Consider the following 144,179-nt stretch of genomic DNA (forward strand, 5'->3'; position numbering starts at 1 on the left):
TTCGCCTCAGCCATGAGAGCTCTATCAAGAACATCAACATACTTTGTCAACTTTAATAAGTTTACTCGGTCAAGGACTTTAACACTAAGTTCGCCTTCAAATTTCCAAGCTTTCTTATAGTTAGTGTCGACCATGAATGGCGTATACCGCACAAGCTCTGTGAATTTGGCTTCATACTTCGCTACTGACATAGTACCCTGCTTCAACTGTTCAAATTCTGTCACTTTGCGGTCACGGACACATTGGAGAAAATATTTATCATAGAAAGCTTATTTGAATTGAACCCAAGTCATGGAACCATTATGCTTGCGAATAAGCATCCATCATCGTCTTACCTCTTCTTGTAGGGTGAAGGTTGCCAATAAAACTTCTTGTACTTCTAAACAAAGGAAAACTCCAAACAACTTTGCTATCTCCAGAACCCAAGCTTCGGCTTTCAAAGAGTCAAGACCTCCCTAAAAGTTTGGCAGCTTCATCTTGTTAAACTTTTGGATTAGAGCAGTGATGTCATCATTATTGATCAATTCCATTTAACCAAGTGGCGGAGGAAGAGGTGGGAATGACTGTCTCTGTTGTTGTCTCAAAAATTTTGTCAATAATTCTACCATCTTCCTAATCGATCCATTCTCGCATCAGAATGTTCAGATTCATCTGTGTGCCTTGCATTCTCCATTGGTGATGTAAACAGGGTAATAATAAACATAGGAATTGCAATTCTTACAATTACATTTACAATAGAGATGTACATTTTCACATTTACGTCACATAGGCACAACACAAATCCACATACACTCACATATGCAATTACAATGCCCTAATTTCTTTTCTAGGACATCTTATAGCTCATTTGGACGTGTGTGTGTGGTATAACTTGTGCTCTGATACCACTCTGTCACGACCCAATCCCCGCCTCATAGGATTAGAGGCGTAACCGACCAGTAATTCGGGATTACCGAAGCCCTGCTTAATAGTAAATAGTAATAGAGGCTGGCGGAAGCCAATAAACAAGAAAATATACAGTCCAATGAGCTGTGAGACTTACATAGAACAAAACAACTTTATAGATTATACACAACTATGTACGAGATCCAACTTAAGTATGTATACAAAACATTACACAACTTAGGGAAGTTAATCCTATTAACAAACCCAGTTAAAATAAAATATTTAAGCCAAACCATAACGTAAACAAAATGCCAAAAGGGTGTCCTCTACACCACCCGAAAACCTCGACACTTGACCGATGTGAACCTCATAGCAAGGTACAAAGTTGGCTTGACAAAACTAAGGCTAGGTCGACGCCACTACGTTCTCTCCTACACTTGATCACCTACATACATATATAAAAGAAAGAGTCAGAGCCCAATGAATAACAACAATGTAAAGAGGTTATAAGTGACGTCCTTACTGTAAGCCAAATCGGTCAGTTATGCAGTTCATGGAAAATCAGAGTCATTTGCATAACAAATTAATATTTTATATAGTAAACATGACAGTTATACATGGTACATCCAATAGCAGAATCGTACAGGCGATCATGAAGACCAAACAGTCAGAATTGATGGACGTGCCATCAATACAGTAAACAAAAGTTCCAAGAATTGGAACTGACAGAGATCTCTGTAACCATAACAATAAGTAGTAGCAGTAACAGATGTTATGGATACCACGAATGCATTTTACAAATAGGACAATCATTTATTTAATCACAAAATAGCATTTCAAGAAACAAATCATATCATATCGTTCAGAAAATACTGATAATTAAACATATCTTTACGAGATTGTTACTCATAGTTGGCTGCTTGATTTACGCGGTTGGGACGCGACATTTGACCTACACAGACACATGCAAGCATAACATGTTCAATTCATAGTCAATTCATTTAGTCGGTTCTTACGTTACTCAATTCTTTTTATTATTCCTTGGTTCCTCTTATGCTGATGCAATGCATATGAATGTGAAAAACAGTTGAAAACCATGCAAACAGAAGCCCGGGAAAGCGAAAAGAAAATGAAACTGGACCTGTCCTGAAACTGCACGTGCGTTGTGCCTTGGTCGCACATGCAAATCTCCCATCATACGTGCGCCAGCATGTGCAATTTTTTTCAGAAGGTGTAGCTTCCTTTGCTTTGTTTTGCGCACGTGCGATTATGGGCTTCTAGAATTCGAAATTATGTTAAACACCATGGAATGCAATTTTTCCAAAACTAACACCATTTCCAAACAAATCAAAGCCCAAAACCCTTTCAAACCACTTGAATACAACATTTCTAACTTCAAATATAACTCATAGCTTTAAAAAAAAATTCATTTTTCTCATTAAAAGATCACAAACTTAGAATTTGTGGGTCAAAAATCCAAACCATGTAATTATTAAGTTCCAAACTCAAATCCATGGAGTTTCATCCTCCATCTTTAAGAATCACACAAGAAACAAGTGTTTGATCATGAGAAATGCCATGTATGATGAGATTTGAAGTTCTTTCTTACAAGTTCTCTCTCTAGGGTTTATAACTTCAACATACACCACCCCACTCCCTAATTCAACTCAAATTCTACAATCTCATATGTAAATTAACTCAACTTTAAGAAATTAGAAAAGATTTCTTACCTTCAACGTTTGATTTGGTGTAGTTTGCTCAATTCCTTTTCTATCTCTCTTCCTTCCTTGCTCTAGGGCTCTCTTCCCTTTCTCTTTAGAACTCTCTCTCAAGTCTCTACAAGATGTCTCTCTCTATATCATCTTCTTATTTGTTGACTTAAACCAATAAGGTGCATAATCACTATTAAATTGTAATTATTCCTAAATTAGCCCAATAAATCAAATGCACTTAAATTTATCCATACTAGTGTAAATTAGGCTCTAAATGCCTATTCCAACAATTTAATTTCAACTTTATGGTTTAACAATTCAGATAGGTCTTTCTCACATTCTAACATATCTGTCAATCATAATATGAGTCAGATAGCACATGACACATAATTAACACACATATAAGCATATTAGTCACATATAAGCACATAATTAAGGTAAGCCACAGATTTAACAGTTAATCAATGAGGCGGGTGTTACACAACTGGACCATCACAAAAGATCAGGACCATCACAATTGCTTATTGAAAATAGGATACCAATCCACATTGTAACATAACTACATCATAATAAATGACACAATAGCAGCAACCATTAAACACAAACTCCATTCTCATCCTTCCATTAACACACCAACGTACAACACAAAACACACCATCAATCGACAACGGGATACAACGTAACAAGTCCATTTCAACAATCCGCAATGGAAAATCAAAAACACACATCAAAAACCTATACAGTACATACCTACCATCATGTGTTTCCCACGACGATTGCTGGCGCCGATGATGTGTAGATCTTGTATTCAACGTCAATCAAAGGTCGGAACGGTGCTCAGATCCAACTTCACGATGGTAGCCAAGTATTATAATGAATGGGGTTTTCAGTAACCTAGGCTTTTCAGTGGCAATTAAATGTTTAATTGGGAATTAATATCAACATTACCAACCCAAACAAAAAAACTCAAAAATCACGAAAACAATATCGCTGCAATGTCGGAATCCCAATCCACAACCCAAAAATTACCTTTTATATTCACCCAGATGCGAGAGACAGCAACGGAACACTACATATCAATGTCGGACAATTTGGTAAAATTAACACCAATAATAAGCCATATTTACCCTTACTTTTTGACATGTAGCACATAAAACATGGGCTTTCAAGTCTTTAACATTAAAATGAGACCTATTAGTCTTCTAAAAAAATCATTGGACTAAATGGTTTAACATTTCCAAATTCAAGATTTAATAGTGCTTTGCCCTTAGTTTTATTCGATTTAGCTATACGAAAAGAAAAGTCAATATAATTATATCATGTAGAAGTAATTATATTTTTTTGAAGAAAAATACTAAAACAATCCCTAAGACTGTTATTACCCTTAATATGTGTGTAAAAGGTGTATTAATATATGTAAAAAGTGTATTAAATAATTTTTTTTAAAAAGTGTTAAAAAATATATAAAAGATGTATTAAAATTATAAATATTTTTATCTTTATTCACTGTTTGACTTTTTTCAAACCTTTAACAAAAGTGATAGCAATGTAACCATTCAAATAACTATTTGAGGAAGTCTTGCCTAAGGCTTATTTTGGCAAGTACTTAAAATAGTAAAAAAATTAAAAAATTATTGTAAAAAAAAATGTCTATATTTTTGTAATAACCCAACCCTCTTATGCTTTAATCTGCTTTAATTCATTCATTATATGTGTGGTTATATATGTGCATATGAGTTTGATGTAAAATTCCATGTTTTGAATTACATGTTTATAACTTTGTATCTGTCGGTTATGAGAAAATCTGTTGAAATTGTAACATTTGGCCTGAAAATTGAAAGCCTTAGAGGCACGATAAATCGAAATTGACTTTACAATTATGATTAGCATGATTTTTATTACATAATATGAAATTTTGTAAAAATTTGATTCGTAATGAATTAATTGGATTTATTTGGTAAAACTCTTAATGAAGCCCAACTTAGGTTCAAATAAGCTTGGCTTTGGTTCATATAAGCTTTGGTAGATATTGATATATCTCCTGGATAGAGCTCTAGAGAAGGAAGGAAAAGAAAATAAGAGAGAGAGAGAGAGAGAGAGAGAGAGAGAGGAGAATTCAACATAGGAGCTTGATATTGAAGAACTTGCTAGGGGCTTCAAGGAATACAACTCAAGGTAAGTGCAAATTAACTAGTAGACTCTCAATCCTTCTTTAATTGCTTTAAATCAAGTCTTGAGATGAAGATTTGTCATCCATGGAAGTTAGGGCTTACAGGCTATTATGTTGATTGAACAAATCTCATAAAATGATCATGTATTAAAGAGTTGATACCTTTATTTTTAGTATGATTTGAGTTGAATTGTGAGGAATTGTTCCTAAGCTTACCCTTTTGCATAGCTCATGTATATATGTATATATATATATGAAAAATATGAAGAAATGAAGGAATCATGGAACTTCGAGCTGTATGTGTCCAATTAAAATAAGTTATGATCTAATTGAGTTTGTATTTCATGTTTATTGTGCTCATATGTTATGTTTTTGAAGTGAATTTGCTTGATTTGGGCCTTGTGAATGTCTTTTGAGAGCTTGAAATTGTTGGATTTTCGGACTGCACAGTAGAGCCTAGAATTGCACGTGCAGGGCTCACAGTCATATGTGCAGAAAACATGGGAGGCAAAGTTGACATTCTGAAATAAAAGTACATACGTGGCCGCACGTACGACATACCTTTCCACACGTACAGTGAGGGACTTCCACACGTGTGGAAAATGGAAAAAAAAAATTGTTGTTTTTTGCTACCCTTTTTGACCATTTGAATCTGTTAATGTGTATATTTATTCCCCCCAAAATGCTTAAAGATAAATAAAAAGTGAACGAAACAAAAGGATGATGAAAGTCCGAAAGTTAAGACAATTTAAGAAAATAATACATTGCTCATCACTTTATGTGTATGATGTATAGGTCACTCACTTGAAGGGACCACCGCACGACCGGATCACTGCGAGTACTAATAGTGTAACGATATGTTGTATGTTGTGATTTCGAGCATGAATGATATGTTTGGTACAACTTGCGTTTTGATTAAAGTGATTGAGCATTTGCCAGCAACGACATATAATTAGGCCTAAGGCCGTTTTGTTACTATGATTGGGCCTGAGGCCATTTTGTTAATATGTTGGGCCTAAAGCCGTTCTGTTAATATGTTTGGCCTGAGACTGTTCTGTTACTGTGATTGGGCCTAAGGCCATTCTGTTAATATGTTGGGCACGAGACTGTTCTTTTGTTATATGTTGGGCCCAAGGCCGTTTCATCTTTTATGGGCTTGAGGCCGTTCTGGAATATGATTGTGCATAAGTCATGCATATGTTATATATTCTTCAAAACACATGCTCATTTATATGCCTCCTTACATTATTATTATTCACTGAGCCTTGCTCACTCTATATTTATGTATATTTTGTAGGTGGTCAGCCTGGAGGCCAACCTTAGGTTAGTTGCAGGACTTTTAACATACCCGTTTTTGTTAAGCCTCCAATGTTGGAGCCTTTTTTTTTTTTGTCTCTTTGAGAAGTTCCTTTAATGCCACCACTTTGTTAAGCTTTTGGTGGCTACACTTTGTTATTATGAAAATGTTGGATTGTTTACTCTTTATATATGACTACATGACTTGGACTTGTGTATATATGGTCCATGTACTTGAACTTTCTATATGCGATATGATGGTTTAGAATCCTGGCATATAAGCATTGCTCAGTGGACGTCCTGTTATGCGATTTTTGCTTCCGCTTTAGGCCCCTTCTTTTGAATTTTCATTTTGAGGCCTAAGTACAGGCCGGTCATGGCCTAAACTTTTAGGAGTAGGTTTGGGTCGTGACAATTTTTTTACATATTTTGTTTTTGTAAAAATTTAAAAACTAATTAAAATAGTTAATTCCTAAAAAAGGGGGACAATTACACACACACAAAAAAAAACTCTAAAGTTTGAGCATTATAATAAAATAAAATTTGAGTTTTCGATCTAAACCATTTGTATATTCTCATTAAGTAAAACTAATAGAAAAATAATATTTTAGTCATTAAATTCAATGAAAAATTATATTTTTGATATTTTTTTCGTCAATTTTACTTAATGAAATACAAAGTTGGTTTAAATTGGAAATAAATAAAAAATTTAAGATTTAAATTGACAAAATTAAAAAAATCAAAATTTAATTTGTTATAAGGGTCCTTTAAACTATAGGATTTATTTTTTTATAATTTTTCAAAAAAGAAAAGAAAAGGAGTTGATCGGTGACTAGCCTTTTAACCCTGTCAAGATAAAAAATTGTTATTAAACAAAAACCAGTCACTTGTTTGGTTGAAAAATATTTTTTGAAAATTGAAACTTTTGAACTTTTTGACAATTTTTTTAATTTTTAGATATAACTAATATAAATCTACTTAAAATGTATAATATATATAAATTTTCTTTCAAAAAATTAACTAAATATGAAAAATAAAAATTTCATATATTTTCATATTTTTGTATATATAAATATTTTAATTTTTTAAGTATATGTAAGTGAAATACATTTAAAAAATAAAAAAATTATTTAAATTATTAAAAAAATTCACTGAAAAAATAAAAAATTCAATTTTAAAAAACTGTGTTAAAAAATTAGAACTAAACAAGCCGCTGGGTGTATATGTACAAAACCATTTGAACCGGACGTTCAAACTGTAAAAAAGACGAAACCCGTTTTCTATTAGCACAACCGTCCGGTTTGATTTTTCCCTATATAAACGTTTCCCAAATTAGGGTTCACACTTTCATCATTCCCTCCTCTCTCTCTCTCTCTCTCTCTCTCTCTCTCTCCAGTGATAGCCTCCGCACAGTCCATTACTCCAGTTCGTGATGGGAAAAGGAGGGAAGGGTCGAAAAAGTGACAACAAATACCCTAAGAAAAGAGCCACCGTCTACCACCATGCCCCCTCCGCCGACGACGTGGACGATGAAATCGATACCTGTAATTCCCTTCAGACTCTGTTTGGTTGCCAAGAAAATTGACCAAAATCTATCTAATGTTTGTTTTGTATATTGATTTATAGAAAACAACTGGAAAACATATTTTAATTATGGGTTTTGTGGTTATAGTTCACAAGCAGAGAGATATTGTTCCACTAGACATAAATGACAATTCGGGTGAATCGGACGAAGATGATGAACACCCTGTATTTGATTTTAAGGTGCCCTATATAGTCATCTCTCTTTCTCTTTTTTTGTAATAGTTGATTTTTAGTATGGTATTTCAAAGAATATATAATGTTTGTCCTTTTTTTTTGGTTTTGTTTGAAGTAACTATTGTCTCGTTGTAAACAAAGTTCAAACTTTTGAATTTGTGTTGGAAGTTGTTTGTTTATGTAGTTGAACTACTGATGGTTAGAAAATATTTTCTTTCATGTGTTTCTGCATATAGGATGCTGATGATGGCGATGAAGACGAATATGAAAACATCGATGATGATACTGGCCTTGTTGCAAAAAGTAAGGAATATACCTCAAGCACTTGTTGGATTTTGTTGTTTGTGTGTTGTGCGATATCCTTGAATGCTGTTGTGCAATATATAAGTCGAACTGTTCTAGAATATCAAGAATGGTATTATGAAATATACAAGTAAAATTGTTTGTTTTACAATGCACTTGAATGTAGGTATGGAACATATAAGTTCAGAGTTTTTTTTGTAGAATGTCTGTGAATGCTGTTATGTAATGCAAAGGTTGAATCATCTTGCTAAGAGACTTTTCTAGCTAAAATAATGGTGGTTCTTATTGAAGTGAACATGAAAAAGTTTGCAGACTTTAGTTTTGATGATTGTGATGTTCCACGTCATTTCTTTTATGAGCCAAGGAAAAATTATGGCCTTAATTTTAGGAGTGGATTTGAACATGAGAGAGCAACAAATTTTTGGAAAACAAGATAGCACTCTTGCTTTTCCCAATTGCAATTTCATGAAAAAGTATGCAAGTTATAATTTTTGATTTTCTTAGGAGCTATGCAAGCAAAATGGCATTGCGTTTCAACAAGAAGTTGAAGTTAGTTCAAAATTGCTGCAAATGATTTATAGTGAGAACTCTGAGAATTTTTTTATGAGTAATGCTATACAAACAAAAAATCCATACATAATGAGGTGGCTCATTGTGGACCTTTCCCTTCAAAACAAAGCACCATTGAAGATGAGTTTATTTACGATAATGGCATTGCCACATCATTCTTGTAAGGTTTATTTGTATGAATTTTATGTATGAATAGAGTTTTTCAATTTTTAGTTCTTAGCTTCATTATTTGATCAAGTAAACATTTTTGTACTATTTATTTACATTTTTGTTGATCTCTAAACTGGTGGTTTTTTCAGTTTCCAGTTCACCTCTGACAAAGCTTTTGATTTCAGCTAATGAGTCTATTGTTATTGATCTCCAGTTGCAAGGCAACAAAAATATTTCCGGGCTAAGGATGGTGGGGTTGAGGATGAAATGCTTGATGATGCTGAAGATGAGGAAGAAAAAAGGTCTACATGGGGTAGAAGGAAGAACATATATCATGATGGAGATAATGTCGACTATGAGGTGAGAATTTAGATGGTAAAGGCAATGCTCCTGTTCTCCTTCCATATATTTAATGCATGACACAAACAGTCATTGGTCATTATCTTCTTAACAAGCTAAATTTTCATGGTTAAATGCACCTAAAATTATCTGTAGTTGCTTTTGATGTTGTGACGTGAACTAAATTTTGCAATGAACTTAACAATATGGTGTTTTTATTTTTATTTTTTGTGTGGATATTTTAAAGCTGCAATCAAGCGATGAGCTTCTTGTTGAGGAGGAGGCAGAGGTTTTAAGATTGCAGAAGGAAAAAGTGAAATCTTTATCGATGGAAGACTTCGGCGTTGAAGATGTTAGTCAAGATGAGAGTGATGGAGGGCCAACATTGGAGGTGGGTTTTCTCATCACCTTGTTTTATTGATGCCTGCATGTGATGCCCTTATTCTTTCGTCCATGCTTATGAACTTAAATCTAGAACTGGGAAGCATCAGTCCAATGGGATTATGAACTGGAATTTCTAGGAATAATGTTAATCATGACCATATTTTCCACTATTGTAGGAAATTCTGGTTAAAGGGAAAGTGCCATCAAAAACTTTAGCAGACAAAGAAGCTCGTGATGACCCTGGTGCAGCTTATGAGGAAGTGAAGAAAGACCTGAATGCTTTGTCAAAAGAAGAGCAAATGGATGTTGTATATAGGTGATTTTTTATTTATTTATTTATTTTTTAAACTTTTTCTTACACATTTGCTAGTGTTTAGGTAAATGAACTTATGTGCTAGTGGAGGAGTGCAAAATCTTGTTGAGTTAGAGAGAGTTACTATCATATTCCTGTCAAAACTATGGTGCACAACAATTACCAAACTAAATCAAAACCAAGCCTTAAGTTCCATCAAATGGGGTTGGCTATATGAATTCTTCTTCTCCACTCAACTCTATCCAATGCCATTTCGTTAGTCAAATTAAAGAGATTCATATTTCTATTTACTATACTAGTCCACGTCAATCTAGGTCTGCCCATTTTTCTAACAATTCCATTTACTGTCATTGTATCGCATTTTTTTACTACTGTCTTTGTTGGTCTCTATTGTATATGACCAAACCATCTCAATCTATTCTCTCTCAACTTATCTTCTATCTCAAGTTGAGAGAGAATAGATTGACATTGCTATCTCAGAAGTTAACAACCAACACAAATAATGTATTCAGATGCAAGATGAGAGGCTCATATCAAGTTGAGAGGCTCATAATGAATGTAGAGCTCTACAGACAAAGGAGACAGATGGAAGATCTAGGTATTAACAACCAACACAAATAATGTATTCAGATGCAAGATTCGGATTTTAAATTTGCAGCTCCTATCTTGTCACTTTACGATTGCTAAAGAAATCTACTACTCCTACCCATTCTTGAATATACTCATTTCTAACTATGTATTTTCTAGTCTTGCCACACATCCACCTTAGCATCCTCATCTCAGCAACACTCATCTTATCTACATGCTTCTTAGTTGCCTGACATTCCGTCTCCTACAACATTGTTGGTCTAATAGCCGTTCTATAGAACTTCCCTTTTAGTCTAGTGGATACTCGTTTATCGCATAGTACTGCAGATGCACTCCTCCACTTGAGCTATCCTGCCTTAATTCTATGGACCGCATCCGCTCTAATCTCCCCAGCCGTTGTGATAATTGATCATAAATAACGAAAATGTTCACTTTTAGGTAGTTATTGATTCTTAATATTTACTTCTCCTCTACTTCCATTGTTACTGTTACTAAAATTACACTTCATGTACTCTGTCTTAGTTCTGCTTATCCTAAATCTTTTAAATTTAAGTGTTTTTCTCCAAGTTTCCAACTTGGTGTTAACTCCTCTAGTCTCATCTACTAACACGATATCATCTGCAAAAAACATACACTATGGCACATTGTCCTGAATATTTTTTGTCAACTCATTCATAACTAAAGTAAAAAGATAAGGACTTAAAGTTGATCCTTGGTGTAACCCTACAATAATTGGAAATTCACTTGTCTCTCCAGCAGGCGATCTAATAATGGTCACCACACCTTCATACATATCCCTAATCATATCAATGTAACATTTAGTCACCCTTTTCTTCTCTAACACCCACCATATTATATCTCGAGGCACTCCCAGATAGAAGGAACAAACCCAAATCACCTAACACCAAAAGGAAAACAAACTGTGTTGATACCCAATAAAACGTGTTTGAGATAAGATTTGTTTTCTTGGTACAAAAGATAACTTTTCTGTAGAAGAAAGCTAGGAAACAAGCTATGTGTTGATACCCAATAAAAGATAAGATTTGTTTTCTTGGTACAAAAGATCACATTTCTGTAGAAGGAAGCCAGGAATTTGAAAGGTTGGACCACGATCATAGACAAATCTATTGGATTTTTTCAATGCATTGCTAGCATTTCTAGGCCTCCGTAAGTAATAGTGCCATCAAAACTTAAAAAGAAAAAAGTTGGAAGAGAAAAAAGTTATTTGATTTGAGGGATTCGACATTGCTATCTCAGAAGTTATTGGAGGAATTAGATTTCTTTAGCAATCGTAAAGTGACAAGATAGGAGCTGCAAATTTAAAATCCGAATCTTGCATCTGAATACATTATTTGTGTTGGTTGTTAATACCTAGATCTTCCATCTGTCTCCTTTGTCTGTAGAGCTCCTACATTCATTATGAGCCTCTCTAGTCTCTACTACATGTCAAAAACTTTCTGTAAAGTGTAAAATAACCCTCATTATTTGGTAAGGCTGTGAAAGACAGTCCTAGTTTTCAAATTGGTCAAGCACGAGGCTTAAAGTCTGCATCTTAGGAGTCAAACAATGAATGTGTGACAAGCTACATTCAACGGTTGAGTGTAATTTTGTCAGGATAATGTCTTTCTTCAATATAGGCACAATTGTGCAGTTTTGGATTCTCAACGGCTTTATATATATATATACTAATTTCAAATCAAACTCCTTCCAAAAAAAAGGGGGAAATTAAAAAAAAAAATCCTAGAATTTGACCCTTGTAACAAAATAAACCTTGGGTTTTTAATTTTATCAATTTAAACACTAATCTTTTGATTTGTTTTCAATCTAAACCATTAGCCTATTTCCGTTAAGTAAAACCAATGGAAAAATGATATTTTAGTCAATAACTCAATATAGGTTTATATAAAATGTCTAAAAATACCATTTTTCATTGAGTTTAATTACTAAAATACCCTTTTTCCTTGTCCTAACACAATGAGAGATTTCATGCCTATTTCTTGTTGCAATGTGCCCTATAAATGTATTTCTAAGCCGTTGGTCAGTAGATTACAAAATGTTCTTGGCAATCTAATCAGCCCAACTCAGTCTGCATTTGTGAAAGGTAGGTCCATTGCTGATAATATTCCTATGATGCAAGAATTGATTAGAAATTATCATAGAAATGAGCCCCCTGCTAGATGTGCTATCTAGATAGATATTATGAATGCTTATGATTCCGTTAATTGGGATTTCTTGTTCAAGCTTATGGCTGCTATGGAGTTTCCTGGTAAATTCCTTAATTGGATTACTCAATTGTGGAAGGCTATTTCAAGGGAGGGAAAGGCTTAAGGCAAGGGGATCCTATTTTCCCTTATCTTTTCCTTTTTGGTTATGGAAGGCCTGTTTGCTATTTTCAACTATAATTTGAGTCATGGACAATTCACATTTCATCCCAAGTGCTAGATGCTGAATATTAGTCATCTAGCTTTTGCAAATGACCTTTTTGTGCTTTGTGGAGCTGATAAACAGTCTTTCAGAATAATTAAGGACACTTGACACCAGTTCCATCTATGGTCAGGGCTTCAACAAAATCTCCACACGAGTGCAGTCGTTTTTTGCTGGGGTTTCTTCTGAGTAAAGAATGAGTTGCTCCCTATTTTACCAGTTCCTGAGGGTCAATTACCTGTTTGATATTTGAGTGTACCACTTATTTCCACAAGGTTGAGGTATGAGGATTGTCTTCAATTGAAAGATAGAATATAACCTAGAATTCACTCTTGGGCTAATAATCTCGTGTTATGGAGTGAGAATGTAACTTGTTCAGGCAATACTGTTTAGCATTCAGATTTTGTGGAGTTCACTCTTTATTTTACCTCAGAGAATTCTAAAGGAAGTTGAAAGTATAATTAGAGCTTTTTTATGGACTGGATCTGAGCTCAAGCAAACAGGGGCAAATGTAAAATGGGAGTACATTTGTGTTCCTAAGCAAGGAGGTCTTGGTTTTAGATCCTTGAAAGTTTGGAGTAAGGCTAATATGCTTCAACACTTAGGGGCAATAAGCATGAAAGCTGACTCCCGTTGGGTTAAATGGATCCTTACTTATATTATAAAGGACCATTGCTTTTGATTTATTGCTGTACTAAATGATTCCTCTTGGACTATGAGAAAGATTTTCAAACTCAAAGAGCTTGGGCAACCTCTTATTCAGCATAAAATAGGTAATGGCAGATCAACCTTTTTATGGCTTGACAATTGGCACCCTATTGAGCCTCTTTATCAGCAATTTGGAAGTAGAATAGTGCAAAATATTGGTAGAGCTCTTTATGCATGAGCCTCTGATATTATAGTAAATAATGATTGGCATTGGCCTAGATTAAGGAACAGAGTTATTCGGCAGGTGGTTACTTTACTCCATCTACTTTCCTTCCTAATATTGCTAGGTTGGATGAAGCGATTTAGCTGCCTTCAGACAATGGTACATATTCCTATAAATCTGATTGTGAAGCTCTTAGACCAATTAAAGCAAGTGTTTCATGCTATCAAGTTGTTTGGTTTCTGGGACATGTCCCTAAATGGGCTTTTATTCATTGGCTAATTTGCTTGCAGAGGTTAGCAACTGAAGACAGATTATTTAAATGGGGTATGCAGGTGAATCCTCTTTGTAGTCTGTGCAGGAATGAAGAAGAAACCCATGAACACTTGTTCTTCTTATGTGCTTATGTGAAAAAAATGCTTAGTCTGAACCATATTGACAGAATTCCTTTGGGTTGGTCTGGTGAGCTTCATTGGGCAATTTCTTTTTGCAATAATAGGACTTTGAGCTGCACTTCATTCAAGCTTTCTTTTGCTTGTACTCTCTATCAAATCTGTCTGGAAAGAAATGGGAAAACTTTTGCTCAGAATTTTAGATCTCAGGAAGTGATTGTGGCTGAAATGGTAAAGGACATTAGAGCTAGAGCTTGTTCGCTTAGGAGAGTTAAGAATTCTTCTCATAATTGGCATGTTTGCCTGGATTGGGGACTGCCTTCCTCTTTGTTACAGTAATGTAGGTCTGTTTCTGTAGTTTTCAGATTCTATTGTCTTCTTTTGTTTTGAAGTTTGATTTGATTTAGGTTTTGCCTTTGATCTTGTGTTTGTCTTTTTAGGGTTGTAATTGTGTTTTTTCTTGTGAAATAAAATTGTAAGTTACCAAAAAAAGAAAACACTTTTTTCTGTCAGTTTTACTTAACGAAAATAGGCAGATAGTTTAGATTGGAAGCAAATCAAAAGTTTAGCATTTAAATAGACAAAGTTAAAAATTTAGGGTTTATTTTGTTACAAGGGTCAAACCGTGGGTTTTTCTTTTTTGTTGGTAATTTCTCCAAAAAAATTAAAAAAATGATGCAAATAGAAAAGACCCCTTTTCTATTATTCTAATTTTGATTTTCAGTAACAATTATGCACTTCATGTTATGCTTCATTTTTTTAAACTGCCATCCAATTTACTTTGTCCTGCAGTTCTGCTCCAGAATTAGTTGGTTTGCTGTCCGAGCTGAGTGATGCCCTTGATGAGCTTGAAAACAAAGTAAATCCACTTCTAAGCAAGGTATACTTCTCCTTTGCAGCACTTGCAATCAAGTTGAAGTCATCTCATGTTACATTGACCTGTATCTGAAGGATAACTTAGAATGGCATGTGCTGTATGATGGTTGATAATCTCTCCACATGGAACTTGTCTATTGAAAAAGAGATTTACATTGTCACGACCCCATCCCATCCCAAACTGTGCTAGTATTGTGTCCAGCTAGTAGTTATTGACTACCAAAGGCCTAGCTAGACAAGACATGCAGTATTCCTATGACAATTGGGGTAAAATTAGTTTTAAGTAGCTTAAGCCATTAAGTTCTTTGATTTAGTCCATTCGAAACATCCATTCAGAGCAAGTGCGCAAGTATATGAAATGAAACATTTAGCATTTTTAATTACGTCTCTTAACGATCTGAGGAGTACAACCTCTCAAAAAGGACATTTCTTTCAAAGCTGAGTACAACTTCTCAAAACATTCAAAACGCAAACTCTTCATATCACATCTTCACCTTCATACATATTTGGGAGACGGGTGAGCCAAAGCTCAGTTAATAGTATTATGACTAGTGTTACCATAAAACTTGATACCCTAGTGAATTACGATCCAAAACGCACGCGTTGAAACATTGTACACTTTTATTCCAAAATGGTAAATTTGGCGATCCAAAACAATCTCAAAAGTTTGTTCGAATATATTTCCTTAGGGTTTCTTTAGCAGTAAAAAAAAAATCAATAATGAACTAAAATCTAAGGTGAGTGAAATTTTAACATGACAAAACATAAAAATGAGTCATAATGTTCATAAAAAATGTGTTGCCACATGATTAATTTGGAAAAAAAACCTGCATTTTATTAGGTGTCTAATTGTTAAATTTTTTCCTCTAAACTAAAAGTATCTTCAATTCTTATACTATAAACTATACAAGCTTACTCCTATCGTATATGGCGTATTGCATTCCCATTCCCGTTCCACATACCGGAATGATCCATGTTGTAGGTGACATAGACTATGACAAAGTGGTAAGATGAATGTATATCAGTAACTTATCCAAAACAGTAATATATCACATTAAAAGCTTTATTCAATTCAGGAGTATTTTATCAAGAACTTGTATTTCTAAATCATATCTTAGCCATAAGCTTTCATTTTCAACCTATGATAATGTACATTCATCAGAACAAGACAAGACAAGATAAAGGAATAATTGGACTGCAAATCAATTAGACGAACCCACCCTCAAGTGGCAAGTGAGATCTCTCTCATCACGTGACTAGCATTCTTATGGTCCCCTGGTAGCTAGGACCAATTTGAGGATGCCATCTTTATACATTTGATACATAAACATAGGATATCCATTCATAACAAGATATTTCAATGTATACCAAAACATAGCATTATTTGATTTCTAAAATATGAGCTTGAACACAACTATGAGATAATACAGTGATGCTAGAGACCTCTAATTTAGAGGCTCTAAACACACCTCTAATGAGGTGGGAAAAAAAAAAAAAAAAAAAAAAAACAGACACAGCACTGACAGTGGCAGTGGGTGGGACCCACTGCCACATCACTAGTGGCACCTCTAATTAGAGATCCCAAGCATTTTTCGAGATAATACTGTTCACCAATGGCTCTTAGGAATGGAGTGATCCTCAAGCTTATCACCTACACAAGTACAAGAACAACTTTCTTTGAATAATATTCTAGCTAGTTCAAATCCTAAATAATTTGTGAATAAGTCGAAGTGTTCTTCCAAATTTAGCCTTTTTTTCCTTAGTTATAGGTTTTAGGGTACAAATTAAAGTCTTTCCGAAGTGTTGATCCAAGTTCCATGTGTTTAATTCAATGCCCGATGAGTTAAAGCAAAAGAAGAACAAAATAGGCCAACCCAGTTTGAGCAGCACATGCGGATTGCTGCAGCCCGCATTGTGCCTTGTGCCTTGTGCCTCACGTGCAGGGTCCCTGCAGCATGTGCAGTGGCCTCCTACTGCACATGCGGATTATTGTAGGCGACTCCACCTGCTGCTGGTTCGAATTTCGACTTTGTGCAAAACCAATTTTCTTCATTCCAAGTATTGAAAACATGAAGGGCTGATTTGGTTTGTATCTTAAGATACAATTGAGAAAAATTTTCAAAATTTTGTTTGGTTCAAATTTTTTGAAATTTTTTTCCAAAATTACTCTCTCTTACACATGAATCAATCATTTTTTCTCTCTCCTCTCTCCTTCTCAATCACTTTTTCTCTTCCAAAAACATGGATTTGCACCAATTATTCCTTAACCTAGTTCCCTTTTAGCCTTTCATCATTCCTTCATTTAAATCTTTAAAATCAATCTTAACTTATGTTTTTCTAGTTATGAAAATTGTAATGTGAATTATAGCTAGAAAACTTACTTTAAATTGGGCTAGAAAAGTTTCCAAGTCAAGAACTACGACTCTCTTTTGGCATTCTCTTCTTTCTCTTTTCTTCTTTCTTTTCTCCTCTCTTCTTGCTTCTTTGCTACATCAAATTTTCTCTTTTTAGAGTTCATTTCGTAGTTTTATATTTTAGGAGTGACACTTGTCTCTCTTGTGGCTTGCCTTATCCCTCCAAGTAGGAGGTGTACAAACTAAGAGAGGTGTGTGCACGCCTCATCTAGGTGCATGCTTCACCATCTTCTTAATCTCCTTAGCTTAGTTAATGAAGTTTAGCTCTAATTAATGAAGGCTTGCCTTTAATCTTCATTAACTTAATTAATCCTACTTAGGTCTAATTAATCTTACTTAAATACCATTAATCTTGATTAAGTTTTGGTACATTATGGGAATACTTAGCACATTAGACAAAAGCTATTAAGCACCTTGATTAGGAATTAGAACACCTTATAGCATTTCAAATTCTAGCTAAAACCATCCCCTAACTCTTAATACAATTTAAGGAGGTCCACCTCTAAAAGTCCTCTAACTAGAGCATGCATTTCCTAAGTTTTCATCTAAGCATTCATATCACAATTACTAGTGCAATGCAAGGCAATTAAACAAGGACATGCAAGGTGTTGTACATACTTGTTCTCTAAGTTAAAAGAAGGTTGATCCCTAACTCTTGACAATTAACAAAGAAATTCTCTCGTATAATACTTCCCAACTATACCATTTCTAAGCTTCAATTTAGGCATTTCATGCAACGAGGCAACTGGTTTGACTTAGGGCATTCAAATATGAATATGGATATGGTTATGATACTTGGTATTATTTTGGGGTGTTACATGGATCACATAATTTCTGCTTGAGTTGACATTTGACTCATGAGGATTATTTCAATTTTCACAATGTTAACTATCTGACAAGGAGGGATACAGCATCTCTCTGCAGATGATGATGACACTCTTTTTTCTTCTTGCAGTTTTGGAGATGGAATTTGTAGAAATTTAATGTATAAAGAGAAATAATTGTTTTATTGATTAATTGATGTGTTGTGTATATTACAATTACAAGGATTCCTATTATATAGGAGTGTGTTTGGGAGTAGGTGGAGAGTAGGTGAAGTGGAGGTGGTAGTGGTGTAGTGGGTTAGGTTTAGTGGAGTAGGTGAGGTGGTAGTGGTGGTAGGTTTATGGTAAATTCTAACAGCCCCCCGCAAACTCAAGGAGGATAGAAACTAACCAACTTGAGTTTGAAGAGAGGAACAAAACAAGAAAATACACAAAAAATAAAAGAGGATAGGAGACACTGTATGGTCGTGTCAGACCATTGGTGAAGACACTGGATGGTGGTGTCATAACGTTGTAGAAGACACTGTATGGTGGTGTCATAACGTTGTAGAGGACACTGTATGGGGGTGTCATAACGTTGTAGAGGACACTGTATGGTGGTGTCATGTAGAGGACACTGGATGGCGGTGTCAGACCGATGTAGAAGACAGTTTATGGGGTCATGTCGGACCGTTGTAGCAGACAATGTTGTGACAGTTTACGGAGTCTTGCTGGACCCTTGTAGAAACTAACCGGAATCAATGTCGGGACAGTTTACAGAGTCTTGTCGGACCCTTGTAGAAACTAACCGGAATCTATGTCGGGACAGTTTACAGAGTCTTGTCGGACCCTTAAAAAGTCGCACCCTCAAAAGGTGTGCCCAATTTTTTTAAAAGGCGTGCCATCAAAAGGCGCGCCAGACACGCGGCGATGCACGTGATCGACAGTGCGCGTGTCGGCCTCTTCGTCATGTGCTATATAAATGAAGGCGGAGGCTGAGAGAACATGTGGAAATCAAACCAGTCTGAAACCTCTGAAAAACTCTTCGTGGGCTGAGAGAGATACACTGGTAATACTCTGTAAACAATCTGGAACCAACCCATCTCTGAAACACTCAGCAACCATAACATGGCCTCTTCTTCCCGTCCAGCTACCCAGAACATGGCCTCCTCTTCCCGTGGTCTGCTTACGCTCTTTCCAGAACTGAACGAGTCCACAAGAGAAATAACTGGTGCGGTGGCCAGTGAACCCCAACCAAACACTTCTGGGTTTGCTCCTTTGAACTTTCCGATGCGGTCGGTGGAGCAAAAAATGGCGGTGCAAACTGATATTGAGGCAAATCAGTATACTCTGAAGTCATGTGTGGAAACCATGACTGCGGTCACAAACTTGTCGCACCGGCTGCAGAGCAGGACAAATGAGGTGCAACAGTTAAACTCCCAGCTGGCTCTGCTCCAACGCATGTATAAGGATGCGCGAGCAGAGATAAGTGTGCTAAAGGCGGAAAATAAGGAACTGAAGCGGAAGGCCACCGTGATGTTCCGTTTTGGAGGTCCGCCATATGCTGCAGTGGAGGAGCAGGGAGTAGTGATCATGCCCAGTGGAGTGGGAAACACGGAGGCAACACCGGCAAGGGCCACCCAGGACGGAGGCAAGAAGAAAAGACCGACGGCAGAGTAGAGAAGAAAAAAACCCCGCCTGTGGATGAGGTTGTTGTGTGTGGGTTGTTTTTTTTTTTTTTTTTTTTTTTTGTTTTTTTGTTTTTTTGTTTTTTTGTGGTGTAAAATGGTGATCGGGGTGAGCCCCGACATGAATAAAATGAGTTTGGTGTGCAGTTCGTCTTCTTTGTTTTTTTTTTTTTTTTTTTTTTTTTTACATTGAATATCAGAACAAATAAAAAAAAGAGAGAGTGTTTGGTTTGGAAGGGTAATCAAAATAGATTTGTGGGTGTGTGTAAGGGTGGATAAAAAGGGTCAAAGAGCATATGGAGTCTGAGTGTGTGCATAATAAAAAATAATAAAAGGAGTGAGTGGAGAGAGGGTGTTATGTTTAAAGAAAAGAAGAGTGGTGGAATAATAAAATCGTTTTTTTTATTTTATTTTATTTTATTTTTAATAATAATAATAATAATAATATATTATTGGAAAGCATGTGCGCTGGTAGTGTGTGGTGTAAGGTGGTGGCTTTATTTGAAAGACAAAAGGTAGTGGGGGTAAATATTAAAAGAAAAAGAAAGGAAAAGAAAGTTGGAGAATCTGAGCATCGATCTGTGAAGCCTCCCATCTTTTCATGCTTTGGTGACATAGCACTGGCTATAGGTGAAAATTTTGAGAAGTACTTGATGTATGCCATGCCTATGCTTCAGAGTGCTGCAGAGTTGTCTGCCGACACATCAGGTGCTGATGATGAGATGACTGAGTACATCAATCTTCTGAGAAATGGGATATTGGAAGCATATTCTGGAATATTTCAAAGCTTTCAAAATTCTTCTAAAACTCAACTGTTGGTCCCTTACGCACCTCATATTCTTCAGTTCCTGGATAGCATATACATGGAGAAAGACATGGATGATGTTGTGATGAAAACTGCCATTGGGCTCCTTGGAGATCTAGCAGATTTGGGAAGTAATGTTGGTTCTTTGATTTAGCAATCTCGGCAGGCATAAGGGTGTGTCGAGTCGGGTCATCACCAGTCTCGGACAACTGAATTGAACTTCAAGTTGTCACTAACTCTTGCATCAGCACCATGGGGTCGTGTTTTCCCTTTGTAACAGAGGAAGTGCGCAGTGTTGGCTAATCAGAAATGGGAAATGTCCTTCCTGTTTTCTTGGATCTTGAATTGGAGCAATGGGATTGCCCACAGAGGCACAGTTTCATGTCTTAGCTGTTGATGATAGCCGTATAGACAGAAAACTCATTGAGAGGCTCCTCAAGACCGCATCATTGCAAGTTACCACAGTGGATTCTGGTAGCAAGGCTTTACAATTTCTGGGTTTTGGATCTCATCTTTCTGTCTTCTTCTTGGAAGCTTGCCGACGAGACAATTGGTGGTGATGGGTTGACTGGGTGAGTCAAGGACAGCGACTCGAAGGAGTTGGGCGTGAAGGTGGTGGACTCGAAGAAATTTCAAGGTATGTGTAGAAAATTCTAGCGGACTAGGTTGAGGTTCGGCGGGCGGCCAAGGCGAGATTGCCGCCCGCCGGTGAAGCGAAAAATACGAACTGCTTAACCTTGCTCTGATACCATGTAGAAATTTAATGTATAAAGAGAAATAATTGTTTTATTGATTAATTGATGTGTTGTGTATATTACAATTACAAGGATTCCTATTATATAGGAGTGTGTTTGGGAGTAGGTGGAGAGTAGGTGAAGTGGAGGTGGTAGTGGTGTAGTGGGTTAGGTTTAGTGGAGTAGGTGAGGTGGTAGGTTTATGGTAAATTCTAACAGCAGAATTTTATCTAGATGTGTACAACTTTGATCTGATTGATATCTTGATATTCAGCGTGGCGGTTTTTTTTTTTGGTGAAGGTTAAAAAAGGGGGAAACTCAATGAAAGGAGGCATGCACTATATGGAGGTGAAACAGCTGCTTCTTCTGGCCTATTGCCAAGCTATTACCTTTTATCTTCTTCTCAAGTCTGAAGGGAATCCAGTCCGTGATCATCCAGTCATTGCTCGCCTTGTAGAGATTAAGACTTTATTGGACAAGGTTACTATTTCTCTTTGCAGGCTTAGACAAAATCTAATGACACAATATCTTATTCAATAATGAAATTATTTTTATTGCCAATACCATGCTAGCTAGCCTGTGTTTTTCCTTTGAACAATGAAATTTTCTTTTAGCCAGCCTCCTGGGTTTAAGAAACTCTCTTGTTGATCATTCCCTGATGATCATCACTGCCACTGGTGAGTTTACAGTAGCAGACTACTAGCTTACAATATTGCTTTGATGTTCCAAAAGTACTTCAATCAATATTTGATTTTTGCTGGCCAAAATGATTTTTATGTTTGAAATTTTGTGTTGGAATTACTTTGAATGGTAATGGAATGTGGGTATTTATTTGTACTTGCTGCAACTCTGAATATGGTGTTGTTTTCCCATTTTTCATTCAAATTATATAAGTGGGATAATTGTTTAAGGTACTCAATTTTGCAGGCATATGACTTACAATTCCAGTTAAAAAAGATTGTGTTATGATTGTTAGAATTGTGCGATTCACGATTCGATTCATACGTTTCGATATGAGTTTCAACAAAAACAATTTAAATTGTACCGTTGAATCGAAAATTGAGTGAATTGTATGATTCAATTTACGATTCATTGCGATTCAGTTCTATTTTTGTTTTTGTTTATATAATGCATGAAACAATGTCGTTTTCGCCAAAGTATCAAGATGTATAAAAGAGATTAATTAGTTATATTGATATACATTATTTTATATGTATATACATATATACAATTTAGTTATACTGATAATTTACTTTATTTTAAACATTGTATATTTTTATTTGTATATAAATATATAAAATTATATATCGTTTAAAAAAAAAATGAATCTTACGATTCACTATTTGATTTGCGATTTGATAACAATATTACTCCCAAGTTTGGTACCAACATATTATTGATGTGTCTGTTTGCTACAAAAGGAGGGTAACAAAGTGTAATAGATTTCATGCGCATTTTCAGTACTGCCATGGTGGCGAAGTGTAATAGATTTGATGCACTTTTTCTGTATTGCCTGTCTTCTCCTCGTAATATTATAAGCTGAGAGAAATGGGGAACTTCCATTACAACATTGTTACTAGGATAATGTTGTAAGATGTGACTAGAGAGTTGGGTTGTAATTGACAAATTGTATCTGCTTGCTTGTACAAGAACTTCCTGCTGAGTCCTCTTCTGCTTCTTCCTTTTTGTTTTTCTGTTGTGCATGATTACAAGTCAGCACATATTTCAAAGCATTCCTTCCTGTTTATTATTCCAAAGCTTGCACCATGCCTCCTTTGATGAGTTTTCCATTTTGTAGGTAAAACAACTTGATGAGAATCTTCCATCTGAACTTGAGGATGTTTTAAGCAAGAAACAGCAGACTGAAAAAGTGGGGAAGTTGCTGGGAGAGGATGTTGCATTGGCATCTGATTCTTTCATCAATGCTCACACGGTTTCAGTTGGAAAACATGAAGCAACAGTGGTGGTTAGCAACTTGAACTTGCATGTCAGTAATCTTTCTCCTAGTTATCTGTACTGGGATTATTCTTTTTGTTGACATCTATGTATTTTTCTCCTCCTATTTCTCCCTCCCTCAAATTATAGCTTCGTGAAGCAGCTCAGGTAGTAAAGGTGGATTCTTCCAAGGTTGATGAGAGCAAAGGAAGAAAACGCAAGCATCTGGTGAGTCACATATGTCCAACAGTGTTTGACAACTTTTGCAATTAAATTTTACTTCATTTTATATCTCTCTCCTCTTCTCTTGGTCCACCTCCTCCCCCTCTGGCCACCACCACCTAGGGGTGTAAACGGTTTGGTCAGGAATGAGGGAAAATTTAGCACTGAATTGGAATTTTCAGTTTTGTTGATTGAAGAACTGAATCAAACTGCATGCTACGAGATTTTAAAGGGTTTTATAAAAACTTGTAGAATCCCACATTGGTAATAAATAAAGAAAAATAGTGAAAGTTGTTCTATAAATGCATCCCTTCCTAAGTTTTATTGCAAAACGTGTATTGTTAGTCAGTTAGCTTCTAATGTTCAAAAGATTAAAATATTAAGTATTTAAATAAATATATTGGTCTGTTCGGGTTTGTATCGGTGTAGAAATTTTCAAAATCAAAATAAGAAACAGACTGAAAACCAAAATTTCATTCGGTCTTGAGCGGGTGGTTTTGTTCTGTTCTGTCTTTTTCACACCCTGCACCACCTACTAGTACTGCTACTATTATCATTGTAACTGCTACCAGTGGTTGCAGTAGCCACCACTGGAGTTACTACTGGCCTTGCTCTATAATTTGTTCAGTGTAATTTGTAAATCACATAGACTAATGTTGAGTCCATAAAATGTGACAGAACGATCAAGTTGGTGCACAGAGCATGGAAATGTTAAAAGTAAGAGCTGCCCTAGAAGAGAAGTTGAGGCAGAAGGGTATTTTTGGCTCCATTGCATCAAAGCGGGATAAGGTTCAGAAACGTCGACTGGTGAATGGGTAACACACTGCTTTAGATGCACCCAATTTTACGTTCTTTTTCTAACACGTTGGGGTTTAACTCATACAGCTTGTAATTGGACAGACAACTGGAGACGTTAGATGATTTTGATGATGACACTACAGCTCTGGAAGGAGGAACACCTGGGATGAGTAAGGGGCAAGCAACTTCACTGCGTTCAAGTAAACTATCCCAACTTGTAACTCCTCGGGTGAATAAGCCCAAGGTATGAATCTTGAATGTTCCTTCTTTAGATATTCTTTGATAGGCTAGGTTGTCAGGCCACTGTTAGCATCAATCTTGTATTCAAAGAGTTGCCAGAGCTTTGATATTTCAAGCTGCTTGATTAAACTTACAGTTAGTAGTTGGTGCTCCACTTCAAAGTTAAGTAGCATATGTTATACTCCTCGAGGTTAGAGTAAATGACATTTATTTATGTAATTAAAAATGAGATTTTCAAATTTAAACATTTAGGTAATGAAGCATTGCCATTATTTGGATTTGGCAAGTCATTTTGACAATTTACAACTGGAGATGCTCTGAACTTTTTAACTTTTGATTTTAGATTTGGGTGTCATTAGGGCTACAAATGAGCCAAAGCTCGGCACGTTTGTTTATCGAGCTCAATTATCGAGCTCGGCTCTGCTCGAAGCTCGATAATTAATTTTTTATTATTAAAAATTAAATTATTTAAATATATAAATAATATATTTATATATTATTTAATAAAAAAATTTAAATAAAATGTTATTTATATTATTTTAACGTATAAATAATATATTTATGCTATTATTTATACATATTTTATATTACTTGTTTAATATATAAATAATATATTTATTTTATAATTTAAATAAAGATAATGAGCCGAGCGTATTCGAGCTCAAGCTTGGCTCATTTATTCAACGAGCCTAAAAGTCCGGCTCAAGCTCGTTCATTTACTTAATGAGCCGAGCCAAGCTCGCAAATAGTTCAGTTTGTTTGCAGCCCTAGGTGTCATATAACTTTGTGAGTCCATTATAAGAGAAATAAGACAAGTTCTTGTCTCGGTTTGTTTGCAGCCCTAGGTGTCATATAACTTTGTAAGTCCATTATAAGAGAAATAAGACAAGTTCTTGTCAAATTTGACACAAAGGTTGACCATTGTCAAAATTTCATAAAATTTTCTCACAATTGTTTTCTAGTGTGAGCCATTTAGGATTTTTGAAGATTGCAAAATATTATCCATCTTTACACTGTTAAATGTCTAGTTACCCCTCAATTTCACACCTTTTTAATTTTTTTTAATGTTGTTGATTTGATACCAAGCAGCAGCGTCTTCGAGAAATGGAGTTTTAATTGCTGCCCTGCTCCTTGGTGCTTGAATAATTTAACTGCGTGAATTATTAACTTCTTATTCCTGTTAGTTTTACCATAAATTTCACCTATGAGCATATTGTTCTCTGCAAAGTAGTATACTAATTTACATACTGTTTGTATGTAAATTTAGTATCAATGATGTCTAGAGGTTCACGTGGCTGATGGATTTGGGCTATTAATGTATTACCTTTGCTTGTTGCAATATAGACCTTTGCATTTGATTTTTTCTGGCAGGTTGTTTCTGGTGATGATGATTTACCTCAGCGGGATGACATTGGAGAAAGGCGAAGGAAACTTGAGCTCCGGGTTCTTGCAGGAGCTGGAATCAAGTCTGGTGATGATGTTGATGATGGGCCTGGCAATCTGGAGAGTGATGGAGATACTGACGTGGAGGAGGAGGACGAGGAGGAGGGTGGTGAATCTGAGTCAGATGATGAATTTTACAAACAAGTTAAACAACAACGGGATGCAAAGCTTGCTGCCAAAGCAGGGATGTATGGAAGGTGTGTCTCTTATTTGCTTGAAACTGATCAAATTAGCTATTTTAGCATGATGAACTACAGTCGTTGCTCAGGCTCACACACGTGTCTTTACCTGTTAACTGGGTTGTATCGCCCCCTTTAGAGCTTTGTTCTCTCCTTTCTCATGATGTAATGACTTTTCCTTCTTAATCAATATAATCCTGTTCAAAAAAAAAAAAAAAAACCTACAGTCGTTGTGGATTATTACTAGTATGTTTACAAGCTATCAGCATTTCTCTGTGCTTTATTCAACCGAGACTCAGTTTAACATCAAAACCCTGTAGAAGTTGAAAACATGTTGGTTTTGTCATAGTTCTGATCAATTCAATTTCCGAAACATGTTTTACTTGTGCAGAACCTCAGCAGTCCCATCCATGCCTGAAGTAACCCTGGTAGATGGAAAGCGACAGATCACTTATCAGGTAAGGGCAACCTATTTACACGTGTTTGTTGGATACTTACCTTTGATACTTGCTTTGTAACTCTTGACAATTTTGCTGCCCACATGACCAGATGGAAAAGAACAGAGGATTGACTCGTGCCCGCAAGAAGCTGATCAAGAACCCAAGGAAGAAGTACAAGGTATTTGTTTGATAGAAAATAGTTAATGATGTCTCAGTGGAACAAATCACATTAATATCCTGGTTGCATGACTTATCCTCCCTCTCTCTGCAATTCTGCAGTTGAAGCACCAGAAGGCAGTGGTTCGTCGGAAAGGCCAGGTGCGGGACATCAAGAAGCCTATGGGATCTTATGGTGGGGAAGCCTCCGGAATTAATGCAGGTATCAGTAGGAGCATCAGATTCAAGAACTAGAAAGTGTTGCCGCAGACACATACAGGTCATCCGATGCAAAGAGTTGCTAAATATTTTTCTGAAGTTTTGATGTTAGTAAATTATTCTTTGTAGTATCAGAGTGGGAATCCATGAAATAGTTTCTTTCAATGGATTTTTTTTGTTTTTTGTTTTTTGCGCTTTGCTACATATAATCACTCCCTCTAGGCTTCAATCTGGGGGGAATATATAAGCTTGATACATAGTTTGGCTGTTCAATTTCCATTAACTTTTTGAATGGTGGAAAACTGGGTGATGATATATTCAGAACAACACTATCATGTAGCTTAGTATGGAAGACAATGAAAGTAATTTGATTGTGCTGCTTATGATTTTCATCTCTATTAGGCTGTGTTTTGGATTTATGGATTTGAAATGAAAGGATTTGGCACTATCCATTCAATGAGGATATTCCAAGTTAAAATTTCAATAGTTTACATGTAGTTTTAAAGATTGAATTTGAGAGTTTTGTTACCATGGATTTAAAATAAAAATGTAAAAGTAGTTATTTAAAATCTTTGATGTTAAGCGTTTTAGTGCAACATGGATCATGCTCAAATACTTCATCTTAATTTAGACAATATGAGCGTGAAATGGCTGATTTTGGAGTTTAAACTAATAAAATATAGAATTGAAAATTAAATGTTGAATTTTTTATGTTAAAGATATTTTGATAAAAATTTAAATGGTAAATTGAAATAAGTTGTATGATATGTAATATTGAAAATTAAATGTTGAATTTTTTTAATTAAAAATTATTTAATAAAAATTTAAGTGTTAAATTAAAATAAATTATTTGATATGTATAAGATGAAATTTAAAATTTATCTCTTTCAATTTTTATATTAGGGTGGTGAGGGTGAGGTTGTGGTTGTTGTGGAGGTACCGCTGCCGCTATTTGCAGCGATGTCAGTGGGTATGGTGCTAATAGTAGTGATGGGATAATGTTAGGTGTATTTAATTTTTTTTGGGTAAATTATAAATATATCACATAAGATTTGATTAAAATATAAATTATTCTTTATAATTTTGAAAATTATATTTTTTCCTTGAGATTTTTAATGTCATAACAAATTGTCCATTTTATTAATAAATCATCAAATCAATTAACAGTTTTTAATGATGTTAGAAATATGTTCTAATTAGCAATTTAGGTTATTTTATTATTATATAGGAGAGTAATTATGAATTTTATTTTTTTACTTAATTTTGTTAAATAAATTTTTTTAACAAATGAATGTTTGTAATTTTTCAAACTACATGGGCTAATCTATACTTTAAACAAACCTACGGAGGTGTATTTGTAATTTTTCATAATTTTTTACTTAATATTTTATTTCTTCTTTCTCATGGAGTATGGATTCACATGATGTGATGATGTAAGTTTTAACAACCATGTGAGAGGGGAGTAAAATAATAATAAAAAGATTAGATATACCAACAGGGTTGGCTCTGAGATTCAGGGGCCTAAGATAAATTTTAGAAATGGGGGCCCACTTACATTAAAAAAAATAATTCATAGATAAAATGATGGATTATAACAACTTTTTTATTTATTTGTAGCTACAAAATTTTACTTGCACATATAATCATTAAAATTATAAACAAAACAATTTAATGAAACAAAATTAGGGCAAAAAAATTAGGAAAAAATTATTCAATTAAAACTGATAAAGACCTAGGTAAAAAAATTAGGACAATTATTTGTTCCATTAAAATTTAATAGATAAAGAAGGTAAAAAAAAAATTAAGGCAAATTTATTATTCCACTAACTGATAAAGAGAGAATGTAGAAAAAAATTAGGACAACTTTATTAATAAAATTTGATAGCAAGAGAGAGGACTTACAATGAGAGAGAGAGAGAGAGTCGCTCGCTTAGTGCTGTGTTGTGTCTGCTCATGCTTCCTTCTTTCTTCATCACTTCATGAGAGAGAGAGAGAGAGGGAGAGAGAAAGAGATTGAATTGAAAGCACTAAGAGCACAACACTTAGCCCATATATTGTATGTATTGTTCTTCTTGGACCCAAATATATATTTTTTATTTTATGTATTTTCATTTTAATAAATATGGGTCAAACTACATTTATAACTAAATATGGGTTAAACTATACAAGGACTCAATAAAATATTTTGGGGCTCTTAAAATTGATCATAAAAAAAAAAAAAAAAACACTAAGTTTGTAACATTTTACTAAATTTAGAGGTGTTATTTGTGGGCCAAAAATTTGAGGCCTAAGGCATAGGCCTTACTGGCCATAGGCCAGGGCCGGCCCTCTACACCTAGCATTACTCATAGTGATTGCAATGGAGGTGGAAATGTATTGGTTGTGGTGATTGTGGTATGGTGGTGGTGACAATAACTCTAGTGGAATGATGGTGTGTTGGAGTAGAGGATTGTGGTAGTGATTGTAGTAGTAACGGTAAATGTGGTGTCGGTGAAATTATGATAGTAATGGTGATGATGACGATGACAATGGTTATTGGGGATAGTGACGGTGACAATGATGAGATCATAACGGTGCATGTTGATGGGTATGCATAAGTAGTTATAAATTCAACATCAAGTATTTATTTATTTATTTATTTTTATAAAAATTCTAGTCTATATTTTAAGAGTTACTTATTATTATTTTTTGGTTTGAGAAACTAGGGATAAATTTTTAAGTGATATTAATTGTTGTTATCAAATGAGTTTAATTGATTTTTATTTAATACGTTTAGCCTTGGTTTGAGAAGTGGGTTGGCTTTTTGACTTTTTGACCTTATTAGCTATTTTAACCTAGGGTTAAAAAGCCTAGTTTGGAAAGGATTTTTTTTGGCTTTTTTGACTTTTTGTGAGAGAAAGAATGTAATGTTTGTGGATTGAATGTTATGTTTTGTCTTGTTGAGACTAAAAAGCCTATTTTGTTTTTGGGCGAATTACACTAATAGTGCCTATAATTTGGAACTTGTGTCACTTTGGTCCCTAACTTTTCAATTGTGACACATTTGACCCTAAATTTTGAATTTTGTTCCAAATAAGAACAATTGAAGATACCATTGCTCAATTTCAAGGGCAAAGTCGTCAATTGGATAAATATAAACTAATTTGACAAAAATAAATGTCAAAAAAATATTTTTGAATTTTTAAAAATTATTTCTACCCACCAAAGATAAAATTATGTAAAATTGATAAATCTTTCACACATTTATTTATTGTTTTTACCAAATTAATTTTCATTATGTGTTTGGATGATAATTATGTAATGGGTAGTTACTAGGCTTTTAATGTGTAATCGATATATTTAATATATGAAATGTTTTTAGTTTTGAATTTTTTGATTTAATGGATTGGTTTAATAATGATATTAAAGTTGTAGCCATATTTGACTTTTGAAAAAATAGAAACTAATTTAATGAAAATAAAAACAACCACTTATTACATGATCATTATCCAAACATATAATAAAAATTAATTTGTTTAAAAAAAAACGTGTAAAAGATTTATCAATTTTATATAGCTTTATCATTGATGGGTAGAAATAATTTTTAAAAATTTAAAAATATTTTTTGACATTTATTTTTGGCAAATTAGTTTATATTTTATCAAATTGACAACTCTACCCTTGAAATTGATTAATAGTATATTCAATTGTCCTTATTTGGAACAAGATTTAAAATTCAGGATCAAATGTGTCACAATTAAAAAGTTAGAAATCAAAAGTGACACAAATCCTAAACTATAGGGACCTTTTGTGTAATTCACCTTTTGTTTTTTGTGGCTATTTTAGCCCCAAACTTCCCAAACAATGGCTTAATTTGAAGTGTTAAATTAAATTATCAAACACACCATGTAAATGAAAGTAAAACTATAAAAGAGAAAATGTTAATAGTTTTTAGTAATTATTTTTTTATGCTTTTTTTAAGATAAAATGATGATTAACCCTAAAAGCATAAATAATTTTCCAAGAGGAAAAGGCTCAGAGGTTGATGTTTGCGAACAAAAGGGCCATTATACAAAACAATGTTTGCTAGACAAGTTTTTTTGACTGTTGATGATGCATATGTTGAATTCAATTTTTGTTTTTTTACGTTTTTTCTCTGTATGATATTCTTAGTTTAAATTAAAAAATTAGCTTAAATAGGAGACATGATATAACATGATTTTTTTATTTTATTTTTTATACATTGGTTAATGAATTGAACCACGATGTTGGAGGGCTTTAATGAAAATTTGATACCAAATTCAAAATTAGAGTAAATTAGAGACTAATTGATAATTTAGATTTTTTTTAATTTTTATTTTTATTTTTATGAGAAAGCACAAGGCCTAATATATTACACATCCGACAATAATTGTTCAATAAAATGCATTGGAGTACAAAATTAATTTCAAAAGGGATAACAAAAAAAAAAACTCCATGCAAGGAGGATATGAGTTTTCATACAGGTAGAAAAATAAACCTCCACACAGAGAGAAAAAAACTTCCATGAAAGGAGAAAACCTCTACATAGAGATATTATTGCAACATAAAAAAATAAAATGATCATCACCAGACAAATAATAATGATCACCTTCATGATTCATTCATCTTTGGTAGCTTTGATACGTTAATCCCTGCCTCTATGTTACGAACTAAAATATTCTGGATCTGAGCTAGTCGCCTAATGTATAACAATGCGTTTAATATCAGATCTCGATCATATATCAGATTCAAATCTAGATCTGAAAGTTTTCTTAATGGCAAGCCAATGATGAAAACAAGAGGGACGATGGCTAGTATGGTGATAGAAACCGCATAAGAATGGAAGGGAGATGAAGATTAAAATCACCACCCTCTCCCCTTAAAGAGCAGATAAAGAGAGCGGTTAGGATTTCTTAGAGAGAGGGTATAGGTAATTTTTTTTATTCAATAATGTGAAAATTGATAATTTACACGAAAAAAAGTGCATCATTTTATTTGAAGGACTCTACACAAATGTTTTTTGGTTTATCATTTTTCAATTATAACAATTAAATTCTTGCACTTTTGGTCAAATTGTATCTGAAAATGACATGTGAACGTAGCTTTATTTTTTGTCTAAAGACAAATCTCACAGCTACCATCAGGTTAATTTGAATTATAGTCAAATTTAGGTCTCTATTGAGAACATGCTATTTTAGTAACTTTTTGACTTTTTACGAAAAAATATGCAAAAAAATAGAGAGAGTGATGTGACAATTTATAGTGACTTTTTTACTAAAATGTATAATTGACAAACAAGAAAATCGAACCAACTCAACTCAAGTAACTCAGGTTGGTTTAGATTGAAATTATAATTCCATCTAAATTTAATTTTTTTTTAAATAAGTACTCATTGTAAAGAAAAAGTGTAGTAAAGAAAATTTATATTAGGCGAGTATAACAATTATAAATAGAACCAACCAATTATATATCATATATAAATTTTGTTTTGAATATAAATAAGAACATTTATAATATCAAAAATAACTAACAAAGAGTACATATTGTTAGAGTTCTCATCAACATAACAGAATTAAGTATCATAATATAGCTGAGCCAGACAACCCAAGTTATAAAATTGAATTGGTTTGGTTCATGAACGACTCTTTACTTCTTCTTCTTCTTCTTCATATATATATATATATATAAACAGATTTACTTCCCACTAGAAATGCATGAACTCTTCAACATTCACTTTCTTTTTTTTTTTTTTATCCATTTTCCTCCCAACATATGATCTAATTTCAACCCACGTGAGTGTGTTCAATTCCACAATTAATTAAAATAGCTTTGTTAGATGATGATTCCAGGTGGCAGCAGTAAAAGTACTCAAACTATTGACTCCTAATATCAATAGATCAATTGGATTAGACTCAGTTTCTTTCTTTCTTATATAAATGAAGATAAGGAGACATCAATAAAGAAAAAAAAAAACTAAATCTTGTTTTTGCCAAATATTTCTTAGGAGACATCAAATACTTGTAACTGCAAGTAAATAAGCGTTTCGAGCCATTGAACAACCTCCCAAATGCAAAGTATATTTGGCTCACCTCTACCGAGATTGATCTTCACAATGCATAACTATGAAATGTGACTGAAGTTTTGAGAATATCATAGTTTCTTCCTAATACAATGCGTCCCACCAATCTTTCTCGGCTTTAATCTCCTTTATAGCCTTAGCTGAGTGAAAATCATGCAGATTCTTCAACTTGGGGCAGCCTTATATCTTGATCTGCTCCAATGAGGGCCAAGATCCATTCCCAATGCTGACCAACTCGGGTAGACACTGAAACCTTAATTTTTTCAATCTAGGGAGCGAAACAAGAACATCGATTTCTTCATCTGAATAATCCTCTGCCTCCAGTTTTATTATCCCTTTGACAGATACACAATCTTCAACTACTAGGTCCTCCAAGTTTGAGAGATTTCAAAGCACAGAGTTTGTGAAAACATGTGTCAACTTGGTACAAGCGTGGAATAATAAAAATCTCAGTCCATTGAAACTTCCTCGTGGTACCATACCCTCGCAGAAGCTTCTCAAGTTCCACAAACAATGAATACTCAGTCGTTCTATGAACGGTAGGATACTTTCAGTTTCGTCTTCCTTGCCATCTATGAGTGATTGAATACCGTGACATTCGCTCACTATACAAAATCTCAATTCCTTGATATTGTCAACACCAAACTCCGAAAGACTAGTGATTGTGAAGTGATTATCCAAATACAACGCATTGGCACGACTGAGCACTCTTACAATCAAGTCAGGTATGGTATTGCCATTCACATATCTCAAGCACTGATCTTCTCTATCATAATCGAATTCCACGTCTTTTGGGACCTCTGATACAACATGGTTGATATTTGTTGAGGCCAACGATAAATTTGAACTTGCTCAAGCGATTTAGGGTCCATGATGTACTCCTTCGGATATAGAATTAAAGACAGTCTGCATCTAGAAAGTAGAAATGAAGATTACTCAAGCCCTTCAAAATGGCCACCTCTTCTGTGACTGATTCAATACTTTCATTCCACCTAGGATCCCACAATAATGCTTAGTTCTTTTAATGCAACAAGTCTCGACATAGATTCATGTGATAGGAGAGATCGTGGAAGCTTCTCGACTTGCTCGCAACAGTCAATTGGACCGTAGAAAGATACTTGCAAGAGCTTGAGAAGAGACAAATTTCCAATCTCATTGGGGAGTCTATTAATCTCTGTACCTTGGAGATCAGGCACCTTGAGGTGTTCTAGATCTCCAATTTGAGGCGGGATCTCAACAAGGTTTAAACAATCACGTAAGATTAGTGCTTTAAGTTTACACAGCCTAAACTAGGTTGTTGGCAATGATTTAATTCCGGTGTTTGATAAATTTAGAACTTGAAGAGAAGGCACACCATCAAAGAAGGACTCGGGTATCGTTGTCAGGTTGATATTGCTTTGGAGGGACAATATCACAAGTTGGGGACAACTCAGTTTCTCAGGCACCCTAGTGAACTTGTTCCCCATCAAGAACATCATCTCAATTTCTCTCCATTCTTTCTCTGGCGGTGGCTCTTTCAGCCCTGCAAAAGCCCTTGACAAGACCATACCTCTTTGCTTCAACAATTCCTCCTTTCTTGGACCAATTTTTGACAAAAACTGACAATGCTCCGGTTTTGTTGAGATTATCCACAATGCTAGGTCCCTAATCACTCTATGCATCTTGACAAAACACCATCATCAGATGACTCCAACAGAAAAGCATCCACATGATCTTTAACTATTCCAAGCTCCTTTTCATTTGCATATACTAGGTGCCCAGCAATCAACCCTTCTTCAACCCAATGCTTTACCAATTCAGAAACCCTAATTTCATAACCTTCTTGATACAATGCGGTATATAGGAAGCAACACTTAGTAGCATGCCCCTTCAAGCGGTCATAACTAAATTTCAACTGTCGAATTAAAGCTTCACTATCACGTGTTTTAAGTCCACCGAGAGATTGGTAGTCATGCAATGTGAGCTTCCACACTATAGCATTGTTTTGATTTCTCAAGGCTCTTCCAATGACAATGAGATTGAGTGGTAAACCGCCACAATCGTTAACTATGGCTTCAGCAATAGGCTGGATATTTGGGGAATCAACAATAACTCCACCTACTTGATCACGAAACAACGTCCAAGCTTCTTCAGGAGAGAAAACCTCCATTTTAAGAACCTTATCAACTGACATGGCACAGTAGACATCAACATGTCAAGCTGCCAATTCTATCTTCAAACCATTTCTCAAATCCTTGCAAGGAACTCCAACCGCATCCAAATCAATCTGCTCCAAACATCATCCAAAAGCAACATAAACTTTCTGCTTCTCAAAACCTCAAGTAGCTTCTCTGCAATTTCATCATCAGTCTCAAAGTTTTCGTGATGTAATGACAAATGTCTAGCAATTTCATTTTGTATCGTTCTTCTGCTCCAACAATATCTAGAGAAACTCACATAGATGACAATGTTGAAAAGGGTAGTTATTTCAGGACAAGTGATCAACGCTTTGAGCAGAGTAGTCTTTCCAATTCCATCCACTCGATAGATACCAATTTTTTTAGCAGAATCCCTTCTAACATACCCAAAAATCTTCTTAGAATTTGTTGCACTTCCCGGTACACTCCTACCTAAAATTTTGAAAACAGTGTCTGCAATTGATCTCTTGCCAAACTTTTCTGTTGCGGTTGTCATCTCCAATTGCATTTCAATTCATTTCCTTCCAAACAGAACTTAACTACATATCACAATTAATTAAATATATCATACACTAATTATTGCTACAGTGAATGAAAATACTATGTGCAGCAAATATGTATACGGCAAAAACAAGTTTGACAACTATTCTAGGAATAAATTGTGGAACACCATTATTGTCATGGAACATCACATAGGTGATAAACTTCTAACAATAAAATATTGGATAAATTACAAATACATCGTGAAATTTACTTAAAATACGGATTGCTCATGTAGTTTTGGAAATTACAAATACTCTATTATCAAAATTTGTCATTAAACAGAGTTGACAGAAAAAATAAAATTTTTAAATGTCCTCTTATACAACAATGAAATTACCAAAAACTATTAATTAAAACATATTGCTGACATAATTAAAAATTAATAATTGACTTAATGATTGATTAATGAAAAGAATTATTTGTTATGCGATTAGAAATTTTAAAAGGTGGGATGTAGTTTCATGAACCGAAGGACAATTAATATGTAATTTACACAAAAGATTAAACTTAGGTGACCTCACGGTAAGGGCATAATTCCTATATTTCGTCTACTGGATTCAATCTTACCACAGTTTAGACATTGTGTCAATATTTTGATAGTCACAAAAATTAAATTGTGTATTTTTTATTTTTATTTTATTTTTTCTGAGTAAGAAAGAAAAGAGTAATTGGATTCACAACCCAACAGGGTTTTTCTTCATATATATATATATATATAACTGACTCATTGAGTAAATATTAAATCTTTGGGGCATTGTTTTCTTTATTTTTTTTGACATGAAAAATTGCTTTACACAGTTGGTTTCAAAAGCAAGAAAATTAAACTACTTAAAAAAAATATATATAACTCTTAGGAGGAAAAAAATCGTACCTGCTTAAGAATGAAAGCATTCAACAATGAAGAGAGAATGAATAACCCACTTGAACCATTAGAATTTATTTAAAATAATAATAATAATAATAATAATAATAATGAATTCCTTGGTTTGTTTATACGATACTAGTTATACTGGATCTATAGATTTATTCTACGAAAATGGCAATCAACTTTGGGTTGTCAGCTTGAGAACCTGTGATTAAATAAGTATAATTAGCCTAAGCTATTGTAGCACAGCGGTTGAATGTTCATATCAACTGAAAAAAGGAGGTCTATCATTTTCCAAAAAGAAGGCGAAAAAAAAAGTGATGAAGAATAGCTTCCTTTTGGCATGTAATATGACATTTTAAGGGTGATCGTAATACAATATTTTAGATGTATTGAACATATTTCTATGGATTGGGTGCTCAATTTAAGAAACAACATTGTAACTAAGCATGTTTCCTTGGCTCCTAATTACTAATGCAACTATTTTGTTGAAGCAGCCAAAACCCTATCTTTTATTGAGGTAAATTCTTCAAGTCTTTGGAGAAGATTAATTTGCAGCAAGTTCCAGAACGAGTAGCTGGTTCCATTCTCAAGGCACTATTACTATTTGTTCATGGATTTGGAAGGACATTATGGGCCTTGCTTCAGAAAATCCTGCGTTATTCAATTTCTTTCTGACTAACTTAGAATTAGTTATTGGTAATGGGGCCAACATATCTTTTTGGAAGGATATCTAGGTGGAGATTGACTGCCTTCAGTCTAAATTTCCTAGACTTTTTAGTCTTTCTTTTGATAAGGATGGGTTTCTGTTAGACTTCATTGTTAGGAAAATTAGCTCTTCCAACTGGAATCTCAGTTTTAGGAGATCCCTGTTAGCCTGGAAAGATGAAGCAGTCCATAATATGCAAGTTTTATTGAGAGATGGGCCATCATTAAGGCATGGGATGGTGGATAGCATGAGATGGAAAGCTTCATCTCAAGGTGTCTTCAAATCAAAGGATTTATTCTGCTGGTGGCAGTCCAACGAAGGACCAAATCTGTCTATGCCCAGATTCATTTGGAACAACATTTCACCACCAAAAGTCCAATTCTTCTCGTGGCTGGTTTGGAAAGGTCGTGTAAAAACATTTGTGTTCCATCATCATATTGGTGTTCTCAGAGGGGAGGATGTCACTTAGTGTATCTTTTGCAAAGCTGACTCTGAGACCATTAATCATGTTTTGCTTCTTTGTCCCTTTAGCTAGAAAATTTGGTTTGCTATCATTGACTGGTGGGGTCTTTTTTGGGTTTGCCCTAGCTCTGTTGTGGATTTGTTTGATTGGTGGCTTGGCACACAAATTAAGAAGAAAGAATTGCAAATATGGAAAGTCGTCCCACTTGCTGTTGTTTGGTCAATTTGGAAGCTCAGGAATGATTGTGTTTTCAACAGTGCCCAGCCCAACTTCTTGGAGATCATTGAGCTTATCAAGGTTAGAATTGTAGTTTGGTTGAAGAGTCACTTTTATGGTAATTCATACCCCATTCATGATTTTGTTTCCAATCTGAACCAGATCAGGCAGTGTCTTTGATGGTAGTGTTACTGCTGTTTGTTATTCTGCTGATGAATTCTGTTTTTACTGCTGCTACTTTTGTTGGTGTTGTTGATGGTGCTGCTGTTTCGCTGTTGGTGCTGTTGTTTATTGTTGCTCATGCTGTTGTTCTGTTGGTGATTAGATGCTGCTTGCTGGGTTGGGATGGCAATTTGAACCCGGCCCAACGGGGACCCGACCCCCCGACCTTGATTTGAGTTGTTTTTTCCCGAAAAATACCCCCAATGGGACGAGGATTGTATTCAAAAATCAATCTCCGATCAGTTTCGGGCCGGGGACGGGGATAAGTGTTCAAGCCCCGTCCTCAGCCCATCCCCGTCCCCGCCCCGATTTGTCCCCGAAGTAAAATTACCATTTTACCCCTCTATATATATAAACCAAACCCTAAAACATTACCCAATCACTCACACACAAAGAGATGACCGCCTCTCCATCTTCTCTCTCGGTTTCTCTCTCTCTCTCTCTAAAACCCTCCTATCACCGCCGACTCCCTCTCTCCGCCCTCCTCTCAATAGAGACGACCGCCTCTCATCTTCTCTCTCTCGATTTCTCTCTCTTTCTCTTGCCCTCTTTCTTCGTCACTACTCTCTCAGATCGGAGTGAGGCAGCGGACGGAGGTAACAGATCTAGCGAATAGGTCAGAAATGACGGCGATCTAAGCGTTGGATCTTCACCGATCGAGTCCCTCCCTCACCGTCACGATTTAGCAACAAACCTCCAAGAAATCTGAGCAACTCATCGATTTGGAGGAGAGGTTTTTGTTTCAATTTGTTGTTTGATCCTATTATCCAAGTGAAATTCTGTGAAAATTCATCATATGGGTTTCTTGAGAATTTAGGTTTATTTGTCAAATGTAATTAGTTTCCTCTTTTCAACTTTACTAAATTTCAACAAAGGTACATTTTGTATCCTCTTCATCAAATACTTTGTAATTGTCAACAAAGTTTTGTAATCTTCACTTTGCTAATTCTGAACTTGAAACCCCTTTCTGCTTCCCTATCTAGGGTGAGCTTTTGAGGGCTTTATGTGATTATTTTTCTATGATAAGTTAGGTATTTTTTGAGTTAATTAAAAGATATTGAGAATTGTGTGATTATCTTTAATGGCTTCTAATTTGTGTTATCAATTCAATTGCATTCATGTGTGCGAAACAAATTCTGAAAATCCTAAAATAACTTTTTGGGATTTCCTAAAAAAAAGTGGGTTGTTTCCAGAAATTTTCCTTAAAACGGTTTTCTTTCGCCAATTAAGTTTTATGTGTTTTCAAAAACTGGAAACATAAAACAGAAGATGGAAACACAACCAAACAAGGGATTAAATTTACTATGTATTGTGGCTGTTCAAAATTCAACTGAATGCAATGTTGACTGCAAAATTCAAAAAAAGAACAAAAAAAAAAAAAGTTTCGGGGATTTTTCAGGGTCGGGGAAATCCGATCCCCGTTAGGGTTAGGGGGCGGGGGCAGGGGCAGGGGCAGGGGGGCTGATGGGTTCCCTGCCGGAGATCGGGGACAGGGACGGGGAATTTTATGCCTTCGGGGATCGGGGACGCGGAGTGTGATCCCCGTCCCCGCCTCGCCCCGCCCCGCCCCATTGCCATTCCTATTGTTGGGTGATTTGCTTGTTGGTTATTGTTTGTTTGATGGGATGAGAGGATGTTGATGCTGGCTGTTTTTGTCATTGACTAAGTTGGTGCTAGCTTTTTGTTTCATGTTTTCTGTTTTGTTTTGCTCTGTATGTTGGTTTCTCACCAGCATGGAGCTTGGAGCTTGTGCTAGCAGGTGATTTGGTGTTTCTTTTGGTGCCAACCAAGTTGGGATCTTGATGGTTTACTTTGATGCTTATTGCACTCTCCTCTTTATTGATGTATCTTTTCATACTTTGTATGTTTTCATCAATAAAGCTTTTTTTTGATAATAAAAAAGAAAAAGAAAAAGAAAAAGAAAAAGTATCAATTAGCAGCAAAGCACTTTAAGGCATGCAATGCCAATCACATCACAAATGATCTTCCATTCACTTTCACATATCAGAATTACAATATATTCTTGACAATGACTTCTTCCTATCAGCTCTGCTTTTGTATTTCAACTTATTAATTTTTATTTTTTATTAGAATGTTGAATTCGTATAGTATAGGTTTAAAGTTCAATAATTCTATGAACCTTGAAAAATTACCTATAATTTTATCATGAAAGTGAAATGGAGGGTGTAGATTTAAAGTTGGTTTTTTTTTTTTTTTTTTTTTTTCTTGATCGGCAAAATGAAGAGAATTTCATCCACTTTTTGAATTATGGCCATAGGTAAGATGAATCTCATCTACTTTTCGAATTATGAGTAAAAATCTAGGTCCTTCTAAGTGGGTAACACAATTGTTTAAAGTTTGTAGAATATGAATCACTCCATAATAAATGTGGTCTATAAATTTAATGTTTTTGAGTAATTTTTTGCAGTACATAGTGGTGCTGAAACACTTAATTTAGTCACTAGTCCAGTACCATCTTGATCCCTTGTAAGAGTATCAATTAAAATGAGAACCAAATTACCCATCTCGATCCCTGTAAGAAAACTAAGAACCAAGCAATTAAACACCCCCTTACCCATAAGAGTAGCAGCAAAGCACTTTAAGGCATGCAGTGCCAATCACATCACAACCGATCTCCCATTCACTTTCACATATCAAAATTATAATAAAGTCTTGGCAAATGACTTCTTCCTATCAGCTCTGCTCTTGTATTTTCATTAAATTTTTTTCTTTTTCTTTTCTCTTTTAACAGTCAGTCGTGGAGCTGGTATAGAATGTTAGAATTTGTCTACAAATACATACATACATACAGACCATCTCTTCTGGCAAAAAAACCACCTATTTCCACTGTATTCATCATGGGTACACTAATTCTTGTGTTACTTTTCCTTTCTTCTTCTTCTTCCTTTCTGCTCATGACTCAAGCATCCACGTCGGTTCTTACGTTCTACATGTTTGGAGATTCAACTGTTGATGCAGGAAACAACAACATTGAAGATGGTATCAAGGAAAACTTTTACCCTTATGGCATCGACTACAACAATCAATCCACTGGCCGTTTTACAAATGGATTAACTGCCGCTGATTTCAGGGGTACTACTATTTTCAAGTTTCTTTGAGTTTTTGGGGGTTCTGTTTTTGCTATGAAGGTTGTGTATTGGTGTTTTAGTCGAACAAAACTCAAAACTCAAAGAAACTTGAAAATAGTAGTTACCCATGAAATCAGCGTCAGTTAATCCGTTGGTAAAACAGCCGGTGGATTGATTGTTGTAGTCGACGCCACAAGGGTAAAAGTTTGCCTTGATACCATCTTCAATGTTGTTGTTTCCTGCATCAACAGTTGAATCTCCAAACATGTAGAACGTAAGAACCGACGTGGATGCTTGAGTCATGAGCGGAAGGGAAGAAGAAGAAGAAAGGAAAAGTAACACAAGAATTAGTGTACCCATGATGAATACAGTGGAAATAGGTGGTTTTTTTGCCAGAAGAGATGGTCTGTATGTATGTATGTATTTGTAGACAAATTCTAACATTCTATACCAGTTCCACGACTGACTGTTAAAAGAGAAAAGAAAAAGAAAAAAATTTAATGAAAATACAAGAGCAGAGCTGATAAGAAGAAGTCATTTGCCAAGACTATATTGTAATTCTGATATGTGAAAGTGAATGGGAGATCGGTTGTGATGTAATTGGCACTGCATGCCTTAAAGTGCTTTGCTGCTAATTGATACCCTCACCCATCAAGATGGGTAATTTGGTTCTCGTTTTAATTGATACTCTTACAGGGGATCAAGGTGGCAGCTGGACTGGCGACTAGTGACTAAATTAGGCATACAAACTTATGATAGTTTATTTTATAAAATGGACATTGTAGTTTAAAATTATATTTACTACTCATTTTATAAAATAAAATATGATTAATTAGTGTCTATCAATGTTCAATCAAACTAATTTTTTTGTATATATATATATATATTTTCGAGACCGACGAGATGAACGATTTAGATTATTGTCATAAGCCCAATGGGACTCACAAAGTGGACGATGATGGAGTCTTGAGGGAAGCTTCTCTCAATATATATATATATATATATATGTGTGTGTGTTTGCAAAGAAACCATTAATGGAATCAGACATAGGTAAATCTCGTACTGTGTGGGGCACATTTTTTTTGAGAGTTATGTGTTCAATTCTACGCAGCAGAATAGTACTCTTTCTGTCTAGAGCAACCACAGTAGCCATCAAAACAGATTCTTAATTTTCACAACATGTAAAATGAAGCCAAGTTGAACAATAGATAAGCAACAAATTATTGACAAACTCATCAATAGAAGGCAGACCAATTACCTAATCAACCATTGCAGCAAACAAATTCTGCTCATATAATAAACAAATTTTATAACCGTAACCAACTGCAAAAGATGCTGTAATCCACAATAACAAAAGATGAGAGCACACAATAACAGAGGAGAGAACACAGAAGATGCTGTAAACCACAACCATATTCCTCAAAACATTCAATGATGATAATTGCAAAGGTACCGGGCAATTAGGCTTTTCTTATGCTATGTTTGGATCTTGATAATTGCAATAGAGTACTGAGCACAAAGATTGGAAGTCAGGAAATTTTTTCTGGTTAATTCAGCAGTCAGGAAATTACCTATGCAATCAGATTGGTTAAGAATTGTCACAAATTTTACTCAACAAAACTATTACAGTGAGCAATAAATTGGGTACCGACACACATTTAGTGTATGAACACATTGGATCTTCCTCTTCAATGGTGGCAGTAGACTGATGATGATGATGAGCAGCGGCGGTGCAGTTGAATTTCGTAAAAATAAAAATTGGTCTACTGGAATGAAATCAAGAAATTAATTAAAAGAAGTAATAAATAGATTCTATTTATTGGTGTTGGCACACACTAAACTAATCTACGAAAGAGAAAGGAAATCGAACCTTGCGAAGAATCACAAAAATCAAAACCTCAAATCCACTGAGAGAGAAGGGGAATTGCAGCAAGGGAAACACAAAAACAGACACACCCACAAAAACGAAAACAGAGAGAGAAGGGGAGGGGCAGAAATCGAACCTTGCGGCGGTGGTGCTGAGCGGCGGTTTCTGTACAACACAATTTCTCTGTACTACAACACCCTGAACAAGATCATGGGTGATGAGAGAGAGAGAGAGAGCAGAGAGGGTTTCGGAGAGATGGTTTGGGAGAGACTTGCCTCCAAGCAATATATATAGGGATTGAGTGGGTGTTTGGGGTGATGCTAAAAGAGTAAAAAAGTTCCGATTGCCAAATATACCAATAATTTTTTTTTAGCAACTTTTTAAATATAGCAATAATTTTTCAGCTTTTAAAGAAAATTAGAAAGTTACTAAAAATGTCAATCTCAAACAATGATTATATAATACTCTAAGCACAAATTGTATATGCATGGTAATGCTCTACTCCGTAACACCGTATGCAATTTTATAAAAAATTACGTAAATTTTCATAAACTTTTATAAGTAATCTTATAAGTCACAAATTTGTGAAATTTCTCTATGACAAACTGAAATTTTTTTAATAATATTATTAAGGAATCTTAATTAGTAAGAAAAATTATATTGAATCCCTCTTACTACTAGAAATTAGAGAGTAATGTTTCACTAATTTTTTCATATAGCAAATATTGATTTTTACTACTTCAAAATAAAATTAAAAAAAAATAAAAAAATAGTAAAATGTTCCACTAATTGATCTTATGCCATATAAAGTGCCTTGGAAGGTGTTGACTAGTTTTGTCTTCCATAATAAATCTAATTTGATATGTAATCTTAGTTTTTAAAAATATTTCCTACTATTTTTTATGCTGATTTTAACCCTGTATATTTCATTTTCAACTATTGACATATTCCCATAGATTTTATAACCAATTGGGTAATCATTTTATTTTTTTTTTATAGAAAAAATGAAATTATTATTGGTAAAACAAAAAGTGAATATCTATACTATATATTAACTAAAAGTGATCATTCGGGTACTCCAATATTGTTAACTAAATATCTAAAATTTTGAATTAAAAATTAATTTTTTTTTAAAAAATACAGACTAACCCATTAAACCAATAATTATAAAAAAATATTAATTATCTCATTAGTTTTGATTTTTAAAATAAAAAATAAAAAATTCCTTTCTTGATTTTCCTAAATCTATTCTCTCTAAAAAATTTAAAAGGAAAATTTGAGACATCTCCAAAATATTAATTTAAAACTTTTAATTTTATGATTTTTGAAAATTGAGAAATATGCATATAACAAATCATTACAACTATAGATAATGGTTTCCATATATTTTTACAAATTTTACAATTGATTTGGTCAACGTAATTTTTTTTTAATTTTGATTTTTATAGTTAAAAAAATAGAGTAAAGTTTGATATGTATTTCAAATAACTTGAACCCTAAAAGAAAAAAAAAAACCCTAAAAGAAAAAATAAAAAATAAAAATTTAAAGTATCATATTCGTGATTCATTTAATCATCTAATGCATTAGCATCCAAAAACTAAAAAATAATGACAATAATTTTTACACTCCCCTTTTGAGAGGTTATAAAATAAAGATAAGTCATTTAGAATGGTGTTATCATTGTTCAAAAAAAACTAAAACAAACATATTTTAACCTATAAACTATCCTTTTTTTTTTTTTTTTTCTAAAAAGAATTTTGGTGCATAGTACGAGTGCACTGCTGATATATATATATATATATATATATATATATATATTTTGAAGATGGTTTTTGTGGGTGTTGATTTCCGACCACACAACCAAACGGGAAACTCAGCTGAAGAGCATAGATTAAGCCCGAACAACTTGTTATAGAAAGATAAGACTTCGGCGGTGGTTCGTCCACCCGGGGACGCTCCGACGATCAAGTCAGTACTTAATTATCTCTCAAAGATATCAAACAGTGCTTAACTCACTAGCTAGGATACAAAGAGCATACCTTAGACCCATGAGGGTGCCTTACTTTTATAGCCAGCACTAACCTGATCTCTGTAGAAGCCTAACTTCAATGGACTCTGGCTCAATGCTTATCCTGAACTCTCAAATAGATAGAGATAAACTCCCTAAGAGTTTAATCCTTATCCAGACGGAGTTCCTCCCCCATTCTAGGACTCTGGTCCCTTATCCGTTCATCTCGGATTCCGGTATCTCCACAGATAATCTTGGCCTAGCTGAGATCACCTCGGCGCTATGACTAAGAAGCGTGGCACCTTGGCCTTGGTTGGCACTTCGGTGCCACCTTGGTCTCGTGTTGTCATTCACGAAAATATGCCCCCACAGTTTTCTTGGCCATCCTCCTCGGAAATGTGTTTGGTTTGTCCTCTTTTCTCTCACACTCATAGAAGTTTGACAGAAAATGCAATGGTGTGCACCCCCTTTAGGGATGTATACCATATGCATCTTATTACAAAATATATAATTTTATCATAAAATTCCGTAATGTCGATTACAAAATATGTAACATTGTGATAAATTGATGAAACAAAAAATACTGTAACCAAGGTACAAAGTTTTGCAACATCAACTACAAATTTTTGAAAATTTTGTTTACGCCAGTTTGTGGCGAGGTTATACATTTTATTATTGATGTTATGAAATTTTATAATAAAATTACACATTTTTGTGGTATAATACATATGATAGTAACTCCTAAACGGATGCAAACCATAGGATTTCCAAAGTTTGACAGTTACTACGATATAAGTATTTCGTGCACACTGCTATAACATAAACATTTGAGAAACATACAATACAACAAATTATAAGATTTTAAAAACAAAAATTGAAAAGGACAAACTATACAACAAATTATTGCTGTGGTGACAAATTTGGGATTTGTTGTGCCTTTGTGACTTGTAATAGGAGTCGATATTGGACTTTTTTTTGACGATTCGAATGGTTTATATTATAGAGTTTGTCAAAAATATTATCCATCCAAAAAAATAAATTTAATCAGATATTCATAATCCCATGATTAGGTCCCAATTATTTTTTAAAAATTATCAAAATTATGTGAACCTTAATTTAATTATAAAAAAAAAACTAACTAATGTGCTTTTGTTATAGGGTTATGAATATTTAATCAACTTGATTTTTTGTATGGATGATTTACTCAACGAATTCTACAATATGAATAGTTCGAATTATCGAAAGAGACTGAGAACGAGCTTGCACAAATCGGCATAGCAAGATCCCCAATTCCACGAAATTGGACATTTAGTGATGAAATCTTATCTTTTTGGAATCAAATTGTTTTGCTCCCAAAAGTATATTTATTAGCAACACGTCTAAAGTTTTGTCACTAAAAGTGTTTTCTTTCTTTCTTTTCTTTTCTTTTTTTTTTTTTTTTTTGAAAAATTACAAATACACCTCTTGAGTTTTGCTCAAAATACGGATTGTCCCTTATGATTTTGGAACTTACAAATTACACATTGTCTAAATTTTTTATTTACTAGAATTAACACAAAAAATGAAATTTCTAACTATTTTCCTATGTAACAATAAAATTATCAAATTTTTTAATTGAAACATATTTCTGACATTATTATAAACTATTAATTGACTTAATTATTTATTAATAAAATGATCATTTATTATGCGATTATAAATTTGGGGCGTGATGCAATTTTTAAAAATATAGGAGTAATTCATATTTTAAATAAAATTCAGAAGATATATTTGTAATTTACTTTTCTTTTTTCTTTTTATTTTATTTTACTTGAAATGATCTTCTAGCAATGATAGAAATTGATTGCCAATCATTTTTTATAACAAATTTTTTATTTTTGAGAATAAAAAAATTAATTCTTGAAACCCTTGTAATTGGTTGTGATAAATGATTTGCAGCAATGCAAGCTTCGAGCATGTCAGGAATCAATGAAATAAAGGCTATAAAATGTGAAGACAATTCGGACTGTAGACATTACAACTCAGGCTTTGGTTTCTGTGTGAATGGCATCTGCAAATGCAATAATATTATAATAGCCAGAAAGACTACCCTGTTGTTGGAGTTTTTTTAATAAAAATAAAATAGTAATTATGATTTAGTTTGTATTATTACTTACAAAGCTTAAAGGTAATTACAACAATTATTATATGATTATGAGGTTTTATTTTAAATTTATTATTGATATTAAACATGAGTGCAATTTTATTAATAGAGAAGGGCACGCAATATATATTATTTATAAAAATATTTAGAACGATCCGATAATCACTTCATTAATAAAAAAACATGAGTGAATGAGAGATGGTGTAAGAGAGAAGATTCTAGAGAGAGAATCATTTAAGATATGCAAATTAAAAAAACACCAACTTTTGCTGACTAAGAATCATTTTAATCTCCTTTTTTTACAATGTCAGAACCTTTGAAGGCCTGATTCAAATCAAGACTCTCTGACATTTCACTAATCATAATCTTTAATGAAAAATCAATATTAAGATGTGCAAAGCAATGTTTTGAAACCCAGACTGGTGAGCGAATTGGAAAAGGGACCAGGTAGACGGGTCACCGGTTCAACCGTCGGGTCAAAACAGTCGAAGCGTGACGTCATAATTAAAAAATATAATTATAAATTATAAATAAATAAAAATACATATAAATACTCAAATAAAAAAAAAATTGTTGTATAGTATTTATTAATAATATTTAATAAAGTCATAATTGATAAAAAAAAGTTACTTGTTTTAAAGAAATAAAATTTTTTAAACATTCCCTCCAAACAAATTGATTGAATGTTAGGTTTAATTTTGGAGGGAAATGAAAATTTCAACTCTCCCTCCAATCAATATGTTTCAAATAATTTGATTAAATCCCACATAGAATTTTGTAGGTTCTTTTTGAAAATTCTTTTCCTATAAATAGGGAATAGACTTTCACAATTTTCTCAAACTTTCAATGAGACTCTTCCTCATGAGAGCAGACTCTTGAAGTAAAAATTTTTAGTCAAAATTTTGAAATATATTTATATATAATATATATATATAAATATATAAGAAAGAAAAGAAAGAAAGAAAATTAAAAAAAAATAGTAAAAAAACATCAGTCCAACCCACCGAACCGGGACCGGGTCACCGGTTTTCTCGGTTCAACCGCCAGGTTTACTGATTTTGCATTTCTAAGTTGGTTTTCATCCTACTTCGGTTTTAGAGGGCTAACCGGACCGGAACAAGGCCCAGTTCCCGGTTCGACCGGCCGGTCCGGGTTTTAAAACATTGGTGCAAAGCACAAAAAATTGCACTACACAAAGTAAAAATTGTCAATTCATTGGAATTCAATAGTGAACCCACATTCAACCCATCACTTGCATTCTAATAAATAAAGAAACAAAATATCAAAATAAAGGAGCAGCCACTGTGGATATTCCTAGACCTTGTTAGATACCCAAACAAAGAGAAGTACAATATAACCCATAATTCCAAAACAAACAATTTAAGATACTTGAATAAATACATACATTGCAGGTACAAATATATACATCAAAACCCAAAACTTCGTTAGGTTTTGTGAAGCTATAAGCTGATGATGGTGACAAGAATGATAATTTTACCACTAGTTTATGATGATGGTACAACAATATGCTTCCACAGAACAAAGTCAAAAGCCAAAGCCTGAGAGAAGAATGACAGGATAAGTGATGTATCTACACCTTCGTACACATAAAAAAAAAAAAATAAAATAAAAACTCATTCTGCAAATTTAAAGGAAAAAATAAAAAAATGATTGAAGAAAAAGGCCCCAAAATATCAAAACCAATAAAACTATAAATACAAAAATGAAATGAAATAAAATCAAGAATCTGATTATGAAATTAAGGGAGAGAAGTAAGAGAAAAGTACCAAGATTAACAACCAGAGAGGTAGTGACATCACAAACAGCAATGTTAGGGGTCACAAATTCTGTGGCTCAAATGGCTTAAAACACTCAAAACGACGCAAAACGACATCGTTTTGACAGTTTCGGGCTATTTGAACCACAAATTCTGTGGTTCAAATTTTGTGGCCACCAAACATTTTCTCACAAAATAAACAACCTGACATATCATAGGCGGCAATGACGATGCCAAGGACGCTCGATCATTTTGGCGGCTTCAGATTGATCATTCTGAAATTGAATTAGGCTGATTTAAATTTATTAAAATTAGGGCTCCGAAAAATTAACAGAGAGAGAGAGAGAGAGAGAGAGAGTGGAGAACTTACCTTTTGCTTGTGGCGATGACAAGCGGTGACAATGGGCAGTGGCGATTAACAGGTGGGGAAAGATTGGAAAGAGAGATGGAGACATTGGAGAGAAAGCGAGAGGCGACGCAGTTAGAGAAAGGGTGAATGCTAGGGCAGAAAACAAAAGGAAACAAAACTGAAAAGCAATGCGTGGGGGTATTATTACATTAGAGTAATGATTCATCCCCCTTTCCCCCCCACCCCTTTGACCCCCTTTCTCTCTCATTGGTTACCTTTTCTTTTTCTTTTTCTTTTTTTTCCTGCTCCTCCAATCACCCCCTGCCACATGGCAAAGGGGTGAGGGGGTGACCCCCAAAAAGGGGTCCCAAGCATTATTCTATTATTTGCTTTTGCCTTATTTCAACCGCACTATATAAAAAAATAAATAAAAATAAATTGTTTATTCAATTCTTTTCAAACAGAACATGAATCTACCTTATAAATTAATAAATATAATTTACACATTTTAAATTTTAAATATTTTTTAAAAAAATTCTCCACATTTTAAATTTTGAATAATATATTTTTTTTCAACAGAAATATACACCAAGGAAAGTGTTTATAATTTAATTTATAATGTAAATAAATCCCATTCAAATATTGTAAATTCTAAATACATTTTAAACAAATTTTCTCATACATATCAGTGTGATGTTGTACTAATGTTATTCATCTATAACATAAAATGCAAATATATAATTAAATTAAATATAAATTTAAGAAATAAGAGAGGAACAAATGAGGAGAAATTGGGAATTAATTAAATACTAAGGGATTGTGGTATTAGAAAAATGACTATGAATTATTTTTCACCTCCATTCAATAGTAAAAAATAATTATATCATTTTATATTATCTTAACCATACATAATACCCCACTGCCTCAATTCCATTCCGTATTACATGTGTTAGAAATTGGGCGCCCATGTAGCATGACCCTTTGAACCTTATCCAAGTAAGTTTGAATTTGAATATAGTTTCAAGGGGTGGTAAATACAACACAGGTAATTCCTAGGTTGGTGTCTGCAAGTAGGTATATCAAGCACTACCAATCACCACTTTACCGATTGCTAACGGGAAGGCACGTGATATCTCTTCCGTGCGTGTTTTTGGTCTTTCACCATAGACACTCAGACCAGCTTAATCAATACCAAACTACACCCCTTATCTGGACTTACCAACGTATTTATCCCAAAACAATTCGAGATGATCTTGTTTCACAAAACAATTCATTTCTCAAAGCAATAATTTTCAAATGCAAAATTCCAAATCAATGATAACAAAGATGAAGTGGAATGGTAATGCAACATGTAACAATGCATTAATATAGTTCCATTTTTAATTTCTACCACACAATCCTCCATTATGATCAAAATTTTCGTATCTCTTATCAATGTAACATCATAATATATATCTTCCAAGAGATAATATAGCAAGATCATCATGCAAACATTTTTCACATAATAATCATTATTTTAAACTTAGTCCTTCCAAGAAAACTCAACAAGCTATTCATCAAGCTTCAAAATCAAAAGTTCTCATTTCTCCATGAAATCCCTCATTTGATACAACTATAGAAATTTCTCCACTATTTATTCACAAAATAGTTTATCAAGCATGAAATTCACAATACCTCATCATCTTTTCCAAAATCCCCAAATTTTTAGGATTTCCATAAAAACTAGGTTTTTGTCCCATTTTTGAAAGGATTTTTCCAAAACAACACTCACACTTTAGAATATATAGCTCATACTCTAAAACGTTTTGGAAATATAGAGAAATCCACCTTAAAAACCCATCTAGAGTTCATGAACCCAAACCATAGTTCAAACATGAAAGAAATACTTCAAACAAGCATAGACTTGCAAAAATGTATATATAACTCTAAGAATGTCCCTACCTTAAGCTTGGGAGAGGAAGGAGATGAAAATCCTAGAATTCAATGTTGATGAAAACTTGATTCGATCGGTGTAAACGTAGCCCTCATCGCCCTCTTCGATTTGGTATAAAAATCCTTATCAAATTCTTGAAGGTTTTTGCTAAATCTTAGAGAGAAGTTTGGATTTGGATGGGTTTGTAAAGAGAAGGAAGATAAAAGATGAATATATATATATATAGAGAGAGAGAAGTGAAAGTGTACAAAACACGTTTTTGGCCTTAGTTTGTGGAATTCGAGACAGACATGCTGAAATTTGCACGAGCGGATTATGATGCCTCTCACTAGCGGTTCAAGATAGTGAACAACACAGATTTTCAACAAAATTCCGCACGAGCGGTTTTCAGATCCGCACGAGTGGATTCTGTACATAAATTTCCCAAAAACTCTATGTGATTCTGCTTGAGCAGTTGCCAAATCCACGCGAGTAGTTTTGCCAGCCAAAGCCAAAATTTTGATTTCACACCCCGACACAAGTTCCAACAAAACTCAAAATTTTAACTTGGAAATGTTAAGAGATGTTAAGTAAGAGTATAATTGAAATCTCAACGACCCAATATGATAATCAAAACGCCGTAAGTAAAACAAACTATCAGATTACGCAATACCGGTCAAGTCTAAGACCCGGGACATCACAGATGTTTGAACAGATAAGGAAAAGAAATTAAATAGATAGTCAAAAAATTAAAAAGATAAAAAAAAAAAAATAGTTGTATAGATAGTCAAAAAAATTAAACAAATAGCAAAAAAAAATTCAACAGATAGATAAGGGATAAAATTAGAAATAAAACGTCATCCTAAATAACAAAAGGACTTCTCACTAGTGCTGCAAATGAACAGAACTATTCATGAACAAGCTCAGCTTGGCTCGTTAAGGTCTCGGTTCGGCTCAGTTCGTTTAGTAAATGAGCCGAGCTCGAGCTCACATAAGCTTGGTTCGTCAAGTTTGGCTCGTTTATCTTTATTTAAATTATATAATAAATATATTATTCATATATTGAATAATATATAAATAATAGTATAAATACATTATTTATATATTAAATAATATAAATAATATTTTTTATTTAAATCATATAAATAATATTTAAAAAAATTATCGAGTCGAGTTCGAGTTTCATTGATATTAACGAGCCGAGCCGAGCTCGAGCTTAATAAACAAGCTCGATAAGTAAACGAGCGGAGCTCAAGCTTAGCAAAGCTCGGCTCGACTTGGTTCGTTTGTAACCCTAGTTCTCACCAAATTATTTGACAAATGGTGGATCTCTCACCAACAAAAAAATACCCACTGAATCTAATGTCTTATACTCTTTTTAAATTAGACCCAATGCCAGTAAAGATTTCATTTTCCATATAAAAAAATTGAAAAAAAAAAAGACTACGCTGACCAAATCGATCGTAAAATCTGTGAAATTATATGGAAACCATTATCTATAGTTGTAATGTTTTGTTATATGTATATTTCTCAATTTTCAATAATCATAAAATTAAAAGTTTTAAATTAATATTTTGGAGATATTACAAATTTTCCTTTTAAATTTTTTAGAGAGAATAGATTTAGGAAATCAAGAAAGGAATTTTTTATTTTTTATTTTAGAAATCGAAACTAACGAGATAATTAATATTTTTTTATTATAATTATTGGTTTAATGGGTTAGTTCGTAGCTTTTTTAAAAAATTAATTTTTAATTCAAAAATTTAGATATTTAGTTAAAAATATTGGAGTGCCCAAATGATCACTTTTAGTTAATATATAGTATAGATATTCACTTTTTGTTTTACCAATAATAATTTCATTTTTTCTATAAAAAAAATAAATAAAAAGCTTATCCAATCGGTTGTAAAATCTATGGGAATATGTCATAGTTGTGAATGAAATATACACGGTTAAAATAAACATAAAAAATAGTAGGAAATATTTTTAAAAACTAAGATTACATATCGAATTAGATTTATTATGGAAGGCAAAACTAGTCAACACCTTCCAACGCACTTTATATGGCATAAGATCAATCAGTGGAACCTTTTACTATTTTTTAATTTTTTTTTATTTTATTTTGAAGTAGTATATGGAAAAATTAGTGAAACATCACTATCTAATTTCTGGTAGTAAGAGGGATCCAATATGATTTTTCTTATTAGTTAAGATTTCTCAATAATATTATTAGAGAAATTTTAGTTTATCACAGAGAAATTTCACAAATTTGTGATTTGTAAGATCACTTATATAAGTTTATGAAAAATTACATAATTTTTTGTAAGGTAGCATACGGTGTTATGGTGTATATTACATACCAGAGCATTACCATGTATATACAATTTGTGCTTATAGTATTATATTAATTGTTGTTTGAGATTGATATTTTTAGTAACTTTATAATTTTCTTTAAAAGCTGAAAAATTATTGCTATATTTGAAAGTTGCTGAAAAAAATTATTGGTGAAGAAAATAATGTAACATTTGACTTTTTTAGGTAATTGGCAATCGGAACTTTTTTACTCTTTTAGCATCACCCCAAACAACCACTCAATCCCTATATATATTGCTTGGAGCCAAGTCTCTCCCAAACCCCCTCTCTCTCTATCTCTCTCTCTCTCTCTCTCCCCCAAACACTTCTATTCAACTCCCTCTCTACATGTTCTCTCTTTAACTCCCTCTATGGTGGATCTCTCTCATCACCAATAATCTTCTTCAAGGTGTTGTAGGAAATGCCATATATGTAAGATAAATCTAATCCATATATTTAAATTTTAAATATTTTATGAATATATTTTTCCAATTATGTAAGATTACATTACTAAAAGGGAAAGGAAAAAAAATTAAATTCAAATTATGATGTCTAGATTACAAAAGAATTGAATATTCAAATTATGAAATAAAATTAATTCTTAAATATTTGATTGTTGCCATATTGGTCTGTTTACCCGTAAAATGATGTCCTACTTATGGGCTAAGTTTGATAGCTTTCTTCTGATGGGTTAGGCTAACATGTTTGGTACATAGACGGACAAACAGTTCGACATTCGAGCCTTACATGATGAGAGACATATAGACACAAACCGGTTAGTTGCCAAAACCCCCGCATTTTACAAATCGCGTCTCATGATCCAACCGTTGTGTCATTTTGCCAAGTAGATAGGCACCTCATCACCGCTATATATACATGTCCACAATCATTGTCCTATCGTATCAATTACAACATACGTACGACTTGCCCGACCAATTCACATAACAAAACCATTGTCGGACAATTGCACATTTGTTTTCGAGATCCAAACTAGTTTCTGCAAAATGAGTAGGAGGGGAGAGCAACATGGATGCGGAGTCAAACAAGTGACATTGATACTGGTGGTGGTTGTTTGCCTCATCTTTCTTCCCTTAGGTATGGGTCCGGGGCCACTGGGGCTGCTGCCATTGTACGTGCTCCTCCTCTTTCCCATGGTGGCTGCTGTCATCTTCATTTTCCTTTCTCAAGCCCCCAAGTGATCCTCTCATTATATTATATGTAAATAAACTAACATATAGTAATAATATAATATTGAATAATTAATCTGGTGGTATGGCTACCATAATGGATTCAATAGTGAAATGATTGCCGTAAAGGATATGTGTGAGGTGGTGTATTCGGTTTTTGAATATGAATATATATATTTTGTAGAGAGAAAAGTAAACAAAAGGGAAGTGTAAATGAAATTTAAGATTTTTTTTTTCCAATTTTCTTATGTTTTCTTTTTTTTTTTTTTTTTTTTTTTCCATTCCCTATACATCTCTATCCAAATCTAGTATCCAAAACACGTTGATCAAGTACAAACTCTTATTAAATTTTATTGTAATGGCAAGAAACACTTGTTTTGATTAATCTGGAACTATATAACATGAGGAAATTAATTAAGCATACTGATAATGGATTAGAAGGATATTACCTGACTGAATTTGAAAATTGACAGCAAAACACAAAATTTAACCCCCAATTAACTATTGAATCCATTATGGCAGTCATACCACCAGATTAATTATTCAATATTATATTATAACTATATGTTAGTTTATTTACATATAATATAATGAGAGGATCACTTGGGGGCTTGAGAAAGGAAAATGAAGATGACAGCAGCCACCATAGGGAAGAGGAGGAGCTCGTACAATGGCGGCAGCCCCAATGGCCCTGGACCTATACCTAAGGGAAGAAAGATGAGGCGAAGAACCACCACCAGTACCAATGTCACTTGTTCGACTCTGCATCCATGCTGCTTTCCCCTCCTACTCCTTTTGCAGAAACTAGTTTGGATCTCGAAAACGAACGTGCAATTGTCCGACAATGGTTTTGTTATGTGTATTGGTCGGGCAAGTCGTACGTATGTTGTATCTGATATGATAGGACAATGATTGTGGACATGTATATATAGTGGTGATGAGGTGCCTATCCACTTGGCAAAATGACACAACGATTGGATCATGAGACGCGATTTGTAAAACACGGGGGTTTTGGTAACTGACCGATTTGTGTCTATATGTCTCTCATCATGTAAGGCTCGAATGTCGAACTATTTGTCCGTCTATGTACCAAACATGTTAGCCTGACCCATCAGAAGAAAGCTATCAAACTTAGCCCACAAGTAGGACATCATTTTACGGGTAAACAGACCAATATGGCAACAGTAAAATATTTAAGAATTAATTTTATTTCATAATTTGAATATTCAATTCTTTCGTAATCTAGACATCATAGTTTGAATTTAATCTTTTTTTTTTCCAATTTAGAAATTTAATCTTACATAATTGGAAAAATATATTCATAAAATATTTAAAATTTAAATATATGGATTAGATTTATCTTACATATATGGCCCACATTACACCAAGGCACTATTTGGTAACTACTATTTTCAAGTTTCTTTGAGTTTTTGGGGGTTTGAGTTTTGTTTTTGCTATGAAGGTTGTGTATTGGTGTTTTAGTCGAACAAAACTCAAAACTCAAAGAAACTTGAAAATAGTAGTTACCCATGAAATCAGCGGCAGTTAATCCGTTTGTAACATGGTCGGTGGATTGATTGTTGTAGTCGACGCCATAAGGGTAAAAGTTTGCCTTGATACCATCTTCAATGTTGTTGTTGTTTCCTGTATTAACAGTTGAATCTCCAAACACGTAGAACGCAGGAACCGACGTGGATGCTTGAGTCATGAGCAGAAGGGAAGAAGAAGAAGAAGAAGAAAGGAAAAGTAACACAAGAATTAGTGTACCCATGATGAATATAGTAGGAATAGGTGGGTTTTTTTTGCCAGAAGAGATGGTCTGTGTGTTTGTATGTATTTATGGACAAATTTTAACATTCTATACCAGCTCCACGACTGACTGTTAAAAGAGAAAAGAAAAAGAAAAAAAAATTAATGAAAATACAAGAGCAGAGCTGATAGGAAGAAGTCATTTGCCAAGACTTTATTGTAATTCTGATATGTGAAATTGGGCTTGCAACAATAATCTAAATCATTCATCTCATCGGTCTCGAAAATATATATATATATATATACAAAAAAATTAGCTTGGTTGAACATCGATAGACACTAATTAATCATGTTTTATTTTATAAAATGAGTGGTACTTATAATTTTAAACTACAATGTCCATTTTATAAAATAAACTATCAAAAGCTTGTATGCCAAATTTAGTCACTAGTCACCAGTCTAGCTGCCACCTTGATCCCCTGTAAAAGTATCAATTAAAATGAGAACAAAATTACCCATCTTAATGGGTGAGGGTATCAATTAGCAGCAAAGCACTTTAAGGCATGTAGTGCCTATCACATCACAACCGATCTCCCATTCACTTTCACATATCAGAATTATAATATGGTCTTGGCAAATGACTTCTTTCTATCAGCTTTGCTATTGTATTTTCATTAAATTTTTTTCTTTTTCTTTTCTCTTTTAACAGTCAGTCGTGGAGCTGGTATAGAATGTTAGAATTTGTCTATAAATACATACATACGTACATACCATCTCTTCTGGCAAAAAAAACCACCTATTCCCACTGTATTCATCATGGGTACACTAATTCTTGTGTTACTTTTCCTTTCTTCTTCTTATTCTTCCCTTCCGCTCCTGACTCAAGCATCCATGTTGGTTCCTGCGTTCTACGTGTTAGAAGATTCAACTGTTGATGCAGGAAACAACAACAACATTGAAGATGGTATCAAGGCAAACTTTTACCCTTATGGGGTCGACTACAACAATTAATCCACCGGCCGTTTTACCAACAGATTAACTGCCGCTGATTGCATGGGTAACTACTATTTTCAAGTTTCTTTGAGTTTTTGGGGGTTCAAGTTTTGTTTTTGCCATGAAGGTTGTGTCTTGGTGTTTTAGTCGAACAAAACTCAAAAGTCAAAGAAACTTGAAAATAGTAGTTACCTATGAAATCAGCGGCAATTAATACGTTTGCAAAACACAATAATTGGGCTCCAAAATTTTGATTTCACACTCCGAAACAAGTTTCCAACAAAACTCAAAATTTTAACTTGGAAACGTTAAGAGATGCTAAGTAAGAGTATAATTGAAATCTCAACGACCCAATCCGATAATCAAAAAGCCGTAAGTAAAATCAAATTACGCAATACCGGTCAAGTCTAAGATCCGGGACATCACATATATTTGAACAGATAAGGAAAAGAAATTAAATAGATAGTCAAAAAATTAAAAAGATAAAATATATATATATATAGTTGAATAGATAGTCAAAAAAGTTAAACAAATAACAAAACAAATTCAACAGATAGATAAGGGATAAAATTAGAAATAAAATGTCCTCCTAAATAACAAAAAGACTTCTCACTGGGTTGCAAATGAACACAACTGTTCATGAACAAGCTCAGCTCGGCTCATTAAGAGCTCGGTTCGGCTCGGTTCGTTTAGTAAACGAGCCAAGCTTGAGCTCGAATATTAGGATTGTTCTTGAATATTAGGCTCGTTTTGTAAACGAGCAGAACTCGAGCTCACATAAGCTTGGTTTATCAAGTTCGGCTCGTTAATCCTTATTTAAATTATATAATAAACATATTATTCATATATTTAATAATATATAAATAATAGTATAAATACATTATTTATATATTAAATAATATAAATAATATTTTTTATTTAAATCATATAAATAATATTAAAAAAAATTATCGAGCCAAGTTCGAGTTTCATTAATATTAACAAGCCGAGCCGAGCCGAGTCGAGCTCGACTCGAGCTCGAGCTCGATAAGTAAACGAGCGGAGCTCAAGCTCAGCAACTTGAGTCCTATGTTGCTAAAAGTGTGCTTTGGGCTACGAAAATTTGACGTTTGGCTTATCAAAAATAATTACAAAAAAAGAAAACAGCCTTTTGCCCTCAAAATACACTCCATGCCATTAACTCGGCAGGATCCCCACATCTTTTCTTGCACAAAATCCATTAGGGTGAGCACAAAGTCCAGTAGGAAGATCTTAACAAATTATATACATTTTATACAGTCTCCTAAGATGAATGCATATAGCATGTTATGCTCAAAACACATATCTTTATCTTTTGAAAATCTTGTGCACGATGCAATTTGAAAGCACAACAATTCAATAACTTCAATATAGTTTCAAGGGGTGGTAAATACAACACAGGTAATCCCTAGGTTGGTGTCTGCAAGTAGATATATCAAGTACTACCAATCACCACTTTACCGATTGCTAACGGGAAGGCACGTGATATCTCTTCCGTGCGTGTTTTTGGTCTTTCACCATAGACACTCAGACCAACTTAATCAATACCAAACTACACCCCCTATCTGGACTTACCAACGTATTTACCCCAAAACAATTCGAGATGATCTTGTTTCACAAAACAATTCATTTCTCAAAGCAATAATTTGCAAATGCAAAATTCCAAATCAATGATAACAAAGATGACGTGGAATGGTAATGCAACATGTAACAATGCATTAATATAGTTCCATTTTCAATTTCTACCACACAATCCTCCATTATGATCAAAATTTTCGTATCTCTTATCAATGTAACATCATAATATATATCTTCCAAGAGATAATATAGCAAGATCATCATGCAAACATTTTTCACATAATAATCATTATTTTAAACTTAGTCCTTCCAAGAAAACTCAACAACAAGCTATTCATCAAGCTTCAAAATCAAAAGTTCTCATTTCTCCATGAAATCCCTCATTTGATACAACTATAGAAATTTCTCCACTATTTATTCACATAATAGTTTATCAAGCATGAAATTCACAATACCTCATCATCTTTTCCAAAATCCCCAAATTTTTAGGATTTCCATAAAAACTAGGTTTTTGTCCCATTTTTGAAAGGATTTTTCCAAAACAACACTCACACTTTAGAATATATAGCTCATACTCTAAAACGATTTGGAAATATAGAGAAATCCGCCTTAAAAACCCATCTAGAGTTCATGAACCCAAACCATAGTTCAAACATGAAAGAAATACTCCAAACAAGCATAGACTTGCAAAAATGTATATGTAACTCTAAGAATGTCCCTACCTTAAGCTTGGGAGAGGAAGGAGATGAAAATCCTAGAATTCAATGTTGATGAAAACTTGATTCGATCGGTGTAAACGTAGCCCCCGTCGCCCTCTTCGATTGGTATAAAAATCCCTATCAAATTCTTGAAGGTTTTTGCTAAATCTTAGAGAGAAGTTTGGTGGGATAAGTTCGGGCTCCAGTTAGAAGTTTTTCCAAAACCAATTAGGCAGGCATTTAATGAATGGCAAATTGCTTACAACCGTCTTCCAGTATACAAAGACATTTCTATGTCTAAATCAGTAGTTTATTTTGTTATTTGCTTTGGAATTCCATGGATATGGAAATGAGATTTCCAATGTGATTATCAGAATAAAGTTCCACGCCTCAAAAGAGTTTTCTTTGTGAAGTGGTGGACAAAGGGGTTGGATACCCCCTTAACAACAACAGGAAATTTTACAAAAAATCCATGCTCATACTAAAGCATGCTGGGATGTTGTTCCCAAATTATTCTTAGCAACTCCAGTCGTAAAGAATCCTTTTGTCCAGATTCAATCTGAATTAAGGCAAAGGTATCTAGATCTATCCGAACAGGAATTAATAATTAAAAGTATGGATTATATGAAAGAACAGTTCCTTCAATCTCTCTCCAGTGATGATACCAGCATGAAGTTTGTTTCCAGCAGTCAAGGGATTGACCTTGAGAAATATCCAGACCAGGACGAAAATGAGTTCACAGTGCTTGCTGGCGAATCTCAAGACCCTGCCGACAATGAGCCAAACTTTGGTGATTTTTGGGACTCTTTGACTAGTCTCATTTCATAAAAAATTGACAAAGAAAAAGACAGAAAAGGAAAAGGAAAGGGTAAATGACCCTTGTCCTCCGCCAGCATTACTTTTCAGAAGCGTCGGCACAAAACGACAAATTCAAAATAATTTCTTTAGCCAAAAGAAGATGCTCTGTCGACCATCTAGCATAAATCATACAGCTGTCCACACAACTGTCCACTACGGGACAATGAAGATAAGGTGCTGAGTCATCATCAGATCAGTTGAGGATAAGGACGTGTCCTCACCCTTATCTTACCTTATATTTTATTTGCCTATATAAGGGATAGCCTCACCCTTGTTGAGGATAAGCTTTCAGAGTGTTGTAAGTTTTAACATAAGTGTGCTTTCTCTCTATCGGTGTGCATCTCTCTATTTAATAAAGTTTGCAGTTCTGATTGTAAGTATTTATTACTTTTAATGTTTTAATGTATGCCTGTAGATACTCTGGTTGAATTAAATGCTTCATTAGAATATTATAAGCAACGTCATAATTATTGGCTTATTGTTGATAATTGCCATTTGCAGACTGTAAGAGCAATACATTTACAGAATTTTAGTATTTTGATATAAAGAACAGAATAGCAGATCCAGGAGTAGATTTGTTTGTTGGCAGTGGTCGTCCGGCCACCACCCACTCTACAGTAAAATTATGAGACCATATATGGCATAATTTGAATTTAATATAATAATAATATGAATAGTAATATTCCTGGGTTTGTACTAATTGAGGGTAGAACAGTGTTGGGTTGAGTGGGACGTCACTCAAGTCGCATAGAGGTAGACTGGTTAGCAGTGATTGCGGTTAGGTCATATCCTTGTAAGTTGTTGATAGACGTGCTTAGCTTTACCCTGTGTCAAGCACCTCACATTGGTATCAGAGCCATGTTTATTATTGCTTGTAATATAATTATATTCTATTTAAATTATACATATATGGTCCCAATACATATACATATGAGTACTACACCTACAGAGGATACAATCACTACAGTAGCAAATACAGTAGCTTCTACATCAGAAGCAGCTGAGTTAGTCACCTACCAGGATGTTAAGGAAGCTCTAGATAAATGGACTATCCCAAAAGTCAAACGAGGTACTATCTATAAGATAGGAACCTTTGACTTTACCAGCAGGAAGATAATCAAAACATTTGAGCATGCTGCTCCTATATACAATGATGATGAGATTATGTATCTCTTACACATACAGGATTTATACCCATTCTTGCAAAAGTATAAATACGTCCATACAGGACTTGTGCAGATAGCATTCAAGCCTTTGACCCTACTTGGGCAAAACACCAGTATCCAATGCACCCTTCGAAAATGGTAGATGTCTTGATTGGAAAGCATCTCTAATGGGAGCCATAGAAACCAACCTTTCCCATGGACCATCATATTTTAACATATATCAGCATAGCACTTATTGATCATAATTTATCAAAAGTCTTAGAGCTTAGGATTCTTTCTCATGGATATAAGTATCTTCCAGGGTCACCACCTTTTATAGTTATCTCTCGGATTCATTTAAAGGTTTTAACCACTTTGAATCCTTATATCAAAAAGCAGAGTGAATTAGGACACTCAGTTCTTATTGATACTAACCTTTTCAGTAGTCAGGTTGCTATTGCAAGAATGATACCTTGGCAAAATATAACCTTTCCAGATAAGTAGCATATTCCTAATGATGTTCCAGTTAGGCCCATTGTCAGACAATCGATAGATGATATTATACAGACGCAAGGAGGTAATGTATACCTCACCTTTAATAGGCCAAACATGCCATTATCCAGAAGCATGTCTAGTGCCAGCTTTAGAACTGCTCCATCTTACAGAGTAGATCTACCTGAGTCTTCAAGACAATCAACCTCAAAACCTATAGAATCAGTGTTACAAGGAATGTCTTCCTGACCTCCTAGTGACACTAATCCTGACAACACTACAGACCCTGTAGTACAAGGTGTTCAATTTTCAAAAAACCAGATACCACATGGTGTTTATGAATCCAGAAGTCCTTATAGCCCTACAGCTAGCGATATGAACTTTGAAGTTTAATGGATTTTACACCAGGAAGTGAAAATCGCAAAATCCTAAACCATGATTTTTACCAGGATAGATACCAGGAGCTTAGGACATGGTATTTTAAGAATCATAGTCCTACCCAACTACTTCAGCTTAAACAACAGTATTATGCTCACTTAGAGCAATATCAGATACTCCAACTTTTCCATTATGGTTTATGGAAAATGTTAAGCAAACAGAAAATCAGCTTAATGTACTTGAAAACATACAGAGAACTTGGGTAACTACGGACGGCCAAAATATTGTATCTATTCATCCTCCTCCACAATCATTAGAACTTAAACCTAATGATACCACATCCAGGAAAACTTTGGTAATCACGACTTTTGTCGAAACTCCAGAAAGACTTTCCAAGAGGGAAGCAATACTTGTTAAATACATAGTACCTCTGATAAAACAGAATAATTATACAAATCTTTATTGCCAAACAGTAGGAAAACAATTAACTAGAATAGAAGAGACTGTTGTGCAAATTAAAGATAGTTATAAAATCTAGCCAAAATCTGAATCCTTAATTCCAGTTACTATTAAACCACCACTTGAGGTGACAAAGTTCAAACTTAAGTCACCTAAACAAAATACAGAATTCGTGGATACTCTAGTCAAAAGAATTAAGAATCTTAGTATAGGGGAATCCTCACAAATTAATATGATGTCCAGACAAGTAATTTAGGAAAAAACAGAAGAAGATTCTCAGAATCTTACTCTTTCCCAAATTACAGAAATCAAAAATAATTTCTAGGACACTCCAACTTGCATAAACAAAATACACTTTGGAAATACAAGTAAAACAGCCCCTAGTATGTATTACTATCCCAAACCCACTCCTATGGATATTCTCTATGAAGAGGATTTCCTTCAAACCCAGAAAGCTTATCATGGAAAAACCATCTATGAATGGAATTTAGATGGTCTTTCTGAATACCAGATATTTGAACTGTTGCATCAAATGATAATGTAGTCAACAGTTTGTAAACAAAATGATAACGATGACCATGACATAGCCCGATTTTTAGTCAACAGTTTTACAGGAATTCTCAAAGGATGGTGGGATAATATCATCACTGAAACTTAACAGAATGAGATTTTAAGTTCATATAAACGTATAATCGAACCCTTAACAGGAAATGTTCGTACAGAACAAGATGCTGTTTATACTCTTCTTAATACCATATTACACCATTTTGTTGGTGCCTCCACTGATGGTATTGAAGATAAGAGTAGAGAACTTTTACAGAATCTTAGATGCCCTTCTTTATCCCATTTTAGGTGGTATAAATATGTTTTCATGATAAGGGTTGTGCGTCATTCTGATGCTAATAGTGAACATTGGAAAGCCAAATTTGTTGATGGCCTTCCTACTCTCTTTGTCGAAAGAATTAGGAAAAAATTACAGGATTGACATAATCGAATGTTTATTCCTTATACAGATTATACCTATGGCCAACTTATCAGATTGGTCACAGAGGAAGGTCTGGCCTTGTGCAATGACCTTAAATTATAGCATCAAATGAAGAAACATAGTAAAAATGAATTAGGTGAATTTTGTGAGCAATTTTCTTATGACACCAAAGTTCAGTATCCCTCTAAAAACAGGAAACATAAATTTGGAAAATCTTCAAAACATTATTCCAAAAAATGCGGAAAATACAAAACTCCTAAACAATACCAGCAACCCCAGCCTTCTAAACCTTCTAAACCTAAGAAGCAAACGTCTTACATAAAGCAAAACCATAAATCCACCATTAAATGTTATAAGTCTGGACAAACTGGTCACTATGCCAATCGTTGTAAAACCAAAATACAACAAAAATTAAATGAAATGGCTTTAGATGACCATATAAAGAAACAAATTCTTCAGATACTTTCTGATGAAGATTCCAGTAATAGTTCAAGTTCAAATGATGGACTTGCAGAACTTTATTCACCATCTGCCTCTGAAACAGAGTCTGATTCACCTTCAGAAATTTGTTCATGTAAGCAAAATACTATAAATCAAATTTTAGAAGCTAACTATTGGAAAATAATAGTTGAAATAAATGGACTTGATATAGGTGGACCTAGTATCAATGTTCTTACAGACACTGAACAACAGATATTAAACATCGCTGATCAAATCTCTAATCCAGAAATGAAGTTAAAATTCCTTGAAATGTGTTATCAACAGCATAAAAAGGAAGTCATTGGTCTTCCCCTTAAACATTACAGTATGAAAGAAGTTTATAATCAATTACAACATACTTCTGATGAAAAACCCATCACAATCCAGGATCTTAAGATGGAAGTTAATGCTTTAAAAGTAGAAATTAAACATCTTCAAACAGCAAACTTAGCAATTACAGCTGATATTAAGAAAATTAATACTCAGTTAAACCAACATCAAAGCCTAACCAAAGATAAAGGTTTGGCAAAAGACGAATCCAGTACTACATCAGAAACTGAATATTTGTTGCTCATGAATCAAGTTACTTTCCAGAAATGGTATATCAGAATAACTTTTATTATAAAACCAGATTTTATAATAAAGGATGTTGTCGCTCTTGTAGATAGCGGTGTTGATATGAATTGTATCCAGGAAGGATTAATTCCTACAAAATATTTCCCGAAAACAACCCAGTCACTAACCAGTGCTAGTGGTAATTCAATGTACATTAGATACAAACTTCCAGAAGTCCTTATCTGCAACCAGGGCATTTGTCTCCCAACCTCATTTGTCCTTATCAGAAACATGTCTCAATCTACTATTTTAGGGACACCATTTCTGTGTTTATTAATGCCAATCACTAAAATAGATTCTATAGGCATTCATACAACCATAAGTAATCAACCGATTATTTTTGAGTTTATTACATAACCTTATACCAAGGAATTGGATCAGATAAAGGATCTAGTTAATTTCAAGGAAAAACAAATTAATTTCCTCCAAATCAAAATTCATTTTCTAACTACAGAACAGAGATTGCAACAATCTTCTTTACAGAACAAAATTAAAATGATTGAAAAAGAATTTCATACAGCAATCCGCAGTGATGTTCCAAATGCTTTTTGGAAACGCAAAAAACACATAGTTGCTCTCCCTTATGAACCAGGATTTGATGAGCACGAAATTCCCACACGATCGCGGCCCAGTCAAATGAAAAAAGAATATTTCAAACTTTGTAAAATAGAAATAAATACTCTCTTATAGAAAAATCTTATTAGACCAAGTTATTCTCCTTGGAGTTGTACAGCCTTTTATGTTAACAAAAATGCAGAAATTGAAAGAGATGTGCCAAGATTGGACATCAATTACAAACCTCTTAATGATGCTTTGAAATGGATAAGGTATCCTATCCCCGAACAAAAAAGATCTTTAGATTGATTACAGGATTCAATCATTTTTTCTAAAGTTGATTTGAAATCAGGATATTGGCAGATTCAAAACAGAAAATTTAGAAAATCAAAAGTTCTCATTTCTCCATGAAATCCCCCATTTGATACAACTATAGAAATTTCTCCACTATTTATTCACATAATAGTTTATCAAGCATGAAATTCACAATACCTCAACATCTTTTCCAAAATCCCCAAATTTTTAGGATTTCCACCAAAACTAGGTTTTTGTCCCATTTTTGAAAGGATTTTTCCAAAACAACACTCACACTTTAGAATATATAGCTCATACTCTAAAACGTTTTGGAAATATAGAGAAATCCATCTTAAAAACCCATCTAGAGTTCATGAACCCAAACCATATTTCAAACATGAAAGAAATACTCCAAACAAGCATAGACTTGCAAAAATGTATATATAACTCTATGAATGTCCCTACCTTAAGCTTGGGAGAGGAAGGAGATGAAAATCCTAGAATTCAATGTTGATGAAAACTTGATTCGATCGGTGTAAACGTAGCCCTCGTTGCCCTCTTCGATTTGGTATAAAAATCCCTATCAAATTCTTGAAGGTTTTTGCTAAATCTTAGAGAGAAGTTTGAATTTGGATGGGTTCGTAAAGAGAAGGAAGATAAAAGATGAATATATATATATAGAGAGAGAGAAGTGAAAGTGTACAAAACACGTTTTTGGCCTCAGTTTGTGGAATTCGAGACAGACACGCTGAAATCCGCACGGGCGGATTATGATGTCTCTCACTAGCGAATTACGATAGTGAACAACGCAGATTTTCAACAAAATTCCGCACGAGCGGTTTTCAGATCCGCACGAGCGGATTCTGTACAAAAATTTCCCAAAAACTCTATTCGATTTCGCTCGAGTAGTTGCCAAATCCACACGAGTAGTTTTGCCAGCCAAAGCCAAAATTTTGATTTCACACCCCGAAACAAGTTCCGACAAAACTCAAAATTTTAACTTGGAAACGTTAAGAGACGTTAAGTAAGAGTATAATTGAAATCTCAACGACCCAATGCGATAATCAAAACACCGTAAGTAAAACAAACTATCTGATTACGCAATACCGGTCAAGTCTAAGACCCAGGACATCACAGATGTATGAACAGATAAGGAAAAGAAATTAAATAGATAGTCAAAAAATTAAAAAGATAATATATATATATATATAGTTGAATAGATAGTCAAAAAAATTAAACAAATAGCAAAAAAAATTCGACAGATAGATAAGGGATAAAATTAGAAATAAAATGTCCTCCTAAATAACAAAAGGATTTCTCACTAGTGCTGCAAATGAACAGAACTATTCATGAACAAGCTCAGCTCGGCTCGTTAAGGTCTCGGTTCGGCTCAGTTCGTTTAGTAAACGAGCCGAGCTCGAGCTCACATAAGCTTGGCTTGTCAAGTTTGGCTCGTTTATCTTTATTTAAATTATATAATAAATATATTATTCATATATTAAATAATATATAAATAATATTTTTTATTTAAATCATATAAATAATATTTAAAAAAATTATCGAGTCGAGTTCGAGTTTCATTGATATTAACGAGCCGAGCCGAGCTCGAGCTCAATAAACAAGCTCGATAAGTAAATGAGCGGAGCTCAAGCTTAGCAAAGCTCGGCTCGACTTGGTTCGTTTGTAACCGTAGTTCTCACCAAATTATTTGACAAATGGTGGATCTCTCACCAACAAAAAATACCCACTGAATCTAATGTCTTATACTCTTTTTAAATTGGACCCAATGCCAGTAAGATTTCATTTTCCATATAAAAAAATTGAAAAAAAAAAAGACTATGCTGACCAAATCGATCGTAAAATCTGTGAAATTATATGGAAACCATTATCTATAATTGTAATGTTTTGTTATATGTATATTTCTCAATTTTCAATAATCATAAAATTAAAAGTTTTAAATTAATATTTTGGAGATATCACAAATTTTCCTTTTAAATTTTTTAGAGAGAACAGATTTAGGAAATCAAGAAAGGAATTTTTTATTTTTTATTTTAGAAATCAAAACTAATGAGATAATTAATATTTTTTTTATTATAATTATTGGTTTAATGGGTTAGTTCGTAGCTTTTTTAAAAAAATTAATTTTTAATTCAAAAATTTAGATATTTAGTTAAAAATATTGGAGTACCCAAATGATCACTTTTAGTTAATATATAGTATAGATATTCACTTTTTGTTTTACCAATAATAATTTCATTTTTTCTATAAAAAAAAAATAAAAAGGTTTCCCAATCTGTTGTAAAATTTGTGGGAATATGTCATAGTTGTAAATGAAATATACACGGTTAAAATCAACATAAATAATAGTAGGAAATATTTTTAAAAACTAAGATTACATATCGAATTAGATTTATTATGGAAGGCAAAACTACTCAACACCTTCCAAGGCACTTTATATGGCATAAGATCAATCAGTGGAACCTTTTACTATTTTTTTATTTTTTTAATTTTATTTTGAAGTAGTATATGGAAAAATTAGTGAAACATCACTCTCTAATTTCTGGTAGTAAGAGGGATCCAATATGATTTTTCTTTTTAGTTAAGATTCCTCAATAATATTATTAGAGAAATTTCAGTTTGTCACACAGAAATTTCACAAATTTGTGATTTGTAAGATCACTTATATAAGTTTATGAAAATTTACGTAATTTTTTGTAAGGTTGCATACGGTGTTATAGTGTATATTACATACCAGAGCATTACCATGTATATACAATTTGTGCTTATAGTATTATATTAATCATTGTTTGAGATTGATATTTTTAGTAACTTTATAATTTTCTTTAAATGCTGAAAAATTATTGCTATATTTGAAAGTTGCTAAACAAAATTATTGGTGAAGAAAATAATGTAACATTTGACTTTTATAGGTGATTGGCAATCGGAACTTTTTTACTCTTTTAGCAGCACCCCAAACACCTACTCAATCCCTATATATATTGCTCTGAGCCAAGTCTCTCCCAAACCCCCTCTCTCTCTCTCTCTCCCACTTCTACCCAAACACCTCTATTAAACTCCCTCTCTACACGTTCTCTCTTTAACTCCCTCTATGGTGTGGATCTCTCTCATCACCAATAATCTTCTTCAAGGTGTTGTAGGAAATGCCATATATGTAAGATAAATCTAATCCATATATTTAAATTTTAAATATTTTATGAATATATTTTTCCAATTATGTAAAATTACATTACTAAAAGGGAAAGAAAAAAAAATTAAATTCAAATTATGATGTCTAGATTATGAAAGAATTGAATAAAATATTTGACTGTTGTCATATTGGTCCGTTTACCCGTAAAATGATGTCCTGCTTATGGGCTAAGTTTGATATCTTTCTTCTGATGGATCAGGCTAACATGTTTGGTACATAGACGGACAAACAGTTTGACATTCGAGCCTTACATGATGAGAGACATATAGACACAAACCGGCCAGTTGCCAAAACCCCCGTGTTTTACAAATCGCGTCTCATGATCCAAGCGTTGTGTCGTTTTTCCAAGTGGATAGGCACCTTATCACCACTATAAATACATGTCCACAATCATTGTCCTATCGTATCAAGTACAACATACGTACGACTTGCCTGACCAATACACATAACAAAACCATTGTCAGACAAGTGCACATTTGTTTTCGAGATCCAAACTAGTTTTTGCAAAATGAGTAGAACGGAAGAGTAGCATGGATGCGAAGTCGAACAAGTGACATTGATACTAGTGGTGGTTGTTTGCCTCATTTTTCTTCCCTTAGGTATGGGTCCGGGGCCACTGGGGCCACTGCCATTGTACGTACTCCTCATTTTCCCCACGGTGGCTGTTGTCATCTTCATTTTCCTTTCTCAAGCCCCCAAGTGATCCTCTTGTTATGTTATATGTAAATAAACTAACATATAGTAATAATATAATATTGAATAATTAATCTGGTGGTATGGCTACCATAATGGATTCAATAGTGAAATGATTGCCGTAAAGGATACATGTAAGGTGGTGTATTCGGATTTTGAATATGAATATATATTTTGTAGAGAGAAAAGTAAACAAAAGGGACGTGTAAATCAAATTTAAGATTTTTTTTTTCAAATTTTCTTTTCTTTTTTTTTTTTTTTTAATTCCCTATACATCTTTATCCAAATCCAGTATCCAAAACACGTTGATCAAGTACAAACTCTTATTAAATTTTATTGTAATGGTAAGAAACTCTTGTTTTGATTAATCTGGAACTATATAACATGAGGAAATTAATTAAACATACTGATAATGGATTAGAAGGATATTACCTGATTGAATTTGAAACTTGACAGCAAAACACAAAATTTAACCCGCAATTAACTATTGAATCCATTATGGTAGCCATACCACCAGATTAATTATTCAATATTATATGATTACTATATGTTAGTTTATTTACATATAATATAATGAGAGGATCACCTGGGGACTTGAGAAAGGAAAATGAAGATGACAGCAGCCACCACAGGGAAGAGGAGGAGCACGTACAATGGCGGCGGCCCCAGTGGCCCTGGACCTAAGATGAGGCAAAGAACCACCACCAGTACCAATGTCACTTGTTCGACTCCGCATTCATGCTGCTCTCCCCTCCTACTCCTTTTGCATAAACTAATTTGGATCTCGAAAACGAACGTGTAGTTGTCTGACAATGGTTTTGTTATGTGTAATGGTCGGGCAAGTCGTACGTATGTTGTATCTGATATGATAGGACAATGATTGTGGACATGTATATATAGTGGTGATGAGGTGCCTATCCACTTGGCAAAACGACACAATGGTTGGATCATGAGGCGTGATTTGTAAAACGCAGGGGTTTTGGCAACTGACCGATTTGTGTCTATATGTCTCTCATCATGTAAGGCTCAAATGTCGACCTGTTTATCCGTCTATGTACCAAACATGTTAGCTTGACCCATCAGAAGAAAGCTATCAAACTTAGCCCACAAGTAGGACATCATTTTATGGGTAAACGGACCAATATGGAAATAGTAAAATATTTAAGCATTAATTTTATTTCATAATTTGAATATTCAATTCTTTCATAATCTAAACATCATAATTTGAATTTAATTTATTTAATTTTTTCCATTTTAGTAATGTAATCTTACATAATTGGAAAAATATATTCATAAAATATTATGGATTAGATTTATCTTACATATATGGCCCACATTACACCAAGGCACTATTTGGTAACTTCTATTTTCAAGTTTCTTTGAGTTTTTAGGGGTTCGAGTTTTTTTCTTGCTATGAAGGTTGTGTATTGGTGTTTTAATCGAACAAAACTTAAAACTCAAAAAAACTTGAAAATAGTAGTTACCCATGAAATCAGCGGCAGTTAATCCGTTTGTAAAACGATCAGTGGATTGATTGTTGTAGTCGACGCCATAAGGGTAAAAGTTTGCCTTGATACCATCTTCAATGTTGTTGTTGTTTCCTGCATCAACAGTTGAATCTCCAAACACGTAGAACGCTGGAACCGACGTGGATGCATGAGTCATGAGCAAAAGGGAAGAAGAAGAAGAAGAAGTAGAAGAAGAAGAAGAAAGGAAAAGTAACAAAAGAATTAGTGTACCCATGATGAATATAGTGGGAATAGGTGGTTTTTTTTTTTTTTTTTTTTTGCCAGAAGAGATGGTTTGTATGTTTGTATGTATTTATAGACAAATTATAACGTTCTATACCAGCTCCACCACTGACTGTTAAAAGAGAAAAGAAAAAGAAAAAAAATTTAATGAAAATACAAGAGCAGAGCTAATAGGAAGAAGTCATTTGCCAAGACTATATTGTAATTCTGATATGTGAAATTGGGTTTACAACAATAATCTAAATCATTCGTCTCGTCAGTCTCAAAAATATATATATATATATATATATATATATATATAGAAAAAAATTAGTTTGGTTGAACATTGATAGACACTAATTAATCATGTTTTATTTTATAAAATGAGTGGTAAATATAATTTTAAACTACAATGTCCATTTTATAAAATAAACTATCAAAAGTTTGTATGCCAAATTTAGTCACTAGTCACCAGCCTAGCTGTCACCTTGATCCCCTATAAAGTATCAATTAAAAGGAGAACCAAATTACCCATCTTGATGGGTGAGGGTATCAATTAGCAGCAAAGCACTTTAAGACATGCAGTGCCTATCACATCACAACCGATCTCCCATTCACTTTCACATATAGAATTACAATATGGTCTTGGCAAATGACTTATTTCTATTAGTTCTGCTCTTGTATTTTCATTAAATTTTTTTCTTTTTCTTTTCTCTTTTAACAGTCAATCGTGGAGCTGGTATCGGATGTTAGAATTTGTCTATAAATACATACATACATACAGACCATCTCTTTTGGCAAAAAAAACCACTTATTCCCACTGTATTCATCATGGGTACACTAATTCTTGTGTTACTTTTCCTTTCTTCTTCTTCTTCTTCTTCTTTTTCTTCTTCCCTTCCGCTCATGACTCAAGCATCCACGTCGGTTCCTGCGTTCTACGTGTTTGGAGATTCAACTGTTGATGTAGGAAACAACAACAACATTGAAGATGGTATCAAGGCAAACTTTTACCCTTATGGCGTTGACTACAACAATCAATTGTTTTACCAACGGATTAACTGCCGCTGATTTCATGGGTAACTACTATTTTCAAGTTTCTTTGAGTTTTTGGGGGTTCGAGTTTTGTTTTTGCTATGAAGGTTGTGTCTTGGTGTTTTAGTCGAACAAAACTCAAAACTCAAAGAAACTTGAAAATAGTAGTTACCCATGAAATCAGCGGCAGTTAATCCGTTTGTAAAACACAATAATTGGGCTCCAAAATTTTGATTTCACACTCCGAAACAAGTTTCCAACAAAACTCAAAATTTTAACTTGGAAACGTTAAGATATGTTAAGTAAGAGTATAATTGAAATCTCAACGACCCAATACGATAATCAAAAAGCTGTGAGTAAAACAAACTATCAGATTACGCAATACCGATCAAGTCTAAGATCCGGGACATCACAAATATTTGAACAGATAAGGAAAAGAAATTAAATAGATAGTCAAAAAATTAAAAAGATAAAATATATATATATATAGTTGAATAGATAGTCAAAAAAGTTAAACAAATAACAAACAAAATTCAACAGATAGATAAGGGATAAAATTAGAAATAAAATGTCCTCATAAATAACCAAAGGACTTCTCACTGGGGCTGCAAATGAATAGAACTGTTCATGAACAAGCTCAGCTCGGTTCATTAAGAGCTCGGTTAAGCTCAGTTCGTTTAGTAAACGAGCCGAGCTTGAGCTCGAATATTAGGCTTGGTCTCGAATATTAGGCTCGTTTGTAAACGAGCCGAGCTCGAGTTCACATAAGCTTGGCTCATTTATCTTTATTTAAATTATATAATAAATATATTATTCATATATTAAATAATATATATATATATATATATAAATAATAGTATAAATACATTATTTATATATTAAATAATATAAATAATATTTTTTATTTAAATCATATAAATAATATTAAAAAAAAAATTATCGAGCCAAGTTCGAGTTTCATTAACATTAACGAGCCGAGCCGAGCTTGAGCTCAATAAACGAGCTTGATAAGTAAACAAGCGGAGCTCAAGCTTAGCCAAGCTCGGCTCGACTCGACTCGGTTCGTTTGCAACCCTATTTCTCACCAAATTATTTGACAAATGGTGGATCTCTCACCAACAAAAAATGTCCACTGAATCTAATATCTTATACTCTTTTTAAATTGGACCTAATGCTAGTAAAGATTTCATTTTTCATAAAAAAAATTGAAAAAAAAAAGATTACGCTGACCAAATCGATTGTAAAATCTGTAAAAATATATGGAAACTATTATCTATAGTTGCAATGTTTTGTTATATGTATATTTCTCAATTTTCAAAAATCATAAAATTAAAAGTTTTAAATTAATATTTTGGAGATATCTCAAATTTTCCTTTTAAATTTTTTAGAGAGAATAGATTTAGGAAAATCAAGAAAGAAATTTTTTATTTTTTATTTTAAAAATTAAAACTAATGAGATAATTAATATATATATTTTTTTATAATTATTGGTTTAATGGGTTAGTCCGTAGCTTTTTAAAAAAATTAATTTTTAATTCAAAAATTTAGATATTTAGTTAAAAATATTGGAGTACCCAAATGATCACTTTTAGTTAATATATAGTATAGATATTCACTTTTTGTTTTACCAATAATAATTTCATTTTTTCTATAAAAAAAATAAAAAGGTTACCCAATCGGTTGTAAAATTTGTGGGAATATGTCAATAGTTGTAAATGAAATATACAGGGTTAAAATCAACATAAAAATAGTAGGAAATATTTTTAAAAACTAAGATTACATATCGAATTAGATTTATTATGGAAGGCAAAACTAGTCAACACATTCCAAGGCACTTTATATGGCATAAGATCAATCAGTGGAACCTTTTACTATTTATTTATTTATTTTATTTTATTTTGAAGTAGTATATGGAAAAATTAATAAAACATCACTTTCTAATTTCTAGTAGTAAGAGGGATCTAATATGATTTTTCTTATTAGTTAAGATTTTTCATTAATATTATTAGAGAAATTTCAATTTGTCACAGAGAAATTTCATAAATTTATGATTTGTAAAATTACTTATATAAGTCTATGAAAGTTTACGTAATTTTTTGTAAAGTTGCATACGGTGTTATAGTGTATATTACATACTAGAGCATTATCATGTATATACAATTTGTGCTTATAGTATTATATTAATCATTGTTTGAGATTGAAATTTTCAGTAACTTTTTAATTTTCTTTAGAAGCTGAAAAATTATTACTATATTTGAAAAGTTGCTAAAAAAAAATTATTGCTATATTTGGCAATCGGAACTTTTTTACTCTTTTAGCATCACCCCAAACACCCACACAATCCCTATATATATTGGTTGGAGCCAAGTCTCTCCCATAATCTTCTTCAAGGTGTTGTAGTACGAAGAAATTGTGTTGTACAGAAACCGCCGCTCAGCACCACCGCCGCTGCTCATCATCACCACCAGCATCGACACCCACCCTCCCTTCGAACTCGCACTCGCAAGGTTCGATTTCTGCCTCTCCCCTTCTCTCTCTGTTTTCGTTTTTGTGGCTGATTTCTGCCTCGCCCTTCTCTCTCAGTGGATTTGAGGTTCTGATTTTTGCCCTAACGACAGTGATTCTTCGCAAGGTTCGATTTCCTTTCTCTTTCGTAGATCAGTTTAGTGTGTGCCAACATCTATTTATTACTTCTTTTAATTAATTTCTTGATTGCATTCCAGTGGACCAATTTTTATTTTTACAAAATTCAACTGCACCGCCGCTGCTCATCATCATCATCATCAGTCTACTGCCACCATTGAAGAGGAAGATCAACAAAGAGCAAAAACACAATTCAGCATCGACACCAACCCTCGCAAGGTTCGATTTCTGCCTCTGAATGTGTTCATACACTCAATGTGTGTCGGTACCCAATTTCTTGTTCACTGTAATAGTGTTGTTGAGTAAAATTTGTGACAATTCTTAACCAATCTGTTTGCATAAGAAATTTCCTGACTGCTAAATTACCCAGAAAAAATTTCCTGACTGCCAATCTTTGTGCTCAGTACTCTATTGCAATTATCAAGATCCAAACATAGCAAAAGAAAAGCCTAATTGCCCGGTACCTTTGCAATTATCATCATTGAGTGTTTTGAGGAAGATGGTTGTGGTTTACAACATCTTCTGTGTTCTCTCCTCTGTTATTGTGTGCTCTCATCTTTTGTTATTGTGGTTTACACCATCTTTTGCAGTTGGTTGTGGTTACAAAAATTGTTTATAAGAGCAAAACTTTTTTGCACAGAATTATATGAGCAGAATTTTTTTTGATGATCTGTTATTGTGTGCTCTCATATTTTGTTATTGTGGTTTACAACATCTTTTGCAGTTGGTTGTGGTTATAAAAAATTGTTTATATGAGCAGAATTTTTTTGCGCAGAATTATATGAGCAGAATTTTTTTGATGATCTGTTATTATGTGCTCTCATCTTTTGTTATTGTAGTTTACAGCATCTTTTGCAGTTGGTTGTGGTTATAAAAAATTGTTTATATGAGCAGAATTTTTTTGCGCAGAATTATATGAGCAGAATTTTTTTGATGATCTGTTATTGTGTGCTCTCATCTTTTGTTATTGTGGTTTATAGCATCTTTTGCAGTTGGTTGTGGTTATAAAAAATTGTTTATATGAGCAGAATTTTTTTGCGCAGAATTATACGAGCAGAATTTTTTTGATCTGTTATTGTGTGCTCTCATCTTTTGTTATTGTGGTTTACAGCATTTTTTGCAGTTGTTTGTGGTTATAAGAATTGTTTATATGAGCAGAATTTTTTTGTGCAGAGTTATATGAGCAGAATTTTTTTGATGATCTGTTATTGTGTGCTCTCATCTTTTGTTATTGTGGTTTACAGCATCTTTTGCAGCTGGATTCCCAACTTTTGTGTTTGTGTGCTCTCATCCAATACTTCTCTCTATTTCTCTGTTTGTGTGCTTTCATCCAACCACATCATCGCTGTACTGCTGTTCAATCAACAGGACCACCAGGTTTCTCTCCCTTTCTCCCTTTGAGTATTGAGTATGAACATGTTCTCTTCAGCAATAGCTATGTTTACATAAATGTTTGCATGTTAATGTTCAAGTTCGCCGACTTCTTTCAAGTACATTTTCATGATATTTTGATTTGCATGTTAGGGTTCGCTGACTTCTTTCAGGTATGATTCTTTGTTCAATTTTATGATTTTGGGGTTGGAATTGGATTGTTTTACTATGAAGTTTTTGAGTGGAGTAGTTGGCAAAATTGAGGGTTTTTTAGTGGAATCAATGCTCTGTTTAAATAAACAACTTTTTAAAGTTTATTTGGGTTACTAATAAATTGGTGTAAGTTTCATTTCTCCATTTAGGAATTTTTTTCCTTCCCATGAATTCACTCCATACTCTTTGAAAAGAAAAAAAAAAAATTTTTTTTTTTGATTGATTTTTATTCGTTTTGGACCGTAACTTTAGAGAAGCAACTCATCAAGTAAAATTGGAAGCTAGAAGCTATCTCCTATGATTAAGCATTCCTTATTCTCACCTTCACTGTATATAGACAGGGTTTTAGACTAGCGTATGTTGGTTGTTGATATATATATAGACTAGCGTATGCCCGTGAGTGAAGGCACCGTGTAAATAATGTTAGGATTAGAATATAATTGTAATCATAATACTATTTAAATTTATTTTTTAATTTGATAAATTCACAAATTTATTATAAAATTTTGGAGTTCTCACAAAACTCCGCACGAAAATTCGCTTTTGCTTATATAATATATAGCTAGATAGATGTTTATGAGCTTGTTTCATGGTGGGTCGCCAAAGCTCAACAATGGTTGTTTGCCTATGCCATTTTCTTGGTATAGTATAATAGTATAATGATTAATAGTATAATAAAAAAATAATAGTATAATGATTAATAGTATAATGATGTTGGTTGGTTCTGTTTTTGATTAAATAGTATAATGATGTTTAATAGTGTTGCTTTTGATTGCAGTGGTTCCTGTTGTAATATTTTTTTTTCATTTAAATTTCTTTCGATTAAAGGCATTGCAGTTTGGTTTCATATTTTTCTTATGGGTGGATTTGAATAGTTTGAGCTATTTGATTGTTTTATTTATTTATTTATTTATTTTTTGCAGCTGTTGTTCTCAAGGAAGAGGTCGCAGTCCACCTGATGAATTTAGATTAAGTTTTGGAACTAAAATTTGGCAATATTATATGTTATGTTATGTGCTGTTGTGTGTGTGTGTGTGTCTTTGCCCAGGAATCTGTTATGTTATGTGATGTGTGTGAGCGTGTGTCTTTGACAGTATGTGATGGTTTCGATGGCTTCTATTGGGAATCAATATATATATATATATATATTTAAATCTAAATTTTGTTTTTTTTTTGTTTTGTTCTGGCAATGGATTGGCTGCTTCCCATGAGCAAATTAAATGGATTCAAAAGGTTGGTTTCATAGTTTGCTTATGGGTGGATTTCAATAGTTTGAGCTATTTGATTGTTTTATTTATTTATTTTGCAGCTGTTCTTCTTAGCATTTCAGTGCACCATGTTAACCCATTAAAGGTATCCTAATTCTTTAATAGGATGCTTGGCTTCCATTGGGAATTAAATTATTCAATTTGTTTTTAGTTTGCGAAATTTTTTTAAATTTAATTTTGTTATTTGTAAGTTACTGACATAAATTTACACATTTTTAATATTGTTAAATTTACTCATTTCTTATAGTAGGTTTGTTTATGTAGTATTGATTGAATTTTTTTTCTTTCAATTTCTTTATGGATGACTGAAAGAGGAGTGCAGAGAAGTTGGGCATAATTGTTTGTGTTTCTTTATGGTTTTGATTTCATTTATATGAATATGAGATAGGTTACTATGAGATGACATAAGTCTTTTTCAATGAAATGAGTTTCTATAAATGGGTGACTTCTATTTGTTCTTCTGCTCTAAGATGAGATAGGTCTTTTTCTATGAATGGATCTTTCATGTTAAAAAATTGTCACTCAGTATAGAAGGTTGAAAAGTGATTGTGCTTATTTGCTATTTACTACCTTCAGCTTGGTTTGCTTCTTCATATGTTCGTAGAAATGATTTTTCATGTTTTTTGGCACTCACATTTTTGGATTGAAATGTCACATTTGTTTGGTTACTAATTGATAGTTGTAAAGAGCATGCAGTTGTCTATTCTCTCTCAAATTGGCCCCTCTATAAAACATGTATATTCAAATTGGTGAATCAAACAGTGAGAGTTGGATCTTATTTTTAATAACAAACAATGGGCAATTCTTAGGGGGTTAATTTTGGATAATGGAGCTTGCTTACTTATATTTTCTATTCTTCCTTTTGTTTCAGGTACATATGCCTTGGCTTGAAGTAGAGTTCGATTAGCTCATAAAAAGTTGTGATTTTATTTGCTGCAATGGTTGATTAGGTAATTGGTCTGCCTTCCACTGATGGATTTGTTAATAATTTGTTGTTTATCTATTGTTCAACTTGGTTTCATTTTACATGTGAAAATTAAGAATCTGTTTTGATGGCTATTGTGATTGCTCTAGACAGAAAGAGTACTATTCTGCTACGTAGAATTGAACACATAACTCTAAAAAAAAATGCGCCCCACACATTACGAGATTTACCTATGTTTGATTCCATTAATGGTTTCTTTGCAAACACACACACACACACACACACACACATATTGAGAGAAGCTTCCCTCAAGACTCCATCATTGTCCACTTTGTGAGTTCCATTGGGCTTATGACAATAATCTAAATCGTTAATCTCGTAGGTCTCGAAAATATATATATATACAAAAAAATTAGTTTGATTGAACATTCATAGACACTAATTAATCATATTTTATTTTATAAAATGAGTGGTAAATATAATTTTAAACTATAATGTCCATTTTATACAATAAACTATCATAAGTTTGTATGCCTAACTTAGTCACTAGTCACCAGTCCAGCTGCCACCTTGATCCCCTATAATGCTGTGTTTGGTTGGGGGATTTGGGGAGGGATTTGGAAATGGAAAGAGAAAGAGAAAATGTGTGTAAAATTAGATGAAATTTAGGTATATTTTATTCTCATTTTACCTACATTTTCTATTTCTCTTTCCAAATCCCCCAACCAAACATAGCATAAGTGTATCAATTAAAATGAGAACCAAATTACCCATCTTGATGGGTGAGGGTATCAATTAGCAGCAAAGCACTTTAAGGCATGCAGTGCCAATCACATCACAACCGATCTCCCATTCACTTTCACATATCAGTATTACAATATATTCTTGGCAAATGACTTCTTCCTATTATCTCTGCTCTTATATTTTCATTAAATTTTTTTTCTTTTTCTTTTCTCTTTTAACAGTTAGTCGTGGAGCTGGTATAGAATGTTAGAATTTGTCTATAAATACATACATATTCATGCCATCTCTTCTGGCAAAAAAGCCACCTATTCCCACTGTATTCATCATGGGTACACTAATTCTTGTGTTACTTTTTCTTTCTGTCTTTCTTTCTTCTTCTTCCCTTCCGCTCATGACTTAAGCATCCACGTCGGTTCCTGCGTTCTACGTGTTTGGAGATTCAACTGTTGATGCAGGAAACAACAACATTGAAGATGGTATCAAGGCAAACTTTTACCCTTATGGCGTCGACTACAACAATCAATCCACCGGCTATTTTACCAACGAATTAACTGTCGTTGATTTCATGGGTAACTACTAAGTTTTGTTTTTGCTATGAAGGTTGTGTATTGGTGTTTTAGTCGAACAAAACTCAAAACTCAAAGAAACTTGAAAATAGTAGTTACCCATGAAATCAGCGGCAGTTAATCCGTTTGTAAAACGGCCGGTGGATTGATTGTTGTAGTTGACACCATAAGGGTAAAAGTTTGCCTTGATACCATCTTCAATGTTGTTGTTTCCTGCGTCAACAGTTGAATCTCCAAACACGTAGAACGCAGGACCCGACATGGATGCTTGAGTCATGAGCGGAAGAAGAAGAAGAAGAAGAAGAAAAAGAAAGGAAAAGTAACACAAGAATTAGTGTGTCCATGATGAATACACTGGAAATAGGTGGTTTTTTTGCCAGAAGAGATGGTCTGTATGTATGTATGTATTTATAGACAAATTCAAACATTCTATACCAGCTTCACGACTGACTGTTAAAAGAGAAAAGAAAAAGAAAAAAATTTAATGAGAATACAAGAGCAGAGCTGATAGGAAGAAGTCATTTGCCAATACCATATTGTAATTCTGATATGTGGAAGTGAATGGGAGATCGGTTGTGATGTGATTGGCACTACATGCCTTAAAGTGCTTTGCTGCTACTATTACAGGGGATCAAGATGGGTAAGGGGGTGTTTAATTGCTTGGTTCTCAGTTTTCTTATAGGGATCGAGATTGGTAATTTGATGCTCATTTTAATTGATACTCTTACAGGGGATCAAGATGGCAGTTGGACTGGTGATTAGTGACTAAATTAGGTGTTTCAGCACCACTATGTACTGCAAAAAATTGATCAAAACATTTAATTTATAGACCACATTTGTTATGGAGTGATTCATATTCTACAAACTTCAAACAATTATGTTACGCACTTAGAAGGACCTAGACTTTTACCCATAATTCAAAAAGTGGATGAGATTCATCTTACCTAGGCCACAATTCAAAAAGTGGATGAAATTCTCTTCATTTTGCCGATCCAGAAAAAAAAAAAAAAAAAGTTAACTTTAAATCTACACCCTCCACTTCACTTTCACGATAAAATTATAGGTAAATTTTCAAGGTTCATAGAATTATTAAACTTTAAACCTATACTATACAAATTCAACATTCTAATAAAAAATAAAAATTAATAAGTTGAAATACAAGAGCAGAGTTGATAGGAAGAAGTCATTGTCAAGAATATATTATAATTTTGATATGTAAAAGTGAATGTGAGATCATTTGTGATGTGATTGACATTGCATGCCTTAAAGTGCTCTGCTACTAATTGATACTTCTTTTTTTTTTTTTGGGGGGGGGATCAGCAAAAAAAGCTTTATTGATGAAAATATACAAAGTATGAAAAAGATACATCAATAAAGAGGAGAGTGCAATAAGCATCAAAGTGAACTATCAAGATGCATAATCTTGTCACAAATTGACATAACAAAAAATATCATAATTAAATCACAAACTTTTGCAACATCATCCATTATATTTTAGATTATGTCAAATTGTGACAAGATTACGTATTTTGTTATTGATGTTACGAAATTTTGAACTAAAGTTACATATTTTTTTGGTAGGGTGCATAAGGGTGCACACCATAAGATTTCCTTAAATGTATATGTAGATGGGAAATCTTATGGTATACACTCCTCTAAGGGTATATACCACATGCACCTTATTACATGTTTTTGTGGTGTTTTACGTATTTTTGTAGTAAATGTTACACACACACACACACACATATATATATATATATATTTTATAGAAGTTGAGACAATTTATAATTGAGAAATAACATTACGCCTTTTGTGGCAGTGTTATGTATTTTTGTGATAATATTACACTTTTTTTTATCAAAACATTTTTTGTTCACAAAATGTGTAACAATACCGTAAAATACTTAATATTACCACAAAATTGTGTAAATTTATTTCTCAATCACAAATTGTGTAATATTTACTATAAAAATACGTAACACATCACAAATTACCTAAAGCCCCATTCTAAATTTCCTAAAGCCCCATTCTAAATATTTTTTAAATTACCTTTGTGCATATTAAGGCCCGTTTGGGGTGAGCCTTTGTGGTTAAAATATTCAAAAAGATAAAATATCCAATCACATGACTCTTTATTTTGTTACACGTATTTTCGTAAAAAATAACAAAAATAATTAAAAGAATCAATTCTCAAACGGAGTTACACACCCAAACACTATATAATATAAAGGTTTCTCTATCAAAACATAAAAATTGTTTAAAAATACACTACAAAATAGACTTGGAGCCGGTGTTGTGCCTTATTTTTTATTTTTTTTTGATCGGTAAAAAAGAGACTTTATTGATGTAAGGATCAAGTACAAGATACAAAACAAATTATACAATTAAAGAAAAGGGAAGTGCAAGAGCATCACAAAATGCTAAATCATTCCAACTGGGTTGACACCAAAAAGTCCATCCTATCATTTGCTAGCACCCCAGAGTTGTGTCCTGAGCCTATTTTGCTAGGCCATCCCAACATGTGTGCTGTGAGGCCCTTTTGGGATGTGTCCTGAGCTTATTTTCATAATTCGAATATTTCATATTAGAAGATTTGTTGAGTAGATTATATATTAAAAAAAAAAAAAAAAAAAAAACAAATCAACTGGACATATGTAATCTTATAACAACACCACATTTGTTTTAAAAATAAATAAACGGTAAGTATAGTTTTGATATTTTTTTGAAAAACGATTAAGACTAATCATGGGGTCATGCATGTCCAATTAACCCTATTTTTTTTATGTAAATAATATACTCAACAAATCTTACAATATAAACGATTCAAATAATGAAGAGAGGTTCATGACACGTCTCGAACAAGCCTCACACCATGTTGTGCCTTATGGCACAGCACCTGCTCCAATCTCCCAAAATGTAGGGTTAATATCGATTATTATTACTTTAAAATAAAGAAAAATTTAGTATAAGGTCTCACTGATGAATCTTATGCCATATTAAAAAGTCCCATGGAAGATGTTGACCCGGGTAGTCCTCTCCATAATAAATCTATTTTGATATTGGGTAAACTACCGATAGGTTTTAATAGTTGGACTTAATTTTCACCAAGTTCTATTAAAAATAAGTCTTGGTAAAATTGTCGCTGAAAATATTTTTTTTTTTTGACAATTTTTTACATACATCATTAAAAATTGACAATTAGTGATTTTTTTTGTCATGATTTTTAGAAATTGTCGCTAAAGCTTACAATTAGTGACCTTTTTTATGACATTTTTTTCATAGGACCTATTAGACGATTAGTCCACTTACTACCAATAGGTCCTAATAGTTGGACTTAATTCCCATCAAGTCCTATTGAAAACAAGTCTTGGTAAAATTGTCGCTAAAAATAATTTTTTTGTGACAATTTTTTACATACATCGCTAAAAATTGACAATTACTGACTTTTTTTTGTCATGATTTTTATAAATTGTCGCTAAAACTTACAATTAGTGACTTTTTTTTATGATAAATTTTTCCCATATGACCTATTAGACAATTTGTCCACTTATTAGGACCTACACGTAAGTACCCTTATGTTTATTTATATCATCACATTTTTGTAAATTTGTTGATCAAAACTATGGAATTTCACGCTTACAATTCCACATTTCTAAAAACGTTGTACTCTTTTATTCTTAATTTGAATATATGTGTGGGAGATACCACTATGTGTACTTTTAAGAGAATACTAGCTTGTTTGGTTATAGTTTTCAAAAAATAATTTTCAAAAAATTTTATTTTTTTATTTTCTGTATTTTAATGTTTTCAATGAATTTTTTAAAATATTTTTAGTATTTTTTTTTAGACACACCTAATATAAATACACTTAAAAAGAATATAATATTTGTGAAAAAAACTTAAAAAAATATACTATATACCAAAACATACACAAAAATATGAAAATTCACTACATTTTTTTTTTTGTATTTTTGTGTATTTATGAATATTTTAAAATATTTTTTCACAAATATTTTACTATTTAGATACATCTAAGTAAGGCGTATCTAAAAAAGTAAAAAAATTACTTAAAATTTAAAAAATATTCACTAAAAAAAAAAACGAAAAACAGAAAACTCAATTTTCAGAAAACTGAATTCAAAAAACTGAAACCAAACACATTGTATAGTCTGCTCTAGGATTGTATAAAATATTGTCCAATCTGCACCAATCTGTTAGTTAATTATGGGTTAGTTTGATCTCCAGTTTGAAATGTAAAATCCTTGTTCGGAAACCCCTAAGTTTGATCCTTATATCAAAGTAAACAATAAATTTTTAGTTTTGTCAATTTAAATCCTAAACTTTTGATTTATTTTTAATCTAAATCATTTGCCTATTTTTATTAAGTAAAATCAACTAAAAAAAATGATATTTTAGTCATTAAACTCAATAAAAAGAATATTTTAGACATTTTATGTATACTTACATTGAGTTTAATGACTAAAATATTTTTTTCATATTGTTTTTACTTAATAAAAATAGAAGAATGATTTAAATTGAAAATAAATTAAGATATTAGAGTCTAAATTGACAAAATTAAATACTCAGGGTTTGTTTTGTTAAAAAGGTCAAACTTTGGAGTTTTTTTTTTTAATTATTTATAATTGGCCCTTTTTTTAGAACGGAAAGAAAAACTTCATTGCAAAACCAATAAAAAATTGAATCAATCTGATAAAATGGTATTACAAGATCTCAAAATGAGATAAAAAAAAAATTTGAATGATCCAAGCCTCCATAGAGGAGAAAACTTTATTACAATTGAATTTTTCTCTTAGCATCGTTTGAAAAAAAAAAAAAAAAACGATTGTGATTAATTGACAATTTTTAAAATATGCCAGTAGATAAAATTGTGTCAATTTTACACAAAATGTTACTAGTAGGTGCCGGTAAATTATATTTTACTTGACCTCAAACAATTTTTAAGCAGACATGAAGAAGGCACTTGGGTGTTAGAGTGAATGAAATTTCAAATTCGAATCTATGATGAGACATTAACTTGCGTTGTACTATAACTACTAACATACATACTAACCGGTATCTTGTGCAAAAATAAGATAAAATAATATTTTGCTTGTGGTGGCTTATACTATCAATCTCCTCTTGATGCTATTCCACCTCTTTAACCATTGTGTTATAAAGTTTTAATATTTTTTTTTAGGAAAAATTGCATTTAAGAGCAATAATGGTGGTACAACTCTCCTGTTACCTGTATGTATGGTGTAAGTTTATTCTTGTGCTTAGTGAAAGTTTTTCTTATAAAAAATTATGAATTAATTACAGTTTACCTACATGTAGTTTAACACAAAAACACATTATCTCCCCGTATTTTAAAAACATACATATAACTCCCTTATAATTTGAAATCTTTTGGACAAATTCTTTATTTAATTTTTAAAATAATAATTTTTTTTTTAAAAAAAAAAACCAAAGCACTTAGAAGGCCATGTAAGATGTTACAGCTTAGTCTCCCACCATGGAACCGCTTCATACCCACATATTGTGTACACACCCACTGAAACAGGTAATTGATTTGGAATAAGTTATATTTTGTAAATGTCATAATAGTTGATGTTTTTGGTGGGGCTAGCTTCTGATGATTGCGGATGATCGAAGATCCAATTGGGTCAATGATCGAATGTCTTTGAAATAGGTACGGGGTGGTAGTTTTTGCTACCATTTTTCAGGAAATTTATACTTATTTTCTCTCTCTACAATCTCTGTCTACTGTGTTGTGTTGTGTTGTGGACTTTAGTTTTTTTTTTTTTTCAGAGCAAATAAGATGCATGCATATATATATGTATATGTACATGTGGATGTGTGTGGGCTTTCATGGTTGGTTCGGGTCGGGTAACAAAGGTTGCTTTCACACACACAAAAAAATATATATATATATATATATATTGAGGATGGATGGCTGCTGGTAATGCAGTTGAAGGAGGGGGTCCTCAATGGGATGAAGAAGAGAGAGACCAAGGAGAAATGAGTAACAGGGGGAAAAAGAAGAAAAATGAAGAGAGGGAATTTAGTTCATAATGGTATTATTGACAAGAAAATTAGAGAAATAAACGAGGGTAATATAGACTTTTTGCAGAAATTATTAACAGAGTTGGACATTGCGGGAAATTCTATTTCCATACATCCACATAATTTCTCAGTACACACATTATAATTTAATTATTAATTAATTTTCTCAATCTACACACTAAATGTATCAACGATACCCTTCACTCATACTATTACACACACCCCTTTAACCATCCTTCCACACACTTGTCCCTCCGTTCACACACACTGCTACGGCTACGGTTTGAAAATTTGTAGACTCACAGTGCTACAATAGTCAAAGTGAAGACCCACAGTAAAGAACTCTACTCTATTGAAGACCTCCATTCTATTAAAGACCCCATTGAAGACCTCCATTGACAACACCATTGAAAAGACTCTATTAAATGATCATTACTGCTAGTTGTGGTCTTTAAATGAACTGTTGAATGATCGTTGGGGGGGAAAAATGTTGGAGAGGAAGACACAATTAATGTGATGTTCCCAAAAGATATGAAAATCTGCAAAACATGGTTTTATGGTTTGCAAGAAAAAGGGATTTTAAACCACCCACTTGCCCTCTTTCTTTGCATGATAAAAAGAGGAAAGAGGCATTCATTGTGGGCATTCCCAAAAACCAAAAAAAAAAAAAAAAAAAAAAACTAAGAGAAGAGTACAGGAAAAAAATAAAAGGAAAGGAAAAAGAAATAGAGGGGTGACGAAAAAATAAAGAATAGTGAGTAAAAAAAAGAAATAATTGAAGAATGCAGATTGAGAAAGGGATTCTATTAATAAAGACAGAAAAAAATAAAAATAAAAATACAGAGCAGTTTCAGGTATCATTTCTGTCTTCCTTTTTTTTTTTTTTTTTTTTTTTTTTTTTTTTTTGTCTTTGGGAATTTCTATACTATTTTGTGAAATCTGTCTCGAGTGTTTATTTTACATGGATAAGTCCGCATGGGTGCATTCAAAATTTTTCTAAATCCAAATGTTGAGTTGTTTATTTCTTGCTTGAGTTCGAACTTCCATTGGTCTGCAACTCTTCCATATCAAAATCAAGCAAAAATTGTGGAACTATAATATGGAAATGATATAAATGATAGAATATAAACCTAGAGATTAAGGCAATATGAGAGATGTTTTGAGAGTATTGTTTTGCAAACAATAGAGAAGTATAGAGTGTGTAACAAGCAATGTGACAATAATGGCAAAACTAGGGTTTACTTTTTTTAAACTCAAAAGGTGTAGATTGAGATTTTTTTTGTTCTTAAAAGATGTGTACATAGAATTTTTTCATATAATATTATGGATGTTACTGGATATCTATTATGGTCATTTTTATTTAGGATATAATTGTCATTAAATTAATATTTCATTAAATGTGTGCCTTGAGCTAATTAGGTGTGTGGAAATAGAATTTTCCGGACATTGCACTTCACTCCATACTACAAGGGAGTAATGTGTATATTTCTAAATTATAGGGAGGTAAATGTGTTTTTGAGTTAAACCACGAGGGGATAAAATGTAATTAATCCAAACTTTATTTAAAATGCATTCATTTTGCAATTGTCCCACCTATTTACAATTTATCCTTATATTTATTACATAGATATAGATAATGTTAGCTCTCTACAATTTGAAAAGGCCTCTCAAAAAGTAGTATCTCATTCTATAAAAAGAATAACATAGTCCACTTCAAAAATATTGAAAAGAGTAATGCTATATCTCGTCAATTTTGGACCCTTAAAACCCCTAGTAATATGGCAAACAATTATTGAATAGTTTTTCATATTTTAATGGGGTTCCCAAGTGATGTGTCTTATGACACATCACTTGTGGTTGGTTTGGGGTCCAAAATTGGTGGTTCAAAGCATTTTCCTTTTGACAATGTTTTTTGTCATTCTACCATTCAACTTTCGCCAACAATCACTGATTGTTCAAAAGATAATTATTCTTTTTTTTCAAAATTTAAACTTATAGTATTATACATTAAAACTGGTATAAATATTTTACAACGAGCAATAATTTTGAGAAATAGTTGAAAGAAAGAAAGTGAATAGAATGATTAGGAAATATTTCAAAGTGAATTTTTTTGTGCTATTGTTAGTAAATTTCTAGTTTGGGGCAGATCGATAGTAGTTAATCGGCAAGAAAGTCAAAAATTCACAAAATAATGAAAAATATCAAGCTTGGTGGTTGATATTCTTTGCCTTAATATGTTTAAGAACTTCTTTGGAGTGCGCCAATGAGAAGAAACAAATAAACATTGAAATTGTATTAATCAAATTGCCACTTATTACAGATATCTGAACAATAACAAGAACAAAATACAAGAGAACAAGAACAACTGTTAATCTAAAACTATAGATGAATCTACTCCTAAGACTAATTGCTACTGATGCCACTACTCCTATGAAAAATCTAGAAATCCCCTAGATATTGATTTGTGATTATGTATCAATTTTAAGCAATAAATAGCAATCACAATCAAACAATCAAAGACAAATCAACACAATGATTTAACGTGGAAAAACCATAATTGGTGCGTCTCCAATTGTGATAAAAAAAAAAAAGCACGGGCAAAAGCCACAAAACATTCCACTAAGAAGACATAAAGGAATTACACAAGTGTACTCTCAATTACCTAGTGAATCCATGCCCGAATCGAACTGACCCCTATGTGCCTCTTCCAGCCCCGCCTTCACCTCGGAATTGTCTTGCCTAACGTTGAATCCACAACGCCGATGTCGAATCACGACGATGAGCAACTCCGGAATCCACCAAAGTTTCAGGCTCGAATTCCACGGAATCCACCGAAGAACAACACTCTCTTTTGTATTGAACAAAACAAACAATCTTTTGATGTATACTTTTCAAACCATGAGTTAAACTCAAACAAACATCAAAGAAACTAGCAAAGAAGCTCCAGATATAAACCCTAATATCCAAGAAGAAGATCTGGAAGCCATAACCCTAAAAACAGATGAAACCACATATTTATAGAAAACTGATCTGTGATCTCTGCTCGAGCAGACCTAGCTCGAGCGTAGGAAAGCTTGCTCGAGCGTAAAATCCCAACTTCTAGTACTTTTGCAAACATGTCAAACTTCTGGAACCAAACATTCTCCGCTCGAGCGCACAAATGGCTGCTCAAGCAAACAAGCATGAAAGAATTAACACCACAAACTCCTCTGCAAGGCACAATTCGGGTTGGATTCACATCTAAAAACTCATAGCCTCATTCAAATAAAAGTGCAAATACAAGTACAATTGAAAGGAGTTTTGTCAAACGGGATTGTCAAGAATAAAAACCAAACGTCCTAGTTTTTTACAAGTTTGTATATGAGTTTGATGGTCCTTTCTCTCTTTGAATTTCCAGCTTTTGTTTCTTTGCACTGGCTATAACCATTGTAGTCACGTGTCTTTTCTTGATACTTGCAAGCACAGCTCTCCCTATCACTTGGAAAGTTTCCCCACTCGCTGTAACTGCTTTCAACAGCTTCCTTCTTTGATTGCTTACATTTTTGGTCGCATGCCTTGCACATTTCTTGCACCAAGAAACTTGTCTACCTTGCAAGCCTTCAACTTGAACCTTAACCAAAACTCTAGAGCCACGTTAGCACCTCTGTCAACAAGCTAAATTCAATATTTTAGTACCAATAGTTGTCATGACTGGTATTAAATATTTCAAACTGGTATTAAATTTATTTAAATTTTTGTTGAACTTATACTTTGAGATTTCAAAATAGATTTGTGTAACAAAATGTTTAATAATTTGTGATTAAAAACTTTTTTATTTTTTATTTTTATTTATTTATTTTTATTTATTTTTTTGCACATGTGATTGCATGGAAGGACTAATGGGGTTGTTTGGGACATGTGAAGATGACTTTTTTTTAAGACAGGTGTCACGCCCCCAAACCGCCCCTAGTAGTTTGGTGCCGTGATGGCCAGTAACCCGAGGTTACCGAAGGCCGTCTTACAAAAATCACACACAATCAGAGTATAAAATATGGGGCTTACAAGTGCGGAAGCAATATATATACATATACAAAATCTAAATAGTCCATGAGAGCCGTGCATAAGTCCAATGGAATGTCATACATCAAACATCTTTACAAGTCTTACAATTTAGATACAAGAATGAAATGAAATACAAAACACATCCTGACCAAAAGGCTTCTCAAGCCGACATATGCCAAAACAAGCAAAGAAAACATAAGCCGAGAAGCATAATCTTCAAGACGATGCAAAACACAAATCCAAAACATGTCGGCTATGCGCCCAAAACACATCGGCAATCACGTCTAGGCCTCAATGCCTTCTTGTTCATCACCTACATATATATAGAGAGGGTGAGCTTGGATACTCAGTGAATGATATTAGAAATAAAGGTTTGCATGATTGATATCCAAGATTTCTTTCAAAACAATACATAGCATACTTTACAATCAAGAGGGAAATCAAGTTCATTGCCGGCCTTTCAAGTTCTTTGGATGTTATTACATCTACTTAATACAAGAGGGTGATGACATTCCCAAGGCAAGAGTGCAGTTGCATTATAGTCCCCTGCAACTAAGGACTTTCAAGACAAGCTGTGCTGCGAAAGTTTATAGTCCTCTAGCACTAAGGACTGTCAAGACAAGCTGTGCTGCGAAAGTTTATAGTCCTCTAGCACTAAGGACTGTCAAGACAAGCTGTGCTGCGAAAGTTTATAGTCCTCTAGCACTAAGGATTGTCAAGACGAGTCATCAAAACAAGATAGCATTTGATATACAAAATAGGGATAGTCATTCATGCTAGATCAAGTACTTTTCAAAACAAGGCAAGACGAGATTTATGAAAGCAAGTGTAACATAGCTTTATTAAAAATACCACTCACATCGTTTCTTCACACGTCGGGGTCGAGACAAGCCCAAGTCCTACAACACATGGCAAAGCCTATTGAATGCGTTTTCAAACAAGTCTCTCATGTACACAAATGTTTTCGGAAAACATGCTGGGCACCAACCAGGTCTAGGCCGAGGTTCCACACCTCCTTGCCGAGGTGTGTTCCCGAGGGCCACATGCAAGGAAAAGAGGTCGGGAAACTCTGGGTTTCCCTCTGTTGATGAACATGAAGAACATGAGTGTGAAAACATGAAAAATACGAATGTTTGATCATAATCTGCCATCACAAATCTGGGATTTTCGTGCTATGAGTTTGAAAACATGGACCTGGGTACCCGTAGTTGAAAATCATGCAAGAACAAACACAAAACTTGAGTCTAGGCGAAAAGCTTTCGGATCAAAACAAGACTTTCTTGAAGAACACATGAATGTCATTTTCTCTTTCTAGAATCGAGCTTCAAAACGATGCATGGCTTACAAATCATTTTCAATCATGCAATGCAATAACATAAACATAAAGAACATCATGAGCAGATCAAGAATCTAACCTTAGAACACGGATCTAACGGTTCGATCTCTAGGAATCAAGCTTGAAGATCTACTTTTCTCTCAAGAACTCTTCTCCCTCTTCAAGAGCTTCTCTCTCTCTACAAGGCAAGTTTATGATACCAAATGATAGTTTTCTATACCCGGTTCTGGGGTTAACCCTCTGCTGAGACACGTGGCGGCGACTGGTTGGGTTCATCCTGAAAAGGTGGCTGACAGGCCAGACAAAGCATGGTGGAAGGGTGTTCAACAAGCAAAGCGGTATGGGCTTTCTGACAGACTATGACATCGGCCAACAACAAGGCATATCTAACAAGCTACACGGAGTGGCACTCCGGCAAGGGGTGACATCGGCTAACAAAGACTTCGACAACTAAGGTGACAATGACCTCGGCTAGGAAGGACAACACTTGACTAAGCTGTGCCACATCTTGGCCTAGATGCGCCACACCTCGGCCTAGGTCATACCACTTCCAGGACGAGATCACTTGGGTGCAAGGTAACATCTCGGCTATTGTGGTCAAGGCAAGGACTGAGGTCGACAAGGGGTTTCAAGATACTAATACTAGACTAAGGATGACCTCGGCTTGGAATAACATCGGCTAGCATAACTCAGGCAAGGCGTAACCTAAGTTTCACATCAAGGAAGGAACAAGACAAGCATACTACACTTAGACAAATCACAAGGCTTCCAAATCAAGACACGGATCGCATTAGCTCAAGCGAAACAAATCACAACATACACATGCAAGCTAAACAAGTCATAATCATACCGATGCTCACGAACATGATGAGGACATGAAGTGTGGGTTCCTACAACAGGCTTCTGTTTAGTATTTATATATATTTTGTAACATGTTATGTGCATATTTTGATTGTTGTTTAAATTTGTTATTGTAGTTGGTATGTTTAGAATTTGTTTAATTTTGTTGGATGAATTTATTTGAAGATATTGAATGTTATTTTGCTAAGGATGTTATTCAGATTTATGGTGTGGATATTTTGTTTTGTTTTGTTTTTTTTTTTTTTTTGGTTTTTTTGTTTTTTCGCATTAGATGTTATTGAGTTTTATGGTATGAATGTACAGGTTTATGGTACGTTTGTATGGCATGATTGGTTTAGGGGCGAAAAATAATAATCTAGCAAAAAAATTCCCAAAATATTAAGAAAAATTGGTACAAAATGGTTTGTTTGCCGCATAATGTATATATTAAGATCTTTTACTTTTGGCAATGATACACCTTTGTCGCTAAAGTGTGAACATAAGCATGTTGTCATATAAGCACATACTGTCTAAACTTAAGTCTCTAACAAGCGAGACAAACCCATTGTGGTACTAACCACTTCCCACGTACCCAAAGTATTCAAACCCGGTATGCTCGGATACCAAGTTGTCACGCCTCCAAAATAATAAGCATAAATACATCCACAAACATATATTAAACGATAGCGTAAATCAGAGTGAATGATCCTTTCATACCATGAAGTTAATAATTACAAAAGAGTTTAGCAAAATTAAATGTCCTATTGGTTTAAATCTTTCCAAGCCTTGACTTGGTTACACAAAAAAGAGACTAGCTCATACACCTTTAGCCCTAGGCTTTACAAAAATATACAAATCAAATAAAGAAGCTCATGCTCCCAAAATGTTCCTCCAAACTATTGCCTTGATGGAGGTAAGTCACCAACACCTGAAAATGTTATTCCCAAATAGAGTGAGCCACAGTCCAGTAGAAATCATCTAACACAGTATATGTAATTTAACAAAGGTATCAGTACAAATGAAATAACAATGCCCGTGATAAAGCATTTCACAACTTTATGTACTCATAAGATAACGATATCGAGTCTTAATCCATTTACTTTCAATTCACATTTCGGTCACTTATCTTTCTCAATTCATGAGTCAGTTTCATTATTTCACAACAGCCGTACCGAAATTACAACTCAATTACTTTTATTTCACACAACACATATGCATAAATACTTCAAACTTCCATTTCACGGATATTTTGTCCGCGAGCAGCCGTCAAACGAGACCCATGTAAACGTAGGCTATACAAGCACTACAATTGCCATTTTACGAATATTTCGTCCGCGGACTAGGCACCCATGTATAATTTCGGGAGACTTTCACCCAGGACACTCCAGCCAACTTAGTTATAGTGGAGTCCAACCCCTTTCTCCTCCCAAACAAATATCCATATGTATGCAATGTATTTAAAAAGAAAATCAAACATGAAGCACAACCCCTTTCTACTTCCAAACAAACATACATATATAATGTATATAACCAAGGTCATATTCAATGACAACAATCAAAAGATTAGTTTGAATTTACCTAATCCACATACAGTTTCTATAACAATCAAAGTTATCCTCCACCGATAGCCCAATACACATATCTCTAAACAGATATTCAATCTCAACAGACAGTTTATTCAAAACTTCCAAAAGAATAAGTTAATACACAACCAATTCTACCATTTATATCAATACCCTCTCAATTTCACAATTCTAATGCCAATTCCAAATTTTTGTACAAAGTAATAATTTGATCAGATTAGGGCAATTCCCCTGCGCTTTTTTTTCCAAACATTAGCCAAGTGCCAAACTCATCAAATTAAACATAACACAGAATCAATTTCAACCCCACAAGCATTTATCTCCTCTACACCTAAAACCCCTCTCTCCATTTTTAGTGCTCAAACCCTAGGTTTGTTTAAAGCGTCCCCTAATTACACCATTGTTACACAAATGACAGATAACTAAGCTAAATGACATATAAAGGTGTAGAAAAGATCCCTACCTCAAAGAGAAGACGAGCCAAACAAGAGTGAAACCCCAAGAACGTTGAAACCCACTTCTATTTGGTTCAAAATGAAAATCTTGACGAGCTCTACTTTTTTCTCGAAGGCACTAGGGTGGAAATCCCAATGGATCTAGATGAAATCCTAGAGAGAAGGTGGATTCTAGAGAGAGAGGATCAAGAACAAGTTTTCTGGAAGGTTTTAGAGAGAGAAAGGAAAGAAAAAGTGATTCAAAATGTCATCTTCTCGAACTGAAATACACACAGTTCGCTCGAGCATCAGACACAAAGGTCTGCTCGAGCGTGAAAGTTGGCGCTCGAGCGTAGATTACACAATTCTAGAGGTTTTGCAGACGAAGGTCCCGCTCGAGCGTAGGACTGGACGCTCGAGCGTCCAATGCATACATCCAGTATTTTTAGACCTGCAACAGAAGTACTAAGGTTTGACGAATCTCGCTTGAGCGCAGGAATGCCCGCTTGAGCAGAAGGGCCAAAATCTGGGCAATAAAAGTTTGAAAAGAAAGGCAACCAACCTGTTCCAAAAGCACAACTACAACCCGATAACTAAAATAAAGGGGAAGACAAGGGAAAGAGATATGAATAACTATTCAAAACCAAACCAACCCAAGTTCGGAATACAATAAGAAATGGGTCAAAACCGAAATCGCTATAACCTTCCCCCGTTAAGGAATTTCGTCCCCGAAATTACATATTGAGTTCAAAATTGAAAACAAACCATTCACTACTGTGCCATTCTTACAGTTTCAACACCATGACCCATTCCCGGTCATCCATTCTCATTGCCTTGATACACAAGTCTCAATTTAAGATAAAATTTTCAATTTTCCAAAACATTTACAATGTTTAATCAAGTCCGAGTTCTCAAATGCTCCCAAAATAATACAACATCATCAATATTCCATATTCTCAAAACATGTGCAATGTTTATATAAAATCCATGCTTCCGAAATGCTCATAATATATACAATGTTCATATTTTTCATTACCATAATTGAAATTTCAATACAAAATCAAACATCAACAAATAAGTCCGGATACTTTCCGCAGACTTCCAATTCACGTTTCCAAGTTGCTTCCTCAACTCCGTGATGTTTCCACAAAACCTTGAGTTAGTGAATCGTCTTGCCTCGCAAAACTTGATCCCGTCTATCCAAGACTCTCACCGGTCTCTCCCCATATGAGGCATCTTCGTTTACCTCCAAGTCGGTCCAATCCAACACGTACGATGGATCCGGTTCGTACTTCCGAAACATATTAATATGAAATACATCATGCACTCCGGAAAGTTGTTGCGGCAACGCCAACCGATAAGCAACCTCCCCAACCCGCTCAAGGATCTTAAAAGGCCCAATGAACCGAGGGGATAACTTCTCACTCTTCCTGAATCTCATCAAACCCTGCCTAGGTGATATTTTTAGGAACACATGGTCTCCCGCCTCAAAAGACAAAGGTCTCCTCCTACGGTCAGCGTAGCTATTTTGGCGACTTTGAACCGTAACCAATCTCTTATGAATAAGTTCTACCTTCAACATCGTTTCCCGAACCAACTCTAGGCACAACAAAGGTGCATCACCCACCTCGGCCAACACACTAGAGATCTACACGGTCAGCCATACAAGGCCTCAAACGGTGCCATGCCAATACTCGATTGGAAACTGTTGTTATAGGCAAACTCCACTAAGGGCAAGTGCCTCTCCCATGATCCTGTAAAATCTAGCACACAATCTCGAAGCATATCCTCAAGGATTTGAATAGTTCGCTCGGACTACCCGTCAGTTTGAAGGTGATATGCAGTACTAAAGGTCAATCTAGTGCCCAAGGCACTCTGCAAGCTCTGCCACAACCGAGCTGTGAAACACGGATCTCTATCCGAAACGATCATCACTGGAACCCTGTGCAACCTCACTATGTCCCTGATATACAAGTCAGCGAGATGGTCTACCGAATCACACACGTGCATAGGTATAAAGTGCGCAGACTTGGTTAACCGGTCAACTACCACCCAAATGACATCACTACCCCGTTGAGTCCTCGGAAGTCCCATAACAAAATCCATCGTGATATGTTCCCACTTCCACTCAGCTATGGGCAAGGGTTGCAACAAACCTGTTGGCCTCTGATGCTCGACCTTCACTTGCTGACAAGTAAGGCATCTTGATACAAATGCGGCTACATCTTTCTTCATACCCCTCCACCAAAACTGGCGACTTAGATCATGATACATCTTTGTGCCTCTTGGATGCACCGCAAGGCGTGAATGGTGAAATTGTCGGAGTACTTCCCCTCGGCAAGACTCCGGTACAAATAAACAGTCTTGATATCTAACACTCGAGTCAGGATACACACTCAAGCCCCGTTCTACTTTCCCACTGGAGATCTTCTCCCTAAGGGTCTCTACCTCAAGATTACCCCTCTGCGCTTCTAACACTCGGTTCACAAGTGTAGGTTGTGCAATCACAGAAAATAAGGCTGCAGATTCAATAGACTCACCGAGGTGCAAGTCAAACTCACCAAAAGTACCCAACATCTCCCACTTTCGGATGGCGATATAGGCCCCACTGCTGATAGACTTCCTACTCAAGGCATCGGCCACTACATTGGCCTTCCCCGAATGATAATGCAATTCGAAGTCATAGTCCTCTATGAACTCCATCCATCTCCTTTGCCTCAAATTTAAGTCTTTCTATGTAAACAGATACTTCAGACTCTTGTGGTCAAAAAATACCTCGAATTTCTCACCATACAAATAGTGTCTCCAAATCTTTAAGGCAAAGATCACTGCTGCTAATTCTAAGTCGTGAGTGGGATAGTTCCTCTCATGTATTTTCCACTGACGTGAGCCATAGGCCACTACTTTTCCCTCTCACATCAATACACAACCTAGACCTTCTCGTGAAGCATCACAATAAACTGAGTAACCCAAACCCCTCTCTGGAATAATCAAGACTGGGATAGTGGTAAGTCTAACCTTAAGTTCTTGAAACAACCTCTCACAAGTCTCATTCCATACAAATTTAACTCCCTTCCTCGTCAATCTAGTTAACGGTGAAGCTAATCTAGAGAAATCCTTCACAAATCTCCGACAATACCCGGTCAACCCTAGAAAATTGTGAATCTCAAAAGTATTCTTAGGTTGTGCCCAATCTTGCACTGCCTCTATCTTGGATAAATCTACCGTCACCCTTTCTCCAGACACCACATGGCCTAAGAACTTAACTTCCATTAGCCAGAACTCACATTTCCCGAACTTAGCATACATCTTATGGGTTCTAAGCAACTCAAGCACCATTCGCAAGTGTTCCTCGTGCTCCTCCCTAGAACGTGAGTAAATTAGAACGTCGTCCACAAAGACGACCACAAATCGATCTAGGAACTCACGAAAAATTCAGTTCATCAAATCCATAAACATCGCTCGAGCATTGGTTAGCCCAAAAGGCATCACAAGAAATTCATAATGGCCATACTGCATATGGAATGCCGTCTTCGGGATATCCTCCTCTCTCACTCTTAACTAATGGTAACCTGACAACAAGACCCTTTCAACTGATCAAACATGTCATCTATGCGAGGCATTGGGTATTTATTCTTAACAGTAACCCGGTTTAACATTCTGTAATCTATACAAAGTCACAAGGCTCCATCTTTCCTTTTAGCAAAGAGAGTCAGTGCTCCCCAAGGTGAAGTACTGGGACAGATAAAACCCTTATCTAACAATTTCAGGAGTTGAACCTTCAACTCACTCAACTTAGCAGGTGCAAACCGATATGGTGCCATAGAAATCGGTGTCGTGTCCGGCACTAAATCAATAGAGAACTCGATCTCTCGGTGAGGTGGTAAACTAGTAAGATCCTGGGAAAAAATATCGGGGTATTCACAAACCACCCTTGGCAACTCAACCCAGACTTCCTCACACTCACTAATCTGAAAGCTAGCAAGAAGACAACTAAGTTCACTCCGCCCACGCGGATCATACACTGGTGATAAAACTCTATCCACCCGGTCCCCCAAGAAATAAAAGCAATCCCCGCTCAAGGTACATACTATAACCCTCTGACGGTAGCAATCTATAACAACTCGGTATGACGATAACCAGTCCATACCCAAAATAACATCAAAACTAGTCATATCAAGCAAAACAAATGCAAATGGAAGTTGACGACTGGCAGCCTCTATATCACAACCCTGACACCCTTGTTTCAGGATGACCTCACCACCAATAGGGGACTTTAGACAAATAGGAGATGCTAACTGTGCCAACTCCAACCCCAAAACTAATGCAAATGCAGACGAGATAAAGGAATGGGATGCACCCGTATCAATCAATACACTAGTAACTGAATTGCAAAACAAGAAGGTACCTCTCACAACAGATGGAGCCGGTACAAGATGTTGCATAGTAACAACATACACATGCCCTGTTGGTCTTTGATCTACCTGCTCACCCCTCGGAGCATAGGCCTGCTGCACTAACTGAGCCGAAGAAGCTCCCTGATTGGCCCTCGAGGCCTGTGTTGACTGTGAAGGCTGGTGGCTCTGTGTCTGTCTCGAACCAAACGCACCAGACGTGCCACCCAACTGTGGGCAAGACCTCTTCAGGTGCCCGGCCTGGCCACACCGATAATAAGTGGGCGACTTTTCCCTACCCTGACTCTGGCTCTGAGAACGAGCTGAAGACGAAGCTGCTCGCCACCCTCCTCCTCTCTGAGGGCAAGCTGGAGACTTGTGACCCAACTGGCTACATTTGAAGCAAGTCATATCTCCCTGACCACCTCTCCTAGAACCTGAGCTAGGCACTAAAAAGGTAGACCTCGACTAAACTCCCTGGAACTGCTAAGGGTTAGAACCCCTTTGCCTCTTGCCATCCCCTTGATTGTCCTGACTCCTCCTGGAGCCCCTCATTCTCTCCCCTTCTGCCTGCATGATAATCTCTAGATGGGCTGTAGCCTCCACAAGGCACTCATAATCCCTAATCAGGGACCCGGCCACTCGAAACATGAGTCTGGTCCTCAACCTCTTCTCGAACTCCAGACAACGACTCTCCTCAGTCGCCACCAACTCAGGTGCAAACCTAGAGAGGCTAGTGAAAGCGGCCTCAAACTCGACTACAGGTGTATTCAACTGCTTGAGGTGAGAAAACTTATCCCTTAACTTCTCCCTAACGGTGAAAGGCAAGTACTTGTCCTGGAAAGCGTCGACGAAAGCCTCCCAAGTTCCTCCAATGCGTCCCCGCGCATATTTCTACCATGGACCCGCGTCTCCCTTCAACTGGAAGGACGCAAAGGTCACTCTCAAACCCCCGTCTTCGATGCCAAGCATCTGAAACGTCTTCACCATCTGTTCCAGCCACTCATCTGCCTTTAGTGGCTCCTTTGGGTCACCCAAAAACTCATCCGGATTAGACTAGAAAAACTCCCTCTTCAGAAAAGAAGGCTCTGCTTCAGTTACTTGGGCCTGGACTTGATTTTCAGCTCTGAGGATGTCCATAGATTCCCTCAATGCTCCGGCCATCTCGCAGGCTAAGGCGTCCAACCCCTTTCTCCTTCCAAACAAATATCCATACATATGCAATGTATTTAAAAAGAAAATCAAACATGAAGCACATCCCCCTTCTACTTCCAAACAATTATACATATACAATGTATATAACCACGGTCATATTCAATGACAACAATTAAAAGATTAGTTCAATTTACCTAATCCACATACAATTTCTACAACAATCAAACCTATTCTCTACCGATAGCCCAATACACATATCTCTAAACAGATATTCAATCTCAACAGATAGTTTATTCAAAACTTCCAAAAGAATAAGTTAATACACAACCAATTCTACCATTTATATCAATACCCTCTCAATTTCACATTTCTAATGCCAATTCCAAATTTTTGTACAAAGTAATAATTTGATCAGATTAGGGCAATTCCCCCGCCCTTTTTTTTCCAAATATTAGCCAAGTGCCAAACTCATCAAATAAAACATAACACAGCATCAATTTCAACCCCACAAGCATTTATCTCCTCTACATCCAAAACCCCTCTCTCCATTTTTAGTGCTCAAACCCTAGGTTTGTTTAAAGCGTCCCCTAATTACACCATTGTTACACAAATGACAGATAACTAAGCTAAATGATATATAAAGGTGTAGAAAAGATCCCTTCCTCAAAGAGAAGACGAGCCAAGCAAGAGTGAAACCCCAAGAACGTTGAAACCCACTTCTATTTGGTTCAAAATGAAAATCTTGACGAGCTCTACTTTTTTCTCAAAGGCACTAGGGTGGAAATCCCAATGGATCTAGATGAAATTCTAGAGAGAATGTGGATTCTAGAGAGAGAAAGGCTCAAGAACAAGCTTTTTGGAAGGTTTTAGAGAAAGAAAGGAAAGAAAAAGTGATTCAAAATGTCATCTTCTCGAACTGAAATACGCGCAGTCCGATCGAGCGTCAGACACAAAGGTCTGCTCGAGCGTGAAAGTTGGCGCTCAAGCGTAGATTACACAATTCTAGAAGTTTTGCAGACGAAGGTCCCCGCTCGAGCGTAGGACTGGACGCTCGAGCGTCCAATGCATACCTCTAGTATTTTTAGACCTGCAACAGAAGTACTGAGGTTTGACGAATCCCGCTCGAGCGTGAGAATGGCCGCTCGAGCGGAGGAGCAAAATCTGCGAAGCCCGCTCGAGCGGAAGGGCCAAAATCTGGGCAATAAAAGTTTGAAAAGAAAGGCAACCAACCTGTTCCAAACGCACAACTACAACCCGATAACTAAAATAAAGGGGAAGACAAGGGAAAGAGATATGAATAACTATTCAAAACCAAACCAACCCGAGTCTAGAATACAATAAGTAACGGTTCAAACCCAGAATCGCTATTATTATTGTTACTACTATCGCCTTTGCACCACCACCACCACCACCACCACCACCACCACTACAACCTCCACCATTGTCATCATCGCATAAGCATTACTATCATTTCACTACTACCACTACACAACCACCTCAGATGCCACATCATTACCACCATTTCTCCACCACCATTACAAGTACCCTTAAACTCCCCAATTATTGTCACCGTTACTATAATCGCCACCATTATTACACCAGCATTACAATATAAAAATTAAAAATTATAATTTTAAAATAATTAATTTTAAATTTGATCTTATATTTATTAAATAATCTACTTTAGTTCAACACCTAGGTTTTTATCAAACAACTTTCAGCTTATTCAACATTCTATTTTTAGTAATTAATTTTTAGCTTTCAACTTTCATTTTTAGTTTTATCAAACACCACCTAAATTACTTATATTAACAATTGTAAGTTTTTTTTATTATTATTTTATTTTTTATGTAGGGTATCATGAGTCAGCTTGTGCTGACCAAACTAAATTCTTACAATCTAAACAAGCCTTCTAATCATAGTTCTAAAAACCAGCTAATACGCTACATACTGGTTAGTTCGTATCGAAAAAATAGGGCACCGCGACGGATATAAACCAGTATACCGCTGAGATCGAAAATCGTAGGAGAATCGGCTGAGTCCCGATACGTATCGTTTTGTAACCATTACACAAGCCGCAATGGGCCGATGCTCACCGGTTCAGACAGGTACGAGAAAGAAAAAGTTGAAAAACCTGTGAAATGATTTTTAAAATTTCACCGCCATGACACCCGATACCCAATATGTACCGACCGATACTACTGATACTGATATTCCGTGATCGATACCGTTACGTAATCCGATATTGCAATTTAGAACCATGCTTCTAATACCGAGTTTATGCTCTGCAATCTATGGTCGCAAGAGTTTTTTGCTTGCAAGAAGAGTCAAACCTAAGACATTGGCATGAGTAAACCTCCAAGTCCCCGATCTCCTCCACCAGACCAAACCCTTGAGGTTAACAATTCTAGGCTTTGCCTCTACAAGTTCAGTTGTTGATAGAAACAGACTCTCATTCTGTCCCAATTGAACTAGAACAAACAAGAAAATTCCCATTATGCTATGTCCTGAGAAAATTAAGGACCAAATATACACCAATAATAACTCTCTTGATCGCTTGTATAAGTATCAGCACTTTTTAAGTCTTTTGAGTCATGCAAATCACAATCACATTCACAAAGGAGATCCCATTGACTTTCACTTTCATATATATTCTTGACCATGACATCTTCCTATCCTCTATTCTCCAAATTGTATAGCATCTCCATTGTAGGTTTTAAATTACTTTTCTCCAAATTGTGTAGTATCTCCATTGTAGGTTTTAAAATCATGTGTGTTAGTATGTGTTATATGATAAAAAGTGATAAATATGAAGTTTAATTTTATGTTTTCAGATTTGTTAATTTAGATTGTTTAAGTGCGTCATACGAATTTTTCTTAAGATGAATCATTGAAGTACAGGTTCTTGGAACACATTTAATCTTGTTCTAACCCGATCGCTTGGACTTGCCATTGCCTTACTTCTAGCCCTCCAACAATAGAATTGTGGCTAGGGCTGAGCAAGAAATCCGTAATCAGATCCGGTTCAGTCCAATCTGATAGGTTTGGATTGGTTTTTTGAATCCGTGGTTCAGTTTCGGATTGAAAAATTAAAAATCCGTAGTCCACAGATTGGTTCTAGATTGAGACCGATCCAAACCGTATACAAATAGCCTATATTTATATTATATACCCTCCCATATAATATCTTCTCTTATTCCATATAAAACCTAAACCCAAACCGAAACCCACATAGTATTTTATTTTATTGTTTTTGTTTGTTGGTTTTTAGTTTTAATTTTAATGGTCTAAATACTTATGGTGGAAGTAGTTTTCTTATGGTTGTTTAAATTCTAGAACAATATGTCGCTACTGTGGAAATACATGTTGCTATTGTGAAACTTATATGATGCTATGTTTATGTTTTTATGAAATTAAAATGTTCTATATATATATATATATTTGTTATTTAATTATGTGAATCAGTGGTCCTAAACCGATCCAATCTATGTTTAAATGGATTGGTTTGGATTGGTTCCATGATTTAAACAGATTGGGTTGGTTCTAATTTTTCAAGAACCGCAGATAACAGATTGGTCCTGGTTTTATGCCAATCCGGACCAATCCAGACCGTGCTCACCCCTTCTAGTTTATATCGTCAAAGATAAGGTTAAATAATCTATTACTTGAATGAATAAGTTTTTAAAAACCACAAATTAATTGTAGACAAAGAAATCCAACCAACAGCATAAATCAAACTCGTATCATAATATAAATAATTTATATCTATATTGTAGCTTTATAACATAAATGAGGTGCATTGGGAACTATTGACACAGTTAGTGAAATTCATGACACATCAGTATTGTAAAATATTTATAATATTAAAAATGTCACTTAAAATACACAAGGGGGAGAAAAAAAAAACCCTCACTCAATTATTTTTCTTTTTCAAAAACACAATTTGTTATTTTTCTTTTAAAAATATCCTGCACATGTTTTACTTTGTCATCCATGCAAACATGTTAGGTAAAAAAAGAAAACCACACTCAATTATTTTTCTTTTTTCAAAAAACATAATCAACTATTTTTATTTCAAAATGTCTCGAACATGTTTTACTTTGTCATCCATTCAAACATGTTACATGAAAAAAAATACAATCAGGTATTTTACTTTTTCAAAAAACACAATCAGTTAAAAAGCACAATCACCATTTTTTTTTTTTTTGTGGTCATGGTGTTATCAAAACGAAGTATAAAAAAACACAATCAGTTATAAAACACAAGCATATTTTTTTTTTCTCACCATTAGATCAAAATGGAATGTAAAAAAACACAATCAATTAAAAAACACAAGCATATATTTTTTCTCATCATCTGATTAAAACAAAGTGTATAAAAGCACAATCAGTATTGTAAAATAAGCATTCATATTAAGAATGTCAATTAAAATGTGAGTTAAAAAAGTAAAATCATATGCTTATTTTTCATAAAACATATAAGTTAAAAAACACAATCACCGTGTTTCTCTTTATTACGTCAAACAGATGCTCTTGAATATGTTAGGTAAAGGATATATCTAAGGGTTTTCTTTAATATATATAACAAATGCTCTACAATCTATCATCTAGCATTTTAACATTGTGTTTGGTTGGTGAACTGGGGGAGGAATTTGGAAAAGCACAGGAAAAAAATGTGTGAAACTATGTGAAATGTAAGTATGTTTATTCACATTTCATCTACATCTTCCCTTTCTCTTTCCCAATCTCTTCTGAAATCCCCAACCAAATATATTGTTTATTTGTCTGATACGCATTGTAGACAACCCATTTTTGACCGTCCTCAAGGCTTGGACGTCATCGTTTGTGCACTCGGTGATTGTACTTGTTTGTGTTTGTTTTGAGCGCCCGAAGTCCTCGGCGGAACGCCTTGTCCTTGAGTCTCTAAACCTTGCTGTTTTGTGCATGTTTTTGGACCAAAAGCTTGTTGCCTCTTGCCTGGAGAGGAGGGTGACCTGTTGACCAGCCTTGGGACTTGTCGACTATGGGTTGTGCCTGTCAACTACCAGTGGTGGCCAACGGCCATTGGTCTCCTTTTTCAGATATTTGTTTGCCAGCTGTGCCAGCTGTTGCTCACTGAGCTGCATCTTTATACACGTGTATGGAGGGATGTATTCAAGCTCAAGGCTTGATTTTCTATATATAGGGGGTGTCCTACCCCATTTTGAGGGGTTAGAAATTTTGGACCAAAAATCTCTCTCTCTCTAGACTTCTCTCTCTCTCTTTCTCTCTCTTATTATTTTGCATACACTTGCTTAGCTTCTCTACACTTTTGCGCACTAACCCTTAACCAAACTTGACCACCATTGAGCTGAGGTCCCTTGGAGTTGTGTTTGAGCTTTGGAAAAGGGGTTTGACCTTGAATTGGTGGCTGAATTATTCTTTGCTTCAAAGGTATAGAAATTACCTTGCTTAAGCTTGTTGTGCATACTTAATTTTCCATCCTTTTCAGCTGTTTTAAGGCTGTTTTTGAAGTGTAAAAAACTCTGTTTTTGAGGCATAAAAGTGGTGGTTTGAGCGTTTGTAAGTTAGGGGGTTGTTCCCCCTTTTTACGCCTTAGCTTGTGAAGCTTTTTGTGCCATCTTTCATTACCCTCAAATCAAACTTTTTGGGCCTTTTAACCACTGAAAGTCAGAGTTATTCAGTGACAAAAACCTTCTCTTGAAGTCCAAAATTGGAGGGGTTAGCCTCCCCTCCTTGTGTCTTGTTTGCATGCCTAGATAGTTTAATATGTGAGCATGTTTTTCTAGCATTTTGTAACTTGATCTCAGCATGTTTTTGCTACTGTTTTGACTTATTTTAACTCTATTTTTGTGATACCCCTGTTCTGTAATGTGCTAAATTGGTCCTTAATTTGAATATGATTATGTGTTTAGCATGATTTTATGTGCCATTATGTGAATATATGCGATTTTGCAATTCTATCTGTTCACCGTAGGAATATCTGTTTGAATAATCCGCTTTGGAAATTAAATTGAGGGCCTTATCGGCTACAAAACCCGAAATTGATTACGCCTTTGTGATTAGCGTAATTTTTAGAGCCTACGGTGAAATTTAATTGAAAAATTGATTCGGGCCAGATTAAGTCGATTTAATTGATGAATTAGTGCCCAAATATTTTATATTGAAATATTATGTTAGTGGGCCTTGTTGTATGATAGCATTACACTCCCCTCTAGCCCTTATGAACTCAAAATCTGAGTTAGACTATTGAGAGGAAGAGAGAGCCGGCTGTAGAGAGGAGGAGAGAAGAGAATTGAGCAAACTCAGCTCAAAGCTTGGGAGCCTTGAAGATTATTCAAGTTTTGACCATAGATTGGGAGAATCAAGCCTCTAGGTAAGTGAATTCATGGATATTAAGTTGTAATTTTGTGAATTCAAGTTGAAATAATGGTCAAGAACGTGATTTAGTTTGATTATGAGGAAATTGAAGTGGTTTGGTTGAATTGAAGGCCATTATGTGCATGCATGTAAGAGAGTACCTTGGATTTGCATGTTTTGTATAATCCATGTATAATTTTAATTGAAGCTCATGTTATAATCATCATTTGTGCCATCTAAGTTGAGGATGTGGCTAATTCATCATATGCGCGTACAATTTGAGAAGACATGAGCCTGAATGCATGAGTTTGTTATGTTGATGTTGTGTTTGACATGTTGTGAGACATGCATGTAGATAAATCAAGAAATTGAGCTCCATAATGTTATAATCTTGCATTGGTACCATGTTAGTACGATTATATTTGAGATTTGAGCCATTGCATGCAAGTATTGAGGCTGAGATTTCGAATTGGAGCTCAAGAACTCAATCTGGAATTTCCAGATTTTGATGTTCGCCCGAGCGGGGGAACTGACGCTCGAACGGGAAATACGTGCTCCCAGTATATTTTCTGTAGCCCTTGATGTCCGCTCGGGCGGGGAAGTCCACGCTCGAGCGGGGAGCTACGTAGGATGGACTTCCGCTTGAGTGTCCTAGGTCATGCTCGAGCGTAAAAATAAGACATCCAGAACTTTTGCAGGCATGGCTTCCGCTCGAGCGGGTAAGTTCGAGCTCGAGCGGGGAGCCATGTAAAGAGGCCTTCCGCTCGAGCGCCAGATTTAACGCTCGTGCGTAAATTTTCTATATCCAGTACTTTTGCAGGCCTCGGGGGTCTGCTCGAGCGGGTAAGTCCACGCTCGAGCGGGGACCCTGTTTTCTGAAATTTTGTTCATGCATTCTGTGATTCGTTTTCCGTTCTCTTTCACTTGTAAGCACTCTTAGGCATATGTTAAGCATTGTAAATGAATTAATGAGATAAGAACAAAGCCTAAAGAGGAATATGTGAATTAAGGAACGGATTGAATTGCTAGTGACCCTTTTGTGTTCATGAAATGTGTAGGGTCAAGCTCCAGGGCAAATCCACAAGCCGATCACTGTGAGTAATATCAATATTTGAAAACTTGTGAATGTCCAATTGTTATTCCCTTATAAGCCTTATGAATTTGCTAATTAGGATCGTGGACAAAAACCTGACATGAAAATAATTGGACCTAAGGTCGTTTTGATACAAATGAATGGGCCGAAGGCTGTTTTGGTATAAATGAATGGGCCAAAGGCCGTTTTGATATAAATGAATGGGCCGAAGGCCGTTTTGATACAAATGAATGGGCCGAAGGCCATTTTGACAAGAATGAATGGGCCGAAGGCCGTTTTGACAAGAATGAGTGGGCCGAAGGCTGTTTTGACATAAATGGAAATCAGAATGGGCCAAAGGCCAATATGTTTAGAACTTCAGTCACTTGATCTAAACTTTGTATAAATGTACATACGTTAAGTAGGGATATGAATTGGGCCCAAGGCCGTTTGGAGTGTGTTGTTCTACATATTGTTTATATGACTTCTGTATTTGATATTATTCACTGGGCTATCGCCCACGCTCATTCATGTGTTTGTAGGTGAGCCAAGGGAAGTCCAAACCCAGCCCCAGTGAAGTCTGCTAGGAAAAATACGAGTTTTGAGGAAGTCAGCCTTGCGTCTCACTCTTGAGACCTATCCTTGCCTTTTTGTTATGTAATTATATTTTGTCTTGCCGGCAAGGACTTTATGTATATTTGTAAATAGTCTGTCATGGGTTGACCTAGTTGGATGATCCTGTCTGTAAATAATTTTATGGTACTGCATTTTTGACGTGGGTTATTAACGTATATGAGTATGGTTTGTTTTGAAGTGCATATAAGCACGGCTCTATGGACAAAGTTTTCGACTACTGCTTCCGTTTGGCCCCTTTACTCTGTTGAGTTATGTCTGTTTTGATTTGAGGCCGTAGGTAATCTTAGGATTACTGGCCGGTTACGTCCTTAACCCATAGGGGCGGGTTCGAGTCGTGACAGTTTTGAGTTGGTTAAGCCCTTTGAGCCTTGTATGGCATGGTTGTGGTGCAATTTCCTTCACTAGCTTAGTGTTTTTGGGCTTTTAGCATCATTTGTGTGTCTTGGTTGCATGTTTTAATGCTTTTTCATGCCTAATTCTAGCACCTAAATATCTGCAACCTCCCTCACTTCTTCTCTTTTTCATTTGCTTTGAGGGTTGGTTAACCTTCGAGTTGTGTTTAAGCTTGAGATCGAGGTTTGTGCTTAATGGTTTCAATCCTCTTTTGAGAGTTTCTACTAATCAAAGGCATGACCTCTCTCTTGCCTTAAATCATCCCTTGGTTGACACCTCTTTCATTAGAGGACATTCACTTTTGGACTAATCAATTAAAGAATGGATTGGTAAGCTAAAATGAGTTAATAAAATGAACAAGTAAAAGAGGCAAGATAAAGCATCTTTCGTACTGCATTGCATGTGTTCGGATCGGACGTTAATTCGAACATGAGAAAAATGGGACGTTTCATACTCAAAGTGATGAAATGTGCCACTTTCCTCGGTCACCATCACCCTTGATCATGCATGTGGTTTTGTTGAGTCTTGTTCTGCACTCATTAAGCTTGTAAAAGCTTGGTTCCTTAGCCATCATGCATGGAAAGTGCTTGGTTGATGGTTTGAGGGCCAAGAGTTACACTCCTTTGAGCTTGTGTAATGATAAGGAAAATAACAGTATAGACAAACCTTGAAAATACACTGCTTTGCCTCTGTTTGCTCTCTGTTACAGCAAAAAAAGAAGTTTAGGGAAGAGGTGGCCGACCGGCCACCAGTAGCAGCCGATTGGCCACCAATGGTAGCCGACGGCCATCATTGGTAGCCGACTAGCCATCAATGAAGAAGGTTGCTCTGTGTGCTCCTGAAGGGGATCAGAAGTGTTCTGGGAGTTGGCACAATTTTCAGTGATAAAAAATGTGCAAACAGAGGCTGCAATGGCAAGGCGGTGGCATTTTCGGGTGGAGAAACCGAGCATGCATGCGTCTCTCACCCCTCGAGGCCATTTACTTTCTTTGTTTAATTAGTTAGTTATAGCTAACTCATTCATACAAGTGTTGTAACTATTCAGTTAATTAATTTGTTTTGTAATTAATTAGCTTAATTCGGTTTGTAATAATTAGTTAACTAGAATAGTTAATTAGTTTCGAGTTTTGTAATAATTAGCTTAGCTTAGCATAGCTAGTTAGCTTATTCATTCGGACCCTCCTTCTTGAGGGCGTGATGTTGTAATAAGTGTGCGTGCGTGTGTGCATGTCTTACAATCCCACGTCTTTCTCCCTTTTATTTAATCGCTTTCGATGGTTAGATTAGGAGCATATTTCAATTAGCATATCGCATGCTTACATCCATTCATCTTGTCTTGCATGCACCGAGGCTTGGTGCATCATTCAAACTGCATTGCCATTTCAATACTTCTTTGAGTACGTGTTTCAAAGCATGCTATCAAAGTGTTGCAAGTGCCATATTAGTAGCCGAGCCTATTAATCACATTATTGCACGTGTTGCATTAGGCATTTTTGTATAGTTAGGATCATGCATTCTTTCTAACTAGTTTTTGTTTTGGCTTGGAGCACTCGGTGAGTTTTATGCTTTAGCATCCTTGCATGAGTATGATAGCCATATTTCCATGTTTCGTATGCTTGCCATGAGGCTATGTGCTTACTTGATAAACTGTATGAATGCCTGTGGATGACGGCTTGATGTTTAAATTGGAACAATTCAATGAATGTATGTTTTTAAGCCCACTTTGTTGAGTGGCAAATCATGTTTTAAGCCCACTATGTTTGGTGGCAAATCCACATCTTTTAAGCCCACTTGAGGATGACAATTTCAAACCATTTTCGCAAATAAACATGAGTTGAGTTGTTCCAATTCTTGCAATTTTAGTCTATACTTGCTTGTGTGCGTCACATAGTAATGTTAGCTAATAACTGGAATAAGAACACATAATGCTTATAAAAGAACATATCATGATTAGTAGAGGCTGATCTTTGATCATGCGAGCAAGGGTGCTCATTTCAGCACCTTCCCCTCTCATACCTAAGTTCCCGAGCCAAGTCAACTTTGGTGATGATGGACACATGGCCTTTAGCACGAGTTAGGGTTTCCTAAATTTTTCCCAAAACAAAATATTTAGGTGGCGACTCTGTATCTGGTAAAGCAATCTAATTTTGGCATTATTTGATTTAAAATCAATTTTTCAAAACGATTTGCCGAATTTGGACTCTTTGGTGATTATCAGTTTCATATTGCACTTTATGAGACTAGATTCAGAACTGCGGGAGTCCGAACTGTGAGGCCTTCTTTTCAAACCCTTTCCGAAAGGCGGGGCACGGAAAAAGGCGAGCTACACCTATGATCAGAATTAAAGGAAAGGACAAAGGATAGTAATCAGTATTAGAATTAAGGTGATAATTAAATCCTTTAGAAGGTTGAGAGAAAAATCTATATGGTAGACTAACAATTGAAATTGAGATTTTTATAGATTTTAGTGTTGATATACAAATTTCTTTGTTAAATTCCTTGCTAAGGGATTGGTAAGGGATTTTAGTTATAAATTTTTTGTCTAATTCAATGATCTTTGGTCATTCATCTGAATATGATAGTTAAAAAACACAATTATTTTCATTTTTTTTTTGAAAAAAAAAATTGAGTTAGAAAACTCAATCACAAATTTTTTTTTTCTCAGTATGTGATCAAAATGGAGTGTAAAAAAATACAATCAATTAAAAAAATACAATCATACTTTTTTTCTCGGCGTATGATAAATCTTCAACACCTACAATAAGAAAATAAATGAGGAAACACAATTAGTTAAAAAGCTCAATCACAATTTTTTTTCTCACTATGTGATCAAAACGGAGTGCAAAAAACACAATCAGTTAAAAAAATACATTAATATTTTTTTTTCACCATCTGATAAATTTTCAACACCCACAATTCGAAAATAGATGAGCAACATATTTAGTTAAAAAACACAAGAACATTTTTTTTTTTTCACACTAGCTGATAAATTTTCAACACTCATAATAAAAGAATAGATGAGAAGAAAAAAAAAATCAATAATACAGTATAGTTAAGAAAATAAATGAGAAGAAAAGCAATAGTATAGTTAAGAAAATAGATAAGAAAATACAATCAATTAAAAAATACAATAACAGTTTTTTTCACACTGTTTGATAAATTTTCAACACTCATAATAAAAGAATAGATGAGAAGAAAAAAAAAATCAATAATACAGTTCAGCCATTGATCATAACAAAAAAAAAAGTAATGAAAAGAAAAGTAAGCATTAGAAGAACCATTGAAAAGAAAAGCAATAAAGTGAATTGATAATTACTTACATGTAATAAGAGTAGCAAAAATGTTTGGGAGTTCTAAAATAGGAACTCTAAAGGAGTTCTAATTGTGTGGGTCCCACAATGATGGTAATGTTTATGTTTTTTTTTTTAAAAAAAAAAAAAAAATTCCACGTCACAATAGTTGGGTTTAAAGCCCCAACTCTAGAGCTCTGAATCATCACTCTAAGAGCAGATTGAAACTATTGAAGTTTGCAGGTGTGGATGTCAGTTGTGGTGGTCGACTGTTTCAACTAAGGTTACGGTGGGTGGAAATTGAAGGAAAATAAAAAACATATGGTTTAGGGAAATTAGGGTTTAAGGTTTTTTAAAATTCAAAAAATCAAAAATTGAAGGTGGGCAGGAGTAATTTTTGTTTTAATTCGAAAATCAGGAAATTAAGATTGGGATATTGGAGCTCTTCGAAGTGTTGTGAGTTACAAACCCCCTTTTACTTATATAATATATAGATAAGCGAAAACGCTATGAGATTTTTGTTGATGAAAACTTCAATATATTTTTTCCAAATTTTTGAATTTTTATAATGCAAAAATCTATGGGTCGTTATATTATTGTTTCACATCTATTTTCTTTTTATTTTTCAATTTTAATTATCAATATAGCAATAACTTCCAAATTTTGTCCATTACTTAGAATCTTCAGAATTTTCAACAATACGGAAACTTTCTATTTCTTAAATTGATTATGGAAATATCAATATATTTTTCTCATTTTATAGCAATTCTGGTTTTAACCCAACCCTTTTTTTTATCTTGCACTTGGTTTCGTGGTTTCGTAGTGTTGTTCACGTCTTGCTTCCCTTATACTTCCTTAAATTTAGCTATTGGATTGTTGTGGTTGTGTTTGGAACATGTTGGTTGCTTAGTTTTCAAACTTTTGTTGCCTAGAATTTGACTCCTCCGCTCGAGCGGGCTTTGTGAACACTCAGTACTTTTGCAGGTCTGCAAAACTACTGGGGGAGTGTATTCTACGCTCAAGCGGTGCTTTCTGTGCTCAAGTAGTGCTTTCTGTGCTTGAGCGGCCTTTCTTTACCTCGAGTGCTGGTCTGTCGTCTGCAAAACTAGTGGGAGTGTGCATTCTGTGCTTAAGCGTCACTTCTTACGGTCAAGTGGAACAACTTATTGTGTCTAACGCTCGAGCGTCATTTCTTGCGCTCGAGCAGACTGTGCGTATATCAGTTCATAAGGGTCACTTTTTACATCATTTTTTCACCTCTTTCTCTCTCTAAACATTTCAAAAACCCTAGATCTAGAGTTTCTCTCTCTATAACTCATCTTCTCTCTTCTAAAACACGTAGATCTGTTGGGTTCTCGACCCTAGTGTCTTTGGAAAAAAGGTAGAGCATCTCAAGAGCTTCATTTTGGTCTGAACAAAACTTGGTTTCGGTGTCTTTGAAGTTCCTCCATTGCTTCCTTGATCTCTAACTTCGAGGTAAGGACTTTCTACACTCTTCTATGAGTTTTAACTTAGTTATTTGTTGATGTATAAAGAATATTGGAATTTGGGATGATTTTGAACAAACCTAGGATTTTGGTTTAAAATCAAAAGAAGGGTTTTCAAATGTATGTATTAAAAATGGTTATGGGAGTAGATGTGAAGTTGTGTTGTGATAAATTTGTTGATTTTGATACCCGGGATAGATTTTGGAAGAAAATAGGAGTTTTGCCCTAAAATGTCTCAAATAGTTATTTTGTATAAATAAATGAAATTGGTATTGGGAATATGAAATTGAAAGGATGTTATATAAGTGGTGGAGTTGGATATGTGTTACCTCTCACCTATGGAAATTTGGATAATTTATCTGTTTTGGAGATTGTATATCTGTTTAGAAATATCTGTTTTGAACTATCGATGAAGGATAGCTATGAGTGTTGTAGAAATTGCATAAGGATTAGGTGAATTGAAACTAATCTCTTATTCGTAGTCATTGAATATGACTAAGTTTTTAATATATTATAAATGTATGATGTTTGAGAGAGAAAAAAGAACGTACTCCATGTTTGGGAGAAGAAAGGGGATAGCCTCCATTAAATTAAGTTGGCCTATGTGTCCAGGGTGAAAGTCCCAAAAATCATGCGTATACATGGGTGCTGATTCCCCGCGGATGAAATATCCGTAAAATGGCAAAATGGAAGTATTTGTTTAATGGTTGTGTTAGTTAGAAACCCATTGAGTTGTACCCTCAGTTTGATTGTTTGAATAAAATAGTGAATGACTCATGAATTGAGATATAAAGCTTGGCATGACATGGTTTGTAAAAGAGTTATAAATGATTTTATCATGGGCATTGGATATGTATATCATTCTTATATCTTTATTAAGATTCATACATTGTATTAGATTGTTTCTACTGGGCTTTGACTCACCCTATTTGGGAATAACCATTTTCAGGTGTTGATGATGCGCCTCCGCCAAGGTAATAGCTTGGGAGGAATCGGAGTTGAAGGCTTCTCTTTTGTGTATTATGTTATTGTTTTGATTTAAGCCAAGGGCTTTACATGTATTGGGTTTATATCCACTTTTGTTGTAACCAAACATGGTCTTGGAAAGATGTAAGCCTATAGGGCATTTACTTAGTTAAACTCTTTTGAACTATTAACTCTCAAGAAATGAAAGAACATTATACTCTGAGTCGTATTGTTATTTACATTTGACCTTGGATGGATTTATGCCATTTATTTCAGGGCGTTACAACTTGTTATCAGAGCATACCGGGTTTGAATACTTTGAGTACGTGAGAAGTGGTTATTGCTATAATGGGTTTGTCTCGCTTGATAAAAGACTTTAGTATGTAGATGTGCTAACATGATAACATACTTATGGGGTTATATGGGTATGGGATTTAGTTTCTAGGATGTTGATTGAGTCTACGGATTTCTAGAAGTCGTATTAGAAAAGCACTTGATCACGGCTGTTTCTAATTAGAACTCTGGCAATGTCGCTGGACGGTCATTATCCGAAAATGAAATTCGTATGTGTTTATGTGATAACATGCTTATGTGGAGTGAATTACTATTGTCCACCGCATTAGGACGCGAGTGAGTTAGCTTCAGCACATTTGTAGATGTGCTAATCTCCTGTGTTACCTTTATTAGGATATCAGGACGTGGACGTGGTGGTGGTAGGCGTGGTAGGCCTAGGAGGCATGAGGTGCCTTTACCAGATGATATTCCAGCGCAAGAACAAGGGGTTGATCAGGCCAATGTGGGTGAACTAGTGGGTCAGAAGGCCATGGGCGTCTTAGCCCGCGAAATGGCTGGAGCATTGCGGGAGTCTATGGAGATTCTCAAAACTAAGAATCAAGTCCAAGCCCAAGTAGCTGAGGAAGGGCCGTCATTCCTGAAGTGAGAGTTTTTCCGGTCAAATTCGGATGAGTTTTTGGGTGATCCCAAGAAGCCACGGAAAGCAGATGAGTGGCTAGAGCAGATAGTGAAAACGTTTGAGATACTTGGCATCGAGGACGACCAATTAAGAGTAACCTTGGCATCCTTCCAGCTGAAGGGAGATATGGGTCAGTGGTGGAAGTATGCGCGTGAGCGCATTGGTGTGACTTGGGAGGCTTTCGTCTGCGCCTTTCAAGACAAGTTTTTTTCCCTCACTGTTAAGGAGAAGTTGAGAGATTAGCTCTCCACGCGTATGTAGTTAAACACTCCAGTGGCTGAGTTTAAGGTCACATTTACTGGCTTGTTGAGGTTTGCAACAGAACTAGTAGCGATTAAGGAGCTCCATATTTTAGAGTTCGAGAAGAGATTAAGGACCGAACTCATGTTTAAAGTGGCCGGGTCAATGATTAGAGACTATGGGCACCTTGTGGAGGCGGCAGCTCATTTGGAAACCGCAATGTAGGCACAAGAGGAAAGGATGAGGGGCTCCAAGAAGAGTCAAGATATTCACGGGGACAGTAAGAAACAGAGGGGTTCTAACCCACAACCATCCCAGGGAGCTCAGTTGAGATCCATTTTTCCAGTACCGAGTTCATGTTCTAGGAGAGGTGGTCAAGGAGATGTCACTTGTTTCAAGTGTGGTCAATTAGGCCACAAGTCTCTAGCTTACCCTCAGAGAGAAGAAGGGCAGCGATCTACATCGTCTTCGGCTCGATCTCAGAGCCAGAGTCAAGGGAGAAGCCAGCCATTCAATTGTTATCAGTGTGGACAGGCGAGGCACATGAAGAGATTTGCCCTCAGTTAGGCAGCACACCTGGCGCATCTGGTTTGAGGCAGACACAGACCAGCCGACACAGTTACCACAGGCCTCAATGGCCAATCAGGGAGCCTTTTCAGCTCAGTCAGTGCATCAAATTTATGCTCCGAGGGGTGAGCAGGTTGAGTAGAGACCTTTAGCGCATGTGTATGTTGTTACCACGCCAGATCTTGTACCAGCTCCTTTAGTAGTGAGAGATACCTTCTTGTTTTGCTAATGTATTGATTAATACGGGTGCATCACATTCATTTATCTTGTCTGCATTTGCATCAATTTTGGGGTTAGAGTTGGCTTAGTTAGAATCTCCTCTCTGTGTAGAGTCACCTATTGGTGGTGAGATTGTTTTGAAGCAGGGGTGTCGGGGTTGTGACATAGAGTTTGCCAGTCTCCGACTTCCTTTTGTATTTGTGTTGCTTGACATGTCTAGTTTTGATGTTATTTTGGGTATGGACTGGTTGCCATCATATCAGGCTGTCATAGATTGCTACCGTCAGAGAGTTACTGTATGTACCTTGAGCGGTGATTGCTTTTACTTCTTGGGAGAACGAGTTGATAGAGTCTTATCACCGGCGTGTGATCCACATGGGCGAAGTGAACTTAGTTGTCTTCTTGCCAACTTCTTGGGTAATGAGTGTGACGAAGTTCGAATTGAGTTGCCAAGGGTGGTTTGTGAATACTCGGACGTTTTTCCCAAGGATCTTACTAGTTTACCACCTCATCGAGAGATCGAATTCTCCATTGATTTAGTGCCTGGCACGGCACCGATTTCTATGGCACCATATAGATTTGCACCTACCGAGTTGAGTGAGTTAAAGATTCAACTCCAAGAATTATTAGATAAGGGTTTTATTCGCCATAGTACTTCACCTTGGAGAGCACCAGCTCTTTTTACCAAAAAGAAAGATGGTGCGTTGCGACTTTGTATAGATTACCAGAAGTTGAACTGGGTAACTATTAAGAACAAGTACCCAATGCCTTATATAGATGATTTGTTTGATCAGTTGAAAGGGTCTTGTTGTTTCTCTAAGATAGACCTGAGATCAGGTTATCACTAGTTGAAAGTAAGGGAGGTAGATATCCAAAAGACAACATTCCATATGCGGTATGACCATTATGAGTTCTAGTGATGCCCTCTGGGCTAACCAATGCACCAACTTTGTTCATGGATTTGATGAACTGGATCTTCCGTGAGTTCTTAGACCATTTTGTGGTTGTCTTTGTGGACGACATCTTGATTTACTCACCCTCTGAGGAGGAGCACGAGGAACAATTGTAAGCGGTGCTTGAGTTACTTAGAGCCCACAAACTGTATGCTAAGTTTGGGAAATGTGAATTTTGGCTATGGAAAGTTAAGTTCTTAGGCCGCGTGGTATCCGAGGAAGGGGTGATTGTAGATTCATCCAAGATAGAGGCAGTGCAAGATTGGGGACAACCTAAGAATGCTTTTGAGGTCGTAGTTTCTTGGGTTGGCCTGGTATTACCATTGATTGTGAAAGATTTCTCTAGATTAGCTTCACGGTTGACTAGACTGATAAGAAAAGGGATAAAATTTGTATGGAGTGAGACCTGTGAGAAGTCTTTTCAAGAGTTTAAGGTTAGACTTACCACTGCTCCAATTTTGATTATTCCGGAGAGGGGTTTGGGCTATTCTGTGTATTGTGATGCCTCACGGGAAGGTTTGGGTTATGTTTTGATGCAAGAGAGAAATGTAGTAGCCTATGGCTCGCGATAGTTGAAAACACATGAGGAACTACCCTACTCATGACCTAGAGTTAGCGGCAGTGAACTTTGCCTTAGAAATTTGGAGGCATTATCTGTGTGGTGCGAAGTTTGAAGTGTTTTCTGATCACAAGAGTCTAAAATATTTGTCTACATAGAAAGACTTGAATCTGACGCAGAGGAGGTGGATAGAGTTCATAGAGGATTATGACTTTGAGTTACATTCTCATCCAGGGAAGGCCAATGTTGTGGCCGATGCATTGAGTAGGAAATTGTAGACACCCCATTTTTGACCGTCCTCAAGACTTGGACGTCACCGTTTGAACACTCGGTGATTATCCATGTTTGTGTTCGTTTGGAGTTCCCGGAGGCCTCGGCTCGCGTGCCTTGCCTCAGGATCTCCGAACTCGACCGTTTAGTGTCTAGTTTTGCACCAAACACTTGCATCTTGCCTTTGAGAGGCAGGGTGGGGCTTGTAGACCATCCCCACCCACCACCGGCAGTGGCTAGAGGCCACCGGCTGGTGTTTGCTGCCACCGGCAATGTAGTTTGCCGGCCGGCACTATTTGTTGCCGGTCAGCATTATTTGTTGCCAACCGGCACTCTTTTGGCCAAGATGGCATTTTTGGCCGGCCGATTGCTGTTCATCTGCTTTTGCAGATATTTTTAGACAGCTGTCTTGCTTTTGCTCCCCTCCATACACGTGTATTGAGGGATCTCCTTCTTGCAAAGCTTGTCTTGTAAGCTTTACAAGACAATATAGAGAGAGGCTCTCTCTAAGGCAAAAGGAGAGGCTTGGTTAGAGACTTAGGATATTTTGAGAGCAAGAACAGCCATTGTTAGGGTTTGAGTTCTAGGGTTAGAGTTAGATACACACTCTATCTCTCTTTCCCTCTCTTTTGTTCACTAGGTGCTTTGTGTCTTACTATTGCACACAAACACCTAGTGTTTCACCTTCCTCTTGGAGTTGAGGTTCTAAAGAGTTTGTTTTGAAGTTTTGGTGTTGGATTCAAGCTCAAGGAGGCCATTGGAGCACCATTTGTGAAGGGGTCTTCAAGGGTGAGATTCTAGTCCCTTTTTTTCCCATTTTTGCTTTGATTTTATACCTATCTTAGAGCTTATTTTGTGCTTTTTGTATACCATAAAAAAGTTCTGTTTTTAAGCCCTCTTTATTGTTTATTAAGAGTGTTTTGTTGTTTGAGGGTTGTTGACCACCCTTAGGCCTCAAAAGGCCTCATTTTGAGCCATTTTGTGCTAGCTCCGGGATTTTGGTGTTGAGGTCTCTTCACCACTGAAATCTTGAGGGATTTCAGTGGTGAAGATGGTGCCTTGAAGTCCCAAGAAGGAGAGGGCCACCCCCTCTCCTTGTTGTCCTTGAAAAGGGCATATTTTGGCCTCTTAAGGAAGCCTATGCTTGAGTGTGTGTTGAGCATATTTGGTTTGTTTTTCATGCTTATATATTCATGATATAACATGATTTCAAGTTGGTTTTGGAACTCCATGCATGCTTAGCATAGTTGCCATGTAATGCCTTGTTTATGCCTTAATGTGCCTTAGGTTGTTAGCCTTTGTTGGAGCATGTTTTAGGCTTAGTCTTGTGAAGATTTTGTGCATATCTTGCCATGTTTTAGCTCTGTCCATAGTCGTTTGGGTTGATTTTAACATGCATTATATAGCTCATTTGTATTTGGGCTTGTTGGCCTTGAGTATGTGCATGTGTAGCATGTCATCTTTGCATTGTTTTGGTGATTTGGGACCATCCTATATGCCATTTCAGTCCCATTTCCATGCTTGTTTGATTGCCTTGCATGCCTCTTTAATGCTTTGGAAGCATGTGTTGCATGCTCCTTGTTTTGACCATTTGTGCATGCCCTTGTTTTGAGCCATTTAGATGCCATCTAAGTGGTCCTTCGGGCCTTACATTAATGTCCCAAAACTCTGTTTTTGGTCCTTCCTTTCATGCCATGTTTGGTCTTGCTTAGTGTAGTCCAATGCTCCATTGACTTGCCTTGAGCATTTGGGCCATTTGTTGCATGCTTGGCTTGATTTATTGCTTGGTTTGGCACCATGTCTTAGCATAATTTCAATGCTTATGTTGCATGCTAATTGTCCATGAATGTCTCTTTCAAGTGTGCTTGAGGGTTGTTTAAATTGTGCCTAAGTGTAGGCCTTCCATCATGTGTATGTGTGCATGTGTTTCGGTTTCTTGTTTTGGTCATTTTGGCTACTGTTTTAGGCATATTTTAGAGTTGCCTAATTCATGTATAAGTCCACCTTTCCATCTACTTGCATTGCCATATGTATGCTTGTATGCTTGCATAAGTGCCTCGCCATGCCATGTTGCATCCTTAGCTTGTATGCCTAGGTTGCATTGCATCTTGCATGCATTCCTTGTCCCTTGACTTGGGTGATAGGGATTGGGAGTTTTGTTTGATTGGTTTGCATACATTTGAAATCAAAGTTGCATACTTGGTTCTTTGGGCCATCATGCATGGAAATGCGTGATTGGTGGTCCGGGAACCGAGGAACATGTCCCTTTGAGTCATTACAATGATAAGAGACATGGTTGGTGCATACATGCTTTGAATTGTGCTGCCATGCTTTGCCTTGCCCTCTGTTGCTGTGAGTTGCAGGTTCTGCAGGAATACTCTGCCGACCGGCAGTGTAATGTGCCGACCGGCAACAATTTCTCTGCCGACAGATTCAATTTTGTGCCGATGGCCATACCACACTGCCGGTGGCAATCTCAATCAGCCGGTGGTGATCCTCTCTGTCCAAGGGATCAGTCCTGAGGCTTTGACAGCCTCCAGAAGAGGAAAGGAAGGAAAACAGAGGCAGCCCATGCATGGTGGCGCGCTTCCCGAGGCGTTTTCCTGTTTTAATTAATTTATTTAATTTGTTAATTAAATTAGTTAATTTGTAATATTAATTAGCTTGCGTAGTTAATTAATTTGTAATATTTATTCGGTCCCTCCGAGCGAGGGCAAGTCTGTAATAAGTGTGTGTGGGTGGTGTGTATGTCTTCCAACCTCACTTCTTTCTTCCCTTTTACTTACCCGCTTTAATGGTTAGTATTAGGGCACGTTTAATTTAGCATACCTCATGCTATGCATGTGTGCATCCATGCATTTGTATTGCATGCATTAGGCTCGGTACATCACGCTAATTGCATCAATACTTCAATTCCCAAACTGAATACGTGATAATTGTGCATTTTCACATGACATATTTAGGATAGCCGAGCCTATTCTAACAACACTTTGTATGCGATGCATTAGGCACTTAACATGGACTTGGATCATGCATGTTTGCTAACAAGTTCTTTGTTTTGGCATGGAGTACGATGTAAGTATTTCCGCTTTAGCATCTCGCATGTGTGTGAATGTTAACATGACAGTATGCTTGCCATGCGGCTAGATGCTTATGTGTTAAACTGTTTTGAATGCCTGTGGGTGAAGGTTGGATTGTTTGAGTTGGAAGAACTCATTGAAATCCGTGTTTTAGCCTACTTGCGAGTAGCAAATTCCAAAGCATTTTCAAAAAACGAACGGATATGCAATGTCTCTTTCCAAATTAGGCAATCTAGTCTATACTTGTTTGCTGCGCGCATAACATAGTAATTCTAGGCTAATAATTGGTTTAAGAACACATAGCGTTTTCAAAATTGGATATCACGGTTAGTAGAGGCCGGTCTTCGGACCGGGCGAAAGGGGGTGCTCATAGCTGACCTTCCCCGATCGTACCCAAGCTCCCGAGCCGAGACAACTCCGGTGATGACGGACATGTGGCCTTCGGCACCGAGTCAGGGTTTCCTAAATTTCCCCATTTTAAAAATATTTAGGTGGCGACTCTGTATCTGGCAAAGCAGTCCATGTTTGGCACTACTTTTTCAAAAATCTGTTTCTCAAAATGATTTGCCAGATTTGGACTCTTTGGTTCAGATTAAGAACCGTGACACAAGTCGAGTCCGAACTGTAGTAACCCCAAATGAACAGAACGGGACTCATCCTCCCGGGGCGTTCGGGGACGTCTACAGAAATATATTAACAATATAGCTTGTATTGCCGTTCAGGAATTGGAAATATTTGGTACTATTGGTGAGTTTGACTTGCACATTGGCAAGTCCGTTGAGTTTACAGCTTTGTTTTCGATAGTTGCACTACCTAGACTTGTGAACCGAGTGATAGAAGCACAGAGGGGTGACCTTGAGGTAGAATCCCTCCAGGAGAAGATCTCCAGTGGGAAGGTGGAGAAAGGCCTGAATGTGTATCCTGGCTCAAGTGTTAGATATCGTGACCGCCTTTTTGTGCCAGAGTCTTACCGAGAGGAAGTACTCCAAGAGTTTCACCATTCACGCCTTGCGATGTATCCAGAAGGCACAAAGATATATCATGACCTTAGTTGCCAGTTTTGGTAGAGTGGAATGAAAAAGGATGTGGCTATGCTTGTGTCGAGATGCCTTACTTCTCAACAAGTGAAAGCCGAGCATCAAAGGCGAGCGAGTTTGTTGCAACCCTTGCCTATAGCCGAGTGAAAGTAGGAGCATGTCACGATAGATTTTGTTGTGGGCCTTCCGAGGACTCAACGAGGTAGTGATGCGATTTGGGTGGTAGATGATTAGTTGACCAAGTTGGCGCACTTTTTATCTATGCGCATGAGTGACTCAGTAAATTATTTTGGTGACCTCTATATTAGGAACATGTGAGGTTACACGGGGTCCCTGTGACGATTGTCTCGGATAGAAATCTATGTTTCATGGCTCGGTTATGTCAGAGCCTACAGAGTGCCTTGGGCATGAGATTGACTTTTAATACTGCATATCATCCTCAAACTAACGTGCAGTTCGAGCATACTATTCAGATCCTTGAGGATATGCTTCGGGGTTATGTTTTTTACTTTAAGGGGTCGTGGAAGAGACACTTGTCCTTAGTGGAGTTTGCCTATAACAATAGCTTCCAATCGAGTATTAGTATGGCACCATTTGAGGCCTTGTATGGTCAACCGTGTAGATCCCCTATGTGTTAGGCCGAGGTAGGTAATGCATCTATGTTGGGTCCAGAGTTAGTCTAACAAATGATGGAGGAAATTGCACTTATCCGTAAGAGGTTGGTTACGGCCCAAAGTCGCCAAAAAAGTTATGCCAACCGTAGGAGGAAACCCTTATCTTTTGAGGTAGGAGACCATGTCTTTTTGAAGATATCACCTAGGAGGGGTTTGATGAGGTTTGGAAAGAGTGAGAAGTTGTCCCCTCGATTTATTGGGCCTTTCGAGATGCTTGAGTGGATTAAAAATGTAGCTTATTGTTTGGCTTTGCCGCCACAGCTTTTCGGGGTTCATGATGTGTTTCATATTAGCATGCTTTGGAAGTACGAACCGGATCCATCACACGTGTTGGAATGGACCGACTTAGAGATAGATGAGGATGCTTCAAATGAGGAGAGACCGGTGAGAGTCTTGGATACTCGAGACCAAGTCTTGCGAGGCAAGACAATTCCCTTGGTTAAAGTATTGTGAAAACATGTAACGCCCTCAAAATAATACATAATACCCAACATTTTAGACATGCATTGATATAAAAGAAACCAACCATTTCTATTCATCAGAGTAATTCTTACAACTGTATTACATGTTAATAACAAAAGGAAGTGCCCTATGGACTTACAGCTTTCCAAGTCAGCACTTGGTTACACAAAAGAAGAGTACTAACTCTATACAAAATAAGTCCTTGGCTTGAATTTACATGTAATACATCAAAATAAACAAAAAAGAGTCTTCAACTCTCATCATCATCCAAGCTATGTCCTTGGAGGTGGCATACTACCTGTACCTGAAAATAATGTCCCATAAAGGGTGAGCCAACGCCCAGTAGAGATATGCTAAACACAGTATGAGCAATGTCTAAGATACTAGCAATTGATAAATGTTCAGTTTCCATAAACCAATTCATAACCCATTTCCATTTCACTTCAGTTTCCATTTCTTATCAATTTCACAATTTACATCAACGGCTCAGAACCTGGCCAACCACTTAAATGAGACAATGACTCATATTAAACATTTCCCATTTTTACAATAGATAAACATACTAGTTGTATCAACATCTCAACAGATAAGCATACAAGCTGTATCCACATTTCAACAGATATGCATATTAGCTATGTCAACACTTCCAATGATAAGCATATGAGCTGTATTAACACTTCCAGTATAAGCATATGAGCTATATCAACACATTATCTGACAAGCATATGAGCTGTATCAGTGGAGTCCATCCCCTATCTCCTCCCAAACAACGTTCGGTTTAGAGGTCCATTCCCTATCTTCTCCTAAACCGTGGAGTACATCTCCTATCTCCTCCCACACACACAACGTATATACACAAAGGTCATATACACAATCAATCAATACATAACGTTAATGTATTCTATCAACCGTCATACTCTATGACATATCCAATTGATTAGTTTTAGTTTGCCTAATCATCATGCATTGTCTACAACAATCAAAACTACCCTCCACCGGTAGCCCAAGCAATTATTTCTAAACAGATAATAAAAGCTCCAACAGATAAAATATCAATGTTTTCAAAAGTGAGCGATTTATAAAGCCAACTCCATCATTTCACAACATAATGAGCCAATTTCATTATTTCCAACTCAATTCCATAAGTCCACAATTTTCCCCAAATTAATTATACCAATTAATTTATTCAACGAATTAGGGTTTTCTACCCCATTCCCCAATATTGACCCGATGGCCTATATATCAACAACCAACAACAACATCATTATTTTGAAACCCAAAATACATGTTTAAGAATCAAAATATCAAACCCTCGTTTATACCCTTTTGAATCCCTAAGTCCCAAAATCAACCAACTTCAACACTTTATCAAAACTACCAATAATCTATGTCGAAGACCATAATAGTGAGTAGGAATCCCTACCTCAAATTCGGAGCTCAAGGGAAAAAGATGACGAAACTCAACGTGCTCCAAAACTCGAAATTTTCGGATCAAGGTAAAGCCCTCGACGATCAACCCAACTTTTGTGAAGACCAAAGGTGAGGAAAACACCCTAACTAGATCAATACTTAGAGAGAAGTTATGGTTTTAAAGAGAGGAGCTCTCAAATGGCTTTTTTGAAAAGTAAGAGAGAGAGAGAGAATGCAAAAAGTGATTTTAAAATGCCCAGCTGCCAACTGATATACGACATTCCGGCTCGAGCGGAGAACACAACGCTCGAGCATCAAGAACAAAAATTTGGACACGCTCGAGCGCAAGAAGGCCCACTCGAGCGCCAAGACACAAGAATAAAGCACATCCGCTCGAGCACGAAAACCAGTCTGCTCGAGCGTAGATTTTTCCCTCCCAGAACTTACACAAAAAAGGTACTACCCGCTCGAGCGCCACCGCTCGAGCGTAAAGAAACCCGCTCGAGCGTAAAAATCACACCTGCAGAAGTTTTGCAGGGACACGAAAAATTAGGAGTGTGCAATATCCGCTCGAGCGCAACAAGACCCGCTCGAGCGGGACGACCAAAAACCTGGCAACAAGATTTCAGACTAAGGTTCAACCCACCTGTTCGAAACAAGCCCAACACATCCTATAACTCAAACAAACGGAATTAAAGGATGACAACAAGATAGATACAACTACTAACTTCACGGAACCGAGTCCGGAATACAACAGAACCGTAAAGGGACAACCGGGATCGCTATAACCTCCCCCCCTTAAAGAATTTCGTCCCCGAAATTAAACACAAGTTTTTCAAAAGCAGGTTTTCTCCATTTTTAACAATGTTACAACATAATATTAAACAACCCGACCCATTACCGGTCAATCCCATCTCTTTTCAAGAGGCATAACACATTATTCATAACAACCTGCATTATCAACATGCATTCTTTTGAAATTTAGCAATTTCAACTCATTTTCCACAATTCCATAACACAAGCAACATTATCATCATGCTTGCATTTCCACAATATACTTAACATACGCAATGTTAAAACAAATTTCCATTAACCAAAACATTCACAATGTTTTACAACTTAAGACATATACAATGCTCTTAAAGTTCAACAATATTACAGAATTTCATTACAAAATTACACATCAATAAACATGTCCGGATACTTCTCACGGACTTCCAACTCACGTTCCCAAGTGGCTTCCTCCACTCCGTGATGTTTCCACAAAACCTTTACCAAGGGAATGGTCTTGCCTCGCAAGACTTGATCCCGCCTATCCAAGACCCGAACCGGTCTCTCCTCATACGAGGCATCCTCATCTACCTCCAAGTCGGTCCAATCTAACACATGGGATGGATCCTGCTCATACTTCCGAAGCATACTAACATGAAAGACGTCATGAACCCCGGACAACTGCGGTCGCAAAGCCAAACGATAAGCAACTTCCCCAATCCTCTCGAGGATCTCAAAGGGACCAATAAACCGAGGGGATAACTTCTCACTCTTCCCGAACCTCATCAAACCTCGCCTAGGTGATATTTTCAAGAAGACATGATCACCTACCTCAAACGCCAAAGGCCTCCTCCTACGGTCGGCATAACTCTTTTGGCGACTCTGGGCTGTAACAAGCCTCCTACGGATAAGCTCAACTTTCTACGTCGTCTCCCTAACCAACTCTGGACCCAACAAAGGTGCATCACTCACCTCGGCCCAACACACTGGAGACCTACACGGTCGGCCATACAAGGCCTCAAACGGTGCCATACCGATGCTAGATTGAAAACTGTTGTTGTAGGCAAACTCCACCAAGGGCAAGTGTCTCTCCCACGTCCCACTAAAGTCAAGGACACAACCTCGAAGCATATCCTCAAGGATCTGGATAGTACGCTCGGACTGCCCGTTAGTCTGAGGATGATAAGCCGTTCTAAAGGTCAACTTAGTGCCCAAGGCACTCTGCAAACTCTGCCACAACCTAGCAGTAAAACGAGGATCTCTATCTGAGATGATCGTCACTGGAACCCCATGTAATCTCACTATGTCCCGAATATACAAGTCGGCAAGATGATCTACCGAATCTCTCACGCGCATAGGAATGAAATGCGCCGACTTAGTCAACCGGTCTACAACCACCCAAATGGCATCACTACCCCGCTGAGTTCTCGAAAGACCTACAACGAAGTCCATAGTGACATGCTCCCACTTCCACTCGGCAATAGGCAAGGGTTGCAACAAACCCGCTGGCCTCTGATGCTCGGTCTTCACTTGCTGGCAAGTAAGGCACTTAGACACAAAACAGCCACATCTCTCTTCATACCTCGCCACCAAAACTGGCGACCCAAATCTCGATACATCTTAGTGCCTCCCGGATGCACCGCAAGGCGTGAATGATGGAACTCTCAGAGTACTTCCTCTCGGCAAGACTCCAGCACAAATAAACGGTCTCGGTATCTCACACTCTGGTCGGGATACGCCGTCAAACCCTTCTCAACTTTCCCACTGGAGATCTTCTCTCGGAAGGACTCCACCTCAAGGTCACCTCTTTGTGCCTCTAACACTCGAGTCACAAGTGTAGGCTGCGCAACAACAGAAAACAAAGCCGCAGCCTCAACAGATTCGCCCAGAAGCAAATCAAACTCGCCAAGCGCACCCAACATCTTCCATTCCCGGATGGCTATACAAGCTACATCACTAATGGATTTCCTACTAAGGGCATCGGCTACAACATTGGCCTTTCTCGGGTGATAGTGCAACTCAAAATCATAGTCCTCAATGAACTCCATCCATCTCCTCTGCCTCAAATTCAAGTCTCTCTGTGTAAACAGATACTTCAAACTCTTGTGGTCTGAGAACACCTCGAACCTCTCACCATAAAGGTAGTGCCTCCAAATCTTCAAGGCAAAGGTCACTGCTGCTAACTCTAGGTCGTGTGTAGGGTAGTTCTTCTCGTGTATTTTCAACCGACGTGAGCCATAAGCTACCACTTTCCCCTCTTGCATCAACACACAACCCAAACCCTCTCGTGAGGCATCACAATAAACCGCATAACCCAACCCTCTCTCCAGAATAATCAAAACCGGAGCGGTGGTCAATCTAACCTTCAACTCTTGGAATGACTTTTCGCAAGTCTCACTCCACACAAACTTGACCCCTTTTCGCGTCAATCTAGTCAACGGCGAAGCTAGCCTGGAGAAATCTTTCACAAACTGACGGTAATATCCAGCTAATCCCAGAAAACTGCAGATCTCAAACACACTCTTAGGCTGTGCCCAATCTTGCACTGCCTCTACCTTGGATGTATCAATAGACACCCTTCCCCGGATACCACATGGCCTAAGAATTTGACCTCTCCTAGCCAGAACTCACACTTCCCAAACTTGACATACAGCCTATGGGCTCTAAGCAACCCAAGCACCACTCTCAAGTGTTCCTCGTGCTCCTCCTCAAAAGGCGAATAGATAAGAATGTCGTCCACGAAAACGACTACAAAACGGTCTAAGAATTCCCGGAAGATCCGGTTCATCAAATCCATAAAGACTGCCGGTGCATTGGTAAGCCCGAATGGCATCACCAGAAACTCATAATGGCCATACCGCGTATGGAATGTCGTCTTAGGAATATCCTCCTCCTTGACCCTCAACTGGTGGTAACCCGATCTCAAGTCTATCTTAGAGAAACAACGGGAACCCTTCAACTGGTCAAACAGATCATCTATACGGGGCATAGGGTACTTATTCTTGACCGTAGCCCGATTCAACTTCCGGTAGTCTATACACAATCTCAAGGCACCATCTTTCTTTTTAGCAAAGAGGGCCGGTGCTCCCCACGGCGAAACACTAGGGTGAACAAAACCCTTATCTAGCAATTCCTGGAGCTGGATCTTCAACTCACTCAACTCAGCTGGGGCAAAACGATAAGGTGCCATAGAAATCGGTGATATGCCGGGCACTAAATCAATAGAGAACTCTATCTCTCGGTAAGGTGGCAAACTAACGAGATCCTCGGGAAAAACATCCGAATACTCACAAGCCACCCTCAGCAAAACAATTTGGGTCTCATCACACTCACCACTCATAAAGCTAGCAAGTAGACCACTAAGCTTATTCCGCCCTCGCGGATCATACATCGGTGGCAACACACTACCAACCCGATCCCCCAAGAAATGGAAACACTCCCTGCTCAAGGTACAAACCGTGACCCTCTGGCGGTAGCAATCAATAACAGCCCGGTACGACGATAGCCAGTCCATACCCAAAATAACATCAAAACCCTTCATGGGCATGACAACAAAAGGAAAAGGAAGCCTATGGTCGGCGACCTCTATATCACAACCTCTAACACCTTTTTTCAAGATCAACTCACCACCAACAGGCGATACTACACATATAGAAGATGCTAACTGTGCCAACTCCAATTCCAAAACAGATGCAAATGCAGCAGACACAAAAGAATGAGATGCACCCGTATCAATCAATACATTAGCAACCAAGTTGCAAAACAAGAAGGTACCTCTCACAACTGATGGAGCCGGTACTAGATCCTGCGCGGTAACAGCATACACGCGTCCTGTAGGGCCCTGATCTACCTGCTCACCTCTAGGAGCAAAAGACTGCTACACTGACTGGGATGACGAAGCTCCCTGATTGGCCCTCGAGGCCTGCACAGACTGAGCTGGCTGATAACTCTGCGTCTGCCTAGAACCAGACGTGCCCAAAGTGGCACTCAACTGTGGGCAAAACCTCTTCAGGTGCCCAGGCTGACCACACTGATAACAAGACAAAGGCTAGCCCCTGCCCTGACTCTGGCCCTGAGGTCTAGCTGAAAAAGAAGCAGCTGGCTGACCCCCTCCCTTCTGCGGGCAAACCGAAGACTTGTGACCCAGCTGGCCACACGCAAGACAAGTCAAGCCTCCCTGACTACCTCTCACAGAGCCCGCACCCGGCACTGGAAAGGTCGATCTGGCCAAACCACCCTGAGACTGCTGAGGGTTAGAATCCCTCTGTCTCCTGCCGTCACTCTGACCATCTTGGCTCCTCTTGGAGCCTCTCTGCCCCTCGTCTTCCTCCTGCATCATAATCTCCATATGAGCAGCAGCATCAACCAAACGTCTGTACTCTCGGATAAAGGACCCTCCAACCCTCAACTTGAGTCCACGCCTCAGTTTCCGCTCAAATTCAAAACAACGGCGTTCCTCGGACGCCACCAGTTCAGGTGCAAACCTGGACAGACTGGTAAAAGTAGCCTCAAACTCGGCCACTGACAAGCCCTGCTGTCTAAGCTGGCAAAACTGCTCCCTCAGCTTCTCCCTACCAGCTGAAGGCAAAAAATTTTCTTGGAAAGCATTCACAAACGCCTCCCATGCACCACTAACACTGCCTTTCTCGTACTTCCACCATTGACCTGCATCTCCCTTCAGCTAGAAGGATGCCAGGGTCACCTTCAAAGCCCCGTCCTCGATGCCCAACATCTCGAACGTCTTCTCCATCTATTCCAACCACTCATCAGCCTTAAGTGGCTCCTTCGGGTCCCCAACAAACTCGTCCGGGTTAGACCGGAAGAATTCCCTCATCAAGAAAGAAGGCCCTACCTCAGCAACCTGATTCTCAGATCTGAGAATACCCAAAGCTCCCGCTATCTCTCGGGCCAAGGCACCCATAGCCTGCTGACCCGCTGGCTCGGCCACGTTGGCCTGACCAACTCCCTCTTGCATTGCCGGAACGTCATCCCGTAAAGGTACCTCCTGCCTACCATGCCTGCCGCGCCTACCACGCCCTCGTCCTGACATCCTAATAAAGGTAACCAAGACTATTAGCACATTCACAAATATGCCGAAGCTATAACACTCACGTCCTAATGCATGGACAACTGTAATTCACTCCACGTAAGCACATAAACACATAAGCACTTACGAATTTCATTTCCGGATAATGATAGTCCCGAGGCGTTACTAGAGTTCCGGTTAGAAACAACATTGATCAAGTGCTTTTCCAACAAGACTCCCAGAAACCCAAGGATCCAATCAACATCCTAGAAACTAATCCCATACTCACATAGTCACATAAGCATGTTATCAATTAAGCACATAACATATGACACTACATCTAAGTCTCTATCAAGCGAGACAAACCCATTGTGATCCTAATCACTTCCCACGTACCCAAAGTATTCGAACCCGGTACGCTCTGATACCAAGTTGTAACACCCTCAAAATAATACATAATACCCAACATTTTAGACATGCATTGATATAAAAGAAACTAACCATTTCTATTCATCAGAGTAATTCTTACAACTGTATTACATGTTAATAACAAAAGAAAGTACCCTATGGACTTACAGCTTTCCAAGTCAGCACTTGGTTACACAAAAGAAGAGTACTAACTCTATACAAAATAAGCCCTTGGCTTGAATTTACATATAATACATCAAAATAAACAAAAAAGAGTCTTCAACTCTCATCATCATCCAAGCTATGTCCTTGGAGGTGGCATCCTACCTGTACCTGAAAATAATGTGCCATAAAGGGTGAGCCAACACCCAGTAGAGATATGCTAAACACAGTATGAGCAATGTCTAAGATACTAGCAATTGATAAATGTTCAGTTTCTATAAACCAATTCATAACCCATTTCCATTTCACTTCAGTTTCCATTTCTTATCAATTTCACAATTTATATCAACGGCTCAGAACCTGGCCAACCACTTATATGAGACAATGACTCATATTAAACATTTCCCATTTTTACAATAGATAAACATACTAGTTGTATCAACATCTCAACAGATAAGCATACAAGCTGTATCGACATTTCAACAGATATTCATATTAGCTATGTCAACACTTCCAATGATAAGCATATGAGTTGTATCAACACTTCCAGGACAAGCATATGAGCTATATCAACACATTATCTGACAAGCCTATGAGCTGTATCAGTGGAGTCCATCCCCTATCTCCTCCCAAACAACGTCTGGTTTAGAGGTCCATCCCCTATCTTCCCCTAAACCGTGGAGTACATCCCCTATCTCCTCCCACACACACAATGTATATACACAAAGGTCATATACACAATCAATCACTACATAACGTTAATGTATTCTATCAACCGTCATACTCTATGACATATCCAATTGATTAGTTTTAGTTTGCCTAATCATCATGCATTGTCTACAACAATCAAAACTACCCTCCACCGGTAGCCCAAGCAATTATTTCTAAATAGATAATAAAAGCTCCAACTGATAAAATATCAATGTTTTCAAAAGTGAGCGATTTATAAAGCCAACTCCATCATTTCACAACATAATGAGCCAATTTCATTATTTCCAACTCAATTCCATAAGTCCACAATTTTCCCCAAATTAATTATACCAATTAATTTATTCAACGAATTAGGGTTTTCTACCCCATTCCCCAATATTGACCTAATGGCCTATATATCAACAACCAACAACAACATCATTATTTTGAAACCCAAAATACATGTTTAAGAATCAAAATATCAAACCCTCGTTTATACCCTTTTGAATCCCTAAGTCCCAAAATCAACCAACTTCAACACTTTATCAAAACTACCAATAATCTATGTCGAAGACCATAATAGTGAGTAGGAATCCCTACCTCAAATTTGGAGCTCAAGGGAAGAAGATGACGAAACTCAACGTGCTCCAAAACTCGAAATTTTCGGATCAAGGTAAAGCCCTCGACGATCAACCCAACTTTTGTGATGACCAAAGGTGAGGAAAACACCCTCGCTAGATCAATACTTAGAGAGAAGTTATGATTTTAGAGAGAGGAGCTCTCAAATGGCTTTTTTGAAAAGTAAGAGAGAGAGAGAGAATGCAAAAAGTGATTTTAAAATGCCCAGCTGCCAACTGATATATGACATTCCTGCTCGAGCAGAGAACACAACGCTCGAGCGTTAAGAACAAAAATCTGGACACGCTCGAGTGCAAGAAGGCCCGCTCGAGCGCCAAGACATAAGAATAAAGCACATCTGCTCGAGCGCGAAAACCAGTCCGCTCGAGCGTAGATTTCCCCCTTCCAGAACTTACACCAAAAAGGTACTACCCGCTCGAGCGCCAGAGTACCCGCTCGAGCGTAAAGAAACCCGCTCGAGCGTAAAAATCACACCTGCAGAAGTTTTGCAAGGACACGAAAAACTGGGAGTGTGCAATATTCGTTCGAGCGCAACCAGACCCGCTCGAGCGGGACTACCAAAAACCTGGCAACAAGATTTCAGACCAAGGTTCAATCCACCTGTTCGAAACAAGCCCAACACATCCTATAACTCAAACAAACGGAATTAAAGGATGACAACAAGATAGATACAACTACCAACTTCATGAAACCGAGTTCGGAACACAACAGAACAGTAAAGGGACAACCAGGATCGCTATAAAACATCACGGGGTTGAGAAAGCAACTTGGGAATATGAGTTGGAAGTCCGTGGGAAGTATCCAGACTTGTTTGTTGATGTTTGAGCGTGTATTGAAATTTTGATTATGTTAATAAAAATGAAATCATTGTACATGTTTTGAGAATATGGAAACATTATATATGTTGTATATGTTTTAGAAACACGGATTTAATGTAAACATTGTATATGCTTTGAAAAAATGTGAATTGTACTTTCAATATTGGAACTTGTGTATCAAGTTGATGAGAATGGGTGATCGGAGGATGGGTCATGGTGATGGACTTGAATAATTATCTTTATTGTGATTAGTTTAAACATAGTTTTAAAACTTGATTTGAAAATTCGGGGACGAAATTCCTTAAGGGGGGAGATCATAGCGATTCCGATTTTAACCCGACCCCTTTTTATCTTGGACTTGGGTTTCGTGGTTTCGTAGTGTTGTTCATGTCTTACTTCCCTTATACTTCCTTAAATTTGGCTATTGGATTGTTGTGTTTGGAACAGGCTGGTTGCTTAATTTTCCACTTTTGTTGCCCAGAATTTTACTCATCTGCTCTAGTGGCACTTCTTGCCCTCAAGCGGGCTTTGTAGACTCTCAATACTTTTGCAAGTCTACAAAACTACTGGAGAAGTGTATTCTATGCTCAAGTGGTGCTTTATGCACTCGAGCACTGGTATGTCGTCTGCAAAACTACTAGGAGTGTGCATTCTGCACTTAAGTGTCACTTCTTGCGCTCGAGTGAAACAACTTATTCTTTTTGACGCTCGAGCATCACTTGTTGCACTTGAGCGGACTGTGCGTATATCAGTTCGTAAGAGTTACTTTTACATCACTTTTTCACCTCTTTCTCTCTCTAAGCATTTCAAAAACCCTAGATCTAGAGTTTCTCTCTCTATAACTAATCTTCTCTCTTCTAAAACACGTAGATCCATTGGGTGCTCGACCCTAGTGTCTTTGGAAAAAAGGTAGAGCATCTCAAGAGCTCCATTTTAGTTCAAACAAAACTTGGTTTCGGCGTCCTTGAAGTTCCTCCATTGCTTCTTTGATCTCTAGCTTCGAGGTAAAGACTTTCTATACTCTTCTATGAGTTTTAACTTAATTATTTGTTGATATGTAAAGAATATTGGAATTGGGATGATTTTGGACAAACCTAGAGTTTTGGTTTAAAATCAAAAGAGGGTTTTTCAAATGTATGTATTAAAAACGGTTATGGGAGTAGATGTGAGGTTGTGTTGTGATAAATTTGTTGATTTTGATACCCGGGATGGATTTTGGAAGAAAATGAGAGTTTTGTCCTAAAATGTCTCAAATAGTTATTTTGTATAAATAAATGAAATTGGCATTGGTAATATGAAATTGAATGGATGTTTATATAAATGGTGGAGTTGGATATGTATTACCTTTCACCTATGGAAATTTGGATAATTTATTTATTTTGGAGATTGTATATCTGTTTAGAAATATCTGTTTTGGGCTATCGGTGGAGGATAGCTATGAGTATTGTAGAAATTGCATAAGGATTAAGTGAATTGAAACTAATCTCTTATTCGTTGTCATTGAATATGACTAAGTTTGTATGATGTTTGAGAGAAGAAAGGGGATGTACTCCATGTTTTGAAGAAGAAAGGGGATGGACTCTATTAAATTAAGTTGGCTTGTGTGTTCAGGGTGAAAGTCCTGAAAACCACGCGTACACATGAGTGCCGATTCCGCGGATGAAATATCTATAAAATGGCAAAATGAAAGTATTTGTATAGTGGTTGTGTTGGTTAGAAACCCATTGAGTTGTACCCTCAGTTTGGTTGTTTGAATAAAATAGTGAATGACTCATGAATTAAGATAAGATAAATTGAGATATAAAGCTTGGAATGGCATGGTTTGTAAAAGAGTTATAAATGATTTTATCATGGGCATTGGATATGCATATCATACTTATATCTTTTTTAAGATTCATACATTGTGTTAGATTATTTCTACAGGGCTTTCGCTCACCCTATTTGGGAAAAATCATTTTCAAGTATTGGTGATATGCCTCCGCCAAGGCAATAGCTTGGGAGGAACCGGAGTTAAAAGCTTCTCTTTTGTGTTTTATGCTATTGTTTTGATTCAAGCCAAGAGCTTTACATGTATTGGGTTTATATCTACTTTTGTTGTAACCAAGTATGGTCTTGGAAAGATGTAAGCCTATAGCATATTTATTTAGTTAAACTCTTTTGTACTATTAACTCTCATGAAATAAAAAAATATTATACTCTGACTCATATTGTTATTTACATTTGCCTTGGATGGATTTATAGCATTTATTTCGGGGCATTACACATTTATTTGTTAATTATTTTACTATTTCGAAATAAAAAATGTGTATATTTAAAAATTTAATAATCTAATGCATTAGCATCCAAAAACTAAAAAATAATGACAATAATTTTTACACTCCCCTTTTGGTAGGTTATAAAATAAAGATAAGTTATTTAGAATGATGTCTAAATATCATTGTTAAAAAAAAAAAAACTAAAACAAACATATGTTAACCTATAAACTGTCCTCTCTCTTTTTTTTTCTAAAAAGAATTTTGGTGCATAGTACGAGTGCACTGCTGATATATATATATATATATATATATATATATATATATATTTTTTGAAGATGGTTTTCATGGCCATCATCCTCGGCAATGTGTTTGGTTTTACCTCTTTTCTCTCACACACTCATAAAAGTTTGACGGAAAATGCAATGGTGTGCACCCCTTTAGGGATGCATACCATATGCATCTATTACAAGATGTATAATTTTATTATAAAATTTCGTATTGTCAATTACAAAATATGTAACATCGCGATAAACTAATGAAACAAAAAATATTGTAACCAAGGCACAAAGTTTTGCAATATCAACTACAAATTTTTGAAAATTTTGTTATGCCAGTTTGTGGCGAGGTTATACATTTTATTGTTGATGTTATGAAATTTTATAATAAAATTACACATTTTTGTGGTATAATGCATATGATATTAACTCCTAAAAGGATGAAAACCATAGGATTTCCAAAGTTTGACAGTTATTATGATGTAAGTATTTTGTGCACACTGCTATAACATAAACATTTGAGAAACATACACCACAACAAATTAAGATTTCATAAATAAAAATTGAAAAAGGACAATCACGTTTTATAGAAGAAATAATTTAGTTGTTAAAACTGTTATTGTTGTGGTAACGAAATTGGGATTTGTTGTGCCTTTGTGACTTGTAATAGGAGTCGATACTGGACTTTTTTTTGATGATTCGAATGGTTTATATTATAGAGTTCGTCAAAAATATTACCCATGCAAAAAAATAAATTTAATCGGATCTTCATAATCCCATGATTAGGTCCCAATTATTTTTTAAAAATTATCAAAATTATGTGAACGTTAAAAAAAAAACTAACTAACTAACTAATGTGCTTTTGTTATAGGGTTATGGATATTTAATCAACTTGGTTTTTGTATGGATGATTTACTCAACGAACTCTACAATATGAACAGTTCGGATTATCGAAAGAGACTCAGAACGAGCCTGCACAAGTCAGCATAGCAAGATCGCCAATTCCACGAAATTGGACATTTAGTGATGAAATCTTATCTTTTTGGAATCAAATTGTTTTGCTCCTAAAAGTATATTTATTAGCAACACGTCTAAAATTTTGTCACTAGATGTGTTTTCTTTCTTTCTTTTGCTTTTTTTTTTTTTTGGTAAATTACAAATACACCTCTTGAGATTTGCTCAAAATACGGATTGCCCCTTATGATTTTGGAACTTACAAATTACCCATTGTTTGAATTTTTTATTTAATTGAATTAACATAAAAAATGAAATTTCTAACTACTTTCCTATGTAACAACAAAATTGTCAAATTTGTTAATTGAAACATATTTCTGACGTTATTATAAACTATTAATTGACTTAATTATTTTTTAATAAAATGATCATTTATTATGCGATTATAAATTTGGGGCGTGATGCAATTTTTAAAAATATAGGGGTAATTCATATTTTAAATAAAATTCAGAAGATATATTTGTAATTTACTTTTCTTTTTTCTTTTTTCTTTTTTCTTTTTTTTAAACTTGAAATGATCTTCTAGCAATGATAGAAATTGATTGCCAATCATTTTTTATAACAAAATTTTTATTTTTGAGAATAAAAAAATTAATTCTTAAAACCCTTGTAATTAGTTGTGATAAATGATTTGCAGCAATGCAAGCTTCGAGCATGTCAGGAATCAATGAAATAAAGGCTACAAAATGTGAAGACAATTCGAACTATAGACATTGCAACTCAGGCTTTGGTTTCTGTGTGAATGGCATCTGCAAATGCAATAATATTATAATAGCCAGAAAGACTACCCTGTTGTTGGAAACAATGGTCACCAAAGATTTGCCAAATCCGATTTGGGCCAAATATGTAGGCCGAGATGCTTAAACCGAATTACATGGCAGCTTTGTCATATTTCTGTTGAGTTTTTTTAATAAAAATAAAATAGTAATTATGATTTAGTTTGAATTATTACTTACAAATCTTAAAGGTAATTACAACAATTATTATATGATTATGAGGTTTTATTTTAAATTTATTATTGATATTAAACATGAGTGCAATTTTATTAATTGAGAATGGCTCGAAATATATATTATTCATAAAAATATTTAGAACGATCCGATAATCACTTCACTAATAAAAAACATGAGTGAATGAGAGATGGTGTAAGAGAGAAGATTCTAGAGAGAGAATCATTTAAAATATGCAAATTAAAAACAAAAAATAACTAATACAAAAATATATAAAAAAAAAAAAAAAACACCAACTTTTGCCAACTAAGAATCATTTTAATCTCCTTTTTCACAACGTCGGAATCTTTCAAGGCCTGATTCAGATCAAGATTCTCTGACATTTCACTAATCATAATCTTTAATGAAAAATCAATATTAAGATGTGCAAAGCACACAAAATTACACTACACAAAGTAAAAATTGTCAATTCATTGGAATTCAATAGTGAACCCACATTCAACCCTACACTTGCATTCTAATAAATGAAGGAACAAAATATCAAAATAAAGAAGCAGCCACTGTGGATATCCCTAGACCCTGCTAGATACCCAAACAAAGAGAAGTACATTATAATGCATAATTTCAAAACAAACAATTTAAGGTACCTGAATAAATACATCAAAACCCAAACACTTCGTTAGGTTTTGTGAAGCTGTAAGCTAATGGTGGTGACAAGAATTATAATTTTACCACTAGTTTATGATGATGGTACAACAATATGCTTCCACAGAACAAAGTCAAAAGCCAAAGCCTAAGAGAAGAATGACGGGTGTATCTACACCTTCGTCCACACATAAAAAAAATTAAAAAAATAAAATAAAATAAAATAAAAACTCATTTTGCAAATTTAACGGAAAAAATAAAAAATGATTGAAGAAAAAGGCCCCAAAATATTAAAACCAATGTATAGATAAAAGGGGGAAAACCCCCAATAAAACTATAAATAAAAAAATGAAATGAAATAAAATCAAGAATCCGAGGGGAGAAGTAAGAGAAAAGTACCGAGATTAACAACTAGAGAGGTAGTGACATCACAAAATAAACAACCTGACCAATCATAGGCGGCAATGACGATGCCAAGGACGCTCGATCATTTTGGCGGCTTCAGATTAATCATTCTGAAATTGAATTAGGCTGATTGAAATTTATTAAAATTAGGGCACCGAAAAATTAACACAGAGAGAGAGAGAGAGAGAGAGAGAGAGAGAGAGAGTGGAGAACTTATTGTTTATTCAATTGTTTTCAAATAGAACATGAATCTACCTTATAAATTAATAAATATAATTTACACATTTTAAATTTTGAATAATATATTTTTTTCAACAGAAATATACACTGAGAAAAGTGTTTATAATTTAATTCATAATGTAAATAAATCCCATTCAAATATTTTAAATTCTAAATACATTTTAAACAAATTTTCTCATACATATCAGTATGATGTTGTACTAATGCTATTCATCTATAACATAAAATCATAGTTGTCAAATCGGGATTCGTATCGTGAATCGAAATGGCCTCGTATCGAATCGCGAATTGAATCGAATCGTGAATCGTAAAGATTTTGTCACTTTTTCTAAATTACTTAAAAACATATATCTACACATTTAGATGTTAAATATATCTAATGAATATAAAATATTTAGACTTAAATCAACAAAATGTTATTTTGAATGATAATCACATAATTTAATAGGTAAGAAGTTGACAAAGGTTCCTATGTAAAATCACCATCTTACCCTTTTTTTTTTTAGATATTTTTTATCAACCATTCTTAATAAAGATAATAGCCAAATAGACAAACTATTAATTTCTAAAGTAACAATAGTTAACAACGATATTGATATTTGGATAATAAGCATATATACTTTTCTAAGTAAGAGTGAGCAAATAATAAGAAAGAATTATTTAGGATATTTTATTTTAAAGCCTAAAACATTTTAAAAGGTATAACTGACCTCACACATGTAATATTCAATTTAATAAAATAGTAATAGATAATTCATAGTGTAACTTTAATCTTAAACATCTTTAGAAGATATATTACAATTTTTTGAAGGGGAAAAAAATGAGAAGAAAGGTTAAAAATATGTTAGGTCTGACTGAATCTGATTGGATCCTATAAAAAACTCCATGATCACTAAAATAACAACAAATCATATATATATGTTGGTTATTTTGGTATTAAATGCTATTAGAAGTTGTATTATGTCATTTTTACTAAAAAGATGAAAAAAATGAGTCGAAAATATGTCGAACACAATAATTCAAAAATTGCATGAATCGTAAAAAGTGAATCGAATCGTGAATCGATTGTGAATCGTGCAATTCATTAGAGATTCACTTCCAAAATAGATTCACTCATAGATTCGTATCGATTTTGCAAAAATTGCGTATCGAATCGTGAATCGAATTGCAAATCATAAGATTCTGATAACAGAGCATAAAATACAAATATATAATTAAATTAAATACAAATTTAAGAAATAAGAGAGGAACAAATGAGGAGAAATTGGGAATTAATTAAATACTAAGGGATTGTGGTATTAGAAAAATGACTATGAATTATTTTTCACCTCCACTCAATAGTAAAAAATAATTATATCATTTTATATTATCTGAACCATACATAATACCCCACTGTCTCAATTCCATTCCGTATTACATGATATAATTTATTTATCATAATTTCATTAACATTTTTTTGTGAACAAAAGAATACGCAAAACATTGTGGTTTAACTTGCAAACATTCTACCCAGCCAAAAATAAAAAATAAAAAAAAATTGCAAACATTTGGCAACGAATATGACTTTGTCGCTAAACATTAAACTCATTGCCAACATGGGATAGACGTTGCCAAATGCATCAACTTATAGGAGCGCATGTTTGCGTTGCCAAAAGTAAATTTACATCGTTAAACTTTTCCTTTTTGGTGCAACCATTTGTCGTTGGCGCCTAACATATGTTTTGACTCTTTAACGATGAATTGTGAATCACGTTGCTAAAAGGTTAAATTTTAACGACGGATTGTGAATCACGTCGCTAAAAAGCTAACTTTTACCGACGAACTTGAGTCCTATGTTGCTAAAAGTGTGCTTTGGGCTACGAAAATTTGACGCTGTTGCCAAAACTTGTAGCAAAAAATGCAATTTCTTATAGTGTCAAGGGCTACAAATTCCAAGGCTTATGCCCGGTTACACAAAATGGTTATCAAACCCATACATGTAAAGTGCTTGGCTTATCAAAAATAATTACAAAAAAAGAAAAGAGCCTTTTGCCCTCAAAATACACTCCATGCCATTAACTCGGCAGGATCCCCACATCTTTTCTTGCACAAAATCCACTAGGGTGAGCACAAAGCCCAGTAGGAAGATTTTAACAAATTATATACATTTTATACACTCTCCTAAGATGAATGCATATAGCATGTTATGCTCAAAACACATATCTCTATCTTTTGAAAATCTTGTGCACGATGCTATTTGAAAGCACAACAATTCAATAACTTCAATATAGTTTTAAGGGGTGGTAAATACAACATAGGTAATCCCTAGGTTGGTGTTTGCAAGTAGGCATATCAAGCACTACCAATCACCACTTTACCGATTGCTAACGGGAAGGCACGTGATATCTCTTCCGTGCGTGTTTTTGGTCTTTCACCATAGACACTTAGACCAACTTAATCAATACCAAACTACACCCCTTATCTGGACTTACCAACGTATTTACCTCAAAACAATTCGAGATGATCTTGTTTCACAAAACAATTCATTTCTCAAAGCAATAATATTCAAATGCAAAATTCCAAATCAATGATAACAAAGATGAAGTGGAATGGTAATGCAACATGTAACAATGCATTAATATAGTTCCATTTTCAATTTCTACCACACAATCCTCCATTGTGATCAAAATTTTCACATCTCTTATCAATGTAACATCATAATATATATCTTCGAAGAGATAATATAGCAAGATCATCATGCAAACATTTTTCACATAATAATCATCATTTTAAACTTAGTCCTTCCAAGACAACCCAACAACAAGCTATTCATCAAGCTTCAAAATCAAAAGTTCTCATATCTCCATGAAATCCCTCATTTGATACAACTATAGAAATTTCTCCACTATTTATTCACATAATAGTTTATCAAGCATGAAATTCACAATACCTCAACATCTTTTCCAAAATCCCCAAATTTTTAGGATTTCCACCAAAACTAGGTTTTTGTCCCATTTTTGAAAGGATTTTTCCAAAACAACACCCACATTTTAGAATATAGCTCATAATCTAAAACGTTTTGGAAATATAAAGAAATCCACCTTAAAAACCCATCTAGAGTTCATGAACCCAAACCATAGTTCAAACATGAAAGAAATACTTCAAACAAGCATAGACTTGCAAAAATGTATATATAACTCCAAGAATATCCCTACCTTAAGCTTGAGAGAGAAAGGAGATGAAAATCCTAGAATTCAACGTTGATGAAAACTTGATTCGATCGGTGTAAACGTAGCCCTCATCGCCCTCTTCGATTTGGTATAAAAATCCCTATCAAATCCTTGAAGGTTTTTGCTAAATCTTAGAGAGAAGTTTGGTGGGATAAGTTCGGGCTCCAGTTAGAAGTTTTTCCAAAACCAATTAGGCATCCATTTAATGAATGGCAAATTGCTTACAACCGTCTTCCAGTACACAAAGACATTTCTATGTCTAAATCAGTAGTTCATTTTGTTATTCGCTTTGGAATTCCATGGATATGGAAATGGGATTTCCAATGTGATTATCAGAATAAAGTTCCACGCCTCAAAAAAGTTTTTTTTGTGAAGTGGTGGACAAAGGGGTTGGATACCCCTAAATAACAACAGGAAATTTTACAGAAAATCCATGCTCATACTAAAGCATGCTGGGATGCTGTTCCCAAATTACTCCCAGCAACTCCAATCATAAAGAATCCTTTTGTCCAGATTCAATTTGAATTAAGGCAAAGGTATCCAGATCTATCCGAACAGGAATTAATAATTAAAAGTATGGATTATATGAAAGAAAAGTTCCTTTAATCTCTCTCCAGTGATGATACCAGCATGAAGTTTGTTTCCAGCAGTCAAGGGATTGACCCTGAGGAAGATCCAGACCAGGACGAAAATGAGTTCACAGTGCTTGCTGGCGAATCTCAAGACCCTGCCGACAATGAGCCAAACTTTGGTGATTTTTGGGACTCTTTGACTAGTCTCATTTCAGAAAAAATTGACAAAGAAAATGACAGGAAAGGAAAAGGAAAGGCTGAATGACCCTTGTCCTCCACCATCATTACTTTTCAGAAGCGTCGGCACAAAACGACAAATTCAAAATAATTTCTTTAGCCAAAAGAAGATGCTCTGTCGACCATCCAGCATAAATCATATAGCTGTCCACTACAGGACAATGAAGATAAGGTGTTGAGTCATCATCAGATCAGCTGAGGATAAGGATGTGTCCTCACCCTTATCTTACCTTATCTTTTATTTGCCTATATAAAGGATAGTCTCACCCTTGTTGAGGATAAGCTTTCAGAGTGTTGTAAGTTTTAACATAGGTGTGCTTTCTCTCTATCCGTGTGCATCTCTCTATTTAATAAAGTTTGCAATTCTAATTGTAAGTATTTCTTACTTTTAATGTTTTAATGTATGCCTGTAGATACTCTTGTTGAATTAAATACTTCATTAGAATATTATAAGCAACATCATAATTATTGGCTTATTGTTGATAATCGCCATTTACAGACTGTAAGAGCAATACATTTACAGAATTTTAGTATTTTGATACAAAGAACAGAACAGCAGATCCAGGAGCAGATCTGTTTGTTGGCAGTGGTCGTCCGACCACCACCCACTCTAC

At 35.4% G+C, this 144,179-nt stretch overlaps 3 protein-coding genes and 3 long non-coding RNA genes across 10 annotated transcripts; 2 read left to right on the plus strand and 4 right to left on the minus strand.

Moving 5' to 3' along the window:
- The first annotated feature begins 7,377 nt into the window (after positions 1-7,377).
- Positions 7,378-27,487, plus strand: EMB2777 (Sas10/U3 ribonucleoprotein (Utp) family protein). Of its 2 annotated transcripts, none has more exons than XM_028264872.2 (16): positions 7,378-7,607; positions 7,736-7,827; positions 8,058-8,124; positions 9,059-9,204; positions 9,431-9,574; positions 9,744-9,883; positions 14,945-15,032; positions 21,773-21,952; positions 23,271-23,438; positions 23,558-23,635; positions 24,308-24,444; positions 24,530-24,671; positions 26,039-26,307; positions 26,681-26,747; positions 26,839-26,907; positions 27,009-27,487. In XM_028264872.2, exons 1-16 carry the CDS (start codon positions 7,496-7,498, stop codon positions 27,138-27,140), a joined length of 2,031 nt encoding a protein of 676 aa, XP_028120673.2. In that variant the 5' UTR covers positions 7,378-7,495; the 3' UTR covers positions 27,141-27,487. The 2 variants fall into 2 exon arrangements, with proteins under 2 accessions (XP_028120673.2, XP_028120672.2); XM_028264871.2 differs by having other exon boundaries at positions 7,408-7,607; positions 23,271-23,459.
- Positions 27,488-34,175: 6,688 nt separating this feature from the next.
- On the minus strand, positions 34,176-34,730 carry LOC145795881 (disease resistance protein RFL1-like). The gene is made up of 2 exons (XM_082880808.1): positions 34,521-34,730; positions 34,176-34,415 (listed from the first exon to the last, which is right to left on the minus strand). Exons 1-2 carry the CDS (start codon positions 34,728-34,730, stop codon positions 34,176-34,178), a joined length of 450 nt encoding a protein of 149 aa, XP_082736934.1.
- Positions 34,731-35,409: 679 nt separating this feature from the next.
- Positions 35,410-35,856, minus strand: LOC145795882 (disease resistance protein RPS2-like). The gene has a single exon (XM_082880809.1). It carries the CDS (start codon positions 35,854-35,856, stop codon positions 35,410-35,412), a length of 447 nt encoding a protein of 148 aa, XP_082736935.1.
- Positions 35,857-42,759: 6,903 nt separating this feature from the next.
- LOC114280571 (uncharacterized) lies at positions 42,760-43,675 on the minus strand. The gene is made up of 2 exons (XR_014335476.1): positions 43,471-43,675; positions 42,760-43,233 (listed from the first exon to the last, which is right to left on the minus strand). It is a non-coding gene; the product is annotated as an uncharacterized LOC114280571 (long non-coding RNA).
- Positions 43,676-48,766: 5,091 nt separating this feature from the next.
- LOC114317980 (uncharacterized) lies at positions 48,767-49,805 on the minus strand. Of its 2 annotated transcripts, none has more exons than XR_014335480.1 (2): positions 49,634-49,805; positions 48,767-49,538 (listed from the first exon to the last, which is right to left on the minus strand). It is a non-coding gene; the product is annotated as an uncharacterized LOC114317980 (long non-coding RNA). The 2 variants fall into 2 exon arrangements; XR_014335481.1 differs by having other exon boundaries at positions 48,767-49,554.
- Positions 49,806-75,331: 25,526 nt separating this feature from the next.
- On the plus strand, positions 75,332-81,699 carry LOC114293593 (uncharacterized). 3 transcript variants are annotated; one of them, XR_014335478.1, is made up of 8 exons: positions 75,332-75,533; positions 75,610-75,658; positions 75,750-75,888; positions 76,914-77,046; positions 78,177-78,486; positions 78,563-78,606; positions 79,393-79,471; positions 81,487-81,699. It is a non-coding gene; the product is annotated as an uncharacterized LOC114293593 (long non-coding RNA). The 3 variants fall into 3 exon arrangements; XR_014335479.1 differs by lacking the exon at positions 78,177-78,486 and having other exon boundaries at positions 75,337-75,533; XR_014335477.1 differs by lacking the exons at positions 78,177-78,486; positions 78,563-78,606 and having other exon boundaries at positions 75,339-75,533.
- Positions 81,700-144,179: the final 62,480 nt, after the last annotated feature.

This window comes from Camellia sinensis, chromosome 7 (assembly GCF_055761805.1).
Source record: "Camellia sinensis isolate YWXY chromosome 7, ASM5576180v1, whole genome shotgun sequence".
Taxonomy (NCBI): Eukaryota; Viridiplantae; Streptophyta; class Magnoliopsida; order Ericales; family Theaceae; genus Camellia; species Camellia sinensis.

Excerpts from the sequence above, each read along its gene's own strand:
- EMB2777 (XM_028264871.2), top strand. The coding sequence starts at position 7,496 with ATGGGAAAAGGAGGGAAGGGTCGAAAAAGTGACAACAAATACCCTAAG. Across the intron at positions 9,884-14,944 it reads CAAATGGATGTTGTATATAG|TTCTGCTCCAGAATTAGTTG; the intron begins GTGATTTTTTAT and ends TTTGTCCTGCAG. Across the intron at positions 23,460-23,557 it reads TTAGCAACTTGAACTTGCAT|CTTCGTGAAGCAGCTCAGGT; the intron begins GTCAGTAATCTT and ends CTCAAATTATAG.
- LOC145795882 (XM_082880809.1), bottom strand. The coding sequence starts at position 35,856 with ATGACAACCGCAACAGAAAAGTTTGGCAAGAGATCAATTGCAGACACT.
- LOC145795881 (XM_082880808.1), bottom strand. The coding sequence starts at position 34,730 with ATGGTCTTGTCAAGGGCTTTTGCAGGGCTGAAAGAGCCACCGCCAGAG. Across the intron at positions 34,416-34,520 it reads ATGGTGTGCCTTCTCTTCAA|ATCCCGCCTCAAATTGGAGA; the intron begins GTTCTAAATTTA and ends AACCTTGTTGAG.